The sequence below is a fragment of the Microtus oregoni genome, unplaced genomic scaffold, assembly GCF_018167655.1.
Source record: "Microtus oregoni isolate MIOR12 unplaced genomic scaffold, Mior012 000047F_ref0000412, whole genome shotgun sequence".
Taxonomy (NCBI): domain Eukaryota; kingdom Metazoa; phylum Chordata; class Mammalia; order Rodentia; family Cricetidae; genus Microtus; species Microtus oregoni.
In genome coordinates this window covers 8637550-8767500 of record NW_024543221.1, presented here as the reverse complement: position 1 = coordinate 8767500, position 129951 = coordinate 8637550, and the positions used below count along the sequence as shown (strand labels likewise).

The window sequence follows — 129951 nt, the reverse complement described above, 5'->3', positions numbered from 1 at the left end:
AGGGGAAGCAAGCAGGACTTAACTGGGGAAGGAGATGGGCTGTTGTGCCCACCACATAGGGAACCCTGAAGTTAGTTGGCCATCGAGATGAGTTGGCCATGCCCGAGCACCCTACCCTGGGCTGTCCATGCCTGAACTGCTCTGGCAAGAACCTGTAGGTTCTGTAGGGGAGGCCCTGGAGCAACGCTTAAAAGACCCTTCTCACTGAACAGCGTCCCTTGCTTCTTCGTAAGGGCGTTTGGGTGGCCCTGTCCTGTACTTCATAGTGGCTCTGACAACTGACTCCTTCTCTCTGTGGGAGATTGGTCAAGAGATTCAGCTTCTTTGAATCAGTTTGCCTACCAGACAAATGGGGTTGTAACACGTGTTGGCATCATCAACGGGCCTCAGGGGCAGAGTCTTCTGTCTGGTGTAAGTTACACAGTCAGTGTGGGGAGTGTGCACCTATGAGGTTCAGGGGTCTTCAGGAGAGCCCCCCCCCGTCCCATTAGGCAGAGGGGGGAGGGGCATTCCAGTCCATGGAAGTCACACATGCCTAAGTCCAAGGGTGTGGCTAGACTAGGTGTCCAGGGACTGGCAGGGAGAGGACAGGACCTTCCAGGGTCCTGCACTGACCTTGGCAATGGGAGGTAATTCCGGCCAGTTCTGTGTGTTCTCCTAGCCACCCCCAGTCTTGATGCCTTGGAATTGGATGACAGGAAAAGTTCATTCCAAAACTTTGGCCCTTCGCAGCCAGGGAGTGGTGGAACAATAGTCCTGACCTGGAGGCCCTGTGGGGGGAGGGGGTCTGGGCCAAGGGGTCACCTGGGCCGATGTTGTTGTCCCATGTGAGCGGGAACCCTGAGCAAACTGTCCCCAAGGCGAAACCCCATTCCCACCTGGTCTCAGCTTCAGCATGTGATCTGAGCACTGCAAGGCGGTTGTGTGACTCTGGCTGCCTTATACCTCTCTGGCCAGGTACCATGTCTTGTAGAACAATGTGGCTGAAGCGGAACACCCTGCCGCTCCCAGCTGCTTTGCCAGCCTTGCTACATGCTACAGGGCATTGCTTATCTGCAGCTCTTCTAGGTGTCCACTTCCTGTTCTGCCCCCTCTTGACTCCTTAAGATGTGCCCAAGGCCACAGCAACAATCATGCAGCCAGTGGCCTGCTTTCATCTGGGCCCCAGGGAGGAAGCAGGACAATGGAATGCGGCTCTTGGCAGCCTATGCCCGCCAAGGGGCGGTGTCTGTATTGTTTTTCTGGGCTGTTGTTTCTGTTGTTTTCCCAACTGCACTCATCCTGAGCAGGAAGACTGCCTGAACCTGCAGCCTCCCCCACTATCCCTTCCCCTCCCCCATCCCACCTCATCTGCTTCTATTGCTCTCAGAAACCCCAGTGGCTCTCGCCAAACTGAAGGCCCCTGCATCTGATCAACTTCCATCCCAGGGCTGCTGTGAAGCCATCATCTCCGAACTTGCCTCTCTCTAATTTCACTGTCCTCAGTTGGTATTATTCCCCAGCCGGTCTTCCTGTGTAGCTGGCTCGGGGGCAGGAGGTGGGGGAGGGGGAGGAAGAAAATTAATAGCTTGACTCTTTTCCTCTGTTTTGTGGTTCATCTTTCTTTCTTTTTTTTGGGGGGGGGGTCTTTAAGACAGGGTTTCTCTGTATAACAACCCTAGTGCCCTAGCAGCCCTGAAACTTGCTCTCTAGGCCAGGCTGGCCTCAAACTCACAGAGATCCACCTGCCTCCGACTTCCGAGTTCTGGGATTAATTTTTCTTTTGATAGATGGTCCTATATAGCTTGCCTTAACCTCCCTGTGTAGCTAAGGATGACCTTGAACTCCCGATCCTCCTGCCTCTGCCTCCTAAGAGCTGGGATGACGGTAGGGCACCACCGAGCTCCAGTCGTTATGAGTTAGTTTACAGGAAGCTTGGTGGCACATCACGGGCCATATTTGCTTGTGGCTCTCGTTCACTGTCAAAACCAACATGAAATACAAATCTGTGTGTCAGATCCAAAAGAAACCTGGGACAAAGTGACAACTGAGGTGCTTACTGACATACCGAAGCTCACTCAGCACCTGTGGCTCCTCCTAGCTCTGCTCATCCCTCCCCTAACTCTAAACCTCTCCAGCATGAGGGTGGGGGTGGGCCATGGGGATCCCTTCCTTTCCTCCAGCTTCTGATGCCTATACGACTCTGCCATTTTGACCACACACTCTTTTGGTTCCCTCTCTCTTTGCCCTCCCCTCTCATGGCTGCCTTCCTGTTAAATCTACTGCTTTTTCCTCTCTGCTCTGTCCCTCACATCTACAATGGAAACCATCTCCTCACCTAACAACACGTCGGGGCAGTCACGTCCCCATTTCATTCAGGAGACGAGGTGGGCCCTGGGAGCATCCTGCTAGCTTCCAGCAAGGCCCTCTCTGTCACTGCTAACAACACTAGAGAAGTCACTCTGAATGTCTGTGTTGCCGTCAGGGGCCCCTGGCCAGGGGTGTACACCATGGGTTTAGGGGCCTTTGCTTATTCCTCAAGGATTTGGCCCTAGGTGTGGACAAACAGATTAAAGTTCCCTGAAGAAGGTTTTGTAGGCTGATTATTACCTCCCGATTGTAGGGAGTGGGAATGTTGCAGATCCAAACTCAACATTCTCTTGGGCTATCTTCAGTTCTGCTAATACAAATTTAGCACTCACCTCTACACGCTGGGGCTGAGGGTCATGGGATCAGGGAAGGGCAGTCTGTCAGACCTTGTGGACCCAGTATTGGCAGGCTATAACAGAGTCCCAAGGGCAGGAACCCTCATTAGCCCACTTCCAAGATGGCACCTGTTGGGAGGAAGGGATCACCTGCTCCTCATGTGGATGGAGGCAGAACTCAGTGTGTATCTGATCCCACGCCAGGACCTTGCTCCTGATCACCTCTTAAAGGAGCCACCAGAATTTTAGAGGGTTCAAATTTACGCTATAGCAATGATGTAACTGCAAATATATATCTGCTCTCTGCTCTCAATCCCCGTCTCCGCTTTCTAAAGCTCTGCGTATTTCCTGAGTCGTAGAAGAGCTGAGCACATCGTTAGGTCTCATAGTTGACCTTTGACCCTGGCTCCTGATGCTGGCACCCGAGGCCTTTGTGACTTCCAGGGTGACTTGAGTATCTGACACAGAATTGTGCATCCCTTGGTGCTTCTTGGGTGCCTGGAGCATGTGACATTCTAGCGAGGAGATGCTGGGTCGGCTCCTGGATGGGGAGCTACCCCGAAAAGGTCAAACCACAGTTAGAAGCTTGGATGAATCAGTGCCAACCCCTGTTCTCTGGGGAGGGGACTGAAGATTGAGTTAACCACTGAACATGCCATGTAGAAAAATCCCCGAACAGCCGGACTTGGAGAACCTGGCCATGTGTTGAGAGGGCAGTGTCCTCCAACCCTTTGGGGACATAACTCCTGCGCCGAGCCTTCCACCCTTATTCTGCGTGGCTAGCACATGGAGGACTCATGCCTCGTCACACTACTCATTAAGATAATAGTCCACACAGCGGAGTGTCTTCCTGAGTCAGTGAACAAGTTCCTCAAACTCACGGGGTCATGGGAACCCTGGTTTATACAGCCACTTAGTCAGCAGTATGCCTGATACCCCACTTACTACTTACAGTGGGATCTGAGGTTAGGGGCCAGCTTGCGAGACTAACACCTCAGCCTGAGGGAGCTAATTCCACATCAGAAATATCAGGATGGAACTGAGTGACAGACGTCACCGATTGGTGTCACCTGGAGAATGTTTCCACACGTCTGCCATCAGAAGTGTGCAGTGCTGGGTGAGAGAGAGGGGATTGCTATTTTTGCTTTTTCCAATCTCTTTAACAAAGACCGAGCAGTGTCGACAGTCCTGTGAGGAGGGACTAGCAAGCCAGACGCGGAGTCCTCTGCCACCGTAGGTGCTGGGAATCTCGGCTTTCCCAATGTCCCATATGAGAGCATCTGTTTGGGACCTCTTGCAGAACCCCTGTAACATTGTATCTTGAGAAGCAGGTATCGCAACTCTGTACCCCGCCACAAGTTGGGCGGGATGACTCCATGGCAGCCTGGGTCACAGTGTGGTCACACCTTGCTTCCTAGTAGAAGTGTATCAGAGACAGGTGACAAAGAGTGGATAGCACAGACACCATGGACAAAGCAACAGAGGGGAGTCCAGTCTCCAGTGCAGAGCAGGGAAGTGTGACAGGAGATAGGAGAGCCGTGGGGGTAGTGCCCAGGTAAGCAAGAACCACATCAAGCTGTCAGAGGAGCAAAGATTCCAGGAGGGCAAAGGGCAGACAGCAGGGGGCAGGGGGCAGACGGCAGATGGCAGCCATGTCGAGATTGAGAAGCCAGAGTGTCTGAGGCACAATGCAGGCAGAAATTGAAGTTACCAGGCAGGTGACCATCTGACGGGGTCTCAAGCGGAGGAGGGGTGACCACAGGATCCAGCATATGGTCTGAGAAGGCCCACCTCGAGCCATGGGTACAGGACAGCCTGGGTCAGAGCTGGGGAGGGATAGAAAAGAACACTGGGTCGACAGAGAGGGAGGGGTGTGGAGAATGTCTGCCCTGTGTCCTGGGTAGTGGGCAAGGCAGGTACAGGGCTGCAGTAGGGAGAAGCAGGGTGAGCATTCTCTGAGCTGAGGCCCATGGCCATTGTTTGTTTAATGTGTACAAGGCCTCTAGACTGGGCCAAACGCGCAACGGGGGAGGCCGTGGGTTTTCTGTGGCAGCTGCGGTGTTTTCTCACTTCTTGCTGTCATCTGTACCTTGGAGCCTGGATGGTCACGTGACTGACCCAGACCCTGGCCTCAGCCTCCCCAAGGGAGGCAGGGGTGGACTGTACACAAGCTCCCTGCCGGTGTCTCTTGGCCCTGGGCTCTGCTTGAAGGCTTAGTCTAAATCCTCCAGAGGGGGACACCTAGTGCCTGGGGTGGGGAGGGCCTTTGTGCATTGGAGAATGACTGTCCTTCAGAACAATTGAGGGTCCTTTGAGTGTTTGGTGTCTTCATCCTCTGGACAGGTCAAGGAGGGACTAGATAGTACTCGCTTCAGTATTTAAATGAGGGACGGAGTGGGCAGAGGTTGAGCCCAGGAAGAGCTCAGGTTGCTCCCACCCTATTCTCTGAGCCACAGCTTCCTCCTAGGTGAAGACTAAAAGGCTTTCTCTGCTCTGGTCCTCAGGCACCTGCTTCCCCAATCTCATCATGGCTTCACCTCTGCTGCCTGCCCTTCCACAGAATTGTCTAAATGACTTAACCCTGGCATTCCCAACCAGCACCAGGCTGCCCATTTGAGAGACTGTGGGTCCACCATGCTGGTTTCTCCAAAGTGTGCTGGAAAAGATGTTACTAGCTGGATGAGGTGGTGCACACTCACACGCCCAGCACCTGGGAGACAAAGGCAAAAGGATGGGGTCTCAAGACTATCCTCAGTCACGTAGTTAAGTTCAAGGCCAGCCTGAGATAAGTAAGGCCTTCTCTCCAAAGTCAAATGAAAAGGAAAGAAAAGAGGACTTGTGGCATAGCCAAGTGGCATAGCACTTACCCAGTAGGGGCATTCAATTCCTAACACCACAGGTGTGTGTGTGTGTGTGTGTGTGTGTGTGTGTGTGTGTAGCTTGAGTTTTTGTTTTATGAACAATAAAGGTTCATAAAGGTTTTTTTTAACATTTGGTCACCGATAATATTTCAAAGGGAAAACATGGGGAAACTAATGGGTGCTGGTGGGGCCTGCTAAATGGTTCAGCAGGTAAAGGTGCTTGCTTTTTATGTAGGAGTGGGTGTTTTGGGTTCTGAATATTCATGTTCTCCTATATGTACTTCTGACTCTGCCTTTCCAGTTCTCGCAGGCTGCCCATGTTCCTTGACTCACAGATGTCCATGTTTACAAACCCAGGGGTCTCGTCAGTCCTGTGTCCCCTGCCGCCATTGCATCTGCTCTTATTCTTTTGCCTCCCCCTTTCCGTTATGAGAGCCCTTAATAAATCAGGGCACTTGAATGAAGCAGAGTCCTCTCCATCATGGTCTCTTCAGTGTAAGCATCTCTGGTGTTTACCACAGACGTGAATACATTCACAGGCGCAGGAGTTGGGGCGCTATTCCAGTTGTTTCATATGATCACCTGCAGAGCTACTTGCAGAAGGACAAACGTTTATTTGGGCTTATGGTTCCAGAGGGGGAGTTCATGATGCCAGGGGAAGCATGGCTCAGTGGTTAAGAGCCCTGGCTGCTCTTCCAAAAAACCTGGGTTCAATTCCCAGCACCCACAGGATGGCTCACAACCATCTGGAACTCCAGTTCCTGGGGATTCAATATCTTCCAAGGGCATGACATGCTCGTGGTGTACACACATCCATGCAGGCAAAAACTCACACACATAAAATAAAAATAAATCTCAAAAACATCCTAAACAAACAAAAAACAATATTTGAAAAAAATTAAGATGATGCTAACGCTTGTTACCATGTGTGGCAGAGTGGGTCGCACCTGTGTTACTTTCTGGTCATACCTACTGAAGATGCTAACAGGAGAAACACATGAATGAATGGATGAGAGCTGGGAAACAGGAGCTGTGCTTTGATTAGCCATGTAGTATTAATGCTTTGTATATTTTTCAATTTTGTATTATATTAACATGTTATATACTTTTCCTCCTTGGGGTAAGGATATGAAGGCAGGAAGGCAGAGATTGTAGGGAATTACCACAGGCATTGGCTTATAATGCCTTGCTTTCAAAAGGGCACCACCACACGAGGATTCTCTTCCCTCCAGATATCCTGCCCAAGCCCCTTTGCTTCTCTCTGAGACAAAAAGCATTTCACAGCAAACTCCCAGCAGCAGCCAAAGAAAACAGAGCCAGGAAAAGGCAGCCGTGAGCCAGGGAGGAAGCAGAGTTCTGAACCCTGACCGATAACATTCTCCAGTCAAAGCGGCAGAACCCATCACAATGGTGAAGGAGTTTGGGGACACCCAGGGGACATCCAGAACAGCCCAAGTCCCACAACTCCAAGCTGGATATGAAATGAAAACAAATGCCTTCCGCTACCCAGGTGACGACCCCTGCTCACTTCTGGGTCATTTATTTAACAAATGTAAACTAAAATTTTACACTGCCTGAGAAGACCGGAGGTTCTGCACCTTGCTCGCTCACCGGCAGGATCCGTCCTCACTCTCTTCCTCTGGCCACACATTCAGGGCAGTCTGAGCTTGACTTTTAGTACACTTTCCCCTCAGATGCCCCTTGCAGGGCACCTGTCCCCCCCCTCCTTTTTTTTTTTTTTTTTTTTTGGATTCAAGGTGAGACTTGGAGCTCTTGGTGTCTGGGCTGCTGTGGGAGCAGATGTCTGTTGAGATTGTTTCCTTTCTGACCTGAAATTGCCTAAAGGAGCATCCAGCCCCGCTCTGGGACAGAGCATCACAGACTGCAAACTGTCCCTAATGGGTCAGGAACATTGGCGTATTGACCTGCAGCCTCGCTTCTCCTCGGTTTTTCCAAACACGTCTCTGAGGCCTAGTGGGCCTGACTTCACTGGGCGGAATCAGGCGCAACTGCTCCTTAGCCCTCACTGGTCAGGAAGGAAAGGAGCATTTCCTTCGCTTCCCCCAGCACAGCTCGAAGGCTTCCTCCCCACCCTTCCCTCCAAAGCCCTGGTCACAGTGCCCCCTGGTGGAGGCGTGCGGTAACAGCCTGGGAGAATGCAGCCTCACCCTACCCACCCCCAAAGGCCCAGGGAAGTCAGGTTAAATGGGAAATGGGGGGGGGGGGGGAGTTGGAGCCAGGACCCAGGGGCTGCTGTGGGTGTGGCGGGGCAGATAGAATAGAGACCTCCCTATAACCAAATATTGTGAGTTTTCAAGACAATCTAGAAACTCCCAGTTAAACTGTTTAGGGCTGGAAAGATGGCACAGGTCTGGAGGATTCAGGTTCCATTCCCAGCACCCACACCAGGTGACTTGCCACAACCTGTAACTTCAGCTGCAGGGGGATCCAAGACCTCCGTAGGTACCTGCATGCACATACAAATACCCGAATGTACATATAATTAAGAAAAAAAATTAAAAATAGAAAACATAATTTCTACTCAGGGACCATGATCCCAATCCTCTGGAGAATGAGGCAGGAGGATTAATGTGAGTTTGAAACCATCCTGAACTAAATAGGAGACCGCAGTCTCAAAGAAAAGCGCCCCCCCCCCCCCCCACACACACACCAAAGAAAACCCAGTATCTGTCAAGCTATTTTTTTTCTGCTATTTGGGGCAAAATCAATTTTCCTAAAGGTATATATTCAGTAACTTCCAGAATAGCAATATTTGAACGTTCTAGGAATTTGTATTCCCCCAGGCAATATGAAGAGCCTGCGCAGTAGGCCCTGGTCCTGCCCTAGAAGCCCTCCCGATCCCAATACTTCCCTGGTCCTGACAGAGCTGCTCTCCCCCAAAAACCCACTTCAGATCTTCCAGAAAGTTTTCACTTTCGGACGTTGTGCTGCCTCTGCTTTCTGTTTTTGAAACTTCTATTTTATCTTCAAAACCCATTTCTATGCTCCCTCCCAGAGATCTCTCAGGCTGCCTAAGCTACTCAGTCCTCCACATGGACCCTAACCGCCAATCTTTAGAAAAACAGCCATTATAACATACAAGTTAGTTACTTGTTTACACATCTTTTAGGAAGTTTGTTTAAGGTGTGTGAGTGTTTTGCTGGCACATATGTATGTGTGTGCACCACATGTACGTGGGGCCCACAGAGGCCATAAGGTGGAGTCGGGTGCCCTGGGGTTACAAATGGTTGTGATCCACCATGTGGGTGCTGGGAATTGAACCCATGTCCTCTGGGAGAGGAGCAGGCACTGTGACTGTCGGCCATGAAACTTCAAAAACACCTGCTAGATGGAGTCAGGTAAGATTGCCCACTGCTGTTTTGTTTATCCAGAGCCCAGTGACTGCCTGACTAAGGTCGGTAGGATCATTTCGAGACATGTTTAAAAATAATTTCTGTTTCTGAACATCTGAACCATTAACAATGTTTTGATTCAGAGATCGGGTTGAGTTTGTACGTGAAATCGAAACTTTCCTCCTCCCGAATCTCCAGTCATTTGCTTTGCTTTCTCTACTGGCAAGTAATAGCATTACTTGTGTTTTCATAACCTCTGGATAAAGTCCACATTCCAACGCACGGGGGTGGCTCTCTCCTGCACTTGTTTATCTCCTGTGGCCTTTCCTTTCTTCCGGCTTTCCCTTTGCTCTCCAGCAGAGGGACTCCCAGGGCTGTGCTCAGTTCCCCTCCTGGAGTCACAGTCTGATGCAATAGGTGCTTGTGGCCTCTCTCTCCCAGCTCTTCCCCAGGGCGAGTAGCTTGTTGCTGATGTTGGCCTCTGGAGATGCGAGGATACACACGGATGCTGAGAAAGCAGAAAGGAAGAAGGAGGGCTATATCCGGCCAGGTTCTTCCAAGGCCCTGTGTGCAACACAACGTGAGCTATGCCAGCTCCAACCAGTGAAATGCAGCCAGTAGGTGCCTCAGACATCAGCAGGCCCTTCTGAGACATAAATACTGACTTGTGACTTGTGACCTCCTCTGACACAATCAGGGCGGTGAATGGATAGTAACCCCTTTGCAAATGCCTCATTCGCAACAACGAGGTCGTGGCTCATCCACACCCATCCCAGATTGTTGTGCTGTGGAGCCGGGAGCCACCGCGTCTTGTTACTTCTATCTCCTGACTATTACCTAGTCCACACCTGTCCTCAGTGTTTCCCCTGACTGGGGATGACTTCAGCTGGAGCCAGGATTTGGGTCTTATTCAATTGTTCATTCCCAGAGCAGTCAGGTGACCCCCGTCCTTGCTTCCCGCGTATCATGACAAGTCACGCGTCCTTCTGCCTTCACTTTCCCTATCATCGAATGCGCTGGAACATTCTAATGAAGCTGAGCAAAGGTGGCTGCCCGACTGTGTCTCAGTCTTTCTCCTTCAGCTTCTTCAGGTCATTACTTGTGCTGTTCCTGTACAGAATTCTTTTCTCTACCCTGCCCCATTCCTCCTGAAGCTTATGTCACCGTTCAAAAGCTCTGTCCTGGGCTGAAGAGATGGCTCAGTGGGTAAAGCGTTTGCCATGTAAGACTGTGGACCTCAGTTCAGATCCCTAGAATCCATATAAAACCAGGTGCTGGGGCATGAGCCAGAAACTCTAGGGCTATAGCCTGGCCTTCATAGTCATGAACAAGAGACCCTGTTTCAAGGTGGAAGGTAAAAATCAATAGTTGATATTGCGCTCGAACCTCTACATTCAAGCTGTGGCACACTTGATATACGTAAAACAAACACTCATATACATAAAATAAAAATCAATTTTATTTTGCCAGGCATCCTGGCTTATAACTTTAATTCTGGCACGGGCGCGGACACATACACACATACACACACACACACACACACACACACACACGCAGGCATGCGTGCACGCACACACACACAGGCTCAAGTCCTTTGAGAATGCAGACATCCTGGAATTCATTTGCTTCATGTCTTGACCAGCCTTTTTTTTCTGTCAGTCACTGTCCCATGGACTTGCAGGGGAGCTGTTAGTCACACAGATGGACAGGCTCTTCATCTAAGCTTTAAACCTTGGGAAAAGCCTGGTGAATGATCAGTGCATATATTGAAAGGAACAGGTAAGTTAAAGAGGCACAAGGCTTTTCCAGACCTAGGCCAGCTGGCCTTGGTGAGTTCCCAGTAGAACATCCCCATTGTCTCAGTGTGTGGGTGCACCCCTCACGGTCCTGAGTTCCTTGCTCGTGCTCTCTCTCCTTCTGCTCCTGATTTGGACCTTGAGGTTTATGTCCGGTGCTCCAATGTGGGTCTCTGTCTCTGTCTCCTTTCATCGCCTGCTGAAGGTGAAGCCTGGGATAAAACCGGACTCTCTGAACATAGCGGACAATGAGGACTACTGAGAACTCAAGAACAATCGCAGTGGGTTTCTGATCCTACTGCACGTACTGGCTTTGTGGGAGCCTAGGCAGTTTGGATGCTCAACTTACTAGGCCTGGATGGAGGTGGGGGTTCCTTGGACTTCCCACAGGACAGGGAACCCTGATTGCTTTTCGGGCTGGGGGGGGGGGACTTAATTGGGGGAGGGGGAGGGAAATGGGAGGCGGTGGCGGGGAAGAGACAGAAATCTTATTTATTTATTAAAGATAAAAATTTTAAAAAAAAGAGGCACAAGGCTGGCTCAGACAGCTCAGTGGTTAAGAGCACTGGCTGTTCTTACAGAGGACCTAGGTTCAGTTTCTAGCAGCCACACGGTGGATCACAACCATCTGTAACTCCAGTTCTCGGAGACTGGTGTCCTCTTTTGGCTTCTCCAGGAACCAGGCAAGTACATGGTGCACAGACACACATACAGGCAAACACTCATACACATAAAATAAAAACAAATCAATTTTATTTTGCCAGGTATCATGGCGTATACCTTTAATTCTGGCACTTGGGAAGCAGAGGCAGGCAGGTCCCCATGAACATGAGTCCAACCTGGTCCATCTATTGAGTTCTGGGTCAGCCAAGGCTACAGTGAGACCCCTCTTAATTTGTTTGTTTGTTTGAAAGAAAGAGACACTTACCCCAGCAGGAGGCCCACCTCTAACGTGGGCCTTGACTTTCTAGTCAGGGAACTCTGACAGAAGCCTGTGGCCCGGGGGGGGGGGGGGGGGGGGGGGGGGGGGGGGGGGGGGGGGGGGGGGGGCGGACCCTGGAGAGTGGGGCAGAGTGAGGCCAGGGAAACATCACAAAATTAGCATGTGAAAAGAGCAAATCGGTACAGAAGCAGCAGGAATGACCTTCCCCACCCCACAGGAAATCCACTAATTCCAGCCACTCGTCCTGTGGGTTGCAACTCCTTCAGGGATTAAACGACCCTTTCACAGGGGTCACATATCAGATATACTTCACATCAAATATTTATATTATAATTAATGACAGAAGCAAATTACAGTTAAGTAGTAGCAACAAAATAATTTTATGATTGGGGGTAACCACACCATGAGGAACCACGGCATTAGGAAGGTTGAGAACCTCTGCTCTAGGTCATGGAGGTGACCTATATATAGGTCACTATAATACTGCACCACACACTCCTGCCAAGAGATTTAAGGCTTACTGTTTGGTGACAGTGCAAGAGACAGAAGAATACTTCAAAATTGTAAGTCCTTAGAATTTTAAATTTTATTTTAAGTGTGTGGGTGTTTTGCCTGCATGTATATGCCTGAGCATCACCAGTGTTCCGGATATCGGCAGCGGCCAGAAGAGGGTGCTGGATTCTCTAAACTGGAATTACAGACAGTTGTGAGACTATGCAAGACTATGCAAGCGGAGTCTAACCTGGGTCTTCTGCAAGAGCTGCCACTGCTCTTAATCGCTGAGCTATTTTTCCAGACCCTAATTTTATTTTTTTGTAGGTATCCCCCGTGTGTGCATGTGTGTAAGATTTACTCCCCTCCTGTCCCCTACCACGTGGTCCCTGGGACTGAGCTCAAGTCCTCAGTGTTGCCAGCCGGCACTTTGATCTGTAGGATCTCTTTCAGCGGATGAGTTAATCATTGATGTTTCTGATAAGGGTCTGGCTGTCATGATCCACGAGGGTCTTGAACTCGTAGCTACTCCCCTACCGCAGCCTGATTTTAACATCCTGCTTTAGAAAGTTCTTCGGCTAAGCGGCCCATGTGACTGTAACCCTGGGTCACGCTGCTAGAAGATGCTCCAGTCGACTTGTCTCTACCAGCAGAGGTTTAAGGCGAGCATTAGAGAAAGTTCCGCGATCTTCCAGAGACTTGTCCCAAAGTTGCTCCCTCAAAATCTTCCATTCCTCGTCCAGCGGAATTCCTTAGTGCAACTTCTCGCGCAACTAAGTGCGTTCCTTTTAGAAGCAAAAGGGTAAACGACTGTGGCAGGGCTGGAAGGTCACGTGGCACGGGGGTGGGGATAGGATGAGGTGAAGAGGGGAAACAAAAGCAAAATAAGAGTTACCGCCCCAGGACTGCTGTCTCCTCCACCGGTGGCGACTTCAGCTATAGACGTTTCCCAGGCAGTGCGGCTGCGCCAACTCTGGCTCCTCCCACACATCCCGAAGCCTTAAGCCCCGCCTCGCCACCGTCACCCAGAAGCTCAGGCCTGCACCGAGCAGTTTAGCATGGGTGCCGCTAGCTCCTCGGCTCTGGCTCGCCTCGGCCTCCCCGGGCAGCCGCGGTCCACCTGGCTCGGCGTCGCCGCGCTGGGACTGGCCGCGGTGGCCCTGGGGACGGTGGCCTGGCGTCGCGTGCGTCCCCGGCGGCGCCGGCAGCTGCAGCAGGTGGGGACCGTGTCAAAGGTTTGGATCTACCCGATCAAGTCCTGCAAGGGAGTGTCGGTGTCCGAGACCGAGTGCACCGACATGGGGCTGCGCTGCGGCAAAGTGCGCGACAGGTAATGACACGGGCATGGGCGAGGGAGGTAGGGACTTGCCTGTCCCGGCTCGGAAGTGTGAGACCTCGATCCGGGTGCTCATCGGAGAGTGCAAACGTTGTGTGCTGAAGCATGGTGAAATTAGAGAGAGGGGTTCCACATTGCAAGCTGCGTTCTCCCCCCCCCCCCCCCCAAACCAAGAAAGCAACGGTTTGTTTTGTCTGGGAAACTCAAGCACACATGGGAAAGAATTGTCACCAACTGTCACACTGGGGACATTTGTGAGCATGTTCAAGTTGAAACCATAGTTTGTAAGTTCAAAAAATAGTAGTGGGGAGGCCTTCTGGGAGGAGAATTTTAGTTTTACAATATGCAAATTTTCTCTAGAAGGGAGCAGAGCGCCTCGATTTTGGCTCCCACCCTTTTCAGCGTAGGTGATTGCTTAGCTATCAAGAGAAACTCGAATTGCTGCCAGAATTTCCTGGTCTTTTGATTCTTTATCTGCGAGGACTATGCTTCTAGCCAAGGTAGTTTTGGAAAAGTGGGTTGGGGCAGTCCTGGACTCCTGGACTAGAGACTCCTCTGTCCCATGATCAGCCTTGTTGTCTGCCTGACCCTCCTAACTGTAGGATACTAGAAATACAAAAAGCCATTGGCTGAATGTTTTCAAGAATATTAGGTCCTTCCTTCCCTCTAGTTCTCGTGACCACTTTAATGAGAAAGGAACGAAATTACATAGTTTGTGGGGTGGGGGAAGGGGGTAGCAGATGGCGGTGTGTGTGTGTGGGGGGGGTGCTGTGAGGGGCAGGGAGCTAGTCACAAACTGGTGTGTAAAACAGTCATGAAGGAGGTTAGAATGAAGAAAAGCGAAGGCAGCTTTTCCTGGTGCAGAACAAACACATAAATGAGGAAACAGGCTCAGCCAGACTGGGTGAGGGTTGTGCTGAAGGGGGGCCAGCCTGGGCTTGTGTCAGGTCCAGCTGTTACTGGGGCTAAGGGTGAACTCCTGGACAGCCTAGGTCAAGGGGCAAAACGGAGCACAAGATATTTCTCAAGCCTCAAAAGGTATTGTTAGGGGTAGGAAAGTGGTTCCCCAAGGCAGATTCAGCGTCACATGGATCGTGGTGGCAGGGCACCCCACCAATCTGCAGCTCCTTAGCCTCACCCCACAGCCGGTTTGGTTTTTATGCTATCAGAGGAAATGCTGCCTCCCTTACCCTTCTCTTACAGGTGGGTGGTCCTCACCAGGCTGAGCACACAGATTTCATTCTTATAATTAGGATGTCTTCTGTGGCGGACATGGTAGTTGTGCTCCGATGATATCTAGGCAGAGGAGGGAGTTTGCAGATTGGTCATTTAAGGAACCCCTTAGCAGAGGGCATCTGCTCCCTGGTGTTCATCCCAGGACACCTGTGTGTACTGACACTTGGTGACTGCTGGCCTAGAGAAATGTGGGCTCTGACACATTGGAAAATACCATCTGGATGTTTCACACGTGGGCTTTGCAGCTCATGGGCCTTTCTGTCCCTCACTCTCATACTAAGTTTCTAATGCTGGGGGGGGGGTTGTTTGTTTAAATTATCCTTTCCTGAGGGGTTGGGGGTGTAGCTCTGTCGTAAGAGACAGTGTTGCCTAGTGTGCACGTGCACGTAGCCCTGGATTTTATCCTCCAGCACAGAAGTGAGGCACGGTTAAGCTCCAGACAGCTGGAGCAGAAGTTCAAGGTCATTCCCAGGTCGGCTTAGGTGAAGGCCAGCCGGGTCTGTAAACTTGCCGCCTGTACACTGAAACAAAATAAAATGCTGTCATTTCTCGAGAGTCCCATTCCTGGGCAAATAAACCCCCATCACCAAGAAGGAAGGCAACTTTTGTAGCGTGTTGATCTCCCCCGGGTGATTCCTCTGCTGTAATTAAAGGAGTTTACAGCCACTGTTGTGAAGGCAAGGATGTTTCAAGCTTATTCAAGTAAGAAGGATAAGAACTTGTTCTTGCTGCTGGAAAGACCTTGGGTACTGGGTACTGGATATTGTCCAACTCCCCGGAGGTGCTGAAGCTCAGTGCTGATGAGTGCTGGCCCGAGGAGGCTGGCCGGGCTGCTTTCCTTCCTTTGAAGATGATTAGCGCCAAAGAAATCGAATTGCAGGTAACTGAAATAGAAAAAGAGAAGGAGGAAGCAAGAAAAAAAATCAAAGAAGTCAACCTAATTCTTCATATGTCTATCTTCAAGAGTGTCAGGTTTGAAGTTGTCTTCACACATAGGTTAATGTGAAGATTTTCTTTAAAACTCCTCAATTTCACACAAGCCTGAGACTGTACTGTGACGCTAGACCAATATGTTGCTTTTCTTCATACAAGCAAATTCCTGAAAAGAAGATGATTTTAAAAGTTGGTAATTTTTTGAAGTTTGTGTCTTCCTCATTCTTAGTTAAGGAACTAATCATTTCAAAATAAACCGAGTACAGCGCTGAGCTCCATTCCTTGATGAACGGTGAGAACATCAATGTGCTGTGAAGTGTCAGCCATGTGACAAAAATCCCTCTGTGCTGACTCAGGAGGCTGAGGCAGGGGGATTGCAAGTTAGACAATGTGATAGTTGCTAAGAATATAGTGACAAAAATAAACTCAGTTTGTTGGCTTTTCTTTTCTTTCTTTTCTTTTTTTTTTTTTTAAAGAACTTGAAGGCGTCTCACAGTTAACCACTATCAACCTGTGTTTTTCAGATCATCAGAGGATGTTGTGCTCATCATTAAGATTATCATGACTTGCTTGTAAATGTTGTTAGGGTAGAGAGAAAATGTATCCTTTGCCCTCCTTGCTTTTCTGCTTCCTGAGGGGGTCAATAAAATAAATAGAATGGTATTATTTCTCTTGTTTCGAACAATAAATTCCTTCCTCCCCCCTTCTTTCTTCTCTCTCTCTCTCTTCCAGAGGATCTCACCAGGTATCTATGGCTGGCCTGAACTTGCTGCGTAGACAGGGTTGGCCTTGAGCTCCCAGGGTTACAAACCAGTGCCCTAAGTGCTGAAATTCCAGGTCCTCACCACACTCAGCATTAGCAATACATACTTAAGATGGTATGGCCCTGGGCGGAGGGAATGTCAGTGAAATGAATGTATGATTGACAACATTGGGCTAAATCTGTCCTGTAAGTTAGCTGTCTAAGGTTGATTTTATGCATTAGATACAAACGTCTCCATCCCTCGGACCTAAGAAACAGTGTTAGATAGGATGATATGTCGCCTGGGGTCACAAACCCGGCCTGTTCTGGGGGTTTTGAATTCAGATTTAGGCGACAACAGCACGCACTCTTTCCATGAAACTTGTGTGTGCTACAGAAACGTAAGAAGTGTACAGTATCAGGGGGCCTTGAGCAAAGGTATTTAACCTCTCTGCACCTTAGGTTTGTTTGAAAAAAAAAATTGAACCTGAGCTTTATTTATCAAAGAATGATTAATATTCGAAAGCAAGTTTGTCAGCCTGAACCCTGCTTAATGACTTGTTTTCTGCCCTGAGAGCAGCCCGGTTACTGGTGTTTCTGGAGGGCAGGGGAAGAGCCCCTTTCTTTAATCTGTGTCTGGATTTTCCTCTGTTCAATGCCTCCACCTCCTGGAGCTGATTGCAAGTGTTCTGGGCTTGTTTACCTTACTTAGCTCAGCTCCTGAGCTGTGAGGTGTTCAAGGTCCTCCCAGAAGATGCTAACACAGGCTGTCTGCTTTGGGAGTAGCTTCCTTCCTTGACCTTGTAAATGTCCTTAAGTAGCCAACCGTGACTTGATCACCTTCTCTGTCCAGACCCTTCCTTGAAGCCAGCTGTATATTTCTCCTGCACAAATTTATCACCTCTTGATAAAGGGGACCCCCTTCCATCTAGTGCTTGTTCCCATCTTCATCTCCCACCTCCCCCTCCATCTCCTCTCTCAGGCTTAGCCCTTCCTGGACACTGGTCCATCTGCCATGCATGTTTTACTGTAAAATCAGGGTGTTGACACTTACTGCAGACCAAGGTGGGGTAACTTGGTTGTGAAACCCCACTCTCTGGTATCATCCTTTCTCTCAGACTTAGCAGAACACAGCAGATCATTTGTTCATGGGGAATTATTTATGTCCACAAGATAAAAGAAGTACCCTAAAGGTTGACAGGATATTTAGGACGAGTCTTTGCACCTCCGTTAATTGAGACATTTCCTCAGGTAGACCCAGAAGCAAGTCAAGATCCTGTCAAGTGGACCGTAGATCAACCATTACATTAACCTTTAAACATGTACCAGTTTTGTGCAAACCCAAGGTTGAATTCTCAGTGCAGCTGCCTTTAGTCATTCAGTCACAGCACTCAGCAGGAAGCCTCTGAGCACCCCCTCCCACTTCTAACACCAGCCCTTGGTTTCCAACTCATTACACAGTGCTAAAGCAGAAAGGGTGTTCTGGGTGGCTGGGAGCTGAGGAGGACTAGAGATTGTAGTGTCTGCTTGAGTACGTACCAAGTCTTGTCTGGGGATGGGGCATGCTGGGAGTTATTGAATCTAGGACCACACAATGGCATCTTATGAGGGCTTCTTGCTGCCTCTTGAGGTGACAAAGGACTTCACCCAAGGGCTGGAGGGCGCTCCTTCTGAGGCCAATAAGAGGATCTAGTGAGACCTGCAGGATCTGCCATCAGCTCTCCGAGCAGGATGGGTGGATGGTTCCGAGGTGAGGGAGAGCTAAAGGAAGTTCACGAGGGTCGGGGAAGACTTCTGAGAGTACACCTGTCTGCCTCTCTGCAGGTTCTGGATGGTGGTTAAGGAGGATGGACACATGGTCACTGCCCGCCAGGAGCCTCGTCTCGTGCTGGTCTCCATCACCTTGGAGAACAACTACCTGACCCTGGAAGCCCCAGGCATGGACCCGATGGTTTTGCCTATCAAGCTGCCATCTTCGAATAAGATCCACGACTGCAGGTGCGGGGGCAGTGGGGAAGCTGCAACGGACCTGCGGTTTGCTTTCATGTGTTATGACTCATGTTAGAACTGCAGAACAAGGCTCTGGTGCAGGAAAATGCTGGTGTTAGTCTACAGGGTGTGCTCAACTGGGAGTGACCGGAAAGGGTGCCCAGGACTAGCTTTTATGTATTTTACTTTGGAGATGGGTGTCTGACCCTCCAGGTTGACCTCCAGCTTGTTACATAACCAAGGATGACTTTGAGCCATTGACGGTTAGGCCTTTACCCCCTGAATGCTGGGATTACAAGCCTGTACCACCATGCTCAGTTTGTCTGGCGCTGGGGATCGAACCCTGATCTTTGTGTGTGCTAGGCAGTCACCGTCCCAACTGAGCTATGGAAAGAGTTGCAGATGACTGTCACACAGGAAAACGGTCCCTTACATTGATGGGTCCCTAGACGTAGGTAGCGCTAACACGGAAACCTTGGGGCTGGCCAGAGGAATCTCGAGGAAGGGGAAACTGCAGCCCAGGGACTTTGCTTAGGCTTCGGCAGGAAGGAGGAAAAAGCAAGGGGTTAATAAGCAGGGTTCAGTTGGCTGATTAGAATAACTTCAGTGCTGTGGGGCAGGGGGGTTAGGATGGAACAGCTGTGTGGCTTGTAGTCCTGACTCCTGTTCCCTGTAGGTGAGGACTCAATAAAGGAGGGCTTGAAAGTCATGCTTGCGTGTGCCAAGACCATTGTCGCTAGGAATATGTCTCTAGCTGGCCATAGGAGTGGCTTTCCCTTCTCCAAGGCCTCCAAGACAGGGAAGTAAAACGTTTGGCTGGCCCAAGTGTAAAATGGTTTATTTCCTAATGCCCACCCATGCAACAGCGTGGGTGTGGAGGCCAGGGGGCCACTTACAAGAATCCGTTCCTTTCTTCTACCCTGTGGTTCCGGGGATCATATTCAGGTCTTTAGGTTTGACAGCAAGTGCCCTAACCCACTGAGTCAGCTCGCTAGCCCTTGGAGAGACATTGTTGAGAGTTCTTAGCCGCCATCCAGATGAGAGAAGTTACTGGAGACTTTACCCATTGAGCTCAGAGCTGGTGAAGGAGCACACTGGAACTTTCCAGCCTCTGAAGTGTGCCGCTGAGATTGAGGACGTAGGGCGGGGTATGTGTGTCGGCAGGGGTGAGGCCTCAGGCCTTGGCATCTGTTTGTATCTGGGCCCTCTCTCAGTGACCTATGTCCTGCTGGGTCTTGCCAGACTCTTTTTTTTCTTTTTGTATGTGCGTGCATGCATGATACTGAAGATTAAAGCTGGGAGGCTTTGCTCTTTGATGCTGGGAAATCACAGAAACTTAGGTGTTTGCTGTGGGATGATGCAATGTCCTGGGTCCCTTGGTAACCAGGTGAATGCTGGGGTTAGGATTAGGGTTCTGGGCACACGAAGTGGGCATTCTGCCCTTGAGTGGTGCACTCGGCCCTCGGCCAAGCTTTTCTTTTTTCTATTTTGAGAGGGAGTCTCACTGTGCACTTCTGGCTGGCTTGGAACTCTGTTAGACTAGGCTGGTCTCAAACTCACAGAGAACCGCCTGCCTCCGCCTCCTGAGTGCTGGGATTAATGGTGTGCAGTACCGTGCCTCAACCTAGCCTTTCAACTCTGAGGAAACAGGTACAATCCAAAGGCGCTTAGGCTAATAGATGAGTCTCACGTTCGTTCAGAACGTCGGAGCTGAAATCCATCCTTCATCCTTCCTAACTCCCCAAATTCTAAAGCAATTCCTTGCTGAGTGCAGTGTGCCTCAGTAAGCCTGTAGATGAACATCCCTAGTTTCAGTTTACATAGGAGGAAAGCAGACTTTGATCCCCCACCCCGTCGTCCCGAGAAGTGGGAGGTGGGAGAAAGGGAGGGAGGGAGGGAGGAAGGGAGGGAAAGGAGGGGAGCAGATCAGTGAGCGGCTGGGGCGCAGTCCACGCACCTCTTTAGTCTTTTTTTTATTCCCTGCGTGCAGGAAGGAGGAACAGTTTCCACAAATGACCGGCTTTGAAGAGAAAAATCAGCATGCCGTTTATATTGCAGTTGAGAACTTGTGGGTGTGTGATGGGTGTGTGATGGGTGTGTCTGTTCCCAGGGTGGGGCCGGCTCACTCTCACCCACAGCGACCTTTCTCTCCACGGGTCTTCACCTGTTCACAGAGATTGCTCTGGAGAGGCTCAGATGCTCCCTGGATGCCAAGGATAGAAGAGACCTTGTGGGAAAGAGATCATGTGGAGGTCAGAGGACAGTTTGAGGGGGTCAGTTCTCTCCTTCCACCATGTGGGTCCCAGGGACTGAACTCACATTGTCAGGCTGGATGGCAAGAGCCTTTACCCACTGAGCCCTCTCTCCAGACCAGTGTTAAAATGTTTAGGGCAGTTATAGGTCAGTAGTGTTACTCGGTATTGCAGATCTCTGAGTTGTTATTGTCTGAAAATGCCGCATGTAATGGGTGTGGTGACACGTGCCCGCATCCCAGTACCTGGGAAGTGGGGACAGAAGGCCCTTGAGTTCAAGACCAGCCTGGCCTACATGATGAAAAGGGCCTGCTGCTAGCCTTTGAAGGGAGGGGGAAGAAAGAAAACTTCAGACTTAACAAATAGTCTTTGGAGTCTAGCTTTAAAGACTAGCTGAGCAATGGCTTATTTTAACTTGAAATTTAAGTCCAGATAAATTAGGTACACAAGTATTGGTTGATTTCTTAAATGTATTTAAGACTTTTCCCCCAAAAATAAACAAGAAAAATGACATTGACTCCAGACAGTCCAATCCAGTTATTTTTTTGTAACTGAAAAGGGAAAACAGGGTCACATGAGACAGGAAGAAAGTGGGTAGTTTGCACCAGTGGCCATGATACTTCAACTGGGCTCCAAATGTTTGGGTGTTTCTCTCCCAATGATCAGTTCTCCAGCAGACATCAGGTGGTGTCCCACAATCCAAGTCTAACACCATCTGCCAGGAGATAGCTCCAGTTCCAGCAGAGTAAGGACTGGTCTCTTGAGAATGCCTCCTGTTATGCCCAAATCCTCGAAGTCTCCGCAAAAGCCAGAAAGGAGACCGAGTCCCATATGTAAAAAAGCAAAGAGCCTTTATTTTATGCAAGTTTGCAAACTCTCTCTGCATGTCCAGCATATTAGAATAAACGAAGAGCTCCAAGCTCAGTTAGAGTTGGGTTTTATAGTAAAAGTAGGGGTGAGGGGTTTCTGAGGTTCAGGACCCCTGATTGGCTGACATTTGTCTAGGGGTGTCCTGGTGAGTGTGTGCTGGCAGGTGGTCCTATCCACAGCGGTTGGAATGCTAGGTATTTCCTTTGGATGGTCTGGTTTTGGTGGTGCTCTGGTAATTTTAGTTTGAGGTTCTTTCTGCAGCCAGGCATTTACTTCAGGGTAAACTTCTGAGACTCAGGCCTCCATTTAAATTTATTGATGGCTGAGTCGTACTCTGGCAGGTGATAATGGTTGGAAGTAAAGAACTTCCTTTGGGTGACCTGCCCATACTTAGCTTATCATGGCTGGCTCCCACACCTCCCAAGTCTGACACTAGTAGCTGTGCTAGTTAGAGCTAGTAGTTAGCTAACTGAGCCTCCCACCCACCAACTGTGACTTGACTCCAACAGCCTCCTTCTTGGGTTCAGTTCCTCAGAATGCCTCACAGAATTCAGCAAACATACTTGCCAGTTGTTTGCAAAAGACACTCCAAGGCTAAGGAGAAGGTTGCAGATGAAGAAGTGCAAGGTGTGGGGGGTGGAACCCCTGTGTACTCTCTGAGCATGCTGCTCCCTACATACCATGCTCTGCATCAGCCAGAGAATGATCTGTGACAGCCATGCTCTGGATTTTGAATGAGTGAGTTTACTAAGTCTATATCAAGCCAAAGTAAAAAAAAAAATAGCAAGAGACAGACAGACGGACAGATAGACAGTCAGACAATAATAAAACATCATCGAATTGGGTGCTTCATACATCCAGCAGATACCAATTCAGGAAGCCCCTTTATGACAATCAGTTAGAGTTTCCAATAGAGGGTCCCAGGCAGAGCAGAACCTTCCCTAGGTGGAGCTTCCAAGTACAAGATCAAGGAGCGACAGACGGAGATGACATCATCAAATGAGGTCCTCCAACATCCAGCAGAGACCTCTGACAGTCAGCTGGAGTTCCCAGTTGAGTGTTTTCTCTGTGGCTGTATTTGGGCCTTCTCTTTCCTATTTGCCTACACTTTTTTTTTTTGTTTTGTTTTTTTGGTTTTTCGAGACAGGGTTTCTCTGTGGTTTTGGAGCCTGTCCTGGAACTAGCTCTTGTAGACCAGGCTGGTCTCGAACTCACAGAGATTCGCCTGCCTCTGCCTCCCGAGTGCTGGGATTAAAGGCGTGCACCACCACTTTTGAGGGCATAGTGCTTTCCCTCTCGGGATGTTTCTTCCTCGCGACCACAGTGGAGGGGGACAGCAAGTCCCAGGACAGTGGTCCCCGCAGGGCGCTTTGAGACACTCATGCTCTGGTCTGAAATGGGGGAGGAGGCTCACCTCCTAGGAGCCAGCTTCACAGTGAGCTCAACAATGTGTGCGCTAAGCAATCTGGAAGCTCTCTGAACCAAGCCCTTTCAGCTTTTATTATATAGGTGTGATTGATCAAAATAATTATTTGACTTTTATTACATAGGTGTGATTGATAAAAATAATTAACCATTGATCAGCCTCTGCCCCTTGGAGGCAGGGGAGGGGAGTGAGGTGGTGCTAAATCCAGACTTCTGATCTTGGAGTAGGCTCCCCTGGCAGTCAGTTCTTGAGAGAGTTGGTTAATCTACCACATGGGGCCTGGGAATTGAACTCAGGTTTTCAGCATGGTGGCAAACGTCTTTACCATTTGGGTCATCTTACTGGTCCCATGCTTATGTTTTAATGGGAGAGGAAGGAAGAAATTATCTTTGGTCTAACAAAAAGCCTTTGAAGTCTAGCCTTAAAGCTAACTAAGTTATAAGAATAAACAAAAATTAAAAAAAGACTTAAAGAAAGACTAGCTAAGTAACATTTGATTATTATATGTAATTTCACACACACACACATATGTAGGTATTATTGTTTTGTGCAGAAGTGGCAGTTGTCCATCTTTTTTCCCTAAAAATAAAAAAAGAAAATAGTAGCTTCAATTTTGCAAAGTCCAACTCAAGTTTTATTTCTTTGCAACTGAACAGAGAAACCAAACAAAAAAAAGTTGGTGAGATAGGAAGATATCTTAGTTATTTTTATGTTGTTATGAAGAGACATCATGACTAAAGCCACATATGAAAGGAAGTGTTTAGTTGGGGCTTCCAGTGTCAGAGGGTGAGTCCACCAGGGCGGGGAGCATGGCAGCAGCATGCAGACATGGTGCTGGAGCATAGCTGAGAGTTTGCATTCTGCTCAGTAGGTGGAGGGATCAAGCTTAATCCTGGAATCAGCTCTTGTAGACCATGCTGGCCTTGAACTCACAGAGATCCACCTGCCATTGCCTCCCTAGTGCTGGGATTAAAGGCATGTGCCATCACCGCCTGGCTGATGCAGGCTTTTGGTGCAGGCTTTTAAAACCTCAAAGCCGACACCCTCAGTGACACGCCTCTTCCAACAAGGCCACTCCTCCTAATTCTTCCCAAACTGTTTCACCAACTGGGGACCATGTAATCAAACGTATGAGCCTATGGATGCTATCCTCATCCAAGCCACCACGGAAGTCAAGAGGCATGCTTTTCACTCTTAATACAGAGAGTGTGTCACCTCTGTGTCCTCAGTGAGTACGTACTTCCCTCTACCAGCTAACCTCCTCCAGCACACACCAGCCAGCGCCCAGCAATCCATCCTGACTCCATCTGCCTGAAGTCAGCATCGGCTCTCACAGGCTAAGGACTTGGTCCTATTAGTCTATTCCTAGCTTTGGACACCCCCTCCCTGGCTTCTGTCCATTGCTAGAGTGTCTCTTAGAAACTGGGGGTCGTGTTTACCGAGTGCTTGTGAAGGATGTTCTAAGGGCTAAGGGCGAGATGAGCCCAACAGTTAGGGAGCTGAACGCTCATGTGCTTTCTCGGTGTGCCTCCCTTTACACACCTCTAGGTGTTCAGCGTTGGCAGACTCTTTGAACCTAGTCCTTTGGGCTTTTATGGAAACTTTATTACATAGCATCCTTGATAAAATTGTCGACTATCAATCGACTCAAACTTCAGCCTCTGCCCCTTCCTTGGAGGTTGGGGATTGTGGAACTAGAGTCCAGACCTCTGATCTTGGGGTTGGCTCCCCTGGCCTCAGGTAGCTTAGGAGCCCCCAGCCATCGGTCACCCCTGTCCTACCTTTGGCCACTGTGTGCACTGTGTGTGTTACACCGTGTGGCTTCCACTGTGTAAGTCTGTGGCAACCCGTGTGCTCATTCTTTTCTTTGTGCTTATATGACATGAACAATACTCTGTGAGTCTTCTTTAAAGTTTCTGTTAATTAGTTTTGATGATGTGTGTGTGTCTGTGGGCGAGTATGGTGTAGGTGCCCTCAGAGAGTATAGATACCCCATGTGTGTGTCAGGTTCCCTGGAGCTGGAATTTCAGGCCATGCTGAGCTAACTGACCCTCCTCCAGGAGAGCAGCAAGCCCTCATAACCATCGAGTCATCTCCAGCCCCCTTACAGACATTCTCATTGTGTCTTCTGAGAAGACAACCTGGGTGAGGTCAGTTCTCTTCTACCATGTGGGATCCCAGGGATTGAACTTAGTTTGTGCAGCTTGTCCGTAATCCCCTTACCTGCTTAGTTGTCCTGCCAGCTCCAAGGTATGGATTTTAAGTGTAGGCTACCTAGACCAGTAGACATGTAGCATTTATTTATTTACTTGTCTGTCATTTGTTGCACATTTTGGATATCTCTCGTTTGTTAAGTAATATTAATTCCCTTCTCAGATCTTTGACGGAGTTAAAGATTAGATAATTGTAGTTACTCTCTACATTATTTAGACTCCTTGAAATAAAATGTTTAGTGTATTTATTATTTGTTCCTATTGTATATAGTTGTATTTGGTTTGGCTCTATCTTATTTAGACAAAAGGGGGAGATGTAGGGGTAGCCCCAGCCAATCACCTTGCTTGTAGGGTGGGGTCGCCTGAGGATATTTTTTACTAATAAATATTGCTGGTGTGCTCTCCCCTGCCCCTTCTGCTTTCCTGTTCTTCACTGGAACCTTGGGTTCTGTAAGTCTCTTTCCCAGTTAAAGCTGAATATATTATTATAATTTCTGTCTGCCTTCATTTACGCCGCTACAGGCCTTAACAGAAGGGTGTCAAGATTTGGCAACAGGGGTTGTGGTGGTAATGCCTGTAATCCCAGCTCTGGGACAGGGAGTATTCTGAACCTTCAGGAGTTCAGAAGTTCAACTATTTAGTGAGTATTCTGTGTGTTTGTTGAACCCCTTTGCACACATCACCTCGGGCATCCTCCCACTGGCACAGGCACAGCATTCGCACAGGCTCTGTGTGTGGGTGTGCGTCTTTGTGCAGTTCTTATGGCGTGGGAGGACAGGGCAAACTTTTCTCCAGATCCTTAAATCCATAGTTTGCACCAGAGCCCCCGCATATTAGTTAGGGTTTCTATTGCTGTGAAGAGACACCATGTATCTATTGCTGTGAAGAGACACTCCTATAAGGAAAACATTTTACTGGGGCTGGCTTACAGTTTTAGAGGTTCAGTCGTTATCGTCATGGTGGGAAGCATGGCAGTGTGCGGGCAGACGTGGTGCTGGCCGCATCTTGACCAGAAGGCAGCAGAGAGTGTCTGACTGTCACACAGAGTAAAGCTCGTGCACAAGACACCTCAAAGCCCACCCCTCAAAGTGACACACTTCTTCCAACAAGCCATGCCTCCTAATAGTGCCACTCCCTTTGGGGACCATTTTTTTCATGCCCCCCCATTATAGTGCTGGGAATGGAACCCAGGGCCTTGTATATGCTAAGTAAGTACTCTACCACTGGGCTAGCCAGACCTCATTTCTATGTTTTGTTTTGTTTTGTTTTGTTTTGTTTGTTTGTTTGTTTTTAAAATAGAATTTTGTTATGCTTCCTTTTGCAATACATCTACTGGAATTGGAATGATACAGAGTCAATTAGCCTGGCCCCTGTGCAAGAATAACACAGATTTGCTAAATGTTCTTCTCAAAACAATTAAGTAAATATAAAAATAAACAAATGGATATTAAAATTTAAAAAGTAGCTGGGTGTGGTGGCATTTGCCTTTAATTCCAGAGTTCAGGAGGGAAAGACAAGAGGATATCTGTGATTTTGAGACCACCTTGGTCTGCATAGCATGTCTGTGGCCAGCCAAGACTTCATAGTGAGACCCTGTCTTAATACCTTTCCCTCAAAATAACAATGAATAGGGTTTTGCTATATATTCAGACTATCCTTGAACGCAGTGTCCTCCTGCCTCAGCCTTTGGAGTTCTGGAGTTATAGGTGTAGACAATCATTCATTGCCTCTTGTTCTCAGGGCTGTTAAAGAAAGGAAGGAAATATGCTTGGTGATTCACTAGGGAGGTGGAAGCAGGAGGATTGTGAATTTGGAGCCAGGTTGGGCAACACTGTGAAATTCTCACCACTTGGCTACACCGTGAGACCTTGCTTAAGGGGAGTGAGAAGAAATAAATTGATACTAAGCCTTGTCTGGAGTTAAGTAAGATTCGTGGATATTCTTAGGGTTCATTAATAAGTTAATTTCAACTGAAATCTGCTGTTTATGTTTAGAGATCATCAAAAATTTGCAACATACCCATTTTATTATAATCAGTTACTCACAAATCAAAAATTTAAAGATAATTTAATCTCTCCCAAATTCTTTCACATATGTGTCCTTAAGAAACAAAATTTTATCAGTTCAAGGGAAATGCTTTAAGAGATCAATAGTCAAATATAAATATAAAATTATGTAAGAAAAGATGAATGTACGTATGTGTTTCTACCATTTCTCAGCATGTTGGAACAGCACTGAGAGATAGGAGGTTCAAGGGTAGCCTCTACCATGTAGCAAGTTCCTCAAGGCCAGCCTGGGCTACCAGTGACTGTGTTTCGAAAACAGCAACAATAACAACAGTAGTTGGTCTATTTAGAGCAAATCTTATTTGTGTATTTTAAAAATGGATGATGGTAGATATCAAACTGATAACATTTAGAAATCACTGGAAAAAATCAAGTATAGTCTCATTTTAAAAGTTGGTGTTATGTAATTCAAGGAAACGAAGTTAGATGGAAATATTTGCATATCAATCTGTGTGCGAAAGTCACACAATTTTAACAGCTAATATGGAGAAGTCAATTGAAAGCAAGCCAGGCGCACAGCAGAGCACAATATGATCACATCTGTGTTCACCCCTTCCCAGTTGGTAGGCATAACACGCTTAACTCCGGTGTACAGCGGGAGACAGGGAGAGGCAGAAGTGTTACGTTTACTTAAGGCCAACAGACCAAGGGAATAACTGACCAATCTGAACCAGGTCTGAGAATTTCCAACCAAAGGTGCACCTGCTCCAGGCAACCCTCCCCCCTTCAGAAAGAAACCCAAATCATTGGGATTTGTAATGGTCCGGAAGCCTAGTGATGTAGGTGTCCAGAAGTGTGTCAGAAAACACAAAGTTCCAGGTTCCAACCCCAGCCCAGTGGCCCAGAGTCTGCGTCTGAACAAGTGTCTAGGTGATTCGTAGCCATGGGAGCTGGAGAGCTCCTCCCCAGAGCGTTTGCTGGACCTTCTGCTGTTTCCTGGCCCCTCTCTGAAGACCTCTTAGCAGCCGTTGGTGTATTTGGTGCCAACACAAGTAATCCAGTGTTCTCTTGCAACCCTCCCAGGCTATTCGGTCTCGACATTAAAGGCAGAGATTGTGGCGATGAGGTGGCCCAGTGGTTCACCAACTACCTGAAGACGCAACCCTACAGGTTGGTTCAATTTGATACCAGCATGAAAGGAAGGACAACAAAGAAACTGTACCCTTCTGAAAGCTACCTCCAGAATTATGAGGTGAGCGTATGGTCTTCCTTCCTTCTACCTGCTACCCTGGGTCCTCTGTGCTTTCTTCTCTGTCCATAGAGCCCTTTGGGAGGCTTCAGTTAGGAAACCTTGGCAGTGGTTCAGGAGGGTGGTCCAGGGTACAACCTGCACGTTAAGGATGGAGAGGGACTTGGGTTGAAGGCTGTCTCAGTGCTGGGACTTCCGAGGCGCCTGGAGGGTTAGGTATGGGAGATGTGTGGAGGGCACAGCCGGGGCTGACTTGTGGGGAGATGGGAACTCAGGAGGAAACTGGCTGGAAGCTGAGTGTGGTGGCTCATGCCCGTACCCAGCACTCAGGAGGCTAAGATAGGAGGATTACTGTGAATTTAAGACCAGCCTGGGCTCAAGGTGAGATCGTGTCCCAGAGAGGAAAGAAAGAGAAGAAGCCTGGCTGCAAGTGAAGGTGAAATATTGGGACTAAGTGTGCCTTTCCCGATGCAGGCTTTCTCCAGGCCACCTTCACTGCCTGTGTATGTGACAGCTGTGTCATCGGCCAGCAAGTGGTGGCAGGAAAGCTACAGTCAGCCACTAGGTCCCTCAGGGATTCCCATCCAAAGCCAAGGCACGCTTATCTATTATTATTAATATTATTCGTGATAGTGTTATTTGCTTTGTCACCAATGTTCCTCACCTAAAGCAGTGTCAGGTATCTCCTGGTGATTAGTAGGTTTTGGACAGATGGTGGTGCTAATGAAAACATTGCTGGGATGTCCTTCATCGGCAGCAGACTCTTCCTTGTGTGATGAAGAAGGAAAGCAGGCTGATGAGTAACAGCCCCCCAGTGTGGTGGTGCATACCTCTAATCCTAGCATTCCTGGGGTAGAGGCTATGGCTCTCTGTGAGTTCAAACACAGCTTGATCTACCTAATAAATTCTAGGACATCCAGTCTATGAGCCTCCCCAACCCCCTCCTGCAATTGCCTCTCCTGAATATAGCTCTCCCCTTCCACACTTCAGAGGTTTCCTGTCTGGGCTCTGCTGAGCTTTGGGCTGCAATGCCAGTGAGCGGGGAGGCCTGACTGTGCTGTGTCCTGTAACAGGTAGCCTACCCAGACTGCAGCCCCATCCACATGATTTCTGAAGCCTCCTTAGTGGATCTCAACACCAGGCTGAAGAAGAAAGTGACGATGGAAAACTTCAGGCCAAACATTGTGGTGTCAGGTTGTGAGGCTTTTGAGGAGGTAAGGGGTCACTGCCACAGACCTCAGACTCAGATGTGCTGCCCTCAGAGCTGGTGGATTTGAAGGAAGCTCCTGCAGTGACCCAGATGCCCCTGGGCTGGTGGTGGGGACACTCCTTCCCTCAGATTCTCTATGGCGGCTAATGACCTCTTGGCCTCCAGGGGGCGCTGGCCTCCAGAGCTCACCAAACTCCAGCTTGCACTATCTACCTGTAGCCTGGGCATAAGGAAAGGAAAGGGAGACAAAGGGGACAGCGCTCCCATCATTTCCCAGGAGTGTGCTCAGAGATTTCAGTCCCGGGTTCCCACATAGAGGCTATGAAGATACAGGAGTCCCACCCTGTGACAATGCTTGCTGCAGTCTGAGCCCTCTGTGCCTTCCCGAGTGACCAACAGCAGGAAATCCCGCCCTGAGCATGGGGAGGAGTGGGCTGAGCTTTCTGAGTACTGGGAATAACAAGGACAAGTATCGTTAATGGGGTGCGAGGCCTGGAACTGACTGATGGCTTCATGTTGGGCCCTCCCTCAACCCTGTGAAGTCTGCAGTAATATTTCCTTTATATGAAGATACAAAATAATCCCACACTAGTTCAGACTTAGGTATAATAAAGGGTTATTTATTTAGGGAAGACTTACAGATCACTGTCCTAGATCACAGTCCTCTGCATGAAGGGGGAACAGGAACAGAGTCTAGCAGGCAGAAGTGAGCGCTCAAAGCAAGCCCAGGCTTTATAGCTGCTTTTATGAGACCACGCCCAAGTGTGCTGGTATCTTAAAGGCTATTGGCTGAAGGAACGGAAGGAGCTCCCACAGCACACATGCTTAGAAAGGTTCCCCAACTGCCCAGTGAATGAGGGATATGGCTGGCATTACAACCCAAGGCGTGCCACCCGCCTCTGGAACTGGGGTGAGGATACCTGTGTAGAGACCCAGGCAGTTAGCGCCCAGAGAAGCTCTTGAACACCAGCTCTTGGCTCCTGTGGGCGGCCGTGTTTCCTTTTGTGTGAGTAGAATGTGCTTTTATTTGTTCGTCTCCATTGTTCTTTTGGGCAAATCTTTACATAGAACCACTTCAAGCCTGCCTGTGTCCACACAATTTGACAATCTTAAAACAGTGGTATACACAGATGTCTATCAGCTGACGCTGTCCTGCTGTCTTAGATACTTGCTTGCCACTATGATACAATATCATTAAAGGAGAAGGGGTTTATGTTTGCACACGGTTCTGGAGGGATAGAGGTCATCATGGCTGAGATGGCATGGTGGCAGGAACAGGAAGATGGCTGGTCTCATTACATCTGCACACGGGGGACAGAGTGTACAGGAAGTGGGGCCAGGCTATAGACCTTCAAGCCCCAACCCCTAGTGACCCACTTCATCCAGCAATGTGTCTCCTCTTAAAGGTTCCACAACCACAGGCAGAACTCCAGGTGGGAACCAAGTGTTCATACCCCTGTCTGTGGGTATGAACAGTTTGGATTCAGACTATACCAGCTATCTACACAATTTGCTTTTAAATGTCCTTAATTTCTTCTCATATTTGTTAAAGGTAAAATCTTGGTCATCTGTTATGGGCAAAGCACTGTGGCTCAGATCTCAGAGATAGGGACCTTGGGTATTAGATGTAGTCCAGACTGGCCTTGAACACACTCTGTTGCCTAGGCTGGCATTGAACCTATTCTGTAGTGAAGTGCTGACCTTGAACCCACTTTGTAGCCTGGGCTGGTCTTGAACTTTTGATTCTCCTGGTTCCCTCCTAAGTGACAAGGATTTCAGGCCTGTGACATCAGGCCCAACTAATAACAAACATTTTAAACACAGCATGCCAGTTCACTCAGTGTTTAACAAGTGTCTGATGGCTTCACTTGTTGTTTGGAACAGACAACTTGGAAACTCAAGCAACGAGAAGCAGGCAGGGCGATCAGGAATCAAATGACGTTCCAGTCCCATGTTTCTTTTCTGCATTAGAGCTTTCAAGGCCCTGCACAGAATTTTGGTTTTGTTGATTTTCTTAAAGCTCCCCCGAACACACACACACACACACACACACACACACGTTCAAATATATATCATTTTGAAACTAACTTTGCTGTGAGATCCTGAGCCTAGGAAAGAAGGCAAGATGATGTCATCTCTGGCTGTAGAATTTTTGCTTTTCTGTAACTTGTCAAACTTAACCTAAAGCTAATATAAGCATAGCCCTATTCTGGGGGCCATTTGGATGTGTAATATTTTTATCTATCTATCTATCTATCTATCTATCTATCTATCTATCTATCATGTATACACCATTCCACCTGCATGACAAAAGAGGGCACCAGATCTCATTACAGATGGCTGTGAGCCACCACGTGGTTGCTGGGAATTGAATTCAAGACCTCTGGAAGAGCAACCAATGCTCTTAACCATTAAGCCATATCTCTAGTCCCTAATTTTTGTTTTCTTAATGTTTAGGGAATTTATGCTCCCAAGCCTATTTGCTGTTATATTTTTGAATTATGATGAGCATCCAGAAATAGTAAATAAGATAATATGTTCTTATTTTTCTAGAAAGTTTTAGAGCCATGCAATTCTTACCAAACTCCTTACTGTGAAATGATGTAACTGTTGCTGATTAAGTCCACCTTAAGTGAGGAAGGCCAGTAGTGAAGGACTTGATGCACTGACCTGTCTATCACCTACCATGATAACCCTTTCAAATATTAATGCAGAGTGATTAAGCATATACATAATTAATTCTCAACCAATAAAAAATTATAGCAAACCTTATTATGATGCAAAAGTCCAGGCCACTGGTTATTGTAAGTGTGGGGCGGTAGGAGCAAGCACTGCGGACATTTACAGCTTGTGGTGTAGAGAACCGTGAACTTCTCCCTGGGGAGCTAGAGGATGGCGCTGATTTGAAAAGGCTCGGGACGGTGCGGTGTGTTTGATTTCTGGATCACAGAGGGATGAGGTTTAAAAACCATGTCAACATTTGCTGCTTATCTCTGTCTCTGGCCATCATGGGGCTCAGTGTTCCCTGGACTTTGCTCACTGTCCTGAGCTAAACCCGAAATGTTTGAACGGGCGTCTTTTTTTATGTAAGTCCTCGCTCTGCGTTTTGAGAGAGCTGGGAAGAAAGCTGCAGAAAAAGCACAAGTGTGTCCTCTGTCACATGGGAGGGGCTGTTTCTACAAACTTCTGGAGAGGAGATCTGTTTGTGTATTGGGCCTCAAACTCCCCGTGCAGCTGGGGATGACCTTAAACTTCTTGCCTAGTTCAGGATTCCAGGCATGCTGTTTGCGAGGTGCTGGGAGGCAAACACTGGCTGCACACACTGGACAAGTACTCTACTACCTGAGGAGCATTCTTAGTGACCAGCCTCATCTGGTCAAAGAAGCTAAGCAGGGGTAGCCCTGGTGTGCCCTTGGATGGGAGGGGTTCCCAAAGCCAGACCGTTGTGCTTTGAATCCTAGCCCCACCACTCACTTCCAGTATGGCCTTGTCCTCACCAGTCCTGCCCATTCCAGCAGGTGAAAGGCAACATTTTTGCAAATCCTCACTTCCAGACCTTTGTCTCTGATGGCCTGAGTAAGGACAACAGCTGTGCTTGCCTACTTGGCTTCAAGCGTTTTTTTTCTTCTTTAAAATCTGTAGTATTTAGTTTTGTTTTATAGATCTGAGTGTTTTGCCTGCATGTGTGTACGTATATACACCAAAGGCATGCAGTATTCATGAAAGGCAGAAAAAGGTGTCAGATCCCCTGGAACTGGAGTTACAGATGGTTGTGAGCCACCACGTGGGTGCTGGGAATCAAACCTAGTTCCTCTGCAAGAGCAGCTGAGTCATCTTTTCACCCGGTTTTGGTTTTTGAGACAAGGTCTCGCCTAGGCCGTCATCAGATCTTTGTGGTTGAGGATGACCATAAACATCTGTGCTTCTTCACCTCCCGAGTCCTAGGTCCACAGACATGGGCCACCATGCCTGGCTTTGATACATGTGCTTATAGATACAGATTAGACATGTGGTCTACCATGGAGTGCGTGGAACATATGTAATAGTGGCCCCGTAAGGTAATGATGGGGCCATGCAGTTCTTATTCCTGATGACATCATAGTGTCATATTGTGGGATAAAGCTACTCACCTGCTCTTGGTGATGCTAGTGTAAACAAACCCACTGTATTGCCAGTTGCAGCAATGCAGTTATGTAGAGTTTGTAGTGCAAATGATGATACTCGTTACTGGCTCATGTCTTTATTATCTTTTAACTTTATTGTTACAGTGGAGTATATTCCCCCTACTTATCAAAAGGCAGCTCACCGTGACATTTTGTACACACCCTGCCTCTGATTGCATCCTTTTCTCTGTGTGTAATGTAGTTTCATGCTGTCTTGTTACTCTCTCTCCGATAGCATCCTTCTCTCTCAGGTGTAATGCGGTTTCATGCTGTCTCGTTCAGCGTGACCGTCATATCCAAGGTAAGCTGCTGGTGCTGCCGGTAAGAGGTCATACTGTATCACCCAGGTCTGTGTAAATGCACTTTACGATGTGAGCGTACCAGCCACGCTTGAAGCCTGTCTTAGAGCTCATCTGCGTTGGGAAGTACCCTGTGACTGTTCACTTGGCAACTCTTGTACATTTTCCATATTTCTCATACCTTGATAATAATAGTTGTGTGTACTGTAAGTATTTGGTTGGTGGTTTTCTGACCTTCTTGTTACTACATGGGGTCATCAGTAACAGATCACAAAGATATTTTTAGCAAGGGGTGTGATGGTGCAGAGGGTAAAGCTACTGACTGAGCCTTACTGCCAACCCTGATGACCCCAGTTAATCCCTGGGACCCATATGGTGAAAGGAGAGACATGACTTTTAAAAGTTATCCTCCGACCTCCACACGTGTTCCAGGGCTCACTTCCATGTGTGCATATAAACATGCACCATAAAACAAAAAAAATCAAAAAACTAAATTTGAGTCTTAAAAAAGTTTACTCATTCATACATTCATCCTCTCATTTTGCACCAAAAGAATTTAAGGTGGTTTCTAGTAGTTGTATGCACAGTAAAGTGTGTGTAGCCATGAAAAGCCAGGAGCTGGGTTGGGGAAAACAGCATTCCTGGCACTAGGAGCAGGGAGGTGGGGCCGGATGTAGGTGGCCTTTCCATCTACCTGAAATTAGGTTTTTCCTGGCTTGTTGCCAGCATGGGCACTTGGCTGGTCCCGTCTGTTATTTCTCTCTCTCCTAGGTGTTTCCCTGTTCTCTGTGGTTGGCTGGTATAAGGCCCCTCTTCTTTGGCTTCTGTGTCATGGGTAGGCACATGTGCATATATGTGTTATAGTTATGCACATGTATAATATATTTTTTTTTATTTTTTTTATTTATTTTTTTTTTTATTTTTTCGAGACAGGGTTTCTCCGTAGCTTTTGGTTCCTGTCCTGGAACTAGCTCTTGTAGACCAGGCTGGCCTCGAACTCACAGAGATCCGCCTGCCTCTGCCTCCCGAGTGCTGGGATTAAAGGCGTGCGCCACCACCGCCCGGCGTATAATATATTTTATATAGAGAGATGCATATATAGACATAGCTATGGAGATAACTGCTTGCAGAGAGAGATAAGAAGGGAGGAAAAGAGGGTCTCTATATTAGCTCTACTTCCTGTTTCATACATTTAAGGCAGATGCTTGCATGGATTGTAATGAATGTCTCAGAAAATACCCTTATTTGTGCTATTTGTGTGTGGTTTCTCTCGTTGCCCCCAACCCACATTTTACCCTTTCCTCTGGGTCTTCCTTCTGGTGGAAGCTTCCTTACTCTTAGTTTCCTATTTACGAGATGTGTGCAACCTGGCAGAAAATTCGCAGGAGGGGCTGGAGAGATGGCTCAGCAGTTGAGAGCACTGGCTGCTTTTGTGGAGATTTGATCCCAGTACCACATGGTGGCTCACAACCATCTACAGCTCCAGTTCCTGGGGATCTGATGCTCTCTTTGTACTTCCTCAGTCACTGCAGCAGTAAAACAAACAAACAAACAAACAAATAAATAAATAAAAGTAAAATTCTCAGTACAGAAAAGAGCCCATTACACAGAGTATTTCCCCCTCTCTCCTTAACTCCTACTCTTCCTTTTCTTCTCATTTCCAACTCACAGATTCCATCAGACATCCTAGGGGCCTGATTTATCAGAGTGCAGGTGGACTTTTCAATCAGCAGGGGGCGCACTAATCTCTCCCAGTGTATTTGTGTTGTTTAGGCCTAATGAATATTAAACTCATCTGTTATGAATTCAATTTTTCAGTTATTTAAAATGTAGTGTTTGCTTTAGGAACTGAATTAACCATTGCATTTAACTTTAAGTGGACAACGATCAGATGAGGGTGGGCGACTGTTAAAGCGATTAACAGTGTCAAGACACAGAGTTAGCATTTGGAGGTGTTAATGACATTGATTGGGAAGTCAGACAAATTGCTAATGAATCCGGCAGTTGACTTTTGGAACAGAAGGTGACCTAAATCTGTCTTGTTGGACCAAGACCCTAATTGAACTTTTCAGGGTTCCTGGCTTCTGTTAAAGCCACGACTTAGAAGCTCACAGACAAGTAGCTTGAGACATTGAACTCACTGTCACTTGGAACAAAGGAGCTGAATACAAGAAGGCTGTAGGCGCGGTATTGGATTCCCCAGGCTGCTGGTGGTTCACATACTTGTAGCTGCAGTGCCCTCGTGTGGCGAAAGGAGCCCTGACACCTTGGCTCCGTGCAGTCCTGGGGCCCCTTTCCCTTCCCCAGCCAGGCACTGCCCTCCAGCGGGGGAGTTTGCCACATGCTTCCCTTGCAATTGCCCTGTTTGAACAGGGTTTGTCACATGGTGAGTGTGACCTCGGCTTTTATAAAGCTTGCACGGCTCCTGGGCCAACTGATTGCTTGGAACATGGAGTTTATTTCCTCCAGAAGCAGTTTCCTGGAGGATGACTGGGCATCTGTAGCTGTGGTCATACTGGGTGGGGGATGTCTGGGTTTGAAGACTCATTTGGCTCTGGAACACCAACTGTGCAATGCTTACTCATTTCTATAGGCCCAAGAGAGGAGCTAGTTGGCTTTCGAATACGGGATGATTATGATGTCATAGCCAGTCGCAGAAGGGGAGACTTCCTTGCTGTGCCCTCTGTAGAAACTTAGGTCCCTCTCAGACCCCGAGAGGGTGAAAGCCACCAGCTAAGCAGGGGTGGACTCTTTTCCTGACTTCTCTGCACATCAGTTAGACTTAGGAGCTCTAGAAACCTCTCCTGATTGAGGTCAGTTTCCAAGAGCATTCTTTGCATCTGCGTGTAGATCTGGTGTTCTCAAAGCTGTTGTAGGTTTATGGGGCGTGTATTAAGGCCCCCATCCTCAAACACTCCCTGTTTCTCCCTTTTAAGCTTAGCATTAGTGGCTCTCTGCAGAACAGGCACAAACCCTCAAGATAAGGAACCCAGACTGTGCTCTTTCTGAGACAGGGCCTCATGTAGCCTGGGCTGGCCTTCTGCCCACTGTGTATCCATGGGTGACTTGAGTCATGGAATTCCTGATTCTTGAGCTGCTGTCTCCCAAGGGCTGGGATTACAGGCATGGGGCATCTTGCTAAGTTCCAAAATTACTTGTTATTAGTAAAAAGGACCATAACCTTTATGCCGATCTATATGAGCTTGTGAATGTGTGATATTAAGTATGTAGGTGTAGGTGTCGTATTCAAGGTCCTGTAAATGTGCTACCCCCAAACACGATCCTCTGGCATATTGATTATTTTGAGCTGAAGATGTTTGAAAAGGCAAATGCAGGGGATCATGCTGACACTTGAGTCTGTTTCTCATGTAGCTCAGGCTAGTGTGTCCTTACCAGAGACCGGGACTGTGGGGTCTGCACAGACACACCGCTGGAAGCTGATCTTTCTGGACTTAGGCATGTGTCCTCTATCCTGTCACTCTCTCACCACCTGCTGCTCTTTGTCCCATGCAGAGTGTAGCTATTCAACCCCAGCTGTGTCTTTAAGCCCACTCTCTATTATGAAGGCATGGGCCATATGAAGTTTACATTGCATTATACACACACACACACACACGCTTTTCTCTTTATTTCTGTTTCATTTCAACTATCAGACTTAGCTTAAAAGTTCCAAGAGGATAGGAGATCTTTTGCCTCCTATAAGATGTGAGCCACATAATCCGTATATGTTGGGTGTATGCATATAGCCGCCCTTCACAGATTATACCAATATAAGTTATGTTTTACTGCAGATAAAACGTAATTTAGTGTCTGGAGAGAGGGCTTGGTGGTTAAATGTTTGTTGTGCAATCATAAGCAGCCAGGCATCTCACACGCCAGGAACTCCTGCTCTGAGGGACTCAAAGCCCTCTCCTGGCCTCTGCATACAAACAGGTACAGGCACGCCCACCACACCTACATGTACATACACTCAACACCTACATGTACATACACCCAACACCTACATGTACATACACCCAACACCTACATGTACATACACTCAACACCTACATGTACATACACCCAACATCTACATGTACATACACTCAACACCTACATGTACATACACTCAACACCTACATGTACATACACCCAACACCTACATGTACATACACTCAACACCTACATGTACATACACCCAACACCTACATGTACATACACCCAACACCTACATGTACATACACCCAACACCTACATGTACATACACCCAACACCTACATGTACATACACCCAACACCTACATGTACATACACCCAACACCTACATGTACATATCACACATATACTTATAAACAAATCTTTTTTTTTTATTTTTCAAGACAGGGTTTCTTTGTAGCCTTGGAGCTAAATCTTTTTTTTAAAAAAGAAAACTTTATTTCATGCACACTGGAGTTACAGACAGCTGCTGCGAGCTGCCATGTGGGGGCTGGGAATTGAACCCGGGTCCACTGCTGCTATGTGGGGGCTGGGAATTGAACCCGGATCCACTGCTGCTATGTGGGGGCTGGGAATTGAACCCGGGTCCACTGGAGAAGCAGTCAGTGCTCTTAACCACTGAGCCATCTCACCAGCCCCTAAATCTTTTTTTTTTTTTAAAGAATGTTTTAAATATTGAGGGAAACATTGTGCCGAACTGTACACTTTTGATTATTGTTACCTGTGTGAAACAATGTACCTATTACTTGTTCTTATCATTTTATCATTGGGTATCGTTAAGTGAGCTAGAGATGATTTAAAGTAGGAATGTGTGCATAGGTTAAGAGACAGTACCAGGCCATTTTATACAAGAGATAAGCACTTGCGGATTTGGGGTTCTAAAGGGGTGCTGGAAACAATCCCCTTTTGGACACTAAAGGACACCGAAATGTGTGCAAGTGACCCTGTGTCTGTAAAGCATAAGCAGTGTTAGGACACAGCATGTTTTATGTAAGTGCTCGTGTATGTGTGTTTGTTTTGTGTCTGTGTCTGTGAAGTGCTTCCTTTTTAAAAAGTTACTTTTACTTTTTTTGTGTATGTATAAGTGTATATGTACCATGTGTGTGTAATACATGTGGAGGCCACAAGAGAATTCGACATCTTGATCCAAAGGCAACAGTAGTAGGTGTAGCTTGAACAGAGAGACCTCAAAGCCTGCCCCCACAGTGACACACTTCCTCCAACAAGGCCATACCTACTCCAACCAAGTCACACTTCCTAACAGTGCCACTCCCTGTGAGCTTATGGTGGCCAATTACATAGAATCCACCACATTCCACTCCCTGGCACCGAAAAGCTTGTAACAATATCATAATGCAAAAGCATTTAGTCCAGCTTCAGAAAAGTTCCTATAGTCTGTTAAAGTTCCCACAATGTTTACAATTCCAACACTGAAAGTTTCTCCTGAGATTCATGCAATGTCTTAACTGTAATCTTATGTAAAATCGAAATCAAAAGCAGGTCACATACTTCCAACCTGGATATACGTTACCTTTCCAAACCGTAGGGAAGGGAGCATAGTGAGAAAATACTGAACCAAAGTACGACCAGAATCCAGCTGGACCAACTCCAAATGCTGCATCTCCATGTCCGATGTCAAAATGCTACTCAGATCTCTTAACTCCTTTCAGTTTTGTTGACTGCGACACCCCTCCCTCCCTCCCTCCCTCCCTCCCTCCTCCCTCCCTCCCTCCCTCCTCCCTCCCTTCCCCCCCAGCTGCCTCCACTCCATTAGCGACTTTCTTCATCAGGTAACCCACAGCTCTGGAATGGCCAACATCTCCAAGGCAATCCAGGCTTCACCTTCACAGTTTCACCCAGTGACCTCTCTAGGCCTCCTTTCAGGGACTCCCCGACACATCCCTGGCCTGGAAGCTTTCCCTAGTCACAGAGGTCTATTCCAAACTCCTTCTAAGGCAGAACCACGTGGTCAAAGCTGCCAAGTTCTGCTGCTTTCTGGGGCTGGGTCACGGCCCCTCCTTCAATTACATCTTCACCAGCTTTCAGTTTTCTTTTTCTTTTTTTAAACTTTTTTATTGGTTTTATTGAGCTATTCATTTTTATCTGCTCCCCTACCTTCCTCTCCCCTCCCCTTCTACCCTCTACCATGGTCCCCATGCTTCCAATTTACTCAGGAATTCTTGTCTTTTTCTACTTCCTATGTAGATTACATCCATGTACATTGCTCTTAGGGTTCTCATGATTGTCTGGGTTCTCTGGGGTTGTGAACTATAGGCTGTTTTTCTTTGCTTTATGTTTAAAAAACCACTTATGAGTGAGTATATATGATGTTTATCTTTCTGGGTCTGGGTTACCTCACTCAGTATGATATTTTCTATATCCATCCATTTGCCTGCAAATTTCAAGATGTCATTATTTTTTCTGCTGTGTAGTACTCCATTGTGTAAATGTACCACATTTTCCTTATCCATTCTTTGGTCGAGGGGCATTTAGGTTGTTTCCAGGTTCTGGCTATGACAAACAGTGCTGCTATGAACATAGTTGAGCACATGACCTTGTGGCATGATTGAGCATCCTATGGATATATACCCAAAAGTGGTATTACTGGGTCTTGAGAAAGGTTGTTTCCTAATTTTCTGAGAAATTACCATACTGATATCCAAAGGGACTGTACCAGTTTACATTCCCACCAACAATGAAGGAATGTTCTCTTTTTCCCACAACCTCTCCAGCATAAGTTGTCATCAGTGTTTTTGATTTGGCCATTCTTACAGGTGTAAGATGGAATCTCAGAGTTGTTTTGATTTGCGTTTGTCTGATGACTAAGGATGTTGAACATCTCCTTAAGTGTCTTTCAGCCATTTTAGATTCCTCTGTGAGAGTTCTCTGTTTAAGTCTGTACCCCATTTTTAAACTGTATTATTTGTTCTCTTGATAACCAGTTTCTTGAGTTCTTTATATATTTTGGAGATCAGTCCTCTGTCTGATGTGGGGTTGGTGAAGATCTTTTCCCATTTTGTAGGCTGTGATTTGGCAGAATCAGTGGTTGAGATTGTGAATCAAAAGGAGGATGCTGGGGCTGGGAGGCAGCGCAGCAGTCGAGTGCTGGACTCCTGTGCACGGGCGTTGGGTTCTGTGCTCAGTGCTAAAAGAATTACTTTTTTTTAAAAAGTGAATTGTGTATCCTGAGCTTGACTGCATGCTGCCTCTCTTGGTACTTTCCAGAGTTCTCTGTGTCCTTCTGTGTCTCCCTCCTTCCTCTGATGTCATACCTAGTCCCAGATCAAGGCGAAGGAAGCCTGGCTCTAAAAGACACCTCTCCCTTTTCTTCTAGGACACTTGGGATGAGCTCCTAATTGGTGATGTCGAGATGAAAAAGGTGCTGAGCTGCCCCAGGTAAAGACTGAGTTAGACATAGCCTCTGGAGTGTGGGACGCACTTTGGTTTGGATCCACCGTCTAATCGTGGGTCTTCGGCAGGTGCATCTTGACGACAGTGGACCCAGACACAGGAATCATAGACAGGAAGGAGCCGCTAGAAACCCTGAAGAGGTAGGACGCCAGTGTGTGCCCTGTGTTGTGTGCCAGGTGTTCACGTCCTAACTCCCAGGTGCTCATGTTCTAACTCCCAGGTGCTCATGTCCTAACTCCCAGCTGCTCGTGTCCTCACTCCCAGGTGTTCGTGTCCTCACTCCCAGGTGCTCATGTCCTAACTCCCAGGTGGTCGTGTCCTCACTCCCAGGTGGTCGTGTCCTAACTCCCAGCTGCTCGTGTCCTAACTCCCAGGTGCTCATGTCCTAACTCCCAGCTGCTCATGTCCTGACTCCCAGCTGCTCATGTCCTCACTCCCAGGTGGTCGTGTCCTGACTCCCAGGTGGTCGTGTCCTGACTCCCAGCTGCTCGTGTCCTAACTCCCAGCTGCTCGTGTCCTAACTCCCAGGTGGTCGTGTCCTCACTCCCAAGTGCTCGTGTCCTGACTCCCAGGTGCTCTGTGGTTTGTGCCAGTTCTAAAATGCACCTAAGTTTCATCCTCTTTTTATTTCTTTACTTTTCTGATACATATATAGTTGTACATTTTTCTATTTTGAAACTCTAATCTCATCACTTTCTTTGTGTGTGTGTGTGTGTGTGTGTGTGTGTGTATGTGTGTGCATGTATGTGTGGAGGCCAGAGGCTGATACTGGATGACTTCCTTAGTCACTTTTTACCCATTTGTGTTTGTTTCACAGTAGATTTCTTTTTTAAAAAAAATTATTTTTATTTATTTATTTATTTTACTTTATGTGCTTTGATGTTCAGCTTGTGTATGTGTCTGTCTGAGGGTGTTGGATCCCCAGGAGCTGGAGTCACAGACAGTTGTGAGCTGCCACATGGGTGCTCAGAATTGACCCTGGGTCCTCCGGGAGAGCAGTCAGTGCCCTTAACTGCTGAGGCATCTCTCCAGCCCCTAGATTTATTCTCAAAGGGTAAAACTCCTCGACACTCCAGCCAGGGTTCTCTGCGTCCCCTCAGTGGATAAGGAAAGGTCTCCCACACTCTATTCCTGTGCAGCCTTCTTACTGAAGTGTCATGCGCAATTCCTTATGGACACATTAACTTCTCTCTGAAGTCTGGAATTTCCATGGCTACAGTAGGCCCAGACTGTCTGAGTCCAGGTCTGTAGAAAATGCTAAGTGATTGAGAGTCTCCTGGGCTAGTTGTGACATTCCAAGACATGGAACTCGGTCCCTGATTCCCTCTGATGTCAAAGAAGTGTGTCCCTCTACTGGGAGTAAAATTGTGTGACCCTCAATGGCACCTGTACACGTTAGAGACTGGCTGTGTGGGCCTCGTCCTACAGAGGCACAAAGTGATGCTGATTAGCTGGGCCAGTGCCAACTTGGAAACAGGGGCAGCAGCAAAGAGGCAGAGGCACATAAGCTGCCATGTCTAAGCCAACCCAGGATGGACTTTATATTTGAGACAAGGGCTCTCACTGGCCTGGAACTGGCCAGTGAGCTCAGGCACCGCCTGCCTCTGGCTCCCCAGTGCCGGGGTTCTAGGCAGATGGCACTGAGCTTTTTCTGGCTGCTGAAGATCTGAACCCAGGTCCTTGTTCCTTGCACAGCAGGTGTCTTACTAACCGAGGCATCACCCAGCCCCTCTCATCACCCAGCCCCTCTCATCACCCAGCCCCTCTCATCACCCAGCCCCTCTCATCAATGTCTGGTAATTCATGGGGTGCGGGTTCCACCTTAAACATTGCAAAAAAGGACCAAAAAGACCTTAGTTACCATTTTGGGGATGGCTGTGTTGTTGTGTTTGCGCTTCCTCTGTTCTATTGTCTGTCTCTAACAGTTCAGAGGGTATCTCATGAGGCCTTCATTTCACAGTTCTATTTTTGTTCTTTGCTTTGTAAAACACAGTGAAGGTGATTTTCTTCAGCTAGGTCTTAGACTTCATAAGCAGTCCCATTGACTAGTGGCATCTCAGCCTTAATTTTCACTTACAGGGGAACTCCAGTATTGAGCCTTAATGTTGGGAGAAGTCGAAAGCATAAGGAGTAAAAGCAGTGCAGACAAAAGCAGCATAAGGGAGAAAGAGGTGTATTTTAGATCACAGTTCCAGGTTACAGTGCATCATGGTGGGGAAGTTAAGGCAGGAGCTCAGAACAGTCACATCCCATTCATAGTCAGAGAAACGAATGCAGACATGCTCGCTTGCCTGTGCTCAGGCCGACTTCTCCACTGTTAGGCAATTCATGAGACCCTGCTTAGGGAATGGTGCTGCCCATGGTGGGCTGGGTAACTTAATTAAGACATGCCCACAGACCAACCCAGTGTAGACAATCTCTCACTGAGACTCTTAGGTGATTCTAGGTTGTGTCACTGACAACAAAAGCCAGTCAATACAGTGGGCCAGGGGTGGTTCCATTTTGAAATTTCATGAGCATTTTTTCTCCATAAGTTGTGAGTTAGGGTACCTGTGTAATAAAAGTGTTTGTACGATACTTCATAAGCCCACACTTACTATTATTAACACTGTAGTAATAATAATAATTATTATTATTATTAGAGACAGGCTTTCTATAATCCTGGCTGTCCTAGAACTCACCTTGTAGACCAGGCTGGCCTCGAACTGAGTGCTCTGCCTGCCTCTACCTCCCTAGGGCTGCGATCAGAGTTGTGCTCCATCACACCTGGCTTTAGAAAGCCCACACTTATTTGGCTGCTTGTGTGCAGGCGTCCCTGTCATCTTTAGAAAGGACGTGTTGTTGACCCATAATTAGCCTAAGGAGCAAGCATCCATGTTCTATAGAAAACACTAGACTCCCGTTTCTTTCGAGGCCTGATGGTGGTACTTTCTTCTTTCAGCTACCGCCTGTGTGACCCTTCTGTGAAGAGTCTGTACCAGACGTCCCCACTGTTTGGGATGTATTTCTCAGTGGAAAGAATTGGAAGCCTGAGAGTTGGTGACCCTGTGTATCGGATGGTGGATTAGTGGATCCAGTGGGGTGACAAGGTAAGTTTCATTTTGCTTATAGAATTCTGTGTTTTGACAGGGCATAACCATATTTTCTTATCGTCTGATGCTTTAAAAATTTTTAAAGTATTTTGCTGGTTGGAGGTGGCTTATACCTTTAATCCCGCCAACTTGGGAGGGAGAGGCAGGTGGATCTCTGAGTTCGGGGTCGGCCTGGTCTACAGAGGGAGTTATAGGACAGCCAAGGCTACACAGAGAAACCTTGTCTTGAAAAATAAAATACATGTTTTGAATATTTTATTATTTTCTGGTATGGATGTTTTGCCTGCATGTATGTCTGTGCCCCATGCATGTGGTACCCGAGGAAGCCAGAAGCAGGAACTCAGGTGTTACAGAAGATAGTGAGCTGCCACATGAATGCTGGGAATCGAACCTCTCTCTGTCCTCTAGAAGAGCAGCAAGTGCTCTTAACCATTGAACCAGCTCATTCAGATGCTTTAAAAAAATCCTATGCTGTTTTAATTCTTGGGAGAATGAGCAGTTCGGGAATCATGAAAATGCTACCCTTTCTCCCTCCATTCATTCAGTAATCAGTATGCTTCTTCTACCCAGCCTTCCCCATTCCTGCTTCCCATTTGGTCACAAAATACCAATGGGGCTGCCCTGCCAGACTGGCAGGAGTGCCCCTGGTTCCTTTGGGGAGCATCATTAAAGGAATAAGGAACCAGGAGTGGTGGCACACGCCTTTAATCGCAGCATTCTGGAGGCAGAGGCAGGCAGATCTCTTGAGTTCCAGGCCAGCCTGGTTTACAAAGGCAGTCGGGTACACAGAGAAACCCTGTCTTGAAAAAAACAAAACATCATTGACAGCAGAAAGGGAATAAGAAATGAAGGCAGATGATCCTCTAGGGTTAGATGCATGATTTTTTTTTTATTTTTGTTTTTGGCTGAGAAGGGGGGAGGGTATTGAAAGCCGGTGCTTCACCAAACATCTCTTAAATATGACTTAAAGAAGAAAATCAGCATGCCAAGATAATTGATCATGACACTAAGATAGAAAATAATATTCTGACACTGATTGCATCAGGTCAGCTTGAGTCCTGAATCCTATAGACACAAGCTGAACCCTCAGTTATAGACAGGAATGAGAAGTTATTGGAAGACCTTCCCTTGAAGGTTCTAAACAGCTCCCTTTGCAAAACCTATTATTAAACCTTCCCGAAGCATTGTTCTTTTCCTTCCTTCCTTCCTTCCTTCCTTCCTTCCTTCCTTCCTTTCTGACTTATTGTTTTTATCTTATGTGTATTTTTTTTTTGCCTGCATGTCTGAATGTATACTGCATGTAGTACCTTCAGAGACCACATGAGGGTACTGCATGCCATGGAGCTGGAATTACAGACGGTTCTGAGCTACCATGTGGCACAGCTTTAAGGGTGGTATATATATATAGATGTGTGTGTGTGTGTGTAAAAGGAAATAACATCTTTTGACTACTGTATGGGATGAAAACCCATAGACCATGTGGCACTACCAAAGATAGACTTGAGAGTCTCAATTAAGCCAGCCTGCGACTGCCTAGGAGAAAGACTTCTCACGGAGCGGCCTGCATGCATGTTTACTAGATTTCAGAGACAAAGAACATAGATAAACTACGTCCTGGTTGGCAGTTGCAGGGGGAAGCAAGCAAGAAATCTAACAGGAGCCAAGAATATGCAATGAGCTTGGTCATTGTGACCCTGAGTTTCTGGAACGAGGTAGGGTGTTTTTCTACAGGACTTTTCAGGGCAGAGGGTAGAAATCAAAGATGGTTGAGATAGCGTGGAGAAAACTTTATCCTGTTACAGCCACCTGTCGTGATGAGGTGTGTAACCATACTTCTAACCATACTGTATTGTTTTCTGAGACAGGGTCTCCATGTAGTCCTGGCAGTCCTGGAGCTCACTCTGTAGACCAGGCTGGCCTCAACCTCAGAGATCAACCTATGCCTCCTGAGTGCTGGGACTGAAGGCCACTATGTCTGACCCCGTGCATTTTGTAAAAATGCACGTGAGAGTTTGCGAGGTGGCCCAGTGAGAAAACGTGCTTGCCGTCAAGTCTGCTGTCCTTAGTTCGGCTCTGTAGATCCCCATGGTGGAGGGGTAGAGCTGGTTCATCCAAGCTGCCCTCTGACCTCCACATGTATGCTACATCCCCATCAATAAATGCAGTATAAAACATTGAAAAATAGCCAGATGTGATCGCTTATGCCTTTAATCCTAGCACTTGGGAGGCAGAGACAGGTGGGTCTCTGTGAGTTTGAGGCTAGTTTGGGGTCTATATAGTGAGTTATGGTACAGCCAGTACTACATATTAAGACCATGTTTCAAAAAAAATAGTGAAAAAACAGTTAAAAAAATCCTTGTGATTCAAAATTGATGTATCTTATAATTGCTCTGCCTTGGAGTTGGTGAAATATAGAAGGTACTAGAAAGGAAATGGCAGATCTGATTGACCTTGTCCTGCTGGTCCAGCTCTGGGTGACTGAGCCCAATGACATCTGAGCGATATTTACAGTTAGAAGTCCTCCAGTGCCTTGATGACAGACCTATGCAGTGGACAGCCATAGCACCCTTCTGTAGTTCACTTGGCCTGTTCACTGTAGTTCCTTTAGTTCCTGTAGTTCACTGTAGTTCTTGTTCGCTCAGCTTTCCAGGAGGCCTTGAGGGTTTTTTTTGTTTTTAATTTTTTTCTTTTTTTTTTTAAAGATTTATTTATTATGTATATGTTGTTCTGCCTGCATGTATCCCCGCAGGCCAGAAGAGGGCACCAGACCTCATTACAGATGGTTTTGAGTCACCATGTGGTTGCTGGGAATTGAACTCAGGACCTCTCAAAGGGCAGTCAGTGCTCTTAATCTTTGAGCCATCTCTCCAGCCCCCAAGACCTTGACTTTTAAAGGCCCTAAGAGCCTCTCATCTCCCTGCTAGGGCCCGTGAGGAAATGACAGTAGACACTTAATAGATAAGCAGTCAAGACTCCTACAGGCCCACTGACATAGCATCGTGGAGCTGAGAAGACACAGCCAAGAGGCCCGGTCCTCACCCAGCGTCCTGTTGTATATTATGTGTGAAGAAGTAACTCAGTGCCCAGGCACCAGATTGTGTTCAGGGGCTCAGGAAAAGAACAGCTTTTCCAGTGGGATGATGGGGCAAAGTCTGAGAGCAGAGCTCAGCCTGACCTTGCTGAGTAAGGCCAGGAGGATCAGGGCATGGTCCAGGGCCCCGCGGGATGGAAGCTGGAAGGCTCACGTTGGAGGGACAGGCACCAAAGCTAGTTCTGTTATTTATTTACCTAAAAATTGAGGGATGGGGGCTGTGCACAGGGTTTTTGTGTAGCCCAGGCTGGCCTCACCCCTGCCTCAGCCTCCTGAGTGCTGAGGTGACTGGAATGCGCTACTGTGTGTGGCTTACTTAAAATTTAAACACACAGGTTTGTGTTCCGTTCTAGTGGCGATGCATGTTCACCCTGGCAAGATCAGGAAAGACCAGAGAATTCGAAAGATGGAAATCACCTGCTTCTACATTTGCTGCAGATAGAAGTTTTGTTTGTTTCTGTAGCTGTGACACATGTATTTTGTAGCCCACCTGTATGCAAATTTACTGTTGATGACTTAATAATATACTGTTGAAATGAATGATACTCCTTAAACGTTTTTACAGTACTTGCTGCTTGTACTATACCCAACTATGTTACAAACAGCAACACAGTGAATCTCTCTGTAGGCCAGAGCATTTCAAAACTAGAAGATTTTCAATAACTTAGGTTTGTAAAAGTAGAATTAGCATCCTGACAATTGTTTGTGAAGGAGTTGTTTTTCTTTTGTACTTTACACGCCGTTTCCTAGTGCTCCAACAAAATACGCAGGAGAGGTTTGGTTAGCCCACTGGTTCCCAAAGCTGGCAGACCAAGATTAGGTGGACCCTTCAGTTTGGTCTCCGGTAAGGCTCCCTTGAATGTTTCACAGTGTGGTTGACCGTATCATGGTACAGAGAGCTCTCATGGTAAGACTGGAAGACAGGGGGCCAAACTTGCTCTTTTAAAACAAATATCTCTCTTTCTTTGTGTCTGTCTGTCTGTCTGTCTGTCCTAGCACTAGCTCTGTAGACCAGGCTGGCCTCGAGATCCGCCTGCCTCTGCCTCCCAAGTGCTAGGATTAAAGGTGTGCGTCACTGCTGCCTGGCAAAACAAATATCTCTTAAGGGAACTAACAGGGTCTCAAAGAGACACCATGGCCAAGGCAACTCTTATAAAGAAAGCATTTAGTTTGGAGCTTGCCTAGAGATTCAGAGGCTTGGTTCATTATCATCATGGCAGTGAGCACGGTGGCGAGCACTGTGCTAGGAAAGCGGCTGAGAGCCACATCCTGGTCCACAGCAGAGGAAGGACCTGGTGTGGGCTTTTGAGACCCCAAGGCCACCCCCACTGATCCTTCCCCCAACAAGGCCACACCTTTTAACCTTGCTGACCCTTTTAAACAATGCCTCTGCCTGCTGACTAAGCGCTCAAGCATGTGAGCCTCTGGGGCCAGTTACTCAGATCACCATACTGAGTATCTTAGTAGGGTCTCTATTGCTGTGATAAATACCGTGATCAAAAAAAAAAAAACTTAGGGAGGAAAGGATTTATTTTGCTTGCACTTAGAGGTAACAAACAGTCCATCACTGAAGGAAGGCAGGGCAGGAACTGAGGAAGAGGCCATGGAGGAACACTGACTTGATCCTCATGGCTTATTCAGCCTTTTTTCTTCCTTTTCTTTTCTTTTCCTTCTTTCTTTTTTTTTTTCTAGAGTTTATCTGTAGCAGTCCAGGCTGTCTTGGAACTCACTTTGTAGACCAGGATGCCCTCTAACGCATGTGCCACCACTGCCCAGCTCAGTCTGCTTTCTTATACAACCCTGGACCGTCACCTCAGCAGAGGGTACCGCTCACAATGGGCTGGGCCCTCAGACATTGGCTGTTAATCAAGACAAGGCACCAGACTTGCCCATAGGCCAGTCTCTTGGCAGCAGCTTCTCAGCTGAGGTTCCCTCCTCCCAAATGACTCTAGCCTGTGTCAAACCAACATAAACGAGCCAGCACAGCGGGCTCCACAAGATCTGTCTTAATCCCTCTCTGAGGCACAGACTAGGTGACCTAATGAACCCTCACGAGGTCCCACCTTTTAGGAGTCATGTGAGCCTTTGTAGGGCAGTGTGGCCACAGCTAACAGCATCAGGTAAGAAAGACCCTTTCTTAGGATTCTGACGGGAATCTATTCTCTGGCTGTTTTCTCTGATGTCATGTTTACATTCCCTGTACTTTGACCTCAGGAAGCGACTGTTTTGTTCAAGTTTGCGTTATGGATGACCAATAGTCAAAATAATAAAATAGTAACAAAATAATAGAGATCTTATTATTTATTCAGTTTCCAGGTCCTAGGAGATACTTCTGCGAGTCCTTACTGCCAGCCATGACCGTCTTCCTGGAAACGAACCTCCGTTTTTCCTCCAGAGCTTCGTACAACCTGAGTTAATTCAAGAAAGTACCAGAGGCTCTTTGGGAATGTGAGGGTGTATAAATTTTAGATAATGGTGTTTTTTAAAAAGATGAAATTGTGCGTACAATTATTCTGAATGTCATTCCCACTATTGCCCTTTTCTAATGACTGCCTCTAACATTGCTGAGTAAAGGAAGTTTAGAGTCAGCTTAAAAGCTGCCACATTCTCTTAAAGGTTTATACTTCCTGTAGCTCTGTTGTCCGAGAGCAGTGGGACAATGAGCCCTCATGCCCTGAATGTCTGTGAGCTACATGCTTACAGACATCTGTTTGTGACCTGGCTGTTGAGCCCTGCTGAGCTTGATTTGTGACTGTTTTTGCCTTACTGTTATAGAGCCGGGGTTCTGCTTAAATATAGAAATGATTTCATAGATCCTGGAGTTATTTTCTTCATAGATTGTGCCTTTATATTTCATTCTGATTCTATTAAGACATAAAATTTATCTCTAATTGTCAGTTTCTCTTAATTCCACAAGAAAATAGAATTTAAAAGAATAGACTCTTTGGAAGTAGGAATGAGCAGGAGAAACCATGAACACATTTTTTCAATGTTCATATCTATTTTTCATAATAAAAAAGAACTAGCTTGCTATAACAAGTAAAGTAACATGTAAGTGAGTCTGCCCACGTAAAACGGTGTGGTTTCTCTGTCTCTGAGACGTGTGAGCTTCTGCCTGCTTCATCTGTGACATTTACTCCTCATTGTACAGAGTCGTTGTCACACATCTTTCCTGGGTTGCAAACATGACCTCTTGCCGCTGGTGTGTACTGCATGGACATGACTGTCTAAGCCAGTGTGTTGCAGCCCTTTGAGGGGTCAAATGACCCTTTCACAGGGGTCACATCAGATATCCTGAATAGCAGATATTTATTTACATTATGAATTGCAGTTATGAAGTAGCAACAAAGTAATTTTATAGTGGGGGGGGGTCACCACAACATAAGGAACTATATTAAAGGGTCACAGCATTAGAAAGGTTATAGACCCCAAGAGATATCTAATAGTCAACAGGAAACAGTTGTTACTTCCTTCTGTCTTTTCCTTTGCTGGGTTCTGGGTCTCAGTTTAACCCCTCACCTTTGGCTGTGATAGGCAAGCCCTATCTTGGGAAAATTTTGGAAATATCCCCCTGCCCCACACCCGAGACAAGCTAATTCTTTCTGTAGCTTTGGAGCTTGTCTTGGAACTTGCTCTGTAGACCAGGCTGGCCTAGAACTCACAGAGATCCACCAGCCTCCCAAGTGCTGGGAATAAAGGCATGCACCACCACCACCCAGCCTGGAAATGATAAATTATTTAAAGTCATACTCAGTTTAAAGTCAGCCATTAAGTTTTAAGCCATTTTCCCCTATATATTTCCAAAGAGAAATAGGAAGGGTGATACACACACTCAGCTCCGGGTGCCTCCGAGAAGCCCTGCTGTAGAGAAGTCAGAGTCTCGCCTAGTCCCCAGGGGCTCACATCATCTCGCCTGGTCCCCAGTGGCACACATCACCTCGCCTGGTCCCCAGGGGCTCACATCATCTCACCTGGTCCCCAGGGGCACACATCACCTCGCCTAGTCCCCAGGGGCACACATCATCTCGCCTGGTCCCCAGGGGCACACATCATCTCGCCTGGTCCCCAGGGGCTCACATCATCTCGCCTAGTCCCCAGGGGCACACATCATCTCGCCTGGTCCCCAGTGGCACACATCATTGCTGTACTAGTTCTTCTCTGTGACAAACATCCCCAGGTGAACAACTTGGTGGAGGAAGGGGGTTCATTCATCCAGTGGTTCCATCTGCTGCGCTCTTGGGCAGAGTACCTAGTGTGGGCACATGTGGCAGAGGGGGCATTCTTTACTTGATAAACATAGGAAGAAGATGAGCAGGAGGGTCCAGGTACAACTCCCCCCTCCCCCCAGGAGACTTACTTCCTTCTCAGCTAGCCTGCATCTCTTAAAGGTTCTTTAGCCACCTCCAAATAGCGTCACCACCTGGGGACATGTGAGCAAGAGGGTGACTTTCATGTCAATCACAATAAACAGCCCAAAGCCAGGAAAACAAGATGACTAGCTAACTGCACACTGTGTCCTTGGAACTCTGATCACCTCTGGGTCTTGTGGGAGTGAGGAGAGGCAGAGGGTGACTGGGCATTGGGCAAGGAAAGGTATTGGGTGCATGACAAGAAAATATTGCAGGACAGACACTGAGTACCAGAGGACCCCAAAGTGAGCTGGTGGTGGAGGAAGACATGTCCATCATTGTCAGAAGATCATGAGTACTCCAAGTCGGAAGAAAACGCCAGTGCATGCTTGCAGGCGGAGGAAGATGTGTCCATCATTGTCAGAAGATCATGAGTACTCCAAGTCGGAAGAAAACGCCAGTGCATGCTTGCAGGCGGAGGAAGACATGTCCATCATTGTCAGAAGATCATGAGTACTCCAAGTCAGAAGAAAACGCCAGTGCATGCTTGCAGGCATTCTGCTTTCCCCACGCTTCACAGAACGGCCTCTCAGGGCATCATTACGGGGCCTCCAACTCTGCCATACGTTGCCTGGCCTCAGTTACCCTCCACAAGATCCTCAATCTTGTATATTTCGTGAACATGAGTTCTGGGTACTGTCCCATTAGCAGGACCGCTCTGGTCAAGGTGTGACCCCGGCCATCACAGCCTGTGCAGGGTGTCAGCCGCAGTCTCCTGGAAGGCAGCCTGAGGTCCGCAGAACCCTGTGAAATCTCTTCCCGTGAGACAGGCTCCCCTCTGGCTGGCTTGTTCCTTCTCTCAGTCTGAGATTTAGGGTGGGGTGGGGGAGGGGGAACTTCCAGTTTCTTGGGGTTCACTGTTTCAGTAGTCTGATGGCCAGAGTTAGGGCAAAAGCTCTTTAGAGAAATCTTCATTCCTGCTTGCCACTGGCAGCCACCCATACCCCTTCCCCCTGCCCTCTGCCCCTTGGCTGTAAACATCCCTTGCTTTAATACAAAGTCCAGTCCCTCTGCCCTATTGTAGAGAAATAGCTTTCTCCCTGTTAGAATAATCATGAATAAAAACGACATTTTAGCAACTTGAGACATCAAACAGGAACCCGAGGTACCTTGTTGGCCTTGGCTTTGTAGTTTAAGATATGCTGGCATTTGGGGTGACAACTGACAGAGTCTGCCTTGGGGGACCTGCAGGGAAAGAACCTAGAGCCTTGTCTAAGGACTACTCCTGGTCTGGGGCTCTGCAGAGAGCTCTGAGGCGTCAGGCATGGAGAAACAAACGTGGCTCAGCCCGGTAGAGCCTCAGGACTTGGTAAGATCTATCTTTCCACCTTCAGATCCCAGCTGGCTGGAAGCTCCTTGGCCACTGCCAAACTGCTCTCGGGCAGCTGTCCAGCAGCCTGGTTTCTGATTTCAAAATCACACCAAGTTTCCGCAAACGTTGTATGCTTTAGGTCAAATAAACAACCCTACAAACACATAAAGACACTGTTCTACATTGATTGTAGGGGAGGGTCAGGGTGAGGGAATGAGGGAGGGAGGGAAAAAGGACAGGAGGAGGTGAAAACCACCACAGCTGAGCCACCCCTTCCCCGCCCAGGCTGAGTGAAGATGCTCAACTTGGATTGGCGGGAAAGGGTCAGGAGCTACAGGTCCACTGGCGACAGTTGCGCTTAGTTTAGCGCAGCCGGCGCCTGAGGTGAATCAGCGCCCGCCAGGTCTGCCCTCGCCATGGGTGCCTCCGGATCCTGGGCTCTGGCCCTCCAAGGCTTCTCCGCATCCTGGGTCCCCCGGCAGCTGCGGTCCACCTGGCTCAGCATCGCCGCGCTGGGACTGGCCGCGGTGGCGCTGGGGACCGTGGCTTGGCGTCGCGTGCGTCCCCGGCGCTGGCGGCTGCAGCAGGTGGGGACGGTGTCACAGCTCTGGATCTACCCGATCAAGTCCTGCAAGGGGGTGTCGGTGAGCGAGGCGGAGTGCACCGAAATGGGGCTGCGTTGTGGTCACCTGCGTGACAGGTACGTGAGCCCTGCGCCCCCCTGACCTAGGCTGTGTGGGTGCGCGCGGGGGTGGGTCTCCTCATTCCTTACCAGATAAGAGACCAGGAACTGGGGAAGGGGCCCCGGGAAACGGAAGAAAGTGACCCTGACCCTCCACCAGCCACTCGGGGGACCTGGAACTCTCAAGTCTCCACGTTTCTCACTTTCAGTAGAAAATAACTGTGCTCCCAATAAGACATGCCCCACGCCGGCCAATCCGCAAGAAGAAACTTCAAACTCCCTCACGGAGCCCTTGGTCACTTTCCTTTTAGTGGTATTCTTCAACTCTAGAGAAACTAAGACAATTGATGCCAGAGTGCAGAGGGCTCGTAGGCGCCGCTCGTCGTTATTGTAGCAGTTGAACACTTTCTTGCAGAAAAAAAAAAAAAAAAAAAGATCGGCAAGTGTTATTTTCCCCAGACTCTCATCAGGTTAGAAAGTCTCCGCGCGCGGGGCTGAACCTGAGATTTGTGCTGTCTTTAGCCACTGGGATTTTGTAAATAGCGACTAAAAGCCCGTGTGGACTCCCAGACTTCGAGAAGGGCACCTCTGCCCTCTTTGGGTCTGATTTCCCTCTGGAAAGCTAACACCAGCGGTGAGCCTCCCACCTGGCTGGTCCAGTGCGCACGCTGATAGACTGACTCAGGGAAAAGAAATAGAGATTTTTTTTTTTTTTTTTTTTTGTCTCAAAGCCCTCCTTGTCCCATGGCTGATTTGGGGGCGGCCTTTACAAAAGGTCGCTGAGTGACTGAGGACTGACTGGTGGGCTCCTCCTCCTGGCGTGGACCTTGTCTCTTGTGCCCCTCATCACCTTGTGCTTTTGAAATCCTCCTAGTCTTGAGAAAACAGATCAGTAGGGAAGGAGGTGGGTGGCTGCTCCAAGGCCTTCCTTCTGGTTGGTTGCCCGGCTCCCTGCCCACCCCACCCCCCACTTGAAAATCCACCAACTATTCCCTCCTTTCACCCATACACTGCGGTTCCCTAGAAAGTTGAAAACTGATGTGCTGCACCTCTGCTTCAGGCAGCCAAGAATCCTAAATAGTCCCTGATTTCTAGAGTGGGGTCTCCTCACAGACAGCCGCTTTTTGTCTTTGGATAGTTTCTGTCGGAGGCAAAGGGCACTGACATTATGTTACCTCATCGATTCAGAAAACATGTTTTGAACTTGTACCACAGCTGTGGTGGCAAACTCCTTACTTTTGTCACAAACTCCCAGGGAACTGAAGCAAAAAATAAACAACAAAAAAATCCAGCCAACCAAACAAACAAACAAACAAACAGAAGTCATCAACTGATCCACTGGGGAACTGTGACAAGTGCCAGGAAACAGAGAGGAAGGTCCTGGAGGGTAGGGGGACACTCAGGGAGAATTTAGCAAAGGACAGTAACAACTTGTAGTGAAAAACTAGAAAATGACTACACACTTTCCAGGCAAGTAAGTTTCCCAACATTCTAAAGAGCTGGGCGTAAATCCCAGGCTTAAAGACTGGCACACACTGATGCTTTACCTGAAGGATTGGAAAACAGAAATGCGTTTTGCAACTTTGAAACTTGACTGTGCACAGCAGCAAGTAAGAAGTGGAAATGACCCAGATGTCCGTCGAAGGATGAGATGATTAAGTAAAATGTGGTTTATGTGGATGGTAGAATATGCCCCAACCTTGGAAAGGAGTGAGGGTCTAGCGCATGCTACAGCACTGATGAACGATGAAACAGGATGCTAATTTAAATGGGCAGGGCAGAGGGACTAGCTGTGTATGATTTCAGCTCGAATTGCTGGACTCCAAATTCACAGACAGAAAGTAGAGTGGAGGCTCTGGGGCTGGAGGAGGCAGGTGTGCTGAGTTATTGTTTAACGGGTGTAGAGTTTGGAAAGATGAAAGGTTCGGGAACTAGCGGGGAAGGTTGCACAACACTGCGTGCACTTACCATCGTGATGCCACACTTCACGTGGCTTCTCTCACTTGTGGGCTGGGTCTGTCCTGGGTTCTTGGCCAAATCCAGGGCCCACATAGACTCTCCAGAGAAGCTGGTAACGCTATTTAAAAGTAAAACAACAGTATAGCTTTTAGAGGAATATGCTATCAAGAATGACAGAAGCCAACAGGGCGTGGTGGCACACACCTTTAATCCCAGCACTCAGGAGGTGTGTGTGTGTGTGTGTGTGTGTGTGTGTGTGTCTGTGAGTTCAAGGTCAGCCTGGTCAACAGAGCAAGATGCAGGATAGCCAAGACTACACAAAGAAGCTCTGTCGTCTTGGGGTTTCTGTTGCTGTGAAGAGACTCCATGACCACCACAACTCTTTGTTTAAAGATTTGTTTATTATGTATACAGAGTTTTGCCTGCATATATGCCTACATGCCAGAAGAGGGTGCCAGATCTCATTATAGACAGCTGTGGGCCACCGTGTGGTTCTCCCAGGACTTCTGGAAGAGCAGTCAATGTTCTTTACCTCTGAACCACCACTCCGGTCCCCATGGCAACTCTTATAAAGCAACTCTTATGAAGGAAAATGTTTAATTGTGGAAGCTTACGGTTCAGAGGTCTAGCCCCTTATTGTCATGGCAGGAAGCATGGCAGCTGGGAGTCTGATGGTGTGCAGACAGACATGGTGCTGGAGAGCAAGCTGAGAGTGCTTACATCTTGATTCACAGAGAACAGGAAGTGGTCTGAGATACTGGGCATAGCTTGAACATATGTGAGACCTCAAAGTCTGCCTCCAGTGTGTCACACTTCCTTCAAGAAGGCCACACCTCCTAGTAATGCCACTCCCTTTGGGGGCCATTTTCTTTTAAACTACCACACCTGTCTTAACCAAAACCAAAACCAAAACCAAAACCAAACAAACAAACAAAAAGCCACCTGAGTGAGAGTTTTCAAGTTCCCTGATTTTTGTTCCAGGCTGGAGATGAATCAAAAGAGGACTTGGTTACTAAGGAGCACAGTGAGGGTGGCCCTCTACCTTCACTGAAGATATATATTCCCTTTTCCTACTGCACACGTCCCTTCTCATAATGCACTTCATTTCAATCATATGAATACCCAATTATTAGCAGGAATAAAATGGTGTCCTGGTTAGTTTTTTGTCAAAACTTGACACAAGTTAGAGATATCTGGGCAAAGGAACTTCAATTGAGAACACGGCTTCATCAGATTGGCCTATAGACAAGTCTGTGGGGCATTTTCTTGATTAATGATGAATGTGGAACGGCCCAGCCTACTGCAGGCAGTGCCACCCCTGGCCTGGTGGTCCTGGATTGTTTAAGAAGTCAAGTAGCACAAACTACAGGGAGCCAACCAGGAAGCTGCTCTGCTCCGTGTCCTCTGCTTCAGTTTCTGTTCCGGCTTTTCACTCCCCTGGAAGCAGAAAGGGGATGCACTTGCTTTTCTGTCATTTTCCTAGGAAGTCAGCATCTCCAAGCCTGGGGAATAGTGGGCTAGAAAAGTGTGGTAAAGATGGACACTAGGTTTTTTTAGCAAATTTTAGGATTCACAGTACCCAGTTTTTAAACATTTGGTTGGCAGAGGGCTCAGCAGTTAAGAGCGCTTGCTGCTCTTGCAGGTGGCAGGGTTTTTGTTGCCAGCATTTGTACTGAGGCTGTCAGCCGCTGGTAACTCAAGTTCCAGGGTATTGTATGCCCTCTTCTGGCTTTTGCAAGCACTGCATGCTTGTAGTTCACACACCTAAATGCCCATAAACATCATACACATACAATTTAAAAATTAAAAAAGCAGTGCATGGAATTGGCATGACCGGTTGCTTAGCTACATTCTATGACTACAAACTCCTTGAGGAACAGCCTCCTCTTTCTGTTCCCGAGAGTTCACTGTTTCTGGTGAGTCTCTGGCCTTCTGTGAAGTGGATATTTTTTTTAATTTTTCTTTCTTTATTTATTATGTATACAGCTAGCCAGAAGAAGGGCACCAGACCTCATTAAAGATGGTTGTGAGCCACCATGTAGTTGCTGGGAATTGAACTCAGGACCTTTGGAAGAGCAGGCAATGCTCTTAACCACTGAGCCATCTCTCCAGCCCTGAAGTGGATTCTTAACATCTTCTTGGGGCATGTTTAATGAATGTGGTCAAGTCCTGACAACTGGGGTAAAGTATAATTAACATCTTTGCCTCAAAGTGTTCTGTCTGTTATATATTAATTGTTGAGTGGTTATTAGCCCCTTTAAAATGAACAGACATTGTTAGTCCTTGTTTGCAGCCAAGGCAATGCTAAGGACAGAGAGACAGACAGACAGGCAAGCAGGCACATATGCGCGCGCACATACACCCCGGCTTCTTACCAGGAGAAATAGGAAGGGGGTAAACTATGACTCTGCTAATGGCTGAGGCTGCCTGTGCTGGTTTTGTTTGGACAATGTCAGGTTTTGGCTTGTGATCAATGAAGACGGGAACATGGTCACTGCCCGGCAGGAACCTCGCTTGGTCTTGGTTTCCCTGACCTGTGACAATGACACCTTGACTCTCAGTGCAGCCTACACAAAGGACCTACTGCTGCCCATCACACCACCCGCCACAAACCCGCTCCGCCAGTGCAGGTGAGTAGAACAGGCCTCTGGCCTGTGGGAGCAAATCTGCATGCAATCTCTCTTTACTTCAGCCTTTAATTGTTTAAATTCACAGTTAGCTTACAAAACAATAGATGGTTTTCATGATGACAATTTTACACACACAAATTGTACGTCGCTCATATTAGCCCCATATTCTCTTGTCCTCTACCCCTCAATTGGTTCTTTCTTCTCCTCAAATAATTGTCTCAATATTTCATACCATATTTGTATATACAGGGTTGGGGATGTAGCTCAGTGGTAGGGTATTGGTCCACTACTCACAAAGCCCTAGACTTACTCTCAATATTCCACAGTGTAGGCATGGGGTACACACCTGTAATCCAGCACTGGAGAGGTGGGGGCAGGAAGATCTGAAGTTCAGGGTCATCCTTGGCTATATGGCTCATTCAAGGCCAGCCTGGGCTCTATGAAACCCTATAGATAGATGATGGATAGATAGATAGATGATAGATAATAGATAGATAGATAATAGTTAAGTAAATCTAGATTCTACATATAACAGAAAATGTGTCATTTTTTTTTTTTTTTGCCCCCTTGCTTTCCTTTAGACCTCTTTCTCCCATGCATGGTCCCTCTTCACTTTCATGTCTTATATACACATGAATGAACATATATATTTGTGTTTAAATCCAGATTGTGCCTCTGCTCTTGCACTTTTGAGGAAGTTAGAACAATGGAGGGGCTCCAGAAAGTACATTACCAACAGTTAGTCATCGATTGTATGTACCTCCCCGACCTCAGCATTCAGTCCTCTGCATCCTGAGAGGAGAAACGAGGACATAGCTTCAAAAGCTGGTGTAGGGACAGGGGACAAAAAGGCCCAATGTAGCAGGCTGCGGACGGGACTCAGTGGTACAGTACTTGCCGAACATGCTCGAAGCTCTGGGTTTGAACCCCCAACTCAACCATAATTTAATTAATTAAATCTGATGTAGAAAGCAATGTGGGCTAAAACATCTTGACATGGAGCGAAGAGAAAAAGAATCCCATCAAAGAATGCAGGCAGGAAAGAAGGGTGCCCTGGAAGAGAGGAAGTCCTGTCATCTGTCACGGCACTGTCTTTGCAAAGGGCTCTGGGAACAGTACCCTATGAGATATGATATTTAGCTCGAAGGGAAGTTGGAAGGTGGGAAAGAGCAGCTGTAACTGGAGAAGTGTCCTGTGTTCAGGTTGGAGGTCAGAGGAAGGAGGACATTTCTAGGGCACCCCGTTCAGAAGCCTGGTACCCCATTCAGAAGCCTGGCACCTCGTTCAGAAGTCGACCTCCTCAGCACCAATGGACTGTGGGAGGCAGGTGCTCTAGGACCTGGTTTAGCAGCTGGGGAATTACAGCTTGAACTTCTTTCTTCCCACTGTGGGACCAAGATTTAGCTTAGTTAGACTTTGTGGCTGTTTCTGTAGTTTTTTTTTTTTTTTTTTTTTGAGATAGGATTTCTCTGTGTAGCAGCCCTAGCTGTCCTAGAACTTGTTTTTAAACCAGGCTGGCCTCGAGCTCACAGAGATCCACCTGCCTATGCCTCCCAAGTGTAAGGATTAGAGGCATAGACCACCATGCCTGACTATTTCTGCATTATTAATTAATATGCAATTTGAGTTTGGCATGGTGGTGCAAACCTTTGAGCCCAGCACTTTGGAGGCAGAGGCAGATGGATCTCTGAGTTTGAGGCCAGCCTGGTCTACAGAGTGAGTTCCAGGACAGCCAGGACTACACAGAGAAATCCTGTTTCAAAAACAAAACATTTAAGACAACAAAAACATGAACATCCAAGGAAGCCCATAGTCTATCCATCCTGGTCAGACCTGGTGGCATCAGCCTGTAATCCCAGCAGGAGGGAGACTGATGCCGGAGGATCATAAGTTCAACAGTAGCCTGGTAACTCAATGGGACCTTGTCTGAAAAAAATGAAGAAACGGTAAAAAGCATAATGGAAATGTGGTTCAGTGGTAGAGTGCTGGCTTAGCATGCACAAGGTCCTCAGTTCAAACTCTACCACTGCAATAAACACCTGCCTCCTCTCTTCCCACCACAGTGGGCTGGGTCTCCCCTGAATTGACAGTCAAGACAATCTCTTACAAGCCAACTTGAATTGGGCAGTTCCTCAATCATGGCTGATTCTAGGCTTGGTTCTGAAGGGTTGGAGTTGGGTCTTCATGCTTGTACCAACTGAGCCATCCCCCCAGCCTGTTCATGTTCCTCTGAAAACTCAGTACACTTCAAACCTATTACCTCTCTGCATCCTCCAAACACACCTTTCAGGCAGGGGACACAGGTATGCTTCAGTTGCTTTTGCAAATGGGAAGAGCAAGGCTTGAAACTGCGCTTTCCATTCCATTTCATGTCTACAGTGGCCCTGAGGCAGGGCTGGGCTAAAGGCAGGTCTTCGGGTTATGAAGGGATGTTGGCCATGTCATGGTTGAATCGTTGCAGTTTCTCTGATCCATCCAGGCATACAGGATTACAGTACTCACAGCCTCTGAATTGTCCCCACTGCAGAGTGCATGGTCTGGAGGTGCAGGGCAGGGATTGCGGAGAGGAAGCCGCTCAGTGGATCACCAGCTTCCTGAAGACACAGCCCTGTCGCCTGGTGCACTTCGAGCCCCACATGAACCCCAGACGTTCTCAGCTGCTGAAGGCTCGGTTCCGGTCCAAGGACCATGTGAGAGGCTTGGTGTGGTCTGAGGGTGTAGGAAAGTTGTGTGGGTCTTGCCATGTGCGCACATCCCTGGTATGCTAAATGCTGTGGTTTCCACGGCAATCTCCAGGCTCCAGAGACGCCAAGCAATAGGCAGAAAGAAAGCACTTGCCAAGCTCAAAACCTGGGCTCTGACCGCCATCATGAGTCAGGCTTCTAGATAGAGGGCCAAAGGTATGCAGAATTAATAAGTCCTGTCCATCACCACTATCTAGGCGCCAGTCTCTCCTGAAAGTTGTCGGAAATGCATGAAATCTCTTCCTAAGAGACCAGACCCCTCCCCTGGATGACATCATGGCCCCAGCTCTTTTCTTCTCCCCTTACCTAAGATTCCTGGGAATATTCCAGGTTCTTAGACTCCATTGTATCTACAGTCTCAGCCAAAGGGAGAGCCACAAGTGTCTCTTGGGAATACACTCATTCCTGACAGGATGGGTACAGGAGTGAGGTTCCTTTTGTCTTGATTTCGGGGAGCCTCCACTCCCCTGGAGTATCCACTTTCCTATTTGTGTAAGTATTCTGGTGCCAATAGACACACAACACAATTTATTCTAGAGTGGTATCATTTTTGATCAATTCTGTAGTGGTATGGTCCAACGTTTTTAACTTCCTTACAACTGTGTGTCAGATTACAAGTTTGGGCTAGTGTTTGTGCGTGGAGCAAGTGTGTAGAGCAGGATTGTGAAACAGGTGTGGGGGGCAGGTGTGTGGGACAGGTGTGGGGAGCAGGTGTAGGGAGCAGGTGTGTAGGACAGTCATGGGGAGCAAGTGTGTGGAACACGTGTGGGCAGCAGATGTGTGGGACAGGTGTGGGGAGCAGGTGTGTGGGACAGGTGTGTAGAGCAGGCATGTGAAACAGATGTATGGAGCAGGTGTGGGGAGCAGGCATGAGGAGCATGTGTGGGGAGCCCCAGACTTCACATGGTCAGGGTAAAGCATAAGGCTGCAGAAACTCCTCATGATATAGGTCAGTAGAACTAGACTTTACTGTTAAAAAAATGAGGGCCAGCATTCATACTTCATATTAATTTTAAGGTTGCATAAAGATATGCACCTATAGAATTAGGGGACTTCTCAAATGTAGCAAAGCCATCAAACTTGATCACCTTATTAAACACTAAGGAAATGGATGTTTGGGAAGGTGAGACGGCGTCTTTAAGGGATGTCTAATGACTCTGAGGTCATGATCTGTTCATAAACTACAATAAGAATTTATAGGTATGGGTGTTATGCCTGAATGTATGTCTATGTACCACAAATGTGCAGTACTTACGAAGGTGGGAAGATGGCATCAGAGCCCCTGGAACTGGAGTTACACATTGTTGTGAGTTACCATGTGGGGGCTAGGAATTTAACTCTGGTCCTCTGCAAGAGCAGCCAGTCCTCTTAATAGCTGAGCCTTCTCTCGAGTTCCTTTATGTCATGCAGTTCTGCAAGGCCAGTTAAGGCTTTGAATTGCTGTGACATTTCTATGTAAAGAACTAGAAAAATAGCTATAAAGACATATGTATGTATATGTGCACGCATTCATATGCGTTCACATGTAGGCATGCATGTGTGTATGTGTACATGTGTGTGCATGCATGTTCGTATATGTGTTCATGTGTGTTTGAGTGTGTATGTATGTCTGTCTGTGTATGTGTGTGTGTGTTTGTTGGGGCAGTGCTTAATTTTCAGGGACTAGATCATGATGTCCCCTCTGAGGCATTTCTGCTCCACACTTTATCCCAATCTCTGTTTCTTGTCAGGTGGCCTACTCAGATGTAAGCCCATACCTGGTCCTGTCTGAGGCATCCTTGGAAGATCTCAACTCCAGGATGGAGAAGAAAGTGAAAACTATTAACTTCAGGCCCAACATTGTCATTTCAGGATGCGATGTTTTCGCAGAGGTAACATTTGGCCTGTGTAGCCTCTTTCTTTTTATTTTGTGGAAGGTGTAATAGTTATTTCCAGGAGGCCCATCACTGTCATCCAAGCACGAAGGGTGGAGGCAGAGGGTTTGGAAGTTCAGAACCAGCCTCAGCTACATAATGAATTCAAGGTCAGCCTGAGCCACACAAGACCACATCTCAACAACCACTAAAGCATAACAGTTACTAATGCTGATTTAGACTCTTGCAAGACGTGAGTTGTTTACTGCCTCTGAGCTGCACAATGGTTCTACTTTTAGGTTTGTTGAGCCCCCACCTAAAATGTGAAGGCTTGTGCATTGAAGACGCACGTAGGCAAGGCAGAGCTGTTTCTCTGTGAGATCTGAGGCTTACAGGGAGATCTTGAGTCGGGGGATTGACTGTTGAGATTTACTCAAAATGGATCACATGGTCTGTGTCACTCATGGAACAAACAAGGTGGTTGTTGTGTCTTACTGCCCATCCCAACCACCTGGTTTCTGACTAACTGCTGCCTCCCCTGAGGAAGACCAGTATCTTTAGCATGACTGCTAGGTAGGAGTTAGGGTGTTTATCAGCTTGCTGGTGTTCCCAAACACTTTCAGGGCCCCCTTCCTTGGACCCTCAGACATCCCACATTGTGCCTCAGCACGGAGAATGATAACACTGGTTCTAGTGTCCCGGGAGGTCTTGGAAGCTGACCGTCTTAGTATTGCCTTTGGATGTTGTCTCGGACTCAGGCTGATCTGTCTTGAAGTCCGATGCTGGTCATGATAGAACCAAACGTGAGAATTATGAAGACCGTGGCAGTAGTGGTGGTTTGAATGAAATGTCCCTATAGTCTCAGGCATTTGAACAGTTGATCCCTAGGTAGAGGCACTATTTGGAGAGGTTTAGAAGGTGTGACCTTTTGCTTGTACATGTGGTTCAAGCTATGAGCCCTCAGCTCTCTGTTCCCCACTGACGTGACATTGCCCTGCCTGCACAGACTCTAGCTTCAGGAACCATAAGCTCAAATACACTCTGCCTTCTCTAAATTGCCTTGGTCATAGTGTTTTATCACAGCAATAGAAAAGTAACTAATATAATAACGAATATGCAACAACTCAGAAACACATCATAAATCTGATGTGTTTCTCGCAGTGCTTACCCATATTGTATCACATGAGTTCACTGCAGCCTTGGGTGTGAACACATGACATGCACTTGGCATTGTGTGTACTGTTATGCCGCACAACAAGCCAAAGGCCTTGGCTCGGGTTTGAGACTTCCATTTGTCATAAATTGTGGCAGATTTTTACTGTGCGTATGAAGTTTCTGTTCTTTTAGGAACGGAATGGTTTTATTAAAGAAAACAAAGGCCACATTTTTCTGCCTTCACCCCTCAGCACATATCCAATTAGAATATCTTTGGATTATAATTTGTCAGACAAACACATTCATCTCATTAGCATACAAAGTCACTTTAGTTTTTTTATAAAGGTAAGTACATTGAAGAATTATTTTAAAATAGTTTTATGATGTATTATTATTATAGATAAATGTTTAATTTGTGTACCTATTTTGTATGCCTGTATGTTTGGGGATCACATAAAAATTTCTCAGGTAAAAAGTGGTTGTGAATGGGAAAACATTTAAGCAACCCTGCAGTGGAGGCTGGGTGATGGAGGCGGCTGTGGGTACCCAGTAGAGACATCGGTCCTCAAATAGGAATTTACTTCTGCTCATACCTTTTGCATATGTATAGTTTGGGAGAGGCAGTGGAGACAAGAAAGAGACTCTTACCTCTTCTAGTTTCCTTGGATTCCAGGGAAAGACTTAGACCTAGTGATTGTGTGATTGATGATTGAGTTCTAACCCCTTATATTGGGGAACTAATTCTGTCTCTCAGCTTTTCTGTGGAAGGTGGACAAGGAATGCTGAGAAAAGAGCGATCTAGGAAAGCCATCCCCACGAATCCATCCCGATATTTTTTAAATTGCATTTATTAATTTATTCACTTGTTTATTGTATGTATGCACATGCCACAGCGCATGTGTGGAGTTCAGAAGACAACTTATGGAAGTTGGCTCTCTCTTTCAGCCATGCGGATCCCAGGGAGCCATCTTGCTAGTTCACTTCTGGTGTTTTATTTAAAATGTTCCTTGTGCAGTCTCAGATCCAAGCATGTGCATTTCTATGAAGATGGCAGAGTGTCTGTGCATGAGTGAGCTGCATACATCCTTATACAGTGACTCTGCAGTGTCTGTGCATGAGTGAGCTGCACGCATCCTTATACAGTGACTCTGCAGTGTCTGTGCATGAGTGAGCTGCATACATCCTTATACAGTGACTCTGCAGTGTCTGCACGGGTGAGCTGCACGCATCCTTATACAGTGACTCTGCAGTGTCTGTGCATGAGTGAGCTGCATACATCCTTATACAGTGACTCTGCAGTGTCTGCACGGGTGAGCTGCATGCATCCTTATACAGTGACTCTGCAGTGAATGAACTGCATACATCCTTATACAGTGACTCTGCAGTTAATGAACTGCACGCATCCTTATACAGTGACTCTGCAGTGTCTGCACGGGTGAGCTGCACGCATCCTTATACAGTGACTCTGCAGTGTCTGTGCATGAGTGAGCTGCATGCATCCTTATACAGTGACTCTGCAGTGAATGAACTGCATACATCCTTATACAGTGACTCTGCAGTGTCTGTGTTTGTGTTCCTTTATGAACACATGTTCCTGGGCCATGCATCCAGGCTTGTGTCAATCAACGTGACAAAGGGTCTTGTCTCTCTCCCTTTCTTTCTTGTTTCCTATCGCAATGGTCTGCCCAAACTCCTGCAGTGTGATCTAACCTGTCACTTACCACCTGTCAATTGAGGTACAGTATAGCCCTGGGCTTCCTCTGTGAGTTTTGTTGCTAAAGAGGTGTGTGCTCCTAGGCTGCCCTCAGGCTCTTCTCCCACCCAGAGTCCTTTTCACTTTCCAAAGTCTGCCTGGGACACAGCTCTCTTTCACAGAGCTCAGCACTGAATTCGCTCTGGTTCCTCCCTCTGACCTGCTCTTCCCCTCTGCTAGGCTCAGACACATGCACTGCCCTGTGACTCTCAGTTCTTGGCCAGCTGGTAGAACAGACATTGATACATTGTCATATCTAGTTGCTACATCATGTCTGGACCACAAAATGTTCTTTCTTGGACCTTAGAGAGGCAAGGGACAAGCTTCCAGGGGCCCTGTGGGAGCTCTTACACTTTTCAGTGTGATTGCCTTGCTCAACAGCCTCCAGTAGCTCGCAACCTCTCAAAACGTCCGCGCTAAGCCTGTGAGCTGGCTCAGCTCCTAAAGGCACTTACCGAACAAACGTGACAGCCCAGGTTTGATCCCAGGACTTGTGTAAAGGTGGAACGCATACCCCCCTCCACTCGCTCACACACATGCAATAATAATAAAGGAATAAGATTTACAGTTATCCACATATGTAATTAATAGCAAAGGGACCTTACTCCATCTCCGGCACTCAAGTTCTTCTGCCTCACAGCAAAGCTGACTTTCTTGTTTCCAATCAACGCTCTACAAATGGAAAACTGGACCTGCAGAGATATATGACCAAACCCAGGCCATACTCCTCTCTGTCCAGGCCTTGCTGGCTCCCAGCCCATCTTATTTTGAGTTATTACCTCTAGCCAGTTTGTCCTGATGGAAGACTTCCTTGGTGTCCTCAGGGTCAGCATCTTCTCAGGCCTGGTGTGAGGTTAGTAGTAACAGAGTTCTCTTCCTTCCCTTTGCTAAACAGGTGCTTTCCAGATGGTGAACATTGTTTACCTTAATTTTCCTTTTTTATACTTTTTTTTTTTTAAGAGAGGTGTCTCATTATGTAACCCTGGCTGGCCAGGAACTCACGATGTAGACCAGGCTGGCCTCAAACTCAGAGTGATCCATCTGAGTGCTGGGATCAAAAGGGTGAATCCCCACGCTGGGCAATCTTTTCTAAATAAAAAGATTCCGTCTTAATTGTGTGTATGTGGGGGTGTGGGGTTGTATTTGCATGTAAATGTGGGTGCTCCTGGGGGCCAGAAGAGGGCATCAGATCCCCTAGAACCGGCATTAGAGGGGGTTGGAGCTTCCTGTTGTGGTGCTGGGAACCGAACACTGGCCCTCTGCTAGAGCAATTCTGGAGCATTAACCGTTCCAGCTCCTGCCTTAGTTTTCTATGTCTTACTGTCCTCCTAGCTTTTGTTCTGTCTAGGAGAAGCTTTGGGGATAATTCTCTAAGTCATAACTAATGAATTCCCTAACCTGGGTCTTCAGTTCACTCTTTTAAAACCTCAGTGACCCCTGCTGGAGACATCTTCACAGAACAGGCTGTAGTTACTGAAAACTCTATGTTTTCTAACTGTTGTGACATAAAGAAAGGACCCATGCTAACAAAACAGTCCCAAGGGATCTGGAGAGCTGGCTTAGCAGAAAAGAGCACTTGTCAAGAACCTTGGCTCAGTCCCCAGCACCCACGTGGTGGCTCACACCCATCCTAACTCCAGTTCCACGGTAAGACATCCCATACCCTTTTCTGACCTCCGTGGGCAGGTATACTTATACACACACACACACACACAACACTCATACACATAAATTAAAATTATTAACTAGGGCTGGAGAGGTGGCTCAGAGGTTAAGAGCATTGCCTGCTCTTCCAGAGGTCCTGAGTTCAATCCCCAGCAACCACATGGTGGCTCATAACCATCTGTAATGAGATCTGGTGCCCTCTACTGGTGTATAGGCACCCATGCAGGCAGAACACTGTATACATAATAAATATATATTAAAAACAATAAAATTATTAAATATGCATATATATATATATATATTGGAGACAAATAAAATCCATGCTGTACCCACATGGAGAACAGTATGCACTTACCAAGATTAAAGCAGAAACTTATGAACACTCTGCCTCCAGGTGCCAACACCAGGACATTTCATTGCAGATGCTCACTTCCAGCCCCCACCCACCCAGCTTCCTTCTTTGTGGGTGAAGATCTGACCTCCCTCCACGTCCTTTGGTCTTCTCAGTGGTGACTTGAAGGACCTCAGATGCACTAAGTCAACCCCGCCTTCCTTTGACTTCCTCCCTGGCTGGGGTCCCCTCACCCTTCTGCCCATGTGGCCAGTCTACAGACTTTTTTGAAGCCAACCTTGCCCGGTGTCTGCCTCCAAATCCCTAGGATCTGCACCTCAACCGACAAGGAGCATGCACACCATGTCAGAGGCCTTTCTTAAGTTTTCTGGAACTTTATTATGCTTTTATTTACAATGTGATGGGTTTCGCCATGACATTTTTATGTGCATGTTTAACCCATTTTGATCATATTCATCCCCCTTATTTTCACCTATTTCTGTGGGCTTTTATTTTTAATTATCACATTTATTTGTGTGTGTGCATGTGTGTGTGCATGTGTGTGTACATGTGTGTGTACATGTGTGTGTGCGCCACCATGCATGTATGGAGGCTAGAGGGTGACTCACTAGAGTTGGCTCTCTCTCTCCACCATGTCGGCCCTGACGACCCAATTCAGGTCACTCAGCTGCAGCAAGCATTTTTACCCACCAAAGCATGTCTTTTTATTTTCAATTTTTCATGCTCATCCTCTGTTTCTCACTGAACGTGAGTGTCTGGAGGGACTCAGATTTGCTTGGCCTTGAGGCACAGGCTCTGCTACCAATGTCCTCAGGCCGACAGCTGAGAAGTCATTCCTGTTGGAGCCGGGACTCTCTGAATGTCGCCACCCGGGAGATGGCCGGGAAATCAGGGCACCAGGTTACACAGCCACTTGGTGTTTGTTTGCAAGACAGGGTCTCATGTATCCCGGGCTGTTCTCAAACATGCTAGAACTTCTGATCCTCCTGCCTCCACCTTCTGAATGCTGGGATTGGAGATGTGTGACATCAGGCTCAGCTAATAGAGTTCTGCAGATTCAACCTGGGATGCCCTGCCTGGAAAAGCTTTCAAAGAGGAGAGGGGCCTGACCTTGCTTTAGGAAGAAAGGGAACACTCAAAGGTGTGGGATGTCCCTTGGCCTCTCCAGACTGATGGAATGATATTAGGTGTGACTCCACACAAGTCCCTGCATAGGTGAGGGCCCAGAGGTGCTCATGGGAACTCTTCCTTTCCTTTCTAGGATTCTTGGAATGAACTCCTCATTGGGGATGTGGAACTGAAGCGGGTGATGGCTTGCACCAGGTGAGACCCTTTCCTGTCCCTGGGCAGGGAGGGGCAAGGCCTGTCCCTCTGCTTTGTCCCCTGTGTGATGCTTTATTTGTGTCCAGGTGCCTTTTAACGACGGTGGATCCGGACACAGGCATCATGGATAGAAAGGAGCCGATGGAAACACTGAAGAGGTAAACCAGGCAGACGGGGGTCTCACCTTGGGGTCCAGGTGTCTGAGGAGCCACATCTATTAATGTTACAAGGGAACTGTGGAAATGCCCATGTGGAATAGGAGCTTTAGGGAGTCCTGGCCATTAGGCAGATGGTATGTAGAGAAGAAAGCCAACGTGTCCAGGATTCCATGCTGCCTGTGGTTTGCTGTGTCCACTGGAGGTCTTGGAATGCATCTCCAGAGGGTAAAGGGGGGGGGGGCTCCTGTGAGGTACTGTGGGAAATGTCACTATGTAAGGCCGGTACTGCAGAGGAGCAGGCTTTGGGACAGGGACAGTGATACGCTGTAGCTCTTGCTTGTATCTCTTCAACATTAGAGCAATGAAGAAGCTAGGCTTTTTATTTTTTCATAGAACCAAGGAGATACAACAAAGAGAAAGATAGCCTGGGCAGACCTGGCTATTGCAATACTGTGGCTGTCAGCAAGTCTCCTTCTGCCAGGCCCTGACTGCTCTGTTTTAGAATTCTAGGGGTTGGATCCAGGTCCTTGTGAATGCTAGGCAAGGTCTTCTACCATTGAGCTTTGTTATTATTACTAATGTGTATGAGTGTTTGCCTACATGTATTTGTGTGCAGCATGTACGTGTATGATGTCCACATAGGCCAGAGAAGGATGTCAGACCTCCTGGAACTCTAGCTACAGACAGTTGTGAGCCGCCATATGGGTGCTGGGAACTGAACCAGGGGCCCTCCCTCTGCAAGAGCAGCAGATGTTCTTAAGCAGCTCTTCCTTTTTAGTTTGAGCCAGGGTCTCCCTCAGTCATTGAGGTTGACTTTGAGCTCACTTTGTAGCCTCTGTAATCCTGAGACTTGTACCATCAGCCATGGCTCTGGTCCTCAGAGAATAAAAGAAATGGGTGGGGGGGAAACTAGATAAGCCTTTGTGTGCATCAGACAGATGGCTCGGGAGCTGCTTGTCACCTCCATATTTCTCGCTTTCTTCCCCACACTCTCCCTGGTCTCAGATTTCCATCCCCTCTGGCTTTGGAAGGCTCTTGAGCTTACAGAACCTCAAAGCACTCCGGGCACTGGTGCTGGTTCTCCGCATTGTCAAAGCCCCTCTCTTGGGAGGCTCTGTTTGTAGGAGAGTAGTGGACCCCAAAGACAGAGCAAGGGCAGGAAGCAGGGATCACAGGAATCCATACTTACTCCCCTGATCTTCTCCAGGCTTCTTACAGCCCAACCATCCTCCCTAATTGCTTTTAATACCCAGGGAGATGGTGCAGCCGGCCGAGGTGGCTTCTATCTCTCCCTGAGATTTAAAGTGCCATGGGTATAGTGATTTATGTTCTTCCCAGGACAGGTGGTCATAAATCGGGCAGGGAGAGGCCCACTGCAGGGTATAAATCTTAAGAGGCAGAGCACACAGCCCTTCAGTGGCATCCCTGGGTATTGTTGGTGCCCACGGGTTGGCACTGCTTTGCACTGAATGTGCTGGGCATGGAGACTGACCTCACCCACCTGCCTGGCCTTGCAGACTTCTTACATCCCAGTCCTGTGCCCTAATTGCTTCTGTATGGTCAGAGCCCCGCTGGGCAAAGCAAAGCCCCTACCACAGAGAATGATTCCTCATTGTCTGGTTAGGCTAAGCACAGGGAGGCTTGTCTTCTGCTCATGGGAAGGGAGGAGAATGGACTCACTCTGCTCCTTCTTAAAGGACTGGGAATGGAATCTTGTGCACAATAGAATTCACAGAACTCCATCTCAGCGTGTGAGGACCTTGAGGTCAGTTTCTTTATTTGTGAACACTGAGTTTACAGGACTCCACATAGCTGAACTAAAGCAACTTGTATCATTTTCAGTAGGCGACCAGGTCCTGACCCAGTCCTTGACATCCTGCTGTATAGATTTGACACTCTGAGAGCAGCAGAAGTCAGACGAACTTTCACGCCTGAGACTAGCTGTTCCCAATGACACCTAACCCAACCCTGTCAGGGATCAGGGGTGGTGACGGTGTCCATGTGTCACCCCTCTGGGAGCTGTCACAGTGATGTTTACCTCAGAATCTGACCATGAGGTCTCAGAAGTAGGATGGACCTAGGACTGCCCAGGGTTTTGTGATCTCCACGTGGAGACTAGCCAGGGACCTTGCCTGTAGCCATGCCTGGTTGCTGATGGGAGTAAATAAGACAGTGTGTACAAGACAGTGTGACTCACACCTTCTCCTCCCTGATGCACAAAATGTGTCTGTTCACACCGCCACGTAAGGATGGAGAAGTCTAGTTGGAGGAGAAGTGTCAAAGGCCAGCTTTGGCCAGACTCGTACGTTCCAGGGTAGGAGTGTGAGGATTAGAATTATTAGGCAAAAGGAACAGAGATGTAAGAGAAAATAAGAGACAGAAACACAGGATAGCACCTGGAGGAACAGTCAGTGAATACTGAGTCTGCTTCACTTTTTACACGCTTACATATTTCACTCCAAAAGGAGGGGGAGGCCCCAGACTTCATTAGCTTGATATAAGGAATAGACTTGAATTCTCTGACCTTTGGTCCAGGTGGAGCGGATTCACCTCTATACCCAAAATACTAATTAACCACACCCTAGCTCAGAATCTCTTGTTTGTAGCCACAGCTGTTGTCAACAACTTTGAGAGAGCAAAAATAAGCTCACACTCTTTGGCCTCCAGTCAAGGTGGAATAAACTCACAACTGTGGGTCCCCACAAAGGAGGAGTTGTTTGGTTTTTTTTTTTTTGAGTTCTGGGATGGATGCCAGAGTCTCAAGCACACTAGACAAGAGTTGCACCACTGAACTATTGCCGTGCACCGCGCCCCCATGTTTGCGCTCTGTGCACTGGCACCCAGTTCGCAAGCTTTGGGCAAGGGGCTGGAGGTTAAAATACACAGACACACACAGACAGAGAGACAGCGACACGGGTCATCCTTGAATTCCCCAAGAATACCCCCTTTATTGTGTTCAGGGGAAGATTATATAGAGATAGCCATGCCTCAGCCAAACCCACCAGAAACCACTCTCCTGCCATCAGGAACTCCTGAAGGTCTCGTGCTCAAAGCAGCTGTAGGCACTCAGATCAGGGGATTACAAGAAATTCAGGATCTGAGGTCTCACTGCTCCCAACAAGCTATAATGTCCAGTTCTCATCCCAGAGACCTCTGTTTAGGCTTAAAACCGTGTTTTAGGGCCTCTTGCTTATCAGAGTAATTGTGTGTTCTGTATGCATTGAAATACAGAGAGAAATGTTCTCTGAAATATAATTTGTTGCTAGGTTTGGTCACTGACATTAGAAGTCTCAGTTCTTTGAAGATTGATGCAGAAGGATTGCCACAATTTGAAGGCAAACCTGGTTTACATAGTCCCGGGTCATTCTGAGCTATAAGTAAGGTCCTATCTCTAAGTGTAATTTGTTAATCCCAACAGAGGTTGCATTATGTATTTATTTATATACTTATTCATATTATATATTTATATATCTTCCTCCCTCTATATAGACAGATATAGAGGTAGGTATATAAAGTCAGAGACGATGGAAAAGGCTTGGTATACACTTCTTGCAATACCTAGTTTTGTCCACCAGAGGCCGCTGTTGACCTCACTTGGTCTCCCTTACCTGGCAATAAGGAATCATGCAGGTTTTTAAAGGTAAATGAGTGATTGGTTGGATCTCTGGATTCTTACCAGGCCTGGGGAGGAGAGCTGCTTAGGAAGACAGAAATATGAGGAATGGTAGCATCCTTGCTAGAGGATGAGATAACTTTGAACTCCTGATCCTCTTGCTGGGTTTTGATATCAGACAAGCCTTTGGATACAGGATCCTGAGTTTGCCTCTGAGACTCACCTGTATAGCAAGGGTTAAGGCTTTGTAATAAAGGGTGAAGTCATGTGGGAAGTGCTTGGTGCAGATGCAAGTGCATAAGAGGTACAGGAACTCCCTGAGATAGGTAGACCCCACATCCCCTCAGTACAACACCTAAGAATAAGATAGGCCAAGTCACAGAAATATTGCTGTCTCCTCCCTCCCCCATTCCCAAAAGCCTCCTTCATTACATGGTGACCAAGGGAGAGGTAAGTAAAAAGAGATGCCTGCCTGGATTCGTGGTCCAAGATTATTGCAGGCTATGCCACGAGGAAACATGCTGGGCAGCAGCACTGGAAAAGTGGGGGTTGAGAAAAAGGGAGTCCTTTAAGGACCTCTGATCTGGGCAACCATGGACCAGGAAGGGAAAGATGGAAAGGAAGGGGTGACAGTCTTGCCAGGATCTTGGATCAGGTGACATATATGGAGAAATTGTGAGGGAAAAGGAAAATTATAGGCCCGACCAGGCACATGGAATATCTCATTTCTCTTTGAAAATTTTGAATCTCTCATAAATTTTAAGCTCATTTACCTTATTTATTTATTTATTATTGGATGTGTGTGAGTGTATTGTCTGCTTGCATGTCCGTGTGCCATGTGTGTGCAGCGCTGAGAGAAGAAGGAGTTAGTTCACAGAGAACTGGGAGTTGTGAGCTGCCAGGTCGGTGCTGGGAACCCAACCCTGGTTCTCTGGAAGTGCTCTCAGCCACTGAGCCATCTCTCCAGCCCCAAGTACCTAACTTCTTGATGCTGGAAAAGGAAAGGTCATTATAATGAGAAGCCATAAGGATGGAGTGTTTGACTCTGCCTTGGTGCTTCCAACTGGCCTGCCACTCTCAGGCCCTTCCAGGGGGGCGGGGGGGGGGGGTGCTGAGCTGTTAGCTCTGACTGGATCCTGATTCCAGGCACAGCCTGCCTGAGTGGGTGGACGCCTGCTTCAGCCGGGACGCAGCTACGTGGGGTCCACATTCTTCCTGTTCCCTGGGACTCACTGAGGTCTTTTCCTGTTGCAGCTACCGGCTATGCGACCCTTCGGAACAGCCGTTATACGGAAAGCTACCCCTCTTTGGACAATATTTTTCTCTGGAAAATCCAGGGACAGTCAAAGTGGGAGACCCCGTGTACCTTCTGAGCCAGTAATGGAAACTGCACGTTCTGGAACAACAGATGTCTCTCAGAAACATTTTTGAAGCTGACATCGCTCGAACTGGTTCTTCAGCCTTTTCTTTGGGGCTGCGATTCCCAAGTTTTCCTCTTTCAGATTTCCTTCTGTCTCAGTCTCCCGTTTTCTGGGTCCAGCACACAAAGCAGAGAAAGGCAGTCCTGCAAACTTAGCAGGGCGCCGTCGAGTTTCTTGAAGGATGAAGGGATTATCAAAATGCTCTGTTTATAATTATGGAGTAATTTTTCTACTTCTGCATTCTCTTGCCAAGGCAGCAGATGTCCATCATCTCTCTACCCCTCTTTTGGGAAGGGAAAGAAAACAGTAAGCCAGAAGAATGTTCCAGAATGTTTTGCTACCCCTGGACATCATGCATACAATGGAAATTAAATACTTTCCCAAGTAAGGTTGGAACGACGACGTTTTCTTTTCTCCTTGAGGCCGGGGCTAGCTTTGGAAAGGGCGTAATAAAGACTCAGTACTGGAGATATTAATTTTTTCATGGATCCTCCTGCGTCTGCTGCCGTTGCTCCCTAGACAGTGTCTCTGATGACCCAATGGATCCCCTAACTCAAGGAACGCCTCTGAGATGTCAGGGTACAAAACCAGCTCACTAGAGCATTTGAAAAGCAAGGTGGTTTCCTGACCTTGAAGCAGGGCATGGCCTACGAAGGATTGAAAATCTTTCCTGGTATGTGGGGGGAAAAGAGTGACATCAGAGAGGGAGAGATGTCTCCCTGGGTGTCTAAGATGAGATTTGATCTTGCCTGGGGAAATGATGGCTCTCAATATTAACAAAATGAAATGGCCCCAAGAGGATGTGGCGCTATCTAGTGGTGGTAAATGGTAGCTCAGTCCATTTTAAGTTAAAAAAAAGTCAGTCTTGTGCCTGAGTCTAGTTTTCTGTAGCAGAAACAATTCTGTGTGAAGGAAGAGGAGGAGTCCCTAGGTGCCTTGTGTTTCTCTCCTTCAGGAACGTGACTTTCTTTTGTTTGTTTGTTTGGTTTTTATTTTATTTTTAAATCTATATAAATATAAATTAGTACATTAAATGTGCATGTGTGTGTGTGTGTGCACGCGCACGCGGGTGTGTGCATGCACGCACAAGTGCCACGATACACAAGTGGAGGTCAGAGGAGAGCTTGAAGTCAGTCCCTCATTCTAGCACGTGAGACCTGGGATTCAACTCAGGTGGCCAGGCTTGGCAGCCACCCTCCCCTCAGGACACTGCCCTGGCCCTAGACCCACATTTCTAACCCTGGTGAAGATGGCATCCATTTCCCCGTGACTCATCACTTCAGGTGAACCTCCTCATTGTCTCTGGACCAAACCTTGTGTGAGGCAGCTAGAGATAGCACTGCAGAACGGCCCCCGCATGGAAGACGGTACCCAGGCACCCTTCTCATTTAACACTTGCCTTCTTCTCCAGTCGGATGAAGGGTTCTGCTCAAAGACAGAGAACCCAGTGACCTCAGGAAGCTCCGGGCAGCTCTCAGGCCCACTGTCAGTAAGATTTAAAGGCCGTTCACACGTGTTTATTTTACAATTAATGAGTGGGTTAGTACTGAAGGCCAAGCTGATGGCCCATTTATTCTGGATACTGATCACATTCACTTGAAATATAGGACCAGGACTATCACCAGCTTTCAGAAAGAGCTCCCAAGAGCCAGTGATGGGCATATGAGGTCAGGTCTAGAGATCTGCCCTTTGCGGGGGTTCTATGCATGACAACTTCATGGGGCAACCATGGTGAAGAGGTGCAACCCAGGGCTGCCGAGCTATAATGAATGGGACTGTGGAATGACTCTGGTGGGCAATCTTGAAGGCTGGCTCTTTTGGCATTCCCCAGAAAGAACTAGAAACTTGCCAGCAGGAAATAAAGTAGCCACTTAGGCACACAAGAACAGAAAGAAAGCAGGATGGAGCTGGGTATAGTGGCGTGAACCTACCATTCTGGCCCTTGAAGGACTGAGCTAGAGCCTCACCAGATTATACATTGATTGGGCTATACAAAGTGAGTCTGGGGCCTGTCCTCATTTTATTTATTCTACTGTGATAAAATGTCGTGTCCAAAAGCTTCTTGGAGGAGAAAAGGTTTAGCTCACCGTTCCAGGTTGCAGTCCAGCATGTGGAGAGGCGAAGGCTGCAGGTCCTTGAGGGAGCAGGTTGCACCTGAAATCAAGAGCAGGGAGAGAAATGCACGCACACATACTTCCTTGCTGTGTGTTCAGCTTTCTTCACTCTCGCGCAGTTCAGGGTTCCCCTGCCTAGGGAATGGTGCCGCCCAAAGTGGGCTGGGTCTTCCTGTATCAGTTAAGACAATCTCCCATAGATACGTCTACAGGCAAAACCAATATGGACGATGCCTCATTGAGAGCCCCTCTTCCCAGATGGTTCTAGGCTGTGTCAAGTTCACAAAACTAAACATCACATACCCAGTCTGGGTCACGTGACAAGCCCCCCCCCATCTTTATTTTCATTTCTGTATGTTTGTGTGTGAAAGTGCCAGAAGTCGGTCGATGTCTTCCTATATAACCCTCCAGGGTTAATCTGAGGCTCACCATTTTTAATTCGCTGACAAGCCACTGAGTCCCTGAGATCACCTGTGTCCGTTTCCTCTCCTGCCTGACTGGAGATACAGAAGCACCTGGCTTCTCAATGTGATGTAGACATCTGAACTTAGACCCTTGTATCCCTTCCTCCAAACCCAAGCATTCCTGCTGAATGCATAGCACTTTCTCACCATCACCAGATTAACAAGTCCGAAGCTGGACTGTTCCAAGTCAGGGACCACTTGGATTTGAGCTTCTCGAAGGTGGCGGAGCGGCTCTCGGCTGTGACCTTGACAGGACATTTAACTGGAGGGTGGTTGGTTGCAAAGCCCTGTGCTGCATTTTCCAGAGTGGAAGCCTGAGTGTGGCGGGGGCGGGGAGGGGGTGTGGACTCTTAAAAAAGAACGCTGTGGAACAGTAATTTTGAGACGAGTGGCATGCCTCAGTCTTCTTACAAGACGGAACAGCCCACCCGAAGGCTTTGGAAAGGCCTGTGTAAATGATTGTTTGCGTTTTGTTTGGCCCTTTGAGAAATGTCATTCTGGTATCTAGGGAAACTTGTGGCAGAGCTCAGGAGACCCATTCAGCTGGAGTGGTGCCTTCGTGGGAAACCTGGAGGAGATAAAGGGACCCCACTGCTAGACCCTCTGCAGCCCTTGCCTCACGACAACACCTGGTGGTGGAAGAGCCCAAGGATGCCACGTGCTCTCTCGCCATCTGAAAACTTCGTCTTGACACTGCAGACCTTTAAGTCATCTGTCTATCTGTCTGTCTCTGTGTCTTGGTGTCTTTCTGTTTATACGCTATGTTTTGAAACAGGGTCTAGCAACATATCTCAGGAAGACCGTAGACTCATCAGGCTCCAGCTTGAGACTCAACAGTGTGGGGCGAAGGGATGCTCACAGCCACACCGTGCTCTGTGTGCAGTTTGAACCGTGCTCCTGTTTGCTAGGAGATGCAGCTTACTTCTGTTGCTTTCTTAGACAGGGTCCGGTGAATTGTTGGTGTTTGAAGTGGACTCTCATGCAGCCAAGACTGGCCTCAAGCTTGCTACACAGCCAAGGGTGGCTGAACCTCTGACCCTCTGGCACCACCTCCTCAGGGCTGGGATTGCAGGCGTGCGGCACTACACCTAGCTGTGTGCAGCGTTGGGGATCACAGCGGGGGCCTCATGCATGCTAGGCAAGCGCTCTACCGACCACACTACATTCACCAGCTCCGTGTTATGATAACATTGTAAATTACTTAATTTCAAACAAGAAGAGAAAAAAAAATCTCCCAGTACCACGAAGTCCTTGGAATCTATCTAATAAAAAATGTGCCTGTTGTTCCCCATCCCCCATCTCACCATACCCTCCGAAGACGTGAGGCCACAGCTTGGCTACAACCCAGACCCAAGTCTGGCCAGACCAGTGGAGCTATCAGCTCCCACACTGTTCCAGCTTAGAGACAGGAGTTACCCTTGATCACAGCGCTAGTCTTCTTGGACAGCCTGTGGGTCCTGTTTCCCATCCACCTTCTCCTGAAGCCATTTTGGATGGGAGGGTCAATTTGGCTATTGAACAGTCTAAAGCATTCGCCCTTGGTGGTCCTCAGCCACGTGTCTTGACCTTCACAGAGCCTTCTACACTGAAACTCACGGCCTCTGATTCTTCCCCTACGTTCTCTTCTCTTCTGCTCTCCATGAATCCCTGACCTGGGTCCTCAATAGTCCGTCCCCATTGAGCCTAATGGGTTCCGGGTCAAGCCTACCTTCTCCCACCCTCTTTAGGATTTTTTTTCTGAGAGTCCTGTATATAAAGTATTGTCATAATTATCCCTGATTAATATTTTTGCACCTAATAAAGTCTCGGGGCCTGGGCTGGGGAGGCTCACCTTCCAGATGGCTTCTCCAGCAATTAAAGTGACTTGTTAGCTGGAGGCCCGGGATGGCTGAGGCCAGCTGGAGAGCTGTCCTTTGGGAGCAGCTCTGGTTAACATCAACCGGGAAAGCTCTCTGTAAACACATGAATAATTGATTGTGCCGCGCTCACATAGCTACTGCAGATCTGAGCCCGGATGACTCATTTGCGAGCCATCCCTGTCGTCTGGATGCCATAACATTGGAGGAATGATGACGGTTTCTTGGAGGTTCTTCTGTGGCCGGCATAGCCAAGACGAAGACTGTAATGGTTTGTTATGATGACCTTTGCTATTCCATTAGGCTCAATTGCTTTAAAAAATGATGTGCGCGTACTTTAGGAACATTTTTACCCTTTACGTTGACCTGACATCATAGTTTATATTAGTAAATGTATTAATGACAGAGGAGTGTTTTCATGTCCCAAGGACAAGTTTTAACAACCATAATCTGCCCTCAGTCATCATAAATATAAATGTATTGGTCAAACAGACCTCGTTAATGTGGCCAAGATAAATGCAAGCCTATATTTTAAGGCGGTGGAAGCCCTGGAGAATATGCGGAGCTTTCTGTGGGCCTGTGAGATTCTGTGTATGTGTTATCTGCAGGCTGAGAAAATTAACATGTTCCCCCGCCTCTGGTTCTGTATCAGACAGATATAAATGTCTTAAGGATGTCGAGTGAGATTGTTCACATAGTTTCTGGACACCGCTAATGCCTGGTGGGGTGAATCTCAGTTCTTCAGGCCTGTCTCCTCGCTCCGCTCACAGGGCTTTTAGAGAAAAGGGAGAGCTCCAAGGTCCTGGCAGTGTGGCTGCTCAGCTGACGTGTCTCTGAGTTATAGCGTGTCCCAGCCTTTTCACGATATTAGCCTCCCTCTTCCCCAGGGTCGTCTTTACTGTGAGACAGGGCCTTCTCCTGGGGATGAGTGCCTCACACTGGTTGGGAAGCCGCATGTCGGCAGACAGTGTTCCGGGCGTCATCTGCAGGCCGAGTGGAGGAGACAACTCTTTGTCTCTCCGCTACACCACACTCTCCAGCGTCTGTGTTCCGAGCTTCTTAGGTAGAAAGTAAACAGATTTTTAATGGTATTCTGTTTTGAACAGAGAAAAAAACACTCAAAGCAGGTCTGTCTCAGGGCCTCTCACAGTGAAGACGGTTTTTAGGGTGAGTCTGTCTCCCCCGATACGATCAACTCGGTGCCATCATTAACTTCTCTGTAGGTTGCGGTCATTTAACAATGAATGACGGATGGCCTCTTCAGCCAGAGACCTTGGCTCTTGAATTGCTCTGACTGAATCTGCTTTTACATTTTTTTTTTTTTTAAACAGCACCAAACACTGGGCTGTAGGATTTGATCTTGCCTGGATAAGTTCTCTGGGACGAGGGCCTAGATTCTTTTCTAAACTTGTGCTAAAATGGTCTCTTTTAACCATTTAATGGTTTAGAAATTGAGGCATACACAATGTTTCCATGGCAGAGTTTTTCATGACACACGAGAGACAGACAATGCAAGAGTCCTTGGACAGATGGACGAGCAAACAGAGGCACTCAGTGGCATGTTATTGGGCCTTAAAATTTAGCAAGCCCCTGGCATGTCTTCCACACAGATGAAGCAGAAGCAGTCACACAGCATAAATACCACACAGATCCGCTTGTGCGGGAGCCTAGTAGTCAAATTTTAAAATGCCGAGAGAAGGGAAGCATTGAGGGTGGGGAAAGCAGGGGTGGTGACTGGCGTGCTGCTGTCTCATGGGTTCGGGGCTTCAGTCTTACAGGTTGAAGGGAGATCCAGTGCGTCATTATACAGTGACGAGGCATGGTTCCCTCGGCAAGCTTGATGCTCTGTACTGAGATCTGAACATGGCATGAAGAGGGGAGGAGGAGGAGGAAGAGGTGATGGAGATGGGGAGGAAGGGAAGGGGGAAGAGGGGAGGAGGAGAAAAGGGTCAAGCCCTGAGAGGCTTGCGGGTGGGTTTACACTTTATAAGCCTCCCCAGGAAAGCCACTGTAGGTGCCAGCCTTGAGAAAAACCCCACCCTTTCCGAACCCATGAAGGAGTCTTCTCGCAGACACTAAAGTGATGAAGTTGAGACATTAGACATCTCCACAGAGGGTGAAGTAATTACCCAAAGTCCTCCAGCTCTTTCGTCTGAACTGTGGATTTTGTTAGTAATTATTATGTGTGTGAGGGTGCCTATGTCAGAGGTCAGAGGACAATTTTGTGGAGTTGTTTCTCTCCTTGCATGCTATAGGTCTGAAGTTGGAGCTCCGGTCGCGAGGCCCACACGTTTACACAGGCCTGAAGACGGAGCTCTGGTCGCGAGGCTCACACGCCTACGTAGGTCTGGAGACGGAACCGCTTGCACAGTCTGTTACCTTGCATCTCCGTTGCTGTAATAGAACACTCGGATGAAAAGCAGCTCTGGAGAAAAGGGTTTGCTTGGCTAACAGATTACTGTCTATCCTCAAGGAAAGCCAATGTGGGAACTAGGCAGGACCTGAAGCAGAAACCTTGGAGGAACGCTGCCAACAGACAGAGGGAGCAACTCCATGGCTTGCTCAGCCTTCTTTCTTATACAGTGCAGGAGCACCTGCCTAGGGTTGGTACCACCCGTGGTGGGCTGCCCCCCCCCCCACATTGACACTGTACAGACTGCCTATAGACCAGTCTGAAGGAGGCGATCCTTCAGGTCCCTCTTCCTAGGTAACTCTCATGTGTCAAGTTGGCAACAAGCAAACAAAAACTGGCACAAACCGCAATCTCCTTTCCCCACTGAGCCATCTCACCAGCCCCTAAGGTTGAAGGATTTGGAGCAGAGGTGGTACCTGGCTACCTGTCTTCAAACAGCTTTGGTATTATCACCATATTTGCCCAACTGTACCTGAATGGAGAGGCATGGTTTAATCTTGGTCCCTCCTGGTGATCTTACGTTCTGTAATTCGTGGAAAGCAATGGGTAAAGTTGGGAGGGGCCGAGTCAGCTTTTTCTCCTCCCAGTTCCTTCCAGGATCTGCTCACCTAGAAGGTAATTGAAGGCTCTGATGATCTTGGCTAAGAGGACCCTATTCCAGCTGGAAGGGTACTAGCGTTCTCTAGGGTTTCCTGAGGCTGGCAGGATGAAATCCACACTGGGATTTGGTATCAGAATTTCTGTTGTTTCCAGGCTTCTAAACCACATCTTTAGCCTCTAGCTTATCGTGTGCCATCTTTCCTCATCCATGCTTTCTTCCTCCTTTTCTCTCTCCCTCCTTCCCTCTTTCTTTTCTTCCTCTTCTCCTTCCCTTTTTACAGTGCTGGGGATTGAGCCCAGGGCTTCCAATATGTTATGTAAGTGTCTCTGAGCTGCACCCCACCCCGTGGCCGGCCTTTATTAGTGAGAAGCAGGTAGTTTGATCTCAATGAAACAAAATGATAACAGCAAACAAAGTGTGAGCTCTCAGCTTCCCGCTCCAGCTGCTATGTCTGCCACTTGTCACAAGTCTACCCACTATGATGGGTTCTCATCCCTCTGGAACTGGAAGCTCAAATAAATTCTTCTTTCTGTAAGTTGTATTGGTCATGACATTTCATCATAGTAATGGAAAATTAACATAAACAAGTAAATTAACGTATATAAATAAATACAGCCGGGCGGTGGTGGCGCACACCTTTAATCCCACCACTCGGGAGGCAGAGGCAGAAGGATCTCTGTGAGTTCAAGGCCAGCCTGGTCTACAAGAGCTAGTTCCAGGACAGGAACCAAAAAGCTACGGAGAAACCCTGTCTCGAAAAATCCCCCCCCCCAAAAAAAATACAATCCTATTTTAAAAATTATACTTAACATCATCGTGTGTGTTTAAAATATATGTGTGTGGCCTCATGCGTCACAGCATGAGCATGGACACAATGCTCCCCCCTTCCTTTCTCACATGGGTTCCCGAGATCAAAGTGAGGTGGCCAGACTTGCCTCCGCGCCGCCCCCACCCCACCCCAGCCCAATACATTCCAGTTGTATCTTGTGTTTGTAGGGGGACCTGAAGTCTGAGGAGTGACGTTTTAGTGATGGACAGAGAAAGGATTCAGGTCTTTGAGATGCTTCTGTGAGTCCCTCTGGCTTCCTGATGCCTGCTTGTGGCAGCAGATTTGAGAAGGGTTCAGTAACCTGCCCACATTATATATGGGAGGCCAGAACCAGACTCAAGGCTTTGGCTTCTGGAGACACATGGCTACCCCCTCAAAGAGGGGAAGTGTTGTCAATTGAAAACAAGCTCCCCCCTTCTCGTTTTTAAATGTTTGCTTGCAATGATAGACGCCAGAGCTTGGTGTCCACAAGTGACACATGTGTTTGGATCACCCGGAACTCTTGTTTAAAGTGTTTGTGACTCTAAGTTGTTCCCAGCTGGTGGGTCTGCATCGGGTCTTAGGAATCTCCGGACCCCAAACTTGTTAAACTCTCACCCCTTTTCTGTACACCAAGTTCCAACCCTCATCTGCTCAACTGACGTGAATGTCAACATCCTCCATAAAAAAGAAACTAGCCAGAAGATACATTCTTGCTCTCTGCAAAAACAATGGAGCCCACTAGCGTGAATCGTGGCTCAGGAGAAGTGTGCCCATTTCCTGTGATGAGTTCACAGGGATTCAAACACCTCCCATACGCCCTCTCCCCTTGAGATGCTCCAAAACCCTATCATCTGTGCCTCCGCAGATGTGAACTGGCGAAACTCTAGAGACCCCAGCCTCCCACAAAGTTTCCATCCAAAGTAAGGAATAGCCTATCGTGAATTAACCCTGATCATAAGGACCGGGGGCTTAACTAGCATGCACAAATTGTGTAACATGTGCTGTATGTGTGCATGCGTGTATGCGGGAGAATAGACGGGTCAGGGTGCTTTCATAAGAATGTTTGCTTAGGAGAATCAGTTGCTACCTTTTGGTGAGTCAGCGAACATTAGGCGGTTCAGAATCTGTCATGGACAGATTCACAAGCATGAGGGCCAGCAGGACAGCCTTGCCGTTTTCTTCCTGTTGTTGTTGTTTTCTTTTTCCTGTTGTCTTCTTTAAGGCAAAGCCAGGAACAGGAATGCTGCTGAAGGCTGGCACATTACTCCCTGCGAGGGCGGGAGGGAGAGCGTGCAGGGCGAGTCCTGGCTTTCCTCCCCCTGCCTCTGCCGCCATGCCTCACAGAAACTGGGAAAGATGAATTTCAGGCTTTATCCAGAGCTCTAAAACCTTAAATCTTTCTAGAAAATAACCCGTCTCTTAGGAATCTGAGGTCCTAGAGAATAATAAGCCTCCTCCCCAACCTCCCCCCACGCCTGGGCAGGGGACTGGCTGGCTGCGCGATTGACTGTGATTACTTAGGTCTGAATAATAGAAGGATGTAATCAATCTGCAGGTATCTGCGCTGTTTGTGATGGGGCAGAACCGCATGGCAAGAAGTCAGTTGCAGCGTATACTGCAAACTGGGCTGCCTTTTCCATTGTGGCCTCGGGCGGGTGTCTAAAAAGTGTCAATTCTGGGGATCCACACCCAGGTCTCAATGTTTGCATGGTAGGCAAGGTCTTTATCTGCGGAGTCAAGCTCCCACCCCATCCCCGCCCCATTTCCACCCCCACTCCTACCGGGAGAACTTTTGGAACACAGGATGAACCGACTACTGCTGGAAGAGACAGCTACACGGCCGTGCCTTGTGTGGGGCGTGTGGGCGAGCAATCATGCTGTGCTTCAGTTTGACAACGCAGAGGGGATGGGAGCAATGCAGCTCCCACGCTGAGTGCGGAACATGGTTAGAGTTCCCTGTGTTGTTGCTCATGTGTCATTTTTATGTGAATTATTTCCTAGGATACTTCCTTTTTGAAATGGGCTTTCGTGCAGCCCAGGCTGGTCTTGAACTCACTATGTAGCGAAGGATGACTTTCCACTCCGGATCTTCCTGCCTCTACCTCCTGAGTGCTGAGATTACAAGAATGTCCCACCAAGCCCCGCTTACGTGGTGCTGAGGCTAGAACCCAGGGCTTTGTGCATGCTAAATGTGTGTGTGTGTGTGTGTGTGTGTGTGTACTTGACCCAAACTAGAGTCAGTCATCTTGAAGGAGGGAACCTTAGCTGGGGAACTGTCTCCATCATATTGTCTGTGATCATGTCTGTAGGAGATTTTCTTGATTAATGGTTGAATGTGGGAAGGACCATCCCACTGAGGTTGTGCTACCACAGGTCCTGCATTGTATGTGTAAGAAAGTGGGCTGAGCAAGAGACAAGGCACAAGCCAGAAAGCAGTATCCTGCATGGCCTTTATTTCAGTTCCTGCCTCTACATTCCGGCTGTGAGCTCATGATCTGATGTCCCTCAGTGATGGAGCGTGGCCTGGACGTGTAAGCCAAATGAGCCCTTTCCTCTTCAACTAGCCTTGGGCCACAGTATTCAGCACAGCAATGCAAAGCGAATGAGGATACCAGGCAAATCAGCACAGCATTCTCCTCGGCACCAAATACGTTACTTTTTATAATTGAGAAGATAGACTACAGCCGGGCGGTGGTGGTGGTGCATGCCCTTAATCCCAGCACCCTGGGAGACAGGCAGGTGGATCTCTGTGAGTTCGCATCCAGCCTGATCTACAAGAGCTAGTTTCAGGACAGAAAGCTACACAGAGAAACCCTGTCTCGAAGAAGAAGGAGGAGGAGGAGGAGGAGGAGGAGGAGGAGGAGGAGGAGGAGGACTACAAGTGAATATACAACCTTAAGGTATTTGTGTACTTAATTTTTAAAAATATTTTAAGTAAAATGTTTGTGTATGGGATGTGTGTGTACACATGAGCGGTCACCCCCCCCCCCATGCAGGTACATGAGCAGTCTCACACCCCCATGCAGGTACATGCCACAGTGTGGGTGCAGAGTCTGAGGCCAGTTTTCAGGAACTGATTCTTTCCTACTGTGGTTCTGTGGTTCAAATACATGTTATTTAGCTTCCATGACAAACACTTTTACTGTGAATCAGAGTAATTGGAGACTGCTTGTTCATTTCCCAGCTGCCCAGACCCAAATAATCACACAGATACTATATTAGTTACAACACTGTTTGGCCTTTTAGCTCAGGCTTCTTATTAACTAACTCTTACATCTTTAACTAGCCCTTTTCTATTAATCTATGTATCACCACAAGGCTGCGACCTACCAGTAAGGTTCCGGCATTCTGGCCTCTTTCTCCTTCAGCAGGTGTATGGTGACCCTTTAAATACTCTGTCTCTATATCTCTGTTCGAATTCCACCCTCGGCTTTATTCTGCCTGCCACAGGCCGAAGCAGCTTCTCTCTTAACCAACGGTAGTAAAACATATTCACAGTGTACAGAGGGGAATCCCACCCACATCATAAACCATCTCGCGGGCCCCAACAATCCTTTTCTAAGTGACGATTCAGAATGCTGATGGCATTCCACACTGTTCAGGGCCATAGTCACTTGAAACATGGCTTGTTCAAATTGAGATGTGCTGAAGATATAGATTAGACAGCAGATTTCAAAGGCTTCATAGCAGCGAAGAGTAAAAGATTACTGTAATTATTTCTATTTCAATTACATGTTGAAATGTAATAACTTGAATGTGTGGCACTAGAATAAGTTATTAGAATTAATTTAATCTAGTCATTAGGGTTAATGTTTATTCTTTTAATGTGGTAGTTACTCTTTTGGTTGCATCTGTGGGTGCTATGAAGAAGGCTTAGCAGCCCTCCCCCTGACAGGACAGAGGACCCTTGAGCCTCTGTGACACCCTTGTTGGTAAGGTCTGGCCACCTCATCTCACCTTGGCTTTGAGGATGGAATTACCCAGGCCATGAGCACAGGGCTTCTCTGGGGTTGGTGGATTTCTGGGACTAAATAATATTATTGGTTGATATGGCATTATGATTGTATTAAGTGTTTCTAATAGTAATATTTTAAAAAAACTATAAAGATTCATTCATTTATCATGTGTGTATTTATTGGCGGGCACATGCTTGCCATGGTATGCTCGTGAAGGTCAGAGGGCACCTTTTGGGAGTAGCTTCTCTCCTTCTACCACACGGGCTCCAGGGATTGAATTTAGGTTTTAGTCGTTAGGCTTGGCAACAATCTCTCTTACCTGCTGAGACATCTCTATGGCCCCCTGTGAATTTTTTTAAGCCCTGTCTTACCACCAAGATTGACACGCACCCCATTGTGCTTCTGACTTGTAATCCTTGTTCAAAGGGGTAGAGGGTATGGTTTCCTGCAGACACAGCGTCTCTAGAAATGGGGGAAATAGATATATGTTTGGTTTAGGATGATGGGACAGGGTTGAACTCATTCCTCTCCCTCATGAGAAATGTTAACACGTGTTTTCCATTTCCCATGGTGCCTTGCTGGAGGCCCAGCTTTTCAGGCTCCAGGGTCCTCTTGGCACCTTCGTTTCTTTCTCTTGTTTCCCTGCACCTGCCCACGCGGCATTGTGCCCACAGCTGCGTTTATCACTCGGACGATCCTTTCCCTAAAGTCCTCGCAGTTTTTGTGGCGTTAAGGAGTCAGCGATCTTGGCAAACAAAAACGAGTCAAAATCGAGAGTCAGGCTTAAGGCACTTGGCTCCCTGGTATTGGAAAGTAATGCAAATTGGTCTTTTACCCCCTAGGTCTCTGGAATTCTGCTTGTTTAGGTAAGTCCCAGAAGACAAAACTGATGTGTGGGTTAGGACAGTGACCCTGAGTGGTGGGTTTGGGAAGTCGGTGAGGGTGGGAGTGGGGTTGGGAAAAAGCTTCAGATGAGGAGCATACTCCACGATACAGGTTTTGGCTTTTTTGAGTGTGTCCTTTTGCAGGAGTGTTTTGAGTGTGTGAAGCTGTGTATATTTCTGAATGCATGTTACACATCAGCTAGAAGTTAAACACCTTGCCTGTGAGTACATTTTTTTGTGTGAAAAATCCTGGCGTTAATGAGATGAGAGAAATTACCACAAGGGGGCGCTGTATCCCTTTCCTGTTCACAAGAGGCCCTCCCCGGGGTTGCTTGGAGATGCAGCCCGGCAGACCTCAGAGCAGAGATTTGTGGGTGAGTAACCCACCTTGGACAAGCCTCCTGAGTAACTTATGTCTGCACTTGAGGCATCCACACACACAGAGACACAGACAGAGCCGACTTTTTCTTTTTAAGTCTTGATTCAGAGAGCCCACTGTGGAGGGACAGGAGCAAGGTGTTTGAGAAGCTCACTTGGTGGTCCGGTGTAGGTTAGACACCTAAGGAATGCCACATTCTTAAGAGAAATTAAGATTCCTGCCTTGCTGTAAATAGGCACCCGTAAGGAGATGGGGCAGTTCTGGACCGACCAGGCCCTGCTGTTATCGACGGAAATCCTGTGTGGTGATAAATATGGCCCTGGGAAGAGCCTGCAGAAGAGATTATGGGAGCAGCGAGGGGCTGAGAATGCGAATGTAGGAGGTTATTGGCTAGATAGCGGCCAGGAAACCAGAGACTGGGGGCGGGTGAGGGGACCTGGGCTAAAGAGCACAAGAGGAAATGAGGGAGGAAGAATAAATAAATGAGATAAGCGGCTTCCTTCGCTTCCTCCCTTGCTGCCCTTCTGTTTTGCATCCAGGACTCTGGTCTTTCAGTCCTCTTCTAGGGACAATAGCCTGACTCTCAATAGTCTGACTACGGAGAAGCAGGCCTGGCTCCCACCTCTCTAACCTGTCCCCAACCTACCGAGCCTACTGTAAGAGACATCTATACGTATAGTCAGCCATTGGTCGTGCCTGGCTAAGCAGCCAGTGGGCAGTGTCTCTCCAGGCTCAGGCCTGTGCCCTCACTCTCTGGGAACTAAAGCACTGGGCTACTCTTTCCAAACATGCACACAAGGCCAGGACCAAATATTGGGTCTCAGATACTGGGGCTCAATAGAGTTTAAAAGCAGCGTTAGGGGCCAGGGATGTGACTTGGGGGTAGAACTAGGCATGATCAAGGCTCTGGGTTTCATGTCCAGCACCAAAACTACACAATCAATGGACAACAAAAACCAGTGTTGCCAGGTGGAGAGCTTCCCTGTCTTGGATGGGAACAGGAAATGATGGAGTGGCCCCACACTGATGTGCAAGCTGGGCCCAACTGCCTCCTGGAAAACATCCTGTGTTCTACCAGAAACGTCTCAGATTCAGCTGGAAAACCTGTGGCTCTCTGAGGCAAATGAGGGGGACTGGAAGGTGGCAAGGAGGGCAGCCTGGCTGCTCCCCAAGTCCACTCCATAACTGTGTATCCTAATCTTTGTGGGTCTCTGTGGGCATCCGTAAGACCAATTAAGTGATCAAACCTCTCTGCAGTGTTGCAGGAATCTAGCAGCCAAGTATATGGAACACACTCTACAGTGTGTAGAGCACTTAAAGGCTCGCTCTTTGTCGGGGTCCACTAGCCTACATATGGAGCGATGTTTAGCAATGAGTTCCCACCCCAAACTGAAAGAAATCAGATTTGTAACTAGTTGGCTTTGATTTCGGAGAGCCATAGAGAACTGGTACTCTGATAAAATCAGTGCCACCAAGGGTCCAATGCTACAGGCTCACCCAAGATGAGAATGAGGGCACCAGAAAACCAAGCCACCCAATGCTGGGCAGCTGTCCTCGAATTGTGACTCTGGGACTCCGATCTGAGAACTCTTTATTCCATCTGTGGGACATTTCTGTGCTTCTCAGCCTTGTGTCCCCAAAGTCATGGGGTCACACACCAGACTCACTTCTTCAGTCAGCTCCCGGAGCGATTGTGTCTATGGATTGCTTGTTTCAAGTCATGGCAGCGAGTCCTCTGTCTCCTGGGGCTGCCTCTTAACAGTACAGCTCAGTTTGAACATGGGATGAGGAAGACAAGAGGTGTACACTCTTCACTGTTCATCTGCCTTCTGATTGATCTCCATAAGGACAGTGCCATGCTGGAGGCAGGTGACACCATCTTCAGGGCTTTGATTACATTTTCATTGGTCACCAACTATGCTCCAGCACTGTGGTAGCAGCTATGGACAAACCAAACACAGACCAATGGAGCTTATGAGGGGTCAAGAGCAGGGGTTTAGCACTGGAATGTAGACATAGTTAACTGCCAGTTGGCTATCCGAAGCACAGGGCACCAGGAAGCTATTTCAGCTGAGCCCTGAGGAGAACCGTCTCAGCCTGGCTGCAGTACGGTGGTGCTCGGGTCGGAAGTGGAGAAGAGTGTTCCAAACAAAGTGAACAGCCTGGAAGTGTGTCCTTGACGGAAAGGGTCAGTGGGCCGTGTAGAGTCCATGTAGACCCAACTCGATCCCACTCCCTCACCTCAACACCTTCTTCCTCTGGAATTCTGTAGGAAACGTCTTGACTGGATGTCCGGATGTGGCGAGATCGTGTCTCATGATGAAGCCATCCCTGTGTGTACCCTTCGTACGTTTGTAAACCTCTCCTCCCCCCCACCCAAAAAGAGAAATGTTAAGAAAATACACACTCTGAATTTATTATAGTTGCTATGACTCAGATGGGCTGAAGGTTAGAATCTAATAGAGTTTTCCTAAGATTCCCTGGGGATTTGAAGGATTCTTTTCCCACCAGCCATAGAAGGCAGATTATGAAAACACATTTCCTCCAGACAGGAGAAATCCCCTGAATCCTAAGTGCTGGTGATTTCTGCAGTGGAGACTCCTCCACAGATTCCCCATCCCCCACACCTACCTCCCTCTTTGTCCCCTTTCCTGTTTCTTCCTCTTGTGAAGCACTGGCCAAGTGGACAAGGAGTTGGTTGTCACTTGGGATCTTGACTTTGTCCCTTTACCAAGATGCTACCCCCCTTTTTTAAATAAAATTTTTACTTTTTGAGAATTTCATACATGAGAGCTGCATCATTTTCACCTACAACTCTCCCCTTCCAACATCTCTTGCTTCCCCTCTCCCTCTCAAATCCATGACTTCTTCTTTAATTGTTATTACATATACGTGCACACATATATGTACACACACACACATACTACTGAGTCTATTTTATGGTGCTCATATGCACATGTACTTAGAGCTGACCACTTACTTGGCTTGGATACCAGATAAAGAGTTCCGGATAATCAACGTCGGTTTCCTCTTTAGATGCAGCTTCTTCAAATGTGGAAGGAGAAACTAACACAGCTTCCTTGTGGCTTTAACATCCCTGGCTCTCATGGATAAAACTCAGCCAAGAAGCAGAGGAGATGGGTTCCCTATGAGAACCCAGGGTTGGTTGAAAAATCTCAGAATGAAGTTGGAACAGAGACTTCCTTCTCTTCAGATGCCTTAGGCAGACCCCAAGCAGAGACCAGCAGAGGATCTTCCATTTGTCTCCTGCCTAGCCCCTCTCCCACATACTATTTCTTTCCATAAGCTCTTAGAACTTAGGATCCTCCCTAGTTTCCCAGCTGAGCCTGCTGTTCCCTCCAAGAATGTCTATGAATGTCCAGACCAATAATTTCATCTCCAAGATCCATAACATAAATCAGAGAAGAAGTCTTGTGAGGACCCTAAGAGACAGCAAGGACCATGACTAGCTCCTAGGTTCATATATGACCTAAGAGCACCATGTGAGTTGGGATCCCCAGAGAAAAAGAACGGATAGGCTGTGTCAAGGAGACTTGATATGGAAATTGACTTGAGCAGATATGATAGCCCAGAAGGTTCACCATGTGGTGTGTGCAAGCTAAGGACTTAAGAAGTCTGGCATTTTAGTATGGTCTGGGTCTAGTGCCCAAGAACCAAGCCAACATCTGAAGCAGAGGATAGAGAAGATGGGGAGATGGATGTCCCACCTAAAACACAATATTTCCCCTTCCTTTCTATTCCATGCAAGTTCTAGGTAGATGAGAGGGTGTTGCCTGCCCTGATGGGGGTGAATCTTTATCATCCACCAACTCAAAAGACAATCTCTTCCAGAAACTCCCTCATAGACACACCCAGAGATAATGTTCTTATCAGTTTTCTGGGCATCCTTGAGTCTAATCCAGTCAACACAAAAGAATTAATAATCTCAGAGTCTGATTTCCACTAAGCCCAAGTCAGTGTCACTCTGGAATAAGAGCACTCTTGCCATTCCTCTACTTCCACAAGAAGATGCTGAGCGCCAGCCTTTTAAAGTCAGATACAACTTAGCTTAAAAAACGAAAACACAGCCTGGGCTGGTGCGATGACTTAGTGGGTACAGGCGCTTGCTTGCTGTGCAAGCCTGGTGGCCTGAGTCAATTCCCTGGACCCCACGTAAGGCTGGAAGGAGAAAACCTGTCCCGCAAAGTTATCCTCTGGCATCCACATGTGTACTGTGGTGCCTGTGTACATACAAACATAATACACTAATACATTAAATAATAAATCTAGAATCAACTTGTCTCCGACGAACAAGACACCATCTAGGACAAAAACCAAAGTCTGTGGCTCACATCTAGCCTGCAGCTGCTGTCTGTCTTCACAAATGTACAGGTCTTTGTCTGTCCCCTAGGCCGTGTTTGCAAAGCCTGTCATGCTTGGCTCTGCATCAGTCACTGATTTCTTTGTCACTACCTACAAGTGGACATTGTGGGCTGCTGGGGTGAACAGGACCCCACACACGTGTATGGAAGGGATGGCGGTGTGTTCAGATCAGTGTCTGCTGGGTAGGTGTCTGGCCTTTGTTCATCCACAGAGCCCATCGTGCAGGTAGTACACAAGACAGCTAGTTGTGATTTGTTAGATATTTTTTTGGAGACAAGGTCTCACTGTGCAGCCCTGGCTGGTCTGGAATTCATTGTGTCGACCAAGGTGAACTTGAACTCACAGGGATCCATCCACCTTCTCTGTGCTGAGATGAAAGATGTGTGCAAACACACCTGGCCTGCTCATAATTTCTTGGGCTGCGGCTTGTCGCTAGCAGGCTACTAAAACCGCTTCAGTTCTATACCCCGGCATCCCACAGAGCCGACACATATGGTGGCCTAGGACAAGGACAATGACAGCCAAGTGAAGCGCCCTCTGACTACATCCTTCAGGGCTGTGGCAGCAAAGGAGAGTCCCCTGGGGTCCTCAGAGCTGTCTCTCAAATTCAGGTTCTATAAAACCTTCTGTCCAAATGCCAGTGACTTCAGCACTCAGAGGAGGCTGGGGCAGGAGTTCAAGATCAGCCTGGACAATGAAGACAAAATGTCACAAATAAAAACCAGGGATGGCTCTAGAGATGGCTGTGTGTCATGAGAACTCAAGCTCAGATCCTTAGCACCCACATAAGAAATCAAGCGTGGTTGTGTGTGCACACCTGTATTTCCAGTGCTGTGTGGGAAAGAGAGGGGATTTTGCTGAGGCTTGCTGGCCGTCAGCCTAACTCCAGGCTCACTGCGAGACCCTGTCTCAAAGAAATAAATCAGAGAGTGTGCTAGAATAGGCCACGTGACATCATCTGCTAGACTCAGTGTGCTCACAAATGTGTACCCCCAGATATGCTCAAACACAGCATAAAACAAAATAAACAATTTAAAAAGAAGTTAGGTGCAGAACAAAAAGGGACAAAACCTATCTCTAGAAGTATGTGTACATTCATTAGGAAGACATGAAGATGGGTGACCTCCTGCAGGCAGGACTATGAAGAATGGACTTTAGAAATGGGCAGTCATGGAAATCTTGGTGGTGAAGAAATCATGTGTTTAAGCATCAGATTGGTGTTGAGTGGTGGTGGCGCACGCCTTTAATCCCAGCACTCGGGAGGCAGAGGCAGGCAGGTCTCTGTGAGCTCGAGGCCAGCCTAGTCTACAAGAGCTAGTTCCAGAACGGGCTCCAAAGCTACAGAGAAACCATGTCTCAAAAGAAAATTCAGATTGGCTGGTTGCTGGCCCATACTTGCTCCTGTCAGATCTTGCACAAACTACCTTCTCCACCCAGACCTCAGTTTCCCCTATTGTCAAATGAGAGGTGGGTAGACTTTCCACAGTTGCTTTTGGCTTTCACAGGCTCTGCCTCCTGTCAAGAACATGTTTCTTTGGCGATCAGGCTCCCTGTCAGGAGTAAAACACGTGTGTGAGCGTGAACATGCCTCTCTTACACGCGTGTGAGCATGAGCGTGCCTCTCTTACACACATGTGAGCATGAGCGTGCCTCTCTTACACGTGTGTGAACATGAACGTGCCTCTCTTACACGTGTGAGCATGAGCGTGCCTCTCTTACACGCGTGTGAGCACGAGCGTGCCTCTCACACGTGTGAGCATGAGCGTGCCTCTCTTACACACGTGTGTGAACATGAGTGTGCTTCTCTTACACGTGTGAGCATGAGCATGCCTCTCTTACACACGTGTGTGAGCATGAGCGTGCCTCTCTTACACACGCGTGTGAGCATGAGTGTGCCTCTCTTACAAGTGTAGCCAGAGCTCTGCCCATTGTGTAAAGGAGGGAACAGATACCTGCACCCTTGGAAGATTCCTTCCTCCAGAACTCAGACCACACCAGAGCCAGTCAGGTTTCCACAACACTGGCTATGGCCGCATTTTTCTGCCTTTCAGTCCCTTTAGGCCCTTTAGGCTCAGCTAGGTCCCTGTCTAGTCACAGGGCAGCCGGCTCTAGCTGGAACTCTAGGCAAGGAAGACAGGAGTGGGCAGGGCATGGGGAGGGGGAAGAGGCCTGGGAAACACTCCCTCAGGGACCAGAAATCTGGCACCAGCGATACCATTAAGTCTATAAAATCAGTTTCCTCTGGGATTAAGTGCTTGCTTGATTTACTATTTTTATCACTCAGTGAGTTCTCATTAATTGACTTATTCAAAATTTTCAGTTGTTACAGTCGACTTCTCTGGGCTCGTGGCTTGTTATATTTCTTCTTTGAATGGTATATCAAATTTCATCTCTAACAACTCATTTATTTAAAGGGAATACAACCCAACCAAAGTCAACCAGCAAAGCCTGGTGTTTCCCCCTCAAGTTTCTTTTACAAGGGTAGACAACTGTCCACTGCATGTCTTTTACAGATTTGGGAATTAGACGTGTGTTCGGGTTCAGCAGAATAAAATGCTCGATCCTCGCTGAGGCTAGCTGGACAGTCTCCACTCACTGTTCCCTCACCAGAACACTCTGCAACGTTTGGGCCTTGGCAGTCATTACAGGGAAGGGTCACCTATGGACACGAGCCGTGCTGAGGTAGAGGTTCTGGACAAGGCCCAGAGGAAAAGTTTGTATAGGTAGGTTTAAAAGCAGAATGACATCACCTTGTAGTACCTTGATACATGCCCGCTTGCCCAACTCACTTGGAGGCCATAAAAATGGAAGTAGAGGCTCTTGTCTCTCTGCCAAGGTATGCACCAGCAGTGAAGGTAGCTAGTAGTCTCCAGTGGACATGAACTCAGAAGAAACGAAACGAGAACACAAGGAACACAAGAATCATGAAAGAATGGCCAAAAACCAGAGGAAGCAGAATTAATGGACCAAAAAGAACAGGAATGTAAATTAAACTTAATAAATAGCTTCAAAGTCTGAATAAAGGATATTGGAAACATGACACAGGGACTAACTTACGACTTTGGGCCAAATGGAAATTCTGCATGTGAAAAATGCATAAGAGAAGAAATAAAGAACTCCCCGCTGAGCTGGAAAGTTCTTTCATGCCCTTCTTAATTTCTTTAAAATTTATGGCTGTTCAAAGCAAGCTATCTACTGTCTACAAGACGGATGCTTTAAGAATAAGACACAGATTGAAAACAAACAATCGACAATGATGAGCTAGAGGCATAGGAAAGCCTTATTAATTATCAGTGACTAACACGCTAATGTCAGACAAAACATACCTCAGGATTAGACATACTGTCAGAGAAAGCAAGTTTCATAACAATAAAACATGAATTCATCAGGAAACATAATAACCCTCTAAGCACGTATGCATGTAATGACAGCTACAAAATACTCGAAGAAAGTTGGCAGAATTCATGGGAGCACAAAATACTTCCACAGTCAGAACTGGATGCAGCTTTTACCTCCTTCTCCAAATTAAAATGACTAGACAAAGCTCAAAACCATGAAATTACAGAAGAACTAGATGATAAATTAGCCTCTCTTGACCCAAAGGACATTTATAGCCTCATAGCCAACAACTAAAGATTACACTAGGTGGAGGTGGGGGTACAGCTGAGCTGGGGTGTAGCTCAGGTGGTAGAGGGCCTTCCCGGCATGCAAATGTCTTCGGTTTAATTCCCAGTACCACATAAATCAGTGTGATGGTTTATACCTGTAACCCCTGGACTTTGGGAGGCAGAGACAGGAGCATTAGTGCACGTACATCCGCCACAAGCAGGTAGACCAGTCTACCCGTAGTAGGCTCAGTACACCCCGGTTTGCACCTCACCCCTGCGGTGGGACCGTACAGACCAAGATTTGGAAGTCACAGAGGAATTGGCTTTGTTTTGCCTGTCACGCTCATCAGACCACGAAGAGCAGACTGAGTTAGCTATGGGAGAGGACCGCCCATCTGAAGGCGTTCAGGCCTGGGTCAGGACCCCTCTTTCTGAGGCAGGGAGAAGGGGTTAGGGGGCATGGAAACAGGTGGGATGAAGCTTGTTTTCTCCTTCCTGTACATCCTCACTATGGAGAGGCCCGTGACAAGCCTTGAGGTGCTAGACACACTATTGGGTCTTCCAGGTGCGGCTAAGAGAGAGACGAGGAGACAGGTTTGAAGACAGAAGAGATCAGAGCGAGTGGGGAAAGGCTGTCCCAAGCTTCTCCGGGAGATCTGGAATCCGAGTGGGGTGGTGGGTGGGAAATATTCCAGGCAGGGACGAGCCTCCCCACTTGTGCCTTCTCTGTCCACTGTCTATTAACTTCTTCATCCCCAGGATTTGGGGGTTGGGCCCCACATTCCCTCCCCTAACCTTATGCATGTGAATCTAACAATAAGATTCTCTAGCAGTAGCAACAACAACAGGAAGAAGAGGAAGAAGAGGAAAGGATGAGGGAGGAGGAGGAGGAAGAGGAATAATAATAATAGGAAGAAGAAGAAGAAGAAGAAGAAGAAGAAGAAGAAGAAGCAAAGAAGGGTGTTACATAGCATGTTTGAGACCAGCCTGGGTCATATGAAACCTATCTCAAAACAAAAATCACAAAAATCAAAACAAACCAAAACCAAAATAATTCAAGGTGCACCAGGAGCAGTTTGATGGAATAGTGTAGGGGATTATGTGATAAGTCTGAATACATTTTAAAAGACTGAAACCTTTTTGCTGCAACAGCAGTAGATAAGAAATCATCATCAATAAGCGATAAAAATAAATAAAAGTCCATATAACTGTGTAGGTATTTATAGTTACAACGTGCATGTTGAGGAAGGTCCTTTATGAAGTCTAAGTTTCTAAACCCATAGTAAATACTAGGAAAGAAATTGTGGAGATAAGAAAAGAAATTGCCGACATGGGAAAAACAATAGAGGCCATTAAGAAAACAAAAGAAATGGTTCTGAGAGACTAATGGAGATTAATGAGAGGAAGCACGCCCACAAAAAGAGTTTTACAGACATGTTTGTGAGAATGCTATTTGTAAGACCCAATAACCGAAAACAACACAACTGTTTATAGATAAGCCGAATGTGGTGTGTCAAACAATAGCATCTGATACAATAAAAGGGGAAGAATTGTCAACACGTGCAAGATCCTGGACCAAGTTCTCCATCTTATTGAGGGACAGAAGCCAAACAGAAAGGAGCAGATCCTGAATGACTCATTTATATATTTGTATATCCATTTATATGCAAACAAAGAGACAAAATCAGCAGTGAATATGAAAATGGCTGTCGTAGGTGGAAAAACGGTTGTCCAGCAAACTCTTTGGGATGGTGATGGTGGGGATTGTTGCCTATCCTGAGAGTTTGGTGAGAGAGGAGTTTGTCACTGTCTGTAGAACTGTACACTTAAGATTTATGTATTCACTTCTAGAAAGTTTATAGAAAAAGAACTAGAAATGAGCATTAATTAAATTGCTTATTGGGAGAGGTATGCGTTAGCTTATGAATGACGTTATCAAAAGTAATAAGAGGTAGACTTCCCATTGTTGGAGTTACAAATCCAGCAAAAAGAAAATATAGGGTGTGCACTGTGTTACTGAGCTGATGTTAGAGATATCAGTATGAACCTCAGTATATAGATGTAATCATATACATGTATGTATAAAAATATCCCTTATATAAGCTGTGCTCCTGACCGCCTGAAATGTATATATATTCTATATACACACAACACCGGTATGATAATGGACATACACACATACGTATGTGTGTAATCTCAGTTGCCAGAAGACCTAGAAATCATGACATATGCTGGATCACCTTCCACTGAGCAAGTTAGAGCTCCTTGGAAGAAAGTTCCATGGTGGGGAAAAGAAATCTAAGATGAGTGTAGTAGATCCTGGGGTAAAGGACCAGGCATTGTTCCACCTACAGTGGGGACAGCCATTCTAGCTTAATATAGTTTTCACTTTTATAATTAGATTAGTGATGAGAATAAAGTGATATGGGGATGGGGATGCAGAGATGGTTCAGGGGTTAAGAGCACTGGCTGCTCTTCCAGGGGACCCAAGTTTGATTCCCAGCACCTATCCTGGGTAGCTCACAGCCATCTGTAATTCCAGCTCCAAGGAACCTGACACCTTTGGTCTCCATGGGCACAAGCACATATGTGCACATACCCACACACTGACTCACACACATGCTATGAGTCAAATTAAGATACATCTTTTTTTTTAAAGATTTTATTTAATTTTTACGTATACAATGTTCTGCCTGCATGTTTGCCTGCAGACCAGAAGAGGGTACAGATAGTTGTGAGCCACCATGTGGTTGCTGGGAATTGAACTCAGGACCTCTGGAAGAACAGTCACTTCTCTTAACTGCTGAGCCATCTCTCCAGCCCCAAGATACATTTTTTAAAAAACTGCATGGATCCAAATTGAAGAACAGTCTACAATAACTAGTCTATAGTCTTCAAAAGTGTGAAAAAAATCAAAGAAAAAGCTAGGAACCATTCTAAAATAGAGGAGAAAATAGATATACCATATATATAGAGATATACCATATATATGTGTATATATTAGAGCTAGTTTTTACATTCTATGTGCCAGCTAAAATACAATTAAAATTACACATTAATTATTTTTATTTTTAAATTTTATAAAGACTTCTTATAAGAAATTATTTTGTTAAAAAAATAAATTTTATAGCCAGATGGTGATGGCATATGCCTTTAATTCCAGCACTTGGGAAGCAGAGGCAGGTGAACCTCTATGAGTTTGAGGCCAGTCTGGTCTACAAAGCAAGTTCCAGGACAGCTAGGACTGTTACACAGAGAAACACTGTCTCAAAAAGGACCCAATAAACAAACAAACAAATTGTATAAAAAATTAAAAACAAAGAGATATGTCAACACAAAATGAGACATGATTTGAACTAGCTATTGGTTTTAGAGGGCAGATTCTTTTATTCCATTACTGGAACCCGGGATGGAATTTGATGTGTACTCTGAATTAGTGAGCAGTGTGTCATCAGTGTTACACATTCCTTTTTTTTTTTTTTCAAGACAGGGTTTCTCTGTGCAACAGTTCTAGCTGTCCTGGAACTTGCTTGGTAGACCAGGCTGGCCTCGAACTCACAGAGATCCGCCTGCCTCTGCCTCCCAAGTGCTGGGACTAAAGGCATGCGCCCTGTCAATGTTTACGCATCCTTAATTTTATAATAAAATTGTGATGCATAAGAGAAAGGCTTCTACTTTGTTTCATTTGAGACATGGTCCCACTATGTAACCTTGGCTGGCCTGGTACTCACAATGTAGATTAGGCTGATTTCAGACTCATAGAGATCCTCCTGTCTCTGTGTCCTGAGTGCTGGGATACATCACTACACCTGGCTTTCTTTGTTAATTTGTTTTTTAGATTTATTTATGAGTACAGATGTTTTACCTGCATGTGTGTATGTGCACCACATGTGTGCCTGCGGCTCACGGAGGGCATTGGATTCCCTGGAACTGGAATTGTGGACGGTTGGAAGCCACGATGCGGGTGCTCATGATCAATGGAGGACCCTCTCCAAGAACAAGTGCTCTTAAACACTGACCCATCTCTTCAGCACTGCTTTGTTTCTTCTTAAATTACTGAGATATTTAGGGCTAGAGTGGTTGATATCTACAACTGACTCTCAAATGTTTAAAATGAATTCATATAATTAGAAATAACAACAGCGATTTAAAGCAAATGGTGAGAAGTCTAAGCGACTGATAAATCTGGGCTCAGTGCACCATGGGCTATTTCCATCTAGGTTTGTACGTGTACTCTATGATGTTCTGACATTCACAGAGTCACCTAGTGAGACATTCCTCAGAGCAGCTCTGTTGTTGAACGATGTGATGTGTGCGTGTGCACATGCATGTGTGCGTGTGTATATAGCAACATGATCTAGGATCTAGGTCTTCAATGCACACTACCTTATGAACAAAGTGAAAAGTAGGGTGAATCCCTTTTGCTATAAAATGTTCCTGAGAAAAAAAATAAAGTTTGCAGCTTGATCAGAAAGCAGACTTGCTTTCATTTCTTGAGTCTCTTAGCCCTCCATTGCTCTTTCTTCCAGGTTGCCAGGGACCCTGGTTCATGTCCCGCTGGCCTGGGCAAAGCCCCAGTCTTAAACCTACCTTCATTTCCTATATTTCTTGTCCATGTTGTCCTTTGCTGTGGTATCTGGTGGTCTCACCAAGCTTTTCCTATGACAATGAAAGCATTTTTTTTGCCTGGTTTATCATAACATTTTCCATATATCAAGTTTTATTTATACCTAATTAATAGTGATATGTAGATATGCCAAGATGAAGACTAATAATCTAGTTGAAGCATCTTGACTCTTAGTACTTACTAATGCTTGCAGTGAGATCTCTATCAGCTGCTGTTGTGTTCTATTTAGAAGAGAAAAGTATTTAAAACATTTTTTTGCAAAGCTTGGAATAAATTACTGTATCTTTCTGTCAGTGGTCAGCAGTTTGGGATCCAAGCAATGGGAAGTACATTTTCCCACAGATAGTTTGGGATGCAAACCACATTGTTCATACTGTTGAAAAAAAAGAAATGAAAAAGAAAAGAAACAATAAAAATAAGATACTGGGCGAGCTTTGAAGTGCTTGGGCACAATGGCAGGTTCCTTTGTTGAGAAGCGGATTTTCCTAATGCCACGAAGCTAGATCGTTATCATGCGTTTCTGAGCAGGAGACAATGAAAACGACCCAGCTGAATAAAAGAACAGATAAGAAATATGCTGTGAGAAAGGCCGGGAGGAGGCCAGCAAATGCCCAGGCTCTCATTGAAAACAAATCGCCTGAGTGGGGAGAGAGCCTTGCCTTATCCTACAGCGTTCTTTTTATAGCCCTGATCGGAATTGTTTTCCCTTGGAAACGAATGGAGTGCCAGGAGTGCTGCGTGGCCTTGTCTGCTGGCCTCTCCATTGCTCTGTGCCACCATGCTTTGAATTATTGCACACCGTCACCCTACCCGTCCCATTACCATCATATCCTGGCTGTAGAGACAGAGCTTAAGTGAGGCCAGGGCTGACGGTGACACTAATGGGCCTTCAATATGTGAGGGTCCTGTGGCTAAGGATGGCAGGCAGCTGTCCTGGAGGGGGGGGGTTCTATGTCCCTGGGGGCAGAGAGGAGGCGTGAGTGAGCTGATGCAGGGGGAGGATGACAGTAAAATATCAAGGAGTCCCAGCCTGGAAGAATGCTCCCCATGGTGTGAAGCATCCATCTTTTCCTTCACTGTAACACCATAACTGCATACGTGTCTAACACACAAATGCTCAGTTGGTTGATGGATGGGCAGTTCCTCACATAGGGGCACATCAAACATGGTCAGAGACACATTGGTGTGGGTTTACTTGATCGGCCAAAGAGAAAGGATCAAACACTTGCCCAGAGTCACTCTATTTCTGGGGTTGTACAAGTTGTGTCTACGTGATATGGATTCTTCAATTCAGACTTCAGGCAGCTCAGTTCTCGGTCATTTATGACATACAAGGGAATGGATAAGGCTCCGGGAAGATGGTAGAACTTAACCAGTCATGGCACCTGCCCTTTTAACGCTAACCATGGGCTCAGAAAGGAAGGTGTGTGCCCCTTACACCATTAGAGTCTGAGAGCATGAGAATGGCAGACTTAGAAACCCTGTCCAAGTGTGTGAGATGCCAAAAAGAATTTGTCCAAAGTCCAGTCTGAGAAATGGAACTGGACGTATGGTAGCACCCCAGGCTGGCATGGCGACACACTAGACTGGCAACGCTGCTTTCCTTGATTTTTTTTTTTTTAAAAAAACCTAATTCTTACAAAACTTGTTGTGCTGGTCAAAAGATCACAGGTTCTTTCTTGGAACCTACTGTTGTCATTTTGGTAATAGTCATGTTGTCAAAATGCCTTATAAATATTTATGTTTATATCCTGTCTTAATTATTTTTCTGTTGCTATGATAAAACACCATGACCAAGGCAACTTATAAAAGAAAGCATTTAATTTGGGGCTCAGGGTTCTGGGGAGTTCAAGTCCATAACCATCATGGTGGGGAGAAGACAGGCAGGCAGGCAGGCGGCAGGCAGGCGGCAGGGTGCTGGGGCAGTAGCTGAGAGCTTTCATCTGATCCACAAGCATGAGGCAGAGAGCTAACTGGGAGAGGCGTGGGCTTTTGAAACCTCAAAGCTCCCTGCTTGCCCCCTACCCAGTGACATGCTTCCTCCCTCAAGGTCACATCTCCTGGTCCTTCCCAAATAGTTCCACCAACTGGGGACCAAACATTGAAATATCTGAGTCTATGGGGACCATTCTCCTCCTGACCACATCAGACCCGTAGATCTGAGCTGCTCTCAGCCTTTCGTCATGGCATTTTTTTTTTAGCAGTGGGCAGCAGTCAGTGCAGAATTGGTCTGAACTGGTCAAAGTGCAGATAATAAGCAACCATGAATGCTTATCCCCAAATGGGGCATTTTTATCCACACCCACCCTCTGACAAGGCTCGGAAGATGTCATAGAAGAGGACGCAGAAAGGATGTAGAGCTGGGAACGGGGGGAGTGTTGTGGAAAATGCTGCCCTCTGGACCTGATCAGCTGTTACCTTTTGAAGCTCACAGAAGCTGTGTCTATCTGCAAAGACCTGAACAAAGTCAAACCTCCCGAAGTTCCAGAAAGGATGGGAAAGGATGGGGGAAGAGCTCTCAAGGCCTCCCTTTTAAGTAGGGAACTGCTGACAGCTGGTAGCTGCTGGGAAAAGGAGAGTCATTTTCTTTTGTGGGTAAGTTGCCTATGCTTCAGTGCATGGACCTAAACCCATCCACATATGGGCAACAATCGCTGGATTAATTAGAAGACAAAATTGAGAGGGGGTGTGTTATGGGGGACCTGAGAGGGGGCTAGAGGGGGAGATAGGTAGTGGATATGATCATATTTTATTGTATACATGTTTGGAATTCTCAAATAATAGAAGTTTTAAAGCTCTACATGTGAGTAGCAATGCTATTTTCATCCTCTTCATGACAGTGCAGAGGCAAAGATCAGTGAAACAGCTCATTAGTATGACCAGAGGCAGAGTGGGCATCTGTGCTCTGGTGAGCTTAGACCAGCTCCAAAACTGTGTATTTAGCAATGCTGCGTACTGGTCACCAAGAGAGGCGCATCGTGTAGGTTAATTTGTCTTTCCCATTTGGTTTTGGTTTTTGAGATAGGGCTTTGCTACATAGCTTAAGACTAGTCCAGAATTCACGATCCTCTTGCCTCTGTCTTCCAAGTGCTGGGATCACAAAATACATTACCCTTCTAGGTCCTTATTTTCCCCATTTTTTAAAAAAAGGTATGAGTTTCAGAGATTAAATTATTTGATCAAGTTACACCATTTATAAATTTCAAATAGGGAATTTAAGCTTAGGAATGTATGTTCTCAAACTCACTAAGATAGGGTATTGGTTCATCATTCTTATTGATGAGGCAAAATAGCATGACAAAAAGGACTGAAGGGAGCAAGCGTTGATCCTGACTCACAGTTTGAGGGTACAGTCCACCATAGAGGGGAGGGTGTGGCCTCCACCACAGAGGGGAGGGCATGGCAGCAGGAGCCTGAGACAGCTAGTTTCAGGGTATCAGCAGTCAGGAAGCATGAAGAAATGAATTCTGGAGTCCAGCTCACTTTCTTTAAAAAATGTATTTATTCACGGGTAGGTGTGTGTGTATGTGTGTGTGTGTTTACAAACTCGGAAGTCAGAGGCCAGCCTTCAGCAGTTGATTCTCTCTACTGTAGAGGACTGAACTCAGGTTACCAAGTGTTCACAAGTGCAAAAGCACTGTGAACCATCTCACCAGACCCTGCGTTCTCCTTTTCATTCCACCCAGGAGCCTGGCTCATGGAAGGATGCTACCCACAGTTAGTGCGGATCTTCTCACCTCTGTTAACCTGATGGAGACACTTCCTCTCAGGGACGCCCAGAGTTTTCTGTTCTAGATGGTTCTAGATCCTATCAAGTTGACGGCCACAATTAACCAGTACAGAACTGGAGAGATGGCTCAGAGGTGAAGAGCCCTGGCTGCTCTTCCAGAGGACCTGGGTTCAATTCCCAGCAACCACATGGTGGCTCACAACCATCTGTTATGAGATCTGGAGTCCTCTTCTGAAATGCAGGCATATATACAGGCAGAACACTGTATAAATAAATAAATCTTTAAAAAAAATATTAACCAGTACAGTGTCTCTCTCTGAAGCTGTCCCAGGTTCCTTTACAGGTGTCCCCTTGATGAGGTCAGACCCACAGAAAATGGTCTCCCTCTGACTCAGTCGCTAACTCAGGACCTCCAGGACAGCTGAGAAATCTCTTCATCTTTGCTCCGTGATAGAACCCAGACAGAGGAATTCTATCCTGCCCCATACATGGGACTCTCTTGCCTGCACTCACAGGGAATTGTGTGCAGCGTGTATTGGGAGTCTGGCATTTGGATACTGTCTTTATCGTTCTCTATACTATGCCAAAGTTGTTCCTAGGACTAAGCCTGCCTTGGCCTCCTTCAGGTGAGAGCATGGCTCCATTATGCGGGCATGGCGGAAACAGTCTCCACCAGCTGCCTGGTCTCTGGGGTTCTGTGTTTCTTCCTCTTGTTCATGCCTCACCCAGCACCCAGCAGTGTGCTTTGGCCATGGGTCAGCAATTGCAATAAGAGATTTCATGGGAAAGGGGTGACATTCATGTCTAAAATTGACTTGGTGTCTGTCATGAGGTATTATCTTTAATTATCGTGGCTTCCCCTTTTCCCCATTGTTGTTGACAGTCAAGACTTAATTGTAGGTATTATTTATTGAAAGAGCTAAAGAGGAAAAGGCCAAGGTGACGCCTACCAAGTGAAAGGAAGCAACAAGCCTAAAGACATCAGAATGTCAATTGATGGAACTGGCTTCTGGACTTAAAGATGTTATCATTAGGCATCGTGGGAAAACAGAATCTTAATTCAACCTATTCAATTCAATCTGCTAACAAAACCCTACTGCTGTTTCAATGCTTGTCCATTCAGACCCTGCCTCGGGGGTATGTTTTCCTCCGCTTCCATTTTCTCACATATACACTTCGGCCTCAAAGGGGCTGAACCAAAAAAGAAGGCCAGCTGGGACTCCAAAAGCATTTGTAAGAAAACTATTTAAGGCTTTAAGCCTCATCCAGGAATGCCAGGCACTTCAATATCCTACAAGAAAGATTTTATAATGGCTGTGTCTAAATAGACTACTTCTGCTCCAAAATCAAACCTGGATGGCAGGTACACTCTCATTAGCACCCCCAAACCATCGCCACTGCCATCAGAAGGTAGCTCTTGGTACGTCTTCAAGACGGAAGAGTCTCAGGAGATTTATTTCTGCCGTGTCCCAATACATCAGCCAGTAACTCTGCTGGTCTCACAAAGGTTCTGCTCCTGAGGACGGGGTGAGGCAAGATTTTATTCTGTTTTTGTTTTTTTGTTTTTTTGTTTTGTTTTGGAGACATGGTCTCCTGTAGTCTGGCCGTGCTCCCAGTGTACTGTTACCTTGAACTTGTGATCCTCCTGCCTCTACCTCCTGAATGCTGGGATTATAGGCATGGCTGCCATGTTCTGTTTACGTGATGCTGGGGAGTAAACCCAGGGCTTTGCACATGCTAGACAAGCATGCTACCAACTGAGTTACATCCCCAGCCCTGTGAGGATCATTTTGCTTAGCTCAAAAGCCAGGGGAAATTTTGTGATCTTCATATCTTTGGTCCCACGGGGTGATCAGCGTGAGTCTGGACTATTCTTCCAGTGTTCCTCTGTCCACTCGCTCTTTCCAAACAGCTTCAACCCTGAAGGCCTCCAAGAGTTTAAACATCTTCCTGGATCTGTAATGAATCTGTGTAATGAAGATGCTTATAAATATTACAAGAGATTTATTGCTTTGGTGTGAATTTCTCTGATACCAGCAGGGAGTTTTTAAACAGAGCTGGCAACAAGAGCATACGGTCAGAGAGTCAAGTTACTGTTTTCTTTCTTTCTTTTCTTTTTTTAATTGTTGTCTGCCAAGGACAATATATTTTTTTCCCTTCTTCAAAATAAACTCTGTGCAGGAATGTGCCTCAGCAAATGGCTGGGGCTCTATTATATTTCATGCAGCTTTCTAAACAATATCCAAGCTTCGGCTGGCCTGGTGTCAAACAGAAGGCAACCAACAATAGCAAAATCCCATTAAAGCCAAGAAGGTTCCTTCCTGAGGTGAGCCTGGCCAGAAATAGTCATCTTGGCTCATTCTCCAGTTTGGCACCAGGGACTAATAACGCACAGTCTCCTAATGGAAATAGTCTAATTTCATCCAAGAGCTGCCCCAGAGAGAGCCGGGCTGACGCACTAACAGTCCGTATAACAACATTCTTCTTGGAGTGCTGAACAATGGGCCTTTGGGAGAGACTGTGATAAACCACGTCAGACTCCGGACAAACATGAGTGTAAAAATAGGCTTCAGAAGCATTGACACAGCCACCCAATTTCTCAGGAGGAAGGCCCTTGCAGGCGGGCTCATTCAGAAGGCTTGTTGGGAATACTTCATCAGATGCAGGGGGAGAGGAAGAGGGGGAAGAAAGAAAGGAGTCAGATCAAGAGTGAGGATGGTGGAAAAGTGGAGATGAGAAATGAAAGAGAGGAGAGTGGTCATTGTACGGGACTAGGCAACTTGTGTGAAATTCCCGTTAACGTTCCAAGGCTGCTATCTGCAAGGGACAACCAGGAGGAATTCTGCTTAAGATATACACGCATATATTCCTGTTTTTATGCTCCCTTGGGATAATATGAGAAATATTACATGGGTATGGCAATGCATGCCCATGTTTCCTGCACTCAGGAGGCTACGGCAGAAAGATCAAAGGTTCTGTGCCAGCCTAGGGTCTGTAGTCAATCGCAGGCCAGTCCAGGCTCCATAGCAAGAGGTCTCAAGAACCAGGGGGAAGGGGACATGACTCAGTAGGTAAAGGTTCGCTATGAGCCCAGGTTTTCAGCACCCTCATGAAATATGGGGGTGGCAGTGTACTTCTGTATCCCTGGAGTGAGGGTCGGAGGCAGAGACAGGCATATTCCTGGGGTTTGTAAAGCTGAAACGAGCCTCAGGGTCAGTGAGAGACTTCATCTCAAAAAAAAAAAAAGTGGAGGGTGATAGAGAAAGACATTGCCTCTAGCCTCTATACACACAGACATACAGACACACACATGCACACAGACACACACATGCACACAGACACACACATGCACACAGACACACACATACACACATGCACACAGACACACATAGACACACATACGGACACACACATGCACACAGACACACACATGCACACAGACACACACATGCACACAGACACACACATGCACACAGACACACACATGCACACAGACACACACATACACACATGCACACAGACACACATAGACACACATACGGACACACACATGCACACAGACACACATATGCACACACATGTACACAGACACACACATACACACACAGACATACACAGACACAACATACACACACATGCACACAGACACATACATACACACATGCACACACTTCCACATGGGGAGTTTAAAACACATTCCATGTTCTTGGAATTAAAAGCAAAGCAGATCTAACTTAAAATAAACTATAAAATATCTTATCAAAGCATATGGGACACAAGTGAAACAACACACAGGAAGTTCTGTACCTGTAAAAACACTTCTTAGAAAATGACAGGTTAAAAATCATCAGAGCCTTTAAGTCAAGAGTAACACTAACAATCAAAATTAATAAAGATAAAAACCAGAATAGAGAATATGAACACACATTCATTTTCTTCCACCTTAAAAGAAAAACACTGGGGTTTTTCTTCTGTAGAATACATTAAAGTGAATGTTGCCAAGTATCTATTTAGAGAAAGTATCAATAAAGATGATTTCTGGTGTGTTCTGCATAAAACATCCCTAAGATTAAGTGACATTATGTAATAAGGGCTCTGCTGCCGTAGTTGGCACCAGAATAAGTCTTCGCTATTGGCTGTTATTGTTATTAGGTATTTTTGTGCACAAGGAAGAATCATAGAGCTCCCTTTAATGGTGTTAGTTTTTTAAAATGTGTTAGCCTGGTATTTTCTTTTGACCCCCCTCCCTTTTCTCATTAGTTTTGCTAATGTTTAGTTCTGCTCCCTGTGTGCATTCCTCCAGTCTGAAATCTGGATCAGTGGTCTGACTGCCTTTTACAGAAGATACCATTTCAAATATGTGGTCAAGCAGGGTGGCCACCCTGCCTGGGCAGTCTTGACTTGTCTTGAGGGCAAAAACATGCCCAGTTGTTTATCTTTTCCTTGCAAGAGATGGAATCCAGGTCCTCCACATTCTGTTCTCTGCCCTGGGCCTTCCATTACCTTCTGCCATACTTCCCTTTTGTGGGAGTCATTCTGATGGCTTGGTCTTTGTGAGGTTCATAGAATCCTTTCTTCATTTGGTATTTGTAATGCGATCAATATTTTTTTTTTGTGCCAACGCCATTGTCTATGTCGGTCAGACTAGTGTCTCTGGCAGTCACAGACAAATCATTTGCTGGTCACGTCCCAGTTTGTTGGGACCAATTAAGTCCTGGCCTTCAGCTGCTCTTGCCTGTCTAGAGCCTTCTAATTGAAGTTACTAGAAGCTGTGCCTAGCTTAGAGGATCAGATGGGATTTTCACCTGTTGGCCATTGACTGCAGTGTATTTAAGCCTCCATGGTGCTATTAAAGGGGGCTTTTTGGTACCAGTGTTGGAAGGTCTGTGTGTCAGTCTGTCTCTGCGTGTGTATCCTCAACCTCCAGCCCCTTGCCCGAAGCTCGCGAACTGGGTTCTAGCGCATAGAGCACAGACGGGGGCCACGGTGCGCCAGTTGAGACTGGGGTAGCGGTGCACCAGTTGTCATTCCACTTGCTGGGTGTAAGAGCCTCAGAATGGGTTGGTTTGCCCAGTGATGATGACTCTCAGCCACAAGTGTGTGTCTGTATACGTGAGATGGCAACATACATGCTAAAGGCCATCGCCAAGGTCAACATAGATGCTCTGGGGTCCTGGGGAAGGAAAAATCTTGAAGAAATTAAATAAAAAGTGGAAATGAAGTCAGGGGAAGTTTCCAGGAAGAAGGGAATCAAGAGATAACGCGGAAAGATGAACAGAAGTAGCCAGGATGAGTGAGGGGGAGAGAAGAATACTTCAGAGGAGATGCTGTGCTTCAGTACAGAAAAACAAGGATGATAGTCTACTCGTTGGGGTGCTGACGAGTCGGAGTACTGTGGTTTTGCTTTTCATTTCCCTAGTGACTGATGTTGACATCTGTTTACACAGTCCTAGCTGTAGTGTATCTTCGAGAAATGCCCAATGGAATCCGTTGTCCATTTTTAAATTGGATCCTCCCACTCACTGCCTTGATGATGTTCTTTACACATTTACTATTAAAGGGAACTTTGTTTTAGTTTTTGGATTGCATTTATTTATTTATTTTGTGTGTGTATGCGTGTGTGTTACACACATGCCTCTGTATTTGTATATGAAAGTCAGAGGAGAAGCCGTGGAAAGTGGTTCTCTCTTTCCACCTTGTGGGTCTCAGAAGTCAGACTCAGGTCATCAGCCTTGGCAGCAAGCACCTGTATCCACTAAGCCTTCTCACTGGCCCTTTTCACATAATCTCTATACATATCCTTTATGTACAGAAATTTCATAAATTTAACATATCTCTCCCATTCCATAGACTTTCTTTTTCTCTATTGATTGTTTCCTTGGAAACATAGAAGTTTAAAATTTTATTTTGGTTTGGTTTTCAAGATAGGGTTTCTCTGTGTGACCCTGGATGTTCTGGAACTCACTCTGTAGACAAGGTTGGCCTCAAACTTAGAGATTCACCTGTCTCTGCTCCCCAGGTGCTGGGATTAAAGGAGTGCACCACCACTGCCCAGCTTAAGAAGTTTAATTTTTTTTGAAGTCCAGTTTATTTTTTATTGTATTTTGATGGCATATGTAAGAAACCATTGCTTAGTATAAGATCTCAAAGATACTCTTATAATACCATCTGTAGATTTTTTTTCCTTGTTTAGGTCCATGATCTACTTTGAGCTACTTTGCATCTATGGTGTAAAGTTAGAAGAACACAGCTTCAGAATTTTGTGTGCTAATGTCCAGTTACTATATGTCATGTGCTAAAAAGAATTCTCTTTTCTCATTCAGTTTGTCTGTCGCCACTCAGTCCCATTCTAGTGGCTTTTCAGCCTATGCCAATACAATCCCAGGAACTCACTAACGAGGATGGTTTTATATTCACAGAGATCCACCCATCTCTGCCTCCTGGGTGCTGGGGTTAATGATGTGCACAACTATGTTCAGCCAATGTCTACTGGTTTTACATCATGGATGTTAGTCAGCCTTTGGGTGAGGGGGCCTAAAGTTAGGGATATGGTCCCTAGGGCATCTTCCAAGACAGAATACTGAGAAGAGCAGAAGAGAGGCCAAGCAGGCTTTTAGTGAAACTCGAGTTCAGAGGATAGCTTGTTTTCCAGGAAGGAACAAAGGCAGGAGACCTGGGAGAATAACAAGAAGCCAGTCTCACAGAGTCTTTGTCCACTGAGAATTTTATTGGGGTAGGCACAAAAATGCCTTCTTCCCAGGATGATGTGACCTACTGGCTGAAAATAATTTACCACATCCCCTTACTGTTGGCTTTTAACTTTAGACTAATTAAAGGTTGTTTTGTGTGGCCCAGACTCAGTATGTGTGTTGGAGATAGGAGATAGCTAACCAAATTTATTATCCTGAAAGTTTACCTTTGAGCTTTTGTTTGTTTGGGGCCAGGAAGGAACAAAGGACAGCATCTGCTGTTGTCGGTTTACCTTTCAGATTGGGGGACAGTTTGAAACTCCCAGGCTGCTGTTTTGGTTCGTTTCGAACTAAGCTATGACAGACAAGGAGTTTGAGAATTGCTTATTGAAATAGTAACGTTGGAAGGGTTGTAGTTGTAGTTGTTGGTGGTGTATGTTTGTTTGAGTGTGAGTGTGTGCATATGGAGGCCTTAGATTGATATCAGGTGGCTTTCATTATTGCTCTCCATATTAGTTTGTTTATGTTTTTTCCATTTGAGAGAGTGTCTCACGATGTACTCCTGGCTGGCCTGGAGTTGGCTATGTAGAGCAGTAGTCTATCCTGGAATTCACCGAGATCTGCCTGTCTCTGTCTCCCCAGAGTAGGATTAAAGGCTTATACTACCATGCTCAGTCTGCCACCTTAGTTTTTGAGCAGGATCGCTCACTGAGCTCAGAGTGCAGTAATTTGGCTACAGCAGCTGATCAGCGAACTCTGACTTCAACTCCCCAGCCTGAAATTGCAGGTATACAAGGCCACACCCAGCTTTTATGTGGACCCTGGGGATTCAAACACAGAGAGCCATCTCTCCAGCCCCCTAGAGAACCTGCCTCCTCTCTCAATTTCACTCACTTCTTGCCTCTTCTACCATTTGCTCCACGTTGGCTACCCTGCGTGTTTGGTTTAGTGTCTGGGCAGCTCTTTCTAAACAGAAGGATGAGTGTTAATCAAGTCTGGACCAGAACTAATATGGTGTGTGCTCTTGAACAACACCCAGTCAGTTACCAGCGTCAGACTGAAGAATTCGATCAGCGGACATCCCACCATGGATGACATGCAAGGCCTTGTGCTGGATTTGCACCGTGCAGCCTCTGTCACATGTGTTGCATATAGGAAAATGCAGCTTTTCCTCATCACACCTCTTGGCGTCTGTCCTCTGGCCCTGTTTTATTTTTGTTCCCAGTGTTTGTCACCATTAGCAATGACACATCTGGTCACTTTTCTTCCTGTTTTGCTACGAGAACTTGTGCTGCTTGAAGGCAAGAGGTTTCCGTTCTTCAGCTGGATTCCCAGTGTTTAGAAGAGTTCTTGGCTCAACATACATGTATTTATGGATGTAATGAGTGAATTCATCAACCAACTTAGTAATCTTTTTAAAAATAAGAAATGTTATTTGTTTGACATAATTTTTTCTTAAGAAAAACATTGCTCTGCTTCGATGGACCCTACAAGCTTTTCAGAATGCAGATAAATGATAGATACTTGATACTCTAGGCTGGAATTTCCAGGATATAATATTATATTGATAGCCTGGGGCTTAAACTTTTTTAAAATTTAGAGGTATTTTCTTTCTTTCTTTCTTTTACTTTATTTTATTTTTGGTCTCTGGGTTTTGGCCATTTTCCCATAAATTCCCCAAAATGCAGTCAACAACTGATCTAAGATTACATCAGAATTGTTTTAAGCATTTTGGGAAGGGGTGTGAATCCAAGCTCAGGGACCCAACCAATTTAAAATCATCGCTTTCATTTCCAAGGTGTGTACTCGGTTAGAACTGTTTGAAAACTCTTCTTCCTGAAGCAGAAGACTTCAATACAAAGCCATGGGGGTTCTGATCTGTGTGCTGTTTGCTGGGTTCACATCATTTCCAGTGAGGAAAGTACCTATGTGACTCTTCTGTTCTTTTCTCAGATGTAGATTCAGAAGTTCCGTTTCTTACTAGACACTTATTTTATATATTCTGATTAGTTTTCCACCCTCACCTCCCCCTATATCCCACCTCTCCACCTCCCTACCCACCCAAATCCACACCCTCTCGTTCTCTCTCATTAGAAAATAGTCATCTAAATAATAAAATAATATACAAAAATAACAAACCAGAATAGGGCAAAACAAACAAACAGAAAAAGACCCAAAAGAAATGCAAAAGAAACACTAATAGACACAGAGGAACACATTCACACACTGAGAAATCCCATAAAACCACAGAACCAGAAACCATAGTATGTAAGCAAAACACATAAGATAAAACAAAAACATTATTAGACAAAACCCTTCAAAATTACCATAAGTTCATTTTCATTTTTGCCTTCTACTGCGAGGCATGGGACCTGCCATTAAGTGTGGTTTGCATACCCAGTGAGACTCTACTGGAAAAAAAACCTAAATTTTCCATTGTAAGCAGTTGTTAATTGGAGACAACTTCTGGGTTAAGGACAGGGACTTGTTACCATTTCTCCCTCTCAGCTCTGGGGCCTCATCTTTAGACCTGTGGCCTCCCTGTGCCTGCTGCCATAGTCTCCGTGAGTTCTTGTGTGTATAAGTCATGCTGTTTCTAGAAGGCACTGTTTCCATAGCATCTTCCATCCTCAATAGCTCTTACCATCTTCCTACTTTCTTTCCCAGAGTTCCTTGAACCCTCAGGGGAGAGATTTGACAAAGACATCCCACTTGGGACCGAGTGTTTCAGGTTTTTGAAACATTAGACACTTACTTTAGAAGGTCTGACCTTTACCTAGGTTCTAGCCATTCTGAAACCCCCTTTAAAAATATGTATTTATTTACATATATTTATGTATTTGCATATAAATAAAAATACGTATTTATATGTGACTGTTTTGCTTGTATATGTATTGTGTGCATGCAGTATCTACATAAGCCAGAAGAGGGCCTCAGGTTCTTTGGCACTGGAGTCACAGATGGTTATGAGCTGTCATTTGTAGGAAAAAGAATAAATTCTTGTGCAGCGAAAGCCTAGTTAGAAGGCCTCTGTTGCAGCTATTTAACTTTTTTGTTGTTGGTGTGTGTGTGTGTGTGTGAGGGGGAACAGAGTCTTCTATAAATCGGGCTGGCATGAAACTTCCAGTGTAGCTGGGGATGACCTTGAACCTTCTCTCTCAGCCTTCCACAGCTAGAGCCACAGGTTTGTGTCACCACACCCAACTTATGAAGTCCGAAGATTGAACCCAGAGCTGTAAGCACATCAGACAGGCGCTCTAGCAACTGGGCTCCCTCACCAGCTCTCGTTGGCTTTCTTGGGTACCTTCCCTGTTCCGCGGTAACCAGGCACAGGAGTTTGCTAGCTCTGGAGTTTGGTTTGAGAATCTTCTACCTCTCTCACACATGGTCTCCAGTCATAGGATTAAAATGACAATGTTCGTATAGACGCTTTATAAATACCACTCACGGTCTTCTCTAGTTCCTAGGAAATGTCCAAATTAACAAAAATCAGGAGGGATTTCTGTACCAAATAAGCACAGCCCTCACAATGGAACATACGCTGAGAATATTAAAAGAGAGCTAGAAGTAAGAACACCATGTGTGGAGATGGTTTGGTGAGGAATGCTTGCTGGGTTTGAGTGAGGACTTGGGTTTAGGTCCTTAGTGCCCACATAAAGACCTGTGCTCGGCCCTGTGCTCCTGGAACCTGAGCAGACAGGGGCAGAGACAGAAGGATCCCTGGAGTTTCCTGGCCATGGATCAAGCTCCAGGTTCAGTGGGACAACCCACCTCAAGGGGATAAGGTGGAGAGCAACAGAGCAGGATGCAATGTCGCATTTCTCTGAGGGTTGACAGGAGCATGCATCCATACATACATGTTTTTATATATCACCCTCCACACCGAAATATTACAACTGAGCTTATTAAACAGTGTATTTTAAACATATATTTCAGAGAACGCTATGAGTTACAACCACTACTGCTTGCTTGTTATAGAATTAGCTGTAGATTTTTGGTTGGAGAGAAGTTAAATGTCACTGCCCTTTCTTTCTTTCTTTCTTTCTTTCTTTCTTTAATTTTGGACATGTTCAGCCCTGGTATTGTTAAATGAGAATAAAAGAGCTGGGGACAAAATCCAAGCAAAGTAAAGGTTTCTGCTGTCAGGAAAGTTAGTTGACTCACAGTGGGCTTTTGCTGCAGACACTATGATCACCAGAGACCCGGGGCCGCCCAGGAAATCAGCCCGGAGAGCACTAAGGAGCAAAAGGCTGTCTTGGGAAGGGAAGGGGCATTATGACAGCTATTAGAAGGGTGTGGACATTTCTACTTCCAGGCCTGAATATCAAAAGCAGTCTGTGAATTGGGAATGGGTAAGTGAGATGCACACGCTCGCGCGCACACACACATACACACACATAGAGTCACAATACACCTTTAATAAAACCATTCATAGTGGCTGTGTTAGCTTCTTGCTGTAACAAAATGCAGGAGGCAATCAATCTAAACAGAAGGTTTACTTTGGCTGATTTTCAGAGGTCCAGGCCCTGACTGACACGGCCTCTGCCTCGGGCCTGTGACGAGGCATGTGCAATGTCAGCACACATCAGCACAACGGCTCACCTCAGCAGCCAGCACGCGTGTGGCCTGTCTTTCAGCAGGACTTCCTGCACCGTGTTCATCCTCCTGGTGACGATGTGAGATACAATACTTATGTGATGACATAAAACGAGGGAGCAACACCGTGTGAGGCTAACAGGGGAGTGTCGGTCAATCGCAGATACTAGGGTACCCTAAGAGATGACATGGTAATGCAGGGGACTGCAGAATGACCAACAGATGGCCAATGGTGGGTCATCCATACAGTATGGATGATTTGTGCTCTGGGCAGGGTGGGGCTTTGAACTGCACAAAATTTTTAACCCTATAAGCAAATAGTTCATTTCCACAATTTTCTACTTAATATTTTTCGGATTGCAGTTGGTGGTGGGTTATTGAAACCTCAGAAAACAAAAAACAAAGCAAAAAAATCCCTTGGTAGGGTCTGTTTAAGGATGGGGTCACCCAATATCCTCTCAGGTCTCCATCTGAACACTTTGGTCCTCAACATCTCACACATTTGATGCCATTCCCATGCTCTTGAGGACAGTTTGAAGCAAGGCAGAGCCAACAGGACAAAGCTTCACAGGAAGGCCCCTGCTGGGGACTATGGGCCTGCCTTTCTACGTCTTCTGTCTCAGATTCTGACTAATATTACTTAACACTCAGATGTATGCACGGAGGCTATGATACATATTGTGTGTGTGTGTGCATGCACGTGTGAGTGTGTGGCATGCGTGTGTGCATGCGTGTATGTGTGCATGTGATTGTGGGCCTCAGAAGGGAAAGGTTATTCACACTACAGAGTTGAAAGGCATTGAAATCTTACACAGCCACTTAGTGCTTGATGGTGTGGATGGAGGAGCTTCAGAGTGCAAGCCCCCACTCCTTGAAAACCATTTCCTAACAACCGTAACCTGGACAAGCCACTTAACCTCTCTGAGTATCAGTTTCCTACACCCAAAATGTTCTCTCCCCCACACCCTAGTGGTCCATTATTTTAAAGAGTAGGTGAGTGCTACCTGTGAACAGGGCAGCACAGTGTTATTGCTGGCGGATGACCCTTACCCTGTCTGGTGACTTTTTAACACGTGAACTAAGGGCTTCCCATGCTGTCGGCAACAGGAAAGGAAATGGCTGTAGGTCAGAGCCAATTTTAGAAACCCAGGGTTTTGCAAAAAAAAAAATGAAGAGTCAGTGTTCATCCCAACAGTGTTGCTGGTATAGGGATGGTCCAGCAGGTGTCAGCAGAGGGAAGGGAAAGATGCCTGGGTCTGCTGCGCTGAGATAGGACTGGAGGAGTCTGCTGTACCATCACAGCTGCTCTAATTCAGGGGTTTGTGTGTGTGTGTGTGTGTGTGTGTGTGTGTGCGTACGCGTGCGTCCGCAGGTGTGTGTGTGCAGATTCGGAGCTCTACCAGGGAGACACAATCCACAGAGTTCCTCTCCAGGATCCTTACCCATCACTCAGTTTCTTCCCATTCTTGTTTTGAATTTTTTTTTTTTTTTTTTGTCCACAGAACTCAGAAGCAGGCACGTCCTCAGGGTCTTACTTTCTGCAGCTAGACCCTCCCCCCTCCGAAAGTTTCTGCTACCTCTCTAAATAAGGCCACCAGGTGGGGACCATGTGTGCGACACATGACCTTACGGGGAACATTTCATAGTCATACCATAACAAGGGCATGAGAGTGGTGTCCCCACATATGAATTAACCCCGTCATTCAGGAATGAGCTTATTATTGAAGAGTGAGTTTGGGGTCCCTTTCTGCCTCAGGATAAAGCAGCTTGGAAAGTCCGTTTCAATTCTCTTTGCATTGTGTGTTTCCTTAAAGAAGTTCTGCTGGGGAATGGCTGTCCTTGCTCCTGGGTGGCAGGTTTGTTTGAAACATGGAGTTATTTATGTATTGTACCCAAACTTCCTTCTTTTCCCTCAGCAACAAACCATTCAGATTCAATAATTTAGGAAACAAACCCAGTGTTGTGTAAATGGCTAATTCCCTGGGAGCTGGAGAGTACACCTGCCAAGGAGCAAATGGTACCCAGGGTACCGGAGGGCCTCTCAAGTTTCCACCTATCCTTCTGGGATGTGTCTTCACTGCAAATGGATGTACTTCAGTGCTATAAGGTTCCGAGGTACGGTGGGTTCTACCCTTGCTCACCTGAGGCCTGAGGCATTTCTGGGTATAAAGACAAGTTAGATAGAGAAGCCAATTTTTACATCAGGAGCAGGCTTCAAACTGCTTACCTGACTCTCACTTCCCATCTCTAAGGGGAGGAGGGGAGGAGAAGAGGCAGGAAGAGAGCCAAGTGTCTACTTATCTGTGAAGTGACACTTCCTAGAAACAGGAGAAAGGGAACAGGAGAGACGCCCACCCCCCACTTCCTCCTCCAGAAAAGGGCGAATGAAATGGGACCAAAAGGGTCTTGGAGATTTGGGTGCCAGACCTATGGAGATAAATAAAATTTAAAGGGGGGAGATTATGGTGCTAGGAGAGGGTAGGTCATCAGAGAATCTGGCACACCTGGGAAGGGGGAGGCACGTGTGGGTAAATCAAACAGTTACAGGTGCCTACAGTCCTGCTGCTCCTCCCGCCTCATAGAAAGCTCAGTTTCCCCCAATGGGAGTAACCATAAGGAGCTCAGGAGGCGGGCCTACTGAGACACCCCCCCCCCCCCCCCCGTCCGTCCATAAATCAAACCTCAGCTGGTGGAGTGACAGGCTAGAAGGCGGTGGAGTGATGGGCACACTACACACAAATGCTTAAATACCAGGGTACTCTGTGTCCTCCCCCCCCGCCCCTTTTGACTATGGATATTTATTTCTCTGTCCATAAAAAAATTAATACCCGGAGTAAGTATCAAGTCCGAAAGAATTTTTAAAGTGAACTGGAGAGGAGTGCCCATGTGGAGACAGGAGTAACTACACATTACAGTCCCTGAAGTCTTCAGACAAAAACAAAAGCCCTTGGCTAGATTAAGCCCACCTGGAGTTATCGACCTGCAATAAGGAAAGCCTGGTATACTCTAAAGGATCCTGTAAATCCCTGGGCATAGAGCAAGGGTTTGCCCCTTTAAGCACAAGTGAGACCCAAAGAGAGACCAGACCAGACTCATGTCTGAGTACTGCGTTTGCATCCATCGCTTTCCTGAATCTTAAATACTCATAAACCACATTGTCAGATTATAAAGAGACCCGCCTAGATCTATTTCTGGTATTGCAGAATAATATTTGGCTATGTGTCTTCCCTTGAAAAGGATAAGGGGATCTGCTGCAGGTCGTATAACCAGCAATCACAAATGAGCAGTTGCTGGGCCACAGTAGTATCGCCCAAAATTATGATGATGATGATCATGATAATAATAATAATCGACCACTTTTAAGTGTGTGTGTGTGTGTGTGTGTGTGTGTGTGTGTGAAGTAAATTGATTTAATCAGGCTCGTATCTATCCCTGGAGGTTACAAGGTTCCTCAGGAGTCCACGCCTCTGCCCCTAGGGCCTCCCTGCTCAGGCAACAACAGTTCATTTCGCTACAGCCCCAAATCGCGGAAAGCAAAGATTAAAGGCGAAAGTCACAGCTGTGTATTTATATTTTCATTTCTAGAAGGGAATTGATTTCCGTGCATTTATTTTGGAAGTTGTAATACAGAAGGGCGGATTTGCGTCACCACAGCAACTTGCCGGTGGAGATAAAGTCGCACAAATATTGAAAGGGGAAGTGCTAGGAGTCATTATAGAGTTTTTCTCCGGAAGAAATAAGGATTTCTGCTGTATCCTAAAATACTAGGACCGCTTCTATTTTGAGACCAATCTCGCAGGCATATCCGCTCATTTAGTCCAAGTTTTGAGCCCATCAAAAAACAGGAGATGACCTGAACTCCGGCGAGCCCTGGGTTTCCTGCTGCTTTCTTGGTTCTGAAGGGTAGGGGGTAAAGAGGAGGGCAGTGTGCGGGGTCCCTGCAAGGCGAGTGGCCTGCAGGGGTGGGGCTTGAGCCTGGGGCAAGAAAGACCCACAGACCCAAAGGCTTCCTTTTTCTTTCTAACTCTCTTTTCTCCTTTCTTTCTTTCTTTCTTTCTTTCTTTCTTTCTTCCTTCCTTCCTTCCTTCCTTCCTTTCTTCTCTCTCTCTCTTCTTTTTTTTCTCCTTTTGCCTCCCCCCCCCCCCCCCACAAAGACACCGAGCTTCGATTAGGCCTTGGGTAGTGGGTGAGGCTGCGGCTAGGTTGTGGAGATTGTAATGAAGCTACCTGCAGGTCTGGGAGAATGGAGGGTTACTCCCGCTCCAACACAATACAGCTTGTATTTTAGCCCTTGCAGTATAGCCTTTGAGCCGCGGGGCATTCCTGGCTTCTAAGTGCCGCAGATCCGTTGGTGGACGCCGCCAGATAATTAGAGCTACGGGGTTCTGCACTCACTCCTCCCGCTCAGCGGGTCTCCAATGGGCGCAAAGAGAAGAAAGGGGTAGAAGCCCTATGTCTAAGGGAGAAGGTGAGGATGCAGGCCTCTGGGTGAAGCGTTAAACCTGTCTGAGCACGGACTTTGGTCTAGGCCGCTCACTGGACGTCCGCGGTCAAACTGGAATCGCAACGGAGAATCACAAGGCTTCTAGAAAAGAGGCGCAGGAACAGCTAGGCTAGTGACGTGCTTTCCTTAGCATCCGGTGAAATTAATGAAACTGTTCTCTTCGTCTCATCACACTAGAACCTTTAACCAAAGTCTCAACTCCGGTGGCCTTGTGCTTGTCACAAGTCCACCCCCTGCTAGACATGCCTTCCGGCCCCTTTCGTCCCAGGCACCGCTGCCTTCAACTGTCTATACCCCAAAGTCTCTCGATATAGTACCCCTGTCCCTGCTGCTGGGAGTTAGGGCCCCGGGAGCCATTCTGTGAGAGAGAAGTGGGGGGAGAGGGGGGAGCAGGGTGGAAAGCAAGGAAAAGACCGGGGAGGTGGGGAGGAAAGAGAGGAAGAATCTCAGTGGCTGCCGATCCTGTGATTGATTAGCCATTAATTACGGTCCAGGAGAAAGGCAACCGCTAACGGTGACAACATCGCTGAGGGAGGCCACGAAGATGCTAGACTTTAACTCGGGAGCCCACTCCAACCCTGAACTAATAATAGCCTGGTACCTTCCCTTGCATTTTCGGGTTTAACTGGCATCTTAGAGCTGAGGGGAAATAAGCATGCCTTGGAATCTCACTTAAGAGACTCTTATTTGGACAATCGAAAACAAAAAATTTGATGGTTTCGTTATTGTCGTTATTTTATTTTCTTCCTGAAAATGTGCAAGAACAGCTCATCCGGGTGGCCTGTGGTCGGTTTGGGAGCGGGGCGGGGAAATCCATTCTGACTATAATTTAAAAGAGAACGAATTCTTAAAATAGAGATGTTAATGCAACAGAAAACCCCCACTCACACCTCCCCTAAATTCTAAAGACCCTAGCTAGAATGGAAGGCGCTGGCTATGGCGGCTAGGGCAGCGCCTCCTGCCAATAGGCCAAAGCGGATCCTGGAAAAACTGCCACCGAATTGAAAGTGGGTATTTTTTTCTCAAAGGCAACCGCTCCCTGGTACTTGCAAAATATCGGACCACGTGACCTGGGGTTGTGGTGGCCGCAAAGGGTGGCACTTCCTACAAGGTGCAGGGAGGGGACGCGCGTGCTGCTCTCCTGGGCCTGGCGAGAAAGCCCGTTTTGTTGTTTCCAAGTCTCAGGGCAAAAGTTTGGATGTGTCGGAGATGTTTGGAGCCATCTATCTTATTTTGTTTGAAAAGTCACTCTTTCAAGTTGTCACTGGAATGACATCTCAGAATAAAACTAATTTGCGGCCGGCCCGCCTTCTGGCTTCTCTTGAGCTCCTATGAGCTCAGTGGCAGACGGATTGCAGATTTGGACCGGGGTTCTGGGTTACAGGGGCCCGGAAAAGATAGGGCCTTTGTCTAGGACACTAGCACTTGGGATAAAATCAGAGAGAAGAAGAATCGCGTGAAAGTAGGATATAGAAGGGACAGCATATGGGCGTTCCGCGCGGTCTGCTCAGGAGGTGAGAGAAGCTGTTCACTACCGCCGAGCATGGGAGCCCCAGAGCTCCCCTCCTTCTCGGCAGCTCCAGAAAAACTCCTGAGACCGACTCCATTCACCCGGTGGCAGGTCCTCGAGCCGCAGGGGGATGGAGGACAGCCAGAGGCCGGAGGAGCCGACTCTCCGCCCCTAAGCGGCACCGAGGGACTCACAGTACTGGGCTCAGCCCACGCGGCCGCAGAAAACACTTTGGTGTGGCCAGGGCGTGGCTAAGGGCGGGGCACGCCCCTTCTTTCCCAATTCCCCTCCACTCCTGAGTCCCATTGGTCACAAAGACGTCCAATGAGCGCACGGATCAAGGTCCTACCCCGGGTCTGACTCGAAAGCTCCTGCCAAAACTTTGGGAGTTTTTAGAGAGGAGTTTTTTTTTTTCTTTTTTTCCTTCTTATTTTTTTAAAGTAACGGATCATTATTGTTGTTTTAAATTTAGTTCTTAGAGATTAGCTGTTTGGGTTTTTCTTTCGGTGTCGGGCCCCAGTCTCCCCGGCTTCTCCGGAGTAGCAGAGCGAGGCCGCACCCGCCTCGCCGCTCCAGTACCCGGCGATCGCCTCCATCCCACGGGGAGCGCGCTCGCCGCGCCGCCTTTCAAGCCAGGCCAGGGGCCCAGGCGGTGGCGGGAGGCGACCGGGCCCTCGCCTCCTCTCTCGGTGGCGCTAGGGCTCCCCGCTGGCCCTGGGCTTCAGTGCGGGCGGAGAACCGAAAGCAGACCGAGTTTGGCTGGGACACCGCCTCTCCCCGGGCACCCACCCACTTACCCACTCACCCAGGACCCTGCCAGGATCCTGCCAGGATGTTCGCGGCCGGCCTGGCTCCCTTCTACGCTTCCAACTTTAGTCTCTGGTCAGCCGCGTACTGTTCCTCTGCCGGCGGCCCGGGCGGCTGCTCCTTCCCCTTGGACCCAGCGGCTGTCAAGAAGCCCTCTTTCTGCATCGCGGACATCCTGCACGCCGGCGTCGGGGAGCCGGGGCCCGCCGCAGAGGGACTCGTGGGGGCCTCGGCCGCCCTCACCGCGCACTTGGGTTCCGTGCACCCGCACGCCTCCTTCCAAGCTGCCACCAGATCCCCGCTGCGTCCCACCCCGGTGGTGGCGCCCTCAGAAGTGCCGACTGGCTTCCCTCAGCGGCTGTCCCCGCTCTCGGCAGCCTACCACCAGCATCTCCCGCAGCAACAACCGACGCAGCAGCAACAGTCACAGCCACAGCCTCCGCCTCCACCCCGGGCGGGCTCCCTGCAGCCACCGGCTTCAGGGACCAGAGTGGTCCCCCACCATAGCGGCTCCGCCCCTGCCCCCTCCAGCAAAGACCTCAAATTTGGAATCGACCGAATTTTGTCTGCAGAATTTGACCCAAAAGTCAAGGAAGGCAACACGTTGAGAGGTACGTCCTGGCTGACAGGCTTCAGGCCTCATAACCACTCACGAGGGCCCTGATCCCGTGCGGGTTTTGGGTGCTTTTTACATTTAAGGACAAATCAGTAGAATGAGGGAAAAGAAAATGAATTGTAAGAAAACTGTGTGACATTTAAAACTCAACTACCCTATGTAAAAAGTGATTCTCGGATGCGTACACAGCACACAACGGGTATCAACACCGATTCCTGTAAACTTTTGCAAAAGTGGGTGGGTATAATCTATCTTTTGAATGACGTGTCTACAGAAAGACATAGGCCTTTCTCACGGGGAAATCTCAGTGTGGGGACATTTTGCTTTAATTTGATTTCCAGTAAAATTCTTCCTAAGAATTGTGGGGAAGTAAAACTGCTGGTCTAAGCTCCTGAGGGAAGACGGCAGAGTGAGGGGCCTACCGCCTTATGACCATTTAATGAAAAGCTTTTTCTTGCTGTGGGGTGGACTGGACGTGATTGACACACACAGGGGCAGTTCAGGCTCCACCCTTGGCGGCTTTCGGGGAAAGTGCTTTCTGTGCATACGGGGTCTTTCTTGACTTCGCTTGCCTAAAACTGGAGCAAAGGAGAAGGGAAGGGTGGAAGAACTCTGCCCGGAGGATGTGAGTTTGTCCAAGGTGTAACCAAACTTTCTTCCCCCCTCCCCAGATCTCACGTCGCTGCTGACTGGTGGGCGGCCTGCAGGGGTGCACCTCGCTGGCCTGCAGCCTTCGGCCGGACAGTTCTTCGCATCTCTAGATCCCATTAACGAGGCGTCTGCTATCCTCAGCCCCTTAAGCTCCAACCCAAGAAATTCTGTTCAGCATCAATTCCAAGACACGTTTCCAGGTAGAAAACTTCCCGAGTTCAATCTATTAGCCTCTGAGCCTGGTGGCTAGTGACCGACCCTTAGATATCTTAGTCTGATGCTGCAAAGGTCAGCCGCAGCATCAAAACCCCATAGTCGGGGTAGAAGCCTCCTTAGTCCTAGGAGAGACTAAGAAACTGTCCTAGTGGGACACTTGGAGAAGAGAGGAGAATCAAGATATATCGGCGTGGGTCCCTGTCCCTATTCTTTTCGCCCAGAGAGGGTGATTTGAAGACACCCCCCCCACACACACACACAGGGGAGGGGAAAGTTTTGCTTGACTGGTTACATCTTCTCTGAAAGACAAATGCGTGGAGTATAGGGCTGTCACTAGCAGGTAATTCAGACCCCAGGTACAGTTCCAACTATTTTAACATGTCTGGTGCCTGTGCATTTAGTTTATGAATTTCTCTTGAGCGAATCCACGGATCCCCGGTTCTTCCTGGCTTTAGGCCCAAAGCGGTTCTGCGAAAAATCTGTTTTTAAAAAAAGTCCTTAGGCCATTCTCGCACAAGCAAAAGGAGCTGGGAGGCGAATGTGAACTCAAAACACCTTTAAATACCTAGGAGAACCAGGCAGGCTGCGGCCCTAACACTAACTAGGCCCTAAACCTCTTTCTCTCTTCCTACTGGTTGGCAGGTCCCTATGCTGTGCTCACCAAGGACACCATGCCGCAGACGTACAAGCGGAAGCGCTCCTGGTCCCGTGCGGTCTTTTCCAATCTGCAAAGGAAAGGCCTGGAGAAGAGGTTTGAGATTCAGAAGTACGTGACCAAGCCAGACCGAAAGCAGCTGGCAGCAATGCTGGGACTCACGGACGCTCAGGTAAGCCACTGGCAGGGTGTCCCCCGCAGGCAGTAAACGGTAAACAAGGCGGGACCCGCAGGCCTCCTCCTCCACGACTACTCACCTTCAGCAATCAAAACACAAGGTCTTGAACTTCGCCAGACTTTGTGGTGTTGCAACTCATAGCCAGAGGAGAGGCGGGTAGGGGTGGAGGTGGAGGAGGCAGACGGACGGAGAGAATAGCCCATTCCTGAAGATGTATGTCAACAAGCATCGAGTGTTTATTTTGGCCAAGAGGCCAAAGAACCGCGGAGAAAGCGAAAAGGAGATGGCAATTATGCACTCGACTGGAGTGCGCCTCGCTGTCGGAGGCAGTTTGTTTCAGAAAAGAAAAACCCAAAGTCGATAGATTACTGTTGGTCCCTGCCTTCCTTCACAGGATTGTGAAATCCCACTTGTGAGGAACTGAAAATATAATTTCAAACGGAATGACTTCGGAGTTGCTCTAAGACAGGGTTTGAGCATGGAGCAGCCACAGTCCCACTTTCTAACAGCCCAGTCTCTGAAGATAGTATCTGTTGGCAATGGGCCTGACTGAGAGAAAGAAGAAAGATTTTCTTACAATGTCCAAGAACGTTTTTTTAAGTAGGTCCTGCCCACTTGATTTAAAAAAAGAAAGGAAGGAAAGAAGGAAGGAAGGAGAAAGAGACAATAGGAATCTTTTGTCCTGGAACTTTTTTGTCTTTCTCAGTTTCAGGAATTAGAGTTTCATTTTGCTTTCTCCAACTACACTCTTCTTATTCTGCACTCTTGTGGCTTCACTGCGGACTCCCACAGAGCAGAAGCCAAAGCAGTCTCTCTCTCTCTCTCTCTCTCTCTCTCTCTCTCTCTCTCTCTCTCTCTGGTTCGGACTTCTGTCCTTGTGTCTTTCTGTTCTCCATTACACAACGCGCTTCCTCAGCACACACAGACGGACTGGAAAGCCCGGCCGCTTTCTACCAGCTGTGCACGTTATTTTTAAAGGGGAAGCTGGAACTTGTGTGAATATGTTGGGTCCCCCAGAGGATCATGGATTTATATAGATTCTCCATCCATCTCTTCCCCATTCCTATAAGCTGCGTATTTAATTCCAATATTTTCTGAGCCCCAGGAGAATACGGTTGTTTCTCACAAAAACAGGGTCTATGTCAATTCTTAGGTAAAAATGTGCTCAGGCGATTCTCCTTTACTTAAAGCCCAGCAGGTGCCCATTCTGGTGGGATTTATTCTTTGAGTCCCTTGCCCCTTTGTTCACTTCCTTCTTAAAACAGCCAAGGGCTGTGATCTGAGTACTCAGGAGGCAGAGGAAGGAGGATCTCAAGTTCAAAGCCAGCCTGGTTCAAAAGAAACCCCCGTCTCAAAAATCCTAAAGGATTGGGGTGGTACGGTTAGTTTTTGTGGTGAATTACTTTGCATAGCGAATGCCTAGGGATGAGAGGGACCTCAGAAGTTCTTAAAATTGGCTCTCACCAGAACCTCGGCATTGGGGGTCAGAACTCCTTAATTTTAATCAGTTCTACAGGAGTCCTGAGTTTGGTGAGATTACAAAGCAATTTGCAAGAAACCCGTCCTTCACTTGCACCCAGGGCATTTCAGTCTTGCAATACGAGGGCCATATTTAAAGAATAGTCCCTAGTGGCTTGGGCGGGTTTCACCCCTTAGATAGCTCCTGGATATTTATGTTTAGTTAAGCTGCCTGGGTTCTGGAGGCGTAATAAGTGTCCGCCGCGCTCTCTTGCCGTAGGGGGCTAACTCCAGGTGTATCGAGCTGGTTATTTATCTCGCATCTCTTTTGATGTTGCACATAGGTGAAGGTGTGGTTCCAGAACCGGAGGATGAAGTGGCGACACTCTAAGGAGGCGCAGGCGCAGAAGGACAAGGACAAGGAAGTCAGCGAAAAGCCTTCTGGGGGAGCCCCCGCCGAGGGCGAACTGGAAGAGAGAAGCCCCAGCCGTTCCGAAGGCGAGGCCGAGAGCGAGAGCAGTGACTCGGAGTCCCTGGACATGGCCCCCAGCGACACGGAACGGACTGAGGGGACTGAGCGGTCCCTGCACCAAACTACGGTCATCAAGGCCTCCGCCGCTGGCGCCCTTCTCACAACCAGCAGCAGTGTGAGCGGTGGCAGCTTCAGCTTCAGCAGCGTCAGCAGCCTGGGTAGCAACAACACCGGCGCTGGGAGTGCCAACAACCTTGGCGGGAGCAGCTCGGAGCTGCTCCCCGCGCACCAGCCCTCAGTCACCAGCAATCCCCAGAGTCCGGAGCCTGCCCAAGCCCCGCTTGCAGGCTTATAGACTGAACCGAGGGTGCTTATGGCATGGCATGGCGTGCAACTTCCCCATCACTGGCTGGAGTTTGTGTCTACTTTAGTTGGTGGCAAGGGTCGCCGAGATGGGAGTAGCCAAGGGCAGCTTCTTGGGGTTCACACCCTTTCTTTTGCTGCCTAGGCTGCCTGAGGCCTACAGCTCCCAAAAGAGAGGAAAGTTTTGAGATTCCCCTGCCAAAGAATGCAACTGTTCCCCCTACCCAAGCAGCCCACACTGTGAAGTGTTTGATGGAACTGTTGCTCTGAGCACCAGGGGTCTTGGCATAAGGACGTGCTGCACTTAGAAGGCCTTTAACTTGTAAATAAAATGTTTACTACAGTTTGTAAAAGGCCGTTTGGCTTGCTGGCTTGTTGGGGTATGGAGGTTGTTAAGTACCAAAGATGGGGGGACCAGTACTTTATCCCTGAGACACAGCAGATGGCAACATCTGGAGGAGGGAAAAGCAGCCCCAGAGTCAAAGATGGAGACCCCCACAGAGACCCCCAGGGGTGGTAGAGGTTTCACCCAGCATCGAAGTCCTTGACAGCCCCCACCTATGACTGCCTGGGTGCGAGGCCCGCTAAGAAACAGAATGTAGAATCTTAGGCCTGTTCTGCAGATGGCTTTCCTAAGCAGGGTCGAGATGCCGTGAGCGCATGCCTGTGTTCCCCGTGGCTACGGAGAGCTCAGGAGTTAGAGTGGAATCCGCTCTGCTGTGGAGCTGGAATCCAACCAGGCCCATCCGTGCTCACCAGGCCTTTGCTAGGCTTCCAGTCAGGAGGCTGGGGGCTGTCCCAGTGCAACTGCGCAGGTGGGAGGTAGGGAAACCCAAGGCTGGTAAGAAAAGGGCAGAAGGGCCACAAGAGTTAGGGACTGGAGACCAGGTCTTCCAAGTGCCAAGGCTCTGCTTTTAAAGAGGCTCATGTAATTGGGCAATAATGAGGTGACTTTGAATGTTAGACAGAGGTGAAGCCAGCTGTGGATCTCCTGGCCCACGTTTGTTGAGAGGATCTAGGCAATATACTTAGCACTCCTCCCCCTGAACCCAGATAAAATCTTCCTTTGCCTTTCTTCCCCTGAAGGCACCCACTACAGGCCTTGGGGAGTTAGGCCTCAGTGTCCATTACAGTAGGGCGCGTTGATGCAGCCGGGAGGAGGATCAATACTGGAAGGGCCTTTCTTTTAAAACGTGAAGCCTTTTTCTACAACCTGTGTCCTTCCCGCCGCCTTCGCGGGGAAAGGGTGTGAGAACATTAAGATAGTAACCGTCTTTGGGAGGAAACTGTAACAGTGGTAACAAGGACAGCAACAGAAACAGATGTCCCAGGCAGTTTTTGGCACAGAGCAGTGCCAGGGCACAAGTCCTCTTAGAAATACAGCATCTAATTCGGGAATTCCTCCTGCCCAAGGAAGGGAGGAAAAGTGCTGCGGCCTGGGATCCTGGGAGGCAACTCTCCGAAGGAACGGCAAGTTTGCCGCTGCTCAGCCTGATCGGCGCTTATCTTCTTCTCCACTTTGATTCGTCATTCCCTGGAGCTAGTTCCTGGATTTTTTGCTCTGGACCTGTGTGACCCAGGACCGGAATGAAGAAGAGAGATTTTTTTTTTTTTGAAAGACTGTAGAGAAAGTAGTTGGGGGAGGGAGAGCAAGAATAAATCAAGATAGAACATCTTCACTAGGGACCCGATTTAAAGGGGAACGCGAGCTAGCTATTATCCTTAGCTACTCACAAGAGTTGGGGGGGGGGGGTGCACAGGCAGCCTCTATGACAGCCCTGGCTTCCGTTTGGGGTGTTTCAGTGTCTCTAAGTCTCCCATTGGGCTTTGCTTCTCAGACTTTAGTATCGCCCCGTACCCCAAGCTTGCAGTCATTGCCTAGATTCCTCTACTCTGACTTAACATATATTTAAAACCTGGAATTCAAACATTCAAAAGACGCGGAATTAGGTAGGACACACTTAAACCCAATTCTGATATTAAAGAGAGCGGAGCCGGGGTCTACCCACCCAAGCAAGGAGGAGCCGGAGCGGGCCTGTATGGGGAAAGACTGGGAGGGGCCGGTGCTTTACGCAAACTTTCCGACGCCTCTGGTTCACCGTGCCCCCTCCCCTGCTCTCTTCTAACCCCGATGGCAGCAGTTTTTCTTCTTGACTTTTAGACTTAGTAATGGAAGGAAAGGAACCATTGCAGGGGTACGGTAATGGTCTGCCTTTTCATGTAGACTCTCGGCCCTTTTTCTGCCAGGTTGGGCAAGGCCAGGGACCCGTGGGACCTGAGGACGAAATTACCCAGGCGCCAGCCACCTGGAGCAGGCAGTGTGGAAGTCGATTGTGACCCACCCAGAATGGGTAGTCTGAAAGTCGGGTGGTGCCCTCGCATGACCTGATGCACTTTTTTCTTTGCTACCCTCTCCCCCTAATTTCTGACCATTTATCTCGTGAAACTCCCTTCCACCAGCATCCAGAATGCCACAAGCCCTGTGAAGTTTCGTTTACGTGGAAAAAAGGGCAGCTGCAGAGAGAAGCCCCCCATTCCTATTCCACCCCCACCCCTGGCAGACCGCTGGACTTAAGGCTGCCTTTTGGGTGCGGCGCGCGTGTGTTGGAGGCTGCTTTGCTGGGTCACTGGGATCTTTCTGGAAGTGTTTGAACCCAGTCTGGGCAGGTTAGTGCTGAGATTTCTGAGGCTCAGAGAAGGCTAAGTGTGGAAGATTAGGACGCCTGACCTCTGGACTGGTTGGAGTCTGGTGGAGGTGGG

General features: G+C 47.3%; 3 protein-coding genes and 1 pseudogene across 3 annotated transcripts; all 4 read left to right on the top strand.

The window, feature by feature from the left end:
• The first annotated feature begins 13069 nt into the window (after positions 1-13069).
• On the top strand, positions 13070-50680 carry Mtarc2 (mitochondrial amidoxime reducing component 2). The gene is made up of 8 exons (XM_041635475.1): positions 13070-13459; positions 18201-18374; positions 28216-28384; positions 29455-29595; positions 41362-41423; positions 41507-41578; positions 44380-44527; positions 49931-50680. The coding sequence occupies exons 1-7, from the start codon at positions 13188-13190 to the stop codon at positions 44504-44506; spliced, it is 1017 nt and encodes a 338-aa protein (XP_041491409.1). The 5' UTR covers positions 13070-13187; the 3' UTR covers positions 44507-44527; positions 49931-50680.
• Positions 26437-26532, top strand: LOC121435955 (annotated as a pseudogene).
• A 2915-nt stretch (positions 50681-53595) lies between the features above and the next one.
• Positions 53596-75118, top strand: Mtarc1 (mitochondrial amidoxime reducing component 1). The gene is made up of 7 exons (XM_041635397.1): positions 53596-54042; positions 58440-58613; positions 61141-61303; positions 63088-63228; positions 69397-69458; positions 69545-69616; positions 74484-75118. The coding sequence occupies exons 1-7, from the start codon at positions 53759-53761 to the stop codon at positions 74608-74610; spliced, it is 1023 nt and encodes a 340-aa protein (XP_041491331.1). The 5' UTR covers positions 53596-53758; the 3' UTR covers positions 74611-75118.
• Positions 75119-122225: 47107 nt separating this feature from the next.
• Hlx (H2.0 like homeobox) lies at positions 122226-127529 on the top strand. Its single transcript, XM_041635405.1, has 4 exons — positions 122226-123193; positions 123870-124049; positions 124708-124892; positions 126701-127529. Exons 1-4 carry the CDS (start codon positions 122608-122610, stop codon positions 127181-127183), a joined length of 1434 nt encoding a protein of 477 aa, XP_041491339.1. The 5' UTR covers positions 122226-122607; the 3' UTR covers positions 127184-127529.
• Positions 127530-129951: the final 2422 nt, after the last annotated feature.

Excerpts from the sequence above, each read along its gene's own strand:
- Mtarc1 (XM_041635397.1), top strand. The coding sequence starts at position 53,759 with ATGGGTGCCTCCGGATCCTGGGCTCTGGCCCTCCAAGGCTTCTCCGCA. Across the intron at positions 54,043-58,439 it reads TGTGGTCACCTGCGTGACAG|GTTTTGGCTTGTGATCAATG; the intron begins GTACGTGAGCCC and ends GGACAATGTCAG. Across the intron at positions 69,459-69,544 it reads CGGGTGATGGCTTGCACCAG|GTGCCTTTTAACGACGGTGG; the intron begins GTGAGACCCTTT and ends ATTTGTGTCCAG.
- Hlx (XM_041635405.1), top strand. The coding sequence starts at position 122,608 with ATGTTCGCGGCCGGCCTGGCTCCCTTCTACGCTTCCAACTTTAGTCTC. Across the intron at positions 123,194-123,869 it reads GGAAGGCAACACGTTGAGAG|ATCTCACGTCGCTGCTGACT; the intron begins GTACGTCCTGGC and ends CCCCCTCCCCAG. Across the intron at positions 124,050-124,707 it reads ATTCCAAGACACGTTTCCAG|GTCCCTATGCTGTGCTCACC; the intron begins GTAGAAAACTTC and ends ACTGGTTGGCAG.
- Mtarc2 (XM_041635475.1), top strand. The coding sequence starts at position 13,188 with ATGGGTGCCGCTAGCTCCTCGGCTCTGGCTCGCCTCGGCCTCCCCGGG. Across the intron at positions 18,375-28,215 it reads AATAAGATCCACGACTGCAG|GCTATTCGGTCTCGACATTA; the intron begins GTGCGGGGGCAG and ends CAACCCTCCCAG. Across the intron at positions 28,385-29,454 it reads GCTACCTCCAGAATTATGAG|GTAGCCTACCCAGACTGCAG; the intron begins GTGAGCGTATGG and ends GTCCTGTAACAG.